We start from the raw sequence: 144,179 nt of genomic DNA, 5'->3' as shown, positions 1-144,179 counted from the left end.
TAGTGTCAGTGTACAGGTAATACAGGGATCAGCAGTGACATTATACACAGGAGCTCTGTATTTAGTGTCTGTATACAGGTATTACAGGGATCACCAGCGACATTATACACAGGAGCTTTGTATATAGTGTAAAGTGTCAGTGTACAGGTAACACATTGACTCACCAGTGACGTCTCTAGTTAAAGTCCTTCATCTTCGCTTTTCTTCTTCGTCCAGCGCAGACCACATCACTTCTTGCAGCCAGGATTCGTCTCTGCAGAAAATAACACACACTTATCTAGAGTACCGCACCTAGAGCACATTTCCCACTTTTTCCCAACTTTACATTATGCCAGACGAAGAAAAAAGTGATATAGTGCTACTCTGCACAGTAACAGGACCCCCTCAATTCATCATTTTCTCTCCTCCACTCTAAATTCATTATTTGCTCTCTCCCACACTCAATTTATCAGCATTTGCTCTCCCCCACACCCAATCCTGAAGTCATCGTCATTTGCTGTTCCCAATCCCAGTCTCAATTTTAATGATTTGCTGTACCCCATCCCCCAGTCTCAATTCATGATCATATGCTCTCCTCCACCACCCAGTCTCAATTCATAATAATTTACTCTCCCCATCCCCACGTCGTCATTATTATCTCTTCCCCATTTTATCATTATTTGCTCTCCCCTACTTCATCATTATTTGCTCTCCCCCAACTCCCACTTTATCATTATTTGCTCTCCGCTACCCTCAGTTGATGATCATTTGCTGTTCCCCACCCTCAATTCATCATCATTTGCTGTTCCCCAACCCGCAGTCTCAATTCATAATCATTTGCTCTCCCCACCTTCAATACATAATCCTTTACTCTTCCCCACCCTCAGTTCATCATAATCTCTCCCCATCCCCCGTCTTCAATTCATCATTTGCTGTCCCCGTCCCAACCTTCAATTCATTATTTGCTGTCCCCCATTCCTCACCTCCAACTCATCATTATTTTCTGTCCCCCATGCCCCACTCTCAATACATCATCATTTGCTCTCCTGACAACCGTTTAATTCATTTTATTTAAAAAAGTTTTCATACTAACCTGTCATAGAATCCCCTGCAACTCCACTTCTGGTATCCAGCATGCGTACCTGCTGGTGCCAGTGCAATTATGTAATCGCGTAGGCGCCGTCACCTGCACGTCACATAAAAGGCAGAGGGAGCTCCCTTGGAGCTGCGCTGCCGTTCTGTTTTGGTGGGTATGAAGCTCCAGGAAAGCTCCCTTCGCTGAGGTGTGCTGTGCAACCCATCCGTACCCGTGGGGCCCGTTAAGCAGAATCAAAAAGGGGGACCCCCTCACCTCTTTTCTTCTGCTCACTGGGCCCCATACACCAGGTAGTAATGCCCTGATCGCGGCTTTGATTCATTTATTTGCCTAAAGATTATTTTCAGCAGCACAACCCTGTTTACATGGAGGGATGTGCTGTCAAAAGTAAAAAATTAATATTTGGCCATTATCTAGACCCTTAAAGGGGTTTCCTGTTTCATATTTTTAATCCAACTGTGATGTCATATGTACAACACTCGTAATAACTACAACCAATCATTGGGCTCTGCCGATCAAGATGACATAAGCTACTGAGCACAACGATTGGCTGGAGCACTGCAGACGTGACTTCACCACTGAAGCTGGATCACAACGCCTGAGCATTGGCGGAAAGGCCACCACTAATTGAGAGAAAGCTGTTAATCAGCAGCAGATGGGAAGGGGATCCCATAGCTGATACATTCCAAGAACGCCTGAACTAAGCTCTCAATTTTATGAAAATGAACCAGGTAAGTCACATGCAGGATATCAGTGAACAATCAACTTGGTGACAGAGTCACTTTAAATGACCAGGGTCGTGTGGTGTCGAGCACCCTTCCTCCTACAGTTTATCTGTGTGACAAAGAAGGAATCTCTAGACTGCCCAAACCCACCTAAATGGCTCTGAGCCCCTCATTTGTCTGTCAGCAGAGAAAAAAGATTTTCTTCATAAGTACTCAGTGATTTATTAAACTAAATTTCAGGCTTATCTTGGCGCAAGGTCCGCTGCAGTTTAATAGGTATTTCACAGTTCCTTTTTATTTAGGGACTGGTCTGTGGTCTGAATACATTTTAATGTCTAATTCTGGGTTCAAATGTATTTTAAATGTTTTCCTTCTGAAAAAAATGAGATGTCTTGTTTGTGGTCTGAAATAGTTTGGGGATCTTGTGTTGGATCTCGACTCTTCATGCAAAAATATTATAGCTCCACTTTTTACTGGGCCATAATAGGATTGCCTAGCGGTGCATGAGCGCTCACTGCACTTCTATATACCGCTGAATTTTGTTTTATACAGAAGTATACAGAGATTTATTATAGTTACATGACCCTTCTGCCTCAATTCATTGTCATGTCTTCTCTCTCTCCCACCCTCTATTCATTATCAACTGCTCTTCCCCACCCTCAAAATTCATTATTTGCTCTCCCCACCCCCACCTTCAATTCAATTGTTGTCCACCGTCCCTCACACTCACTTGATGTGCAGTCCCCATCACCCCCACATCATTATTTGCAGTCCACCTTACTTCATCACTTAGTCCCCTATCTCCCCTTCACTTCATCTGCAGTCCCCCTTACTTCATCATTTGCAGCCCCCTATCATTTCATCATGTGCAGTACCCCCACAAACACAATTCATCATCTGCAGTCTCCATCACCCCACTTCATCATTTGCAGTCCCCATCACCCCACTTCATTTGCAGTCCCCATAATTTTCAATCTCCATCACTCCCACCTCATCATTTCCAGTCCCCATCACCCCTGCATCATTTGCAGTCCTCATCACCCCCACATCATCATTTGCAATCCCCATCACCCCCACATCATCATTTGCAGTCCCCATCACCCCTGCATCATCATTTGCAGTCCCCATCACCCCCACTTCATCATTTGCAGTCCCCATCACCCCCACATCATCATTTGCAGTCCACATCACCCCCACATCATCATTTGCAGTCCCCACCACCCCCACATCATCATGTGCAGTCCCCATCGCCCCTGCATCATTAGCAGTCCACATCACCCCCACTTCTTCCCTTCAGTCCCCACCACCCCCACATCATCATTTGCAGTCCCATCACCTCCACATCATTATTTGCAGTCCCCTATCCCCCCTTCACTTCATCTGCAGTCCCCCTTACTTCATCATTTGCAGCCCCCTATCATTTCATCATGTGCAGTACCCCCTCAAACACACTTCATCATTTGCAGCCCCCTATCATTTCATCATGTGCATTACCCCCTCAAACACACTTCATCATTTGCAGCCCCCTATCATTTCATCATGTGCAGTACCCCCTCAAACACACTTCATCATCTGCAGTCTCACTCCCCCCCACCTCACTCATTTAAGGCTACTTTCACACTAGCGTCGGTACGGGGCCGTCGCCATGCGTCGGCCTGACGTACCGACGCACGCTGTGAAATAAATGAACAACAGGGGCAGCGGATGCAGATTTTCAACGCATCTGCTGCCCCATTGTAATGTCCGGGGAGGAGGGGGCGGAGTTTCGGCCGCAAATGCGCGGTCAAAAATGGCGGACTCGACGCACAAAAAAAGTTTCATGTAACTTTTTTTGTGCTGAGGGTCCGCCAAAACAGGACGCATCCGTCGCAAGACGGATGCGACGTGTGGCCATACGTCGCAATACGTCGCTAATGCAAGTCTATGGAGAAAAAAAGCCTCCTGCAGGCACATTTGCAGGATGCGTTTTTTCTCCAAAACGACGCATTGCAATGTATGCCAAACAATGCTAGTGTGAAAGAAGCCTTAAAAAACAAAAATGTTTTTTATACTTACCTCAGTCGTTCCCGGGCGTCTAGTGTTTACAGCAGTGAAGCAGCAGCTAGAATGTATGGGCTGCTGAGAGGATTCTGAAAGGAGCCCATACATTCTAGCACATTCACTACTGAGATTGCTAGAATGTATGGGCTGTAGTCAGGACCTGCAGGGACCCCATACATTCTAGCTACAGCCGAGCAGGAGCTGCACAGCCGACTAGGTAAGATGACCGTGGACAGCTCTAAAAAGGCTCCCGGGCCCCAGCACCGACGTGTGCGCCACAGTGCACAGTATTTTAGTGCACGGTGGGGCCCGATCAGTAGAAGCACAACATACAGCAGTAAGGGCAGTAATGCCCTGATGGCGGCCATGCTCAGATGTATTCTTTGCAGCATGAGATGGTGCATTGTCATGCATGAAGATGATTTTGCTCCTTAAGGCACGTTTCTGCTTTTTATACCAGAAACTCTATATATGTTGCAGAGGTAATTTTCACACCTTCTGGAACCTTAAAGGGCCCTACCAGCTGTTTCTCCATGATTCCGGCCCAAAACATGACTCCTCCACCTCCTTGCTGACATCGCAGCCTTGTTGGGACATGGTGGCCATCCACCAACCATCCACTACTCCATCCATCTGGACCGTCCAGGGTTGCTCGACATTCATCAGTAAACAAGACTGTTTGAAAATTAGTCTTCATGTACTGTATGTCTGGGCCCACTGCAACCGTTTTTGCTTGTGTACACTGTTTAGGGGTGGCCAAATAGTAGGTAAATGCACCACAGCAAGCCATTGAAGGATCCTACACCTTGAGGTTCGAGGGACTCCAGAGGCACCAGCAGCTTCAAATAACTGTTTGTTGCTTTGTAATTGTATTTTGGCAGCTGCTCTCTTAATCTAATGAATTTGTCTGGAAGAAACCTTCCTCATTATGCCTTTATCAGCAAGAACTCTGTCTGTGCTCTGTTTCAGTCACAAATCTCTTCACAGTATGATGATCACTCTTAAGTTTTCGTGAAATATCTAATGTTTTCATACCTTGTCCAAGGCGTTGCACTATTTAACGCTTTTCAGCAGCAGAGAGATACTTTTTATTTCCCATATTGCTTGAAACCTGTGGCCTGCTTAATAATGTGGAACATCATTTTTAAGTAGTTTTCCTTTAATTAGAATCACCTGGAAAACTAATTATCACATGTGTTTAAGATTGATTTCATTGATCCATTGAGCCCTGAGACACAATACCATCCACAAGTTGTTTGAAAAACAAAACAAATAAATCTTTATGACACTTAAATCCAATTTGCATAATAATTTGGAAAATTTGGAACACAGTGTACGGTAGATGGAGGCCTGATGCTATCGCATCGGGAGGGCAGTAATGTCATGATGGGGGCAGGCTTTGCAGCATTGAGAATCTCACCCCCCATGTGCTCACTCACCTGTCCACTCTCTCTTTCCCCTTGTGCTGACTTCTGTCTGTGCTCTCTTCTTTGACATGTCTAGCTCATATGCTATCCCCCTTGTCTGCTGTCTTTCTCTTTGCTTTTTAAAGGGAGTTTCCCATGAAGGAAAGTTCATTTTAAAAATTGTCTGTGTCTGACCGTGTACAGAGCATACCACAGCTCCTGGGCAGGGGAGTAAGCAAAAGACAATATTGACATTACATCAGGAGATCGCAGAGGATACATTTTGTGAGGTAAAATATTGTTTCATAACAGTCAGTGAAATATTTTACCTGACAAAATGAATCATCTGTGATTCCCTGCTGTAATGTCAGTATTGTCTTTTGCTTCCTCCCCTGTCCAGGAGATGTGGTATGCTCCGTACACTGTCAGACATAGACACTTTTTAAAATGAAATTTCGTTCGTGGGAAAACTCCGTTAATATGACCGGCTTCCTCTGCCTGTGGACACGTCGGGCATCTGCCGACGGGATCAGCCAAATGATTCACTGCGCGGAATTCATGCAGGTGCAGTGAATCAGACCGCCACCATCTTTGTGCAGACAGATAGTGGCAGTCACATTAAAACTGTGCATGCGTTCCTCCTGTACAAAGATGGCGGCGGTCAGTGAATCATTCGGCTAATTCCGGCAGCGTGTTCGCAACGGTGTTCCGCTGCTGGTACCGCGCAAGAGGCTGTGTATGGCGTATACAGTGTGTGTGGTGCATACGGCGTATACAGTGTGTGTGTGTGTGTATGGTGCGTACGGCGTGTAGTGTGTGTGTGGTGCATACAGCGTATTCAGTTTATGTGTGGTGCGTACAGCATATACAGTTTCTGTGTGGTGCGTATGGCATATACAGAGGCTGGTACCACCAGCAGTTTCCATATTGAGACACCGATCACTTGGGTGTCTCAATATGGCAGTCGGTGAAATTCCGCCGCTTGGAATTCTGGGATCTGGACACATCTGAACGGAACAGGATGTGAAGACATTACAAGGTAAGTTTATATATTAAGATTAGACACTAGAGAAGAACATAAGCTATCAGACTCTACATCCCCTTCTCCATGCGAATGGCGGTGGTGTATCAACTGTTATGACCTGGTGGTTAGGAGCACCCGGAATGACCTGATGGTTAAACTCACAGAACAAGCTCTGGGAAGTGGGAACTTTGCTGACCGCAATCCCTAATCCTATCACACACACTAGAAATAGCCGTGGAGCGTACCTAACAGGCCTAGACGCCTCGGACACAGCCTAAGAACTAGCTAGCCCTAGAGATAGAAAATAAAGCCTACCTTGCCTCAGAGAAATTTCCCCAAAGGAAAAGGCAGCCCCCCACAAATATTAACTGTGAGTAAAGATGAAAGTCACAAACACAGAAATGAAACAGGTTTTAGCAAAGGGGAGGCCAGACTAACTAAATAGACAGAGGATAGGAAAGGTATCTTTGCGATCAGCACAAAACTACAAATGACCACGCAGAGTGTGCAAAAAGACCCCCGCACCGACTCACGGTGCGGAGGCGCCACCCTGCATCCCAGAGCTTCCAGCAAGCAAGACAAAATCATGAAAGCAAGCTGGACTAGAAAACCATGAACAGTAAGTAACAAACGGGGACTTAGCTTCTTGCAGGAAGAGACAGGTCTCCAGAAAAATCCAAGAGCGAACTGAACCAGCACAGGAACATTGACAGCTGGCATGGAGTAACGATCAGAGTGGAGTTAAATAGAACAGCCAACCAAAGGATAAACCACGTCACCTGTGTAAGGAACCTCAGAAGCAGCAGCTTCACTCACAGCCACCAGAGGGAGTCCATGGACAGAACTCGCCGAAGTACCATTCACGACCACAGGAGGGAGTTCAACAACAGAATTCACAACAGTACCCCCCCCTTGAGGAGGGGTCACCGATCCCTCACCAGAGCCCCCAGGCCGATCAGGATGAGCCAAATGAAAGGCACGAACTAGATCAGCAGCTTGAACATCAGAGGCAAAAACCCAGGAATTATCTTCCTGACCATAACCCTTCCATTTGACCAGGTACTGGAGTTTCCGTCTCGAAACACGAGAATCCAAAATCTTCTCCACCACATACTCCAACTCCCCCTCGACCAACACCGGGGCAGGAGGATCAACGGAGGGAACCATAGGCTCCACGTATCTCCGCAACAACGACCTATGGAACACATTATGGATGGCAAAAGAAGCTGGAAGGTCCAAACGAAATGACACAGGATTAAGAACTTTAGAAATCTTATATGGCCCAATGAAACGAGGCTTAAACTTAGGAGAGGAAACCTTCATTGGAACATGACGAGATGACAACCAAACCAAATCCCCAACACGAAGTCGGGGACCAACACAGCGCCGGCGGTTAGCGAAACGTTGAGCCTTCTCCTGGGACAATGTCAAATTGTCTACCACATGAGTCCAAATCTGCTGCAACCTGTCCACCACCGTATCCACACCTGGACAGTCCGAAGGCTCAACCTGCCCTGAAGAAAAACGAGGATGGAAACTAGAATTACAGAAAAAAGGAGAACTAAAGTAGCCGAGCTGGCCCGATTATTAAGGGCGAACTCAGCCAAAGGCAAGAAGGACACCCAATCATCCTGATCAGCAGAAACAAAGCATCTCAGATATGTTTCCAAAGTCTGATTAGTTCGTTCGGTTTGGCCATTAGTCTGAGGATGGAAAGCCGAAGAAAAAGACAAATCAATGCCCATCTTAGCACAAAAGGACCGCCAAAACCTCGAAACAAACTGGGAACCTCTGTCCGAGACGATGTTCTCTGGAATGCCATGCAAACGAACCACATGCTGGAAAAACAATGGCACCAAATCAGAGGAGGAAGGCAATTTAGACAAGGGTACCAAATGGACCATCTTAGAGAAGCGATCACAAACCACCCAAATGACCGACATCCTTTGAGAAACAGGGAGATCTGAAATAAAATCCATGGAAATATGCGTCCAGGGCCTCTTCGGGACCGGCAAGGGCGAAAGCAACCCACTGGCACGAGAACAGCAGGGCTTAGCCCGAGCACAAGTCCCACAGGACTACACAAAAGAACGCACATCCCGTGACAAAGAAGGCCACCAAAAGGATCTAGCCACCAAATCTCTGGTACCAAAGATTCCAGGATGCCCAGCCAACACCGAACAATGAACCTCAGAGATAACTCTACTAGTCCATCTATCAGGGACAAACAGTCTCTCCGCTGGACAATGGTCAGGTCTATCAGCCTGAAACTTCTGCAGCACGCGCCGCAAATCAGGGGAGATGGCAGACAAAATTACCCCCTCTTTGAGAATACCCGCCGGCTCCGAAATATCCGGAGAGTCAGGCACAAAACTCCTTGACAGGGCATCAGCCTTCACATTCTTAGATCCTGGAAGGTATGAAACCACAAAATCAAAACGGGAGAAAAAGAGTGACCATCGAGCCTGTCTAGGATTCAACCGTTTGGCAGACTCGAGATAAGTCAAATTCTTGTGATCCGTCAAGACCACCACGCGATGTTTAGCTCCTTCAAGCCAATGTCGCCACTCCTCGAATGCCCACTTCATGGCCAACAACTCTCGATTGCCAACATCATAATTGCGCTCAGCAGGCGAGAATTTTCTAGAAAAGAAGGCACATGGTTTCATCACCGAGCCATCAGAACTTCTTTGCGACAAAACAGCCCCTGCTCCAATCTCAGAAGCATCAACCTCGACCTGAAACGGGACCGAAATATCTGGCTGGCACAACACAGGGGCAGAAGAAAAACTATGCTTCAACTCCTGAAAAGCCTCTACAGCTGCAGAGGACCAATTGACCACATCAGCACCTTTCTTGGTCAAATCAGTCAACGGTTTAGCAATACTAGAAAAATTAGCGATGAAGCGACGGTAAAAATTAGCAAAGCCCAGGAACTTCTGCAGGCTCTTCACAGATGTCGGCTGAGTCCAATCATAAATGGCCTGAACTTTAACAGGGTCCATCTCGATAGTAGAAGGGGAAAAAATGAAACCCAAAAATGAAACCTTCTGAACTCCAAAGAGACACTTTGACCCCTTCGCAAACAAGGAATTAGCACAAAGGACCTGGAACACCATTCTGACCTGCTTCACATGAGACTCCCAATCATCAGAAAAGACCAAAATGTCATCCAAATATACAATCATGAATCTATCCAGGTACTCTCGAAAGATGTCATGCATAAAGGACTGAAACACAGATGGAGCATTAGAAAGCCCGAATGGCATAACCAGGTACTCAAAATGGCCCTCGGGCGTATTAAATGCTGTTTTCCATTCATCGCCCTGTCTAATTCGCACAAGATTATACGCCCCTCGAAGATCTATCTTGGTGAACCAACTAGCCCCCTTAATCCGAGCAAACAAATCAGACAGCAGCGGCAAAGGATACTGAAATTTGACTGTGATCTTATTAAGAAGGCGGTAATCAATACAAGGTCTCAAAGAGCCATCCTTCTTGGCCACAAAAAAGAACCCTGCTCCCATTGGTGAAGACGACGGGCGAATATGACCCTTCTCCAAGGACTCCTTTATATAACTCCGCATAGCGGCGTGTTCTGGCACCGATAAATTGAACAGTCGACCCTTAGGAAACTTACTACTAGGAATCAAATCAATAGCACAATCACAATCCCTATGAGGAGGTAGGGCACCGGATTTGGGCTCATCAAATACATCCCGGTAATTGACAGCAATGGAACATCTCCATGTACCCCTTGACAACCCCAGCTGGACACAGTCATTGATTTCCAATCCAATACTGGGTTGTGGACCTGTAGCCATGGTAACCCCAAAACGACCACATCATGCAGATTATGCAACACCAAAAAGCGAATATCCTCCTGATGTGCAGGAGCCATGCACATGGTCAAATGAGTCCAGTACTGAGGCTTATTCTTGACCAAAGGCATAGCATCAATTCCTCTCAATGGAATAGGATACTGCAAGGGCTCCAAGAGAAAACCACAGCGCCTGGCAAACTCCAAGTCCATCAAGTTCAGGGCAGCACCTGAATCCACAAATGCCATAACAGAATAGGACGACAGAGAGCAAATCAGAGTAACGGACAAAAGAAATTTAGACTGTACAGTACCAATGGTGGCAGACCTTGCGAACCGCTTAGTGCGCTTAGGACAATCGGAGATAGCATGAGTGGATTCACCACAGTAAAAACACAGCCCATTCCGACGTCTGTGTTCTTGCCGTTCAGCTCTGGTCAAAGTCCTATCACACTGCATAGGCTCAGGCCTATGCTCAGAGAACACCGCCAGATGGTGCACAGCCTTGCGCTCACGCAAGCGCCGATCGATCTGAATGGCCAATGACATAGACTCATTCAGACCAGCAGGCGTGGGAAATCCCACCATGACATCCTTAAGGGCTTCAGAAAGACCCTTTCTGAAAATTTCCGCCAGGGCACACTCATTCCACTGAGTAAGCACAGACCACTTTCTAAACTTCTGACAGTACACCTCCGCTTCATCCTGACCCTGACACAAAGCCAGCAAGATTTTCTCTGCCTGATCCACTGAATTTGATTCATCATAAAGCAATCCAAGCGCCAGAAAAAACGCATCAACATCACGCAATGCAGGATCTCCTGGCGCAAGGGAAAATGCCCAGTCTTGAGGGTCACCACGCAACAACGAAATAATGATTTTTACTTGTTGTCACCAGAGGAGCGGGGTTTCAAAGCTAGAAACAGTTTACAATTATTTTTGAAATTCAGAAACTTAGATCTATTCCCAGAAAATAAATCAGGAATAGGAATTCTAAGCTCTAACATAGGATTCTGAACCACAAAATCTTGAATGTTTTGTACCCTTGCAGTGAGATGATCCACACAAGAGGACAGACCTTGAATGTCCATCTCTACACCTGTGTCCTGAACCACCCAAAGGTCTAGGGGAAAAGAAAGACAAAACACAGTGCAAAGAAAAAAAATGGTCTCAGAGCTTCTCTTATCCCTCTATTGAGATGCATTAATACTTTGGGCCAGCTGTACTGTTATGACCTGGTGGTTAGGAGCACCCGGAATGACCTGATGGTTAAACTCACAGAAGAAGCTCTGGGAAGTGGGAACTTTGCTGACCGCAATCCCTAATCCTATCACACACACTAGAAATAGCCGTGGAGCGTACCTAACAGGCCTAGACGCCTCGGACACAGCCTAAGAACTAGCTAGCCCTAGAGATAGAAGATAAAGCCTACCTTGCCTCAGAGAAATTTCCCCAAAGGAAAAGGCAGCCCCCCACAAATATTAACTGTGAGTAAAGATGAAAGTCACAAACACAGAAATGAAACAGGTTTTAGCAAAGGGGAGGCCAGACTAACTAAATAGACAGAGGATAGGAAAGGTATCTTTACGGTCAGCACAAAACTACAAAAGACCACGCAGAGTGTGCAAAAAGACCCCCGCACCGACTCACGGTGCGGAGGCGCCACCCTGCATCCCAGAGCTTACAGCAAGCAAGACAAAATCATGAAAGCAAGCTGGACTAGAAAACCATGAACAGAAAATAACAAACGGGGACTTAGCTTCTTGCAGGAAGAGACAGGTCTCCCGAAAAATCCAAGAGCGAACTGAACCAGCACAGGAACATTGACAGCTGGCATGGAGTAACGATCAGAGTGGAGTTAAATAGAACAGCCAACCAAAGGATAAACCACGTCACCTGTGTAAGGAACCTCAGAAGCAGCAGCTTCACTCACAGCCACCAGAGGGAGTCCATGGACAGAACTCGCCGAAGTACCATTCACGACCACAGGAGGGAGTTCAACAACAGAATTCACAACAATCAACCTCTGGTCCCCTCCCATCAGTTCCTGGATCACTTTGCCACCTGGCTTCCACATTTTCTCTCTTGTGACATCCCCACCCTCATCATGGGTGATTTCAACATCCCCATTGCTTTTCCCCTCTCCCCATCTGCTACTCACCTTTTATCTCTAACATCCTGTTTCGGCCTTTCACAGCTTACTAACTCTCCTACGCATGAAGATGGCAACTCGATGAAGACTTGATCTTCTCCCGTCTTTGCTCAGTGGATGATTTAACAAACTCCCCTCTCCCTCTCTCTGACCACAACCTTCTTTCAACCTCTCCAAACAAACCTATTTCAACACCCTCATCACCTCACTATCCAATAACCCGAAACGTCTCTTTGACACTTTTCATTCCCTACCCAACCCAAGAGTGCCGGCCCCAACGACCGATCTCCGTGCTGATGGTCTGGCCAATTATTTCAAAGAAAAAATTGACCATATCCGACAGGAAATTATATCCCAATCCCCTCATACCATGCACTGTCCTCGCTGGGGGAGACCAGTGGGTCTCCCCAACTGCATCTAGCTCACTCTCTGATTTTGAACCAGTCACAGAAGAAGAAGTAATCAGGCTTCTTGCATCTTCTCGCCCTACCACTTGCACCAGTGACCCCATTCCGTCACATCTCCAGCCCCTTTCCCATGCTGTCACCACTCACCTAACAAAAATATTCAACCTCTCTCTCCTCTGGTGTCTTTCCCTCCTCATTTAAGTATGCCATCATACATATATTACTTAAAAAACCATCGCTCGACCAAAACTGTACCGCTAACTATAGACCTGTCTCTAATATTCCCTTCATCTCTAAACTCTTGAAACGCCTGGTCCACTCCCATCTTATCCGCTATCTCTCACATAACTCTCTTCTCGACCCTCTTCAATCAGGTTTCCGCTCTTTACGCTCTACTGAAACTGCCCTCACTAAAGTGTTGTGAATTCTGTTGTCAAGCTCCCTCCTGTGGTCGTGAATGGTACTTCGGCGAGTTCCGTCTATGGGCTCCCTCTGATGGCTATGAGTGAAGCTGCGGCTTCTGAGGTTCCTTACACAGGTGACGTGGTTTATCCTTTGGTTGGCTGTTCTATTTAACTCCTCTCAGATCGTTACTCCATGCCAGCTGTCAATGTTTTTGCATTTGTTCAGTTCGCTCCTGGATCTCTCTGGTGACCTGCCTTCTCCTGTAGAAGCTAAGTTCCCGATAGTCATTATTTGTTCACTGTTTTCTTGTCCAGCTGGTTATCATGATTTTGTCTTGCTAGCTGGAAGCTCTGGGATGCAGAGTGGCCCCTTCCGCACCGTGAGTCTGTGCGGAGGTCTTTTTTGCACACTCTGCGTGGTCTTTTGTAGGTTTTTGTGCTGATCGCAAAGTTACCTTTCCTATCCTCTGTCTATTTAGTTAGCCTTTGCTGAAACCTGTTTCATTTCTGCGTTTGTGACTTTCATCTTTACTCACAGTCAATATATGTGGGGGGCTTCCTTTACCTTTGGGGAATTTCTCTGAGGCAAGGTAGGCTTTATTTTCTTCTCTAGGGCTAGATAGCCCTTGGGCTGTGACGAGGCGCCTAGGTCTGGTCAGGAGCGCTCCACGGCTATTTCTAGTGTGTGTGATAGGATTAGGGCTTGCGGTCAGCAGAGTTCCCACATCCCAGAGTTCGTCCTGTATGTGGTTTAACTATCAGGTCATTCCGGGTGCTCCTAACCACCAGGTCATAACACTAAAGTCTCTAATGATCTACTAACAGCTTAATTCTAATGGTCACTACTGTATACTAATTCTCTTGGATCTCTCTGCAGCATTTGACACTGTGGATCTGGAGCGCCCCCAGACGCAGGGCCACTGGTTACTCGGTACCGTTTTTTTCTGTCTCAGTTCTGGGGTTGTCACGGTGGCTGGACCTGGTCCGTGACCCTGCTAGTGGGCGTCCAATAAAAGGGGTGATGGTAGTTTGTCAAGGTTTCGTGACGCCACCTGTGGTGTTCGGTCAGGGTGACCGACGCTGCTTTGGGTCCGCTGGGGTGATGGAATAGCAGCTAGATGGTATACCTTCCCACAGGTGAAGTATGTCCCCAGGGCTTCCCCGTAAGGTGGATGGTGATGGTGTGAGGTGCAGGCAATAACGAGGACACCGGGTTGCAGTCTCTTTACCTCTTTACTGGTGACTTCAGGATCCTCAATCCAGAGCACAGTTAACAGGGCTGTCTGAGACCGGCCGGTCCGATGGCACATCCAGAGTTCCCTTTGCAGGTGGAAATCGTTGCCTACCAATAGCGCCTGTGTGTTGTAGTGCTACCCTGCTGAGCATTCGGAATAGTCCTCACAACTTCCATTCTCGTTCGTTCGTTCTTTCTAATTCGTTCCAGATCTTTCTAGTTCTCCATTTCCCAGGTATGTTATGGCTAGGACGCACCCATTTGACGGATAGGCTCGGAGCTCTTCCGGGACCCTAGAGATGCCCCTCTCCACGCGTTGCCCCCTATGTCTGCGTATGTGATGTAAGGTAGACAGCCAACCTATAATTAACTGTCCTGCGGAGTTTGAAGTAAGGCATAGAGTCAGTTACTTCCTCAGTGTTCCGGCCACCGGCTACGTGCCTCAGTAGGATGTTGCCGTTCTCCGGGCATGACTCCTACTGGCTCTCCTTTGTGCTTGATCTCGTTTCTCACTGTTTCACAATATCCTTCGCTTCGTGTCTCTTTCTTAGGATACCTGTTGTGAATTCTGTTGTCGGGCTCCCTCCTGTGGTCATGAATGGTACTTCGGCTGGTTCTGTCCATGGACTTCCTCTGGTGGGTGTTTCTGAGTTTCCTTTCACAGGTGACGAGGTTAATTCGTTAGCTGCTGCTCTATTTAACTCCACTTAGATCTTTGCTCCACGCCACCTGTCAATGTTTCAGTATTGGTCTAGTTCACTCCTGGATCTTTCTTGTTCCAGCTTGTATTTCTTTGGTTTGCTATTTTTCTGTCCAGCTTGCTATTTAATTTGTTGTCTTGCTTGCTGGAAGCTCTGGGACGCAGAGGGAGCGCCTCCGCACCGTGAGTCGGTGCGGAGGGTCTTTTTGCGCCCTCTGCGTGGTCTTTTTGTAGGTTTTTGTGCTGACCGCAAAGTAACCTTTCCTATCCTCGGTCTGTTCAGTAAGTCGGGCCTCACTTTGCTTAATCTATTTCATCTCTGTGTTTGTATTTTCATCTTTACTCACAGTCATTATATGTGGGGGACTGCCTTTTCCTTTGGGGAATTTCTCTGAGGCAAGGTAGGCTTTATTTTCCTATCTTCAGGGCTAGCTAGTTTCTTAGGCTGTGCCGAGTTGCATAGGGAGCGTTAGGCGCAATCCACGGCTATTTCTAGTGTGGTTGATAGGTTTAGGGATTGCGGTCAGCAGAGTTCCCACGTCCCAGAGCTCGTCCTTTATTATCAGTAACTATCAGGTCAATCCGTGTGCTCTTAACCACCAGATCCATTGTTGTCCTGACCACCAGGTCATAACAGATACCGCCGCGGGGTGTGCAGGCGTGGTTCCATAACGTTCTGTTCTAGTCGCTAGGTACCTGCCAGGTTCCCACGCCTGACAGGGACCCCCCTGAATCTTCCCCCTGCAACACCCCCTGCCACGGGATGTTGCCTGAATCCAACCCAGTCAGCTTCTGACTAACTTCCTATCCAACCCCTAGTTTTACCAGTGTGAAGAGTGGCCCAATAAATAAAGCCTTTTTCTCCCCCTAGTGGCCGGAGTGTGAAGTGTAATGTGTACTGGTGATACCTGGTCAGAAGAACTCCTTTAGTGCCATCAGACATACCATCACGCCCCTTAGCGTCATACTGCAACGACCAGGTCTCTGGGGCGCTGCAGATCATCAGATCCTCCTCATTATGCTCCACTCCATTGGCCTCAAGGACACAGTCTTTCCTGGTTCTATCTCTCTGACCGCTCCTTCACTGTATCTTTTGCTGGCTTCTCCTCTCATCTTCCCCTTAGTGTTAGGGTTCCTCAAGGATAAGTCTTAGGCTCCCTCCTCTTCTCTTTGTAATCTCCCCCTATTGGACAATCAGTAGATTTGGTTTCCAGTACCATCTCTGCTGATGACACCCAATTATACACTTCTTCTCCTGATATCACGCCGGACTTTTTAGAAAACACCAGTGATTGTCTTACCCCTGTCTCTAACATCATGTCCTCCCTCTATCTGAAATTGAACCTTTCAAAAACTGAACTCCTTGTCTTTCCTCCCTCTACTAACCTACCTATGCCCGACATTGGCCTTTCCGTGTGTGGTTCCACCATTACTCCCCAGCAACATGCTCGCTGTTTTGAGGTCAGACTTGATTCCGAGCTTTTATTCACCCCCACATCCGATCACTGGCTCGCTCTTCTTATCTGCACCTCAAAAACATTTCTAGACTTCGACCCTTTCTTACTTTCAACTCTGCAAAAACTCTTACAGTTTCTCTTATTCATTCTCATCTGGACTATTGTAACTCTCTACTAATCGGTCTCCCTCTTACCAAACTCTCCCCTCTCCAATCATTCTTGAATGCTGCAGCCAGGATAATATTCCTCACCCAGGGCTGCCACTAGGAATTTCGGGGCCCCATACTGGCAAAATTTTTGGGGCCCCCTTAAGACTCCGCCCAGGCTCCACCCCAGCTCTGCCTCCACCCCTTGAATTGTCCACAGCCCCACCGCTGTCTCTTGGAAAAACTCCACTTCTCACCAATCACACATTAACAGTTCTCATCACCAGATCACACACATAGACAGCAGATTTTGTTTTGGCCAAAAGGTTTTTTTAATCTGCCACGACGACAAGGTAAACTCTTTTGGCTGGGCCCTACTCTACTCTAACTTATTAAACATTTGTTAAAATATGCAATACAATTTAGGTATATTTTTATTTATTTTTCAATTTTTCAAATGAACAATAATACCACGTACAAGGGACAAATACCACAACACCATGACCAGACACCATATTATCACCACATAGTGACCTATAATACTATCTACAAGGAACAAATACAGCCACACCATGAACAGACCACATATTACCACCACAGTGACCGAAAAATATCACATACAAGGGACAAATACCACCGCAGCATGTACAGACTACATATTACCACCACACAGTGATCGAATAATGGCATATACAAGGACCAAATAACACCACACCGTGACCAGACCACATATTACCACCACATAGTGACCAAATAATAGCACATACAAGGAACAAATACCGCCACACCATGACCAGACAACATATTACCACCACATTGTGACTGAATAGTACAATACTGATCATTAATAAAAAAAAAAAAATACTATCACTATAAGTGCCATTATACACAGGAGATCTGTACTTAGTATGCAGTGTCTGTGTACAGGTAATACAGTGGTCACAGGTGCCATTATACACAGGAGCTCTATATATAGCGTCAGTGTACAGGTAATACAGGAATCACCACTGACATTATACACAGGAGCTCTGTATACAGAGTACAGTGTAAATGTAATACAGTGATCACTAGTGACATTATACACAGGAGCTCTGTATACAGTGTATGGTGTCAGTGTACAGGTAACACACTGACTCACCAGTGACGTTTCTAGCTGAAGTCCTTCATCTTTGCCTTTCTTTTAATCCAGCGCAGACTGCCATCACTTCTTTCAGTCAGGATTCGTCTCTGCATAAAATAACACAGTTATCTAGAGCAGTGTTTTTCAACCAGTGTGACACATGGTCGGGTGTGCCGCGGGGAACGGGAGTCAGCTGTTCTCTGTGCCGACTGTCAAGCTGACAGCCGGCACAGAGAAGCTGCAGCGCGCCGGCTCCCGGAGATCAATTGTACTCGCAGACATCTACCAGCTGCGAGTACAATTGAGGCTCTGACCGCTGGGTCAGAGCGACGCCAGCAGCGTGATTAAGTCATGTGATCACGCTGCTGGCGTCACTATCCGGCGCGCAGGAGACAGAAGAGACCTGGTGATAAGTGCTCCTGTGCTGTGGAGCTGAAGACACCGAAGATTCAGCGTGGGGTGGGTTTATGGGGAGTATGTGGGGGGATTTATTAAGTGTGTGGGGGGATTTATTAAGTGTGGGGGGATTTATTCAGTGTGTGGGGGGATTTATTCAGTGTGTGGGGGGGATTTATTCAGTGTGTGGGGGGGATTTATTCAGTGTGGGGGGATTTATTCAGTGTGGGGGGGATTTATTCAGTGTGTGGGGGGATTTATTCAGTGTGTGTGGGGGGATTTATTCAGTGTGGGGGGATTTATTCAGTGTGTGGGGGGATTTATTCAGTGTGTGTGGGGGGGATTTATTCAGTGTGTGGGGGGATTTATTCAGTGTGTGGGGGGGATTTATTCAGTGTGTGGGGGGATTTATTCAGTGTGTGTGGGGGGGATTTATTCAGTGTGTGGGGGGATTTATTCAGTGTGTGTGGGGGATTTATTCAGTGTGTGGGGGGGATTTATTCAGTGTGTGGGGGGGATTTATTCTGTGGGGGGGGATTTATTCAGTGTGTGGGGGGGATTTATTCAGTGAGTGGGGGGATTTATTCAGTGTGTGGGGGGGATTTATTCAGTGTGTACGTGGGGGGGGGCTGGAATTTAGCATGTGTGGGGCAGGGTGCATTTATTCTGTGTGGAAGGGGATGGATTTATTCTATCGGAAGGGGAGTGGATATATTCTGTGGGGAGATGGGGGTGGACACAGTAGCGAGGGGAAAAATGTGTGCTGACAGTACTGGGAGCAACGGTGATGGGATGTGTGAGAACAGTATGGGGAGTCGGGGGAATGTGTGAGGAGGAAATATGGAGAGAGCAAAGGGGTATGTTAGCAGGGGGGGGATGTACAGGAGGAGGCTATTAGTAATGTGTGCAGACAGTATGGGGGGATGAAAGTGTGAGTGGACACATAATAGATACTGAGTAGTGTGAGGGTAACAGCCAGGAGGAGACAGTATGCCAAGTAGGAGGAGTGTAATGAAGGGGCACAGTAGAGAGACTGGGCTCTCTATGAGGGACACCGTATGAGAAGGCAGTGTGAAGTATGGAAAAGAGAGAGAGGGTAGTGTGGATGGCATGTACCATAAGAGGGACAGTGAGGGTCATATTATGTGCTGGGAATAAAGTGAGGGGCAATTATTTACTCAGGGGCTCAGCCTAGGGCAGATATTGTTATTCCGGAGCATTATAATAACACTGCTATCTTTAAGGATGTTGTGTCGGGATGTGCTGCAGAAGACAGGAGAAGATGGAAGTCTGCAGAAACGAGCTCTGCCGGTGGATGAGAAGAGTCATCATGGCATCTGGACAAGGTGAAGATTAAAAGAAAGAGGCGACTCCACAAACAACGTCATCTATCAGGTACCTGGATGTAAATGTGTTTTTTTTGTGATACTAATTCTCATTTTTATTTGTTAGGAACATTAAAGGGGATGTCCAAGGTTGTGATGAGTCTGCAGTCATACTATGTGACTGCAGACTTCTGAATTCTCACAGTGCGCACTGCTATCATAATTCTCTGATGTTGGTGATTTACATACATGCGGTCACGTGCTGACTAGACATGTGTGGCCTCATTCAATGAAAATGAATTGACTGAGGCCGGACACGTCTAGTTAGAATGTGGCCAGAAGTATCCAAATCACATACTTGTGCTGTCATGACCGTCCACTCTGGCCACCGGCAAGGGAGAATCCTGAAAGTGTGCAGTGCTTGCGCTGTGAGAATTCAGAAGCCTGCAGTCACATAGAATGACTGCAGACTTTCATCTCAAACCTAGACGCACCATTTTGTGCCATTTTGGTTGGTGGTGTGCCTCGGGATTTTTTAAGTATAAAAAGTGTGCCGCGGCTCAAAAAAGGTTGAAAATCACTGATCTAGAGCACCGCTTCCAGAGCACATTCCCCACTTTTTCCCTTTCTCCTACACATCTGAATACAAAGGTTCACCCACCATTACTATATAATTGGCTATTATGCAACCCACCATTCCAAATATAAATTATAATCCGCCACTGTGCCCCAACTATCTGTACATAACCACTTTCCCTATTTAATATATAAATTAATTAGCACCTGTACTCTTTCCCCCAATTTATTACCAGTCACTTTATCCTCAACGACCCCACTATGTACCTCCCGCTCTAACCCTTACCCCGATTCATTATAGTTACATGCCCCTTCTGCCTCAATTCATTGTCATGTCTTCTCTCTCTCCCACTCTCTATTCATTATCAACTGCTCTTCCCCACCCTCAAAATTCATTATTTGCTCTCCCCACCTTCAATACACCATTTGCTCTCCCCACCCCCACCTTCAATTCAATTGCCGTCCCCGGTCCCTCACAGTCACTTGATGTGCAGTCCCCATCACCCCCACTTCATCATTTGCAGTCCACCTTCATCATTTAGTCCCCTATTCCCCTTCACTTCATCTGCAGTCCCCCTTACTTTATCATTTGCAGTCCCCCTATCATTTCATCATGTGCAGTATCCCCTCAAGCACAATTCATCATCTGCAGTCTCCATCACTCCCACATCATCATTTGCAGTCCCCATCATTTGCAATCCCCATCACCCTCACATCATCATTTGCAGTCCCCATCATCCCCACTTCATCATTTGCAGTACCCATCATCATTTGCAATCCCCATCACCCCCACTTCATCATTTGCAGTCCCCATCATCCCCACATCATCATTTGCAGTCCCCATCACCCCCACTTCATCATTTGCAGTCCCCATCATCATTTGCTATCCCCATCACCCCCACATCATCATTTGCAGTTGACATCACCCCCACTTCATCATTTGCAGTCCCCATCATCCCCACATCATCATTTGCAGTCCCCATCACCCCCACATCATCATTTGCAGTCCCCATGACCCCCACATCATCATTTGCAGTCCCCATCACCCCCACTTCATCATTTGCAGTCCTCTATCCCCCTTCACTTCATCTGCAGTCCCCCTTACTTCATCATTTGCAGTCCTCTATCCCCCTTCACTTCATTTGCAGTCCCCTTACTTCATCATTTGCAGCCCCCTATCATTTCATCATGTGCAGTACCCCCTCAAACACACTTCATCAACTGCAGCCCCCTATCATTTCATCATGTGCAGTACCCCCTCAAACACATTTCATCATGTGCAGCCCCCTATCATTTCATCATGCGCAGTGCCCGCTCAAACACACTAAATCATCTGTAGCCCATCATTTCATCATGCGCAGTGTCCCCTCAAACACACGTCATCATCTGCAGCCCCCTATCATTTCTTCATGCGCAGTGCCCCCTCAAACACACGTCATCATCTGCAGCCCCATATCATTTCATCACGTGCAGCCCCCTATCATTTCATCATCTGCAGCCCCTCTATCATTTCATCATGTGCAGTACCCCCTCAAACACACTTCATCATTTGCAGCCCCCTATCATTTCATCATGTGCAGTACCCCCTCAAACACACTTCATCATCTGCAGCCCCCTATCATTTCATCATGTGCAGTGCCCCCTCAAACACATTTCATCATCTGCAGCCCCCTATCATTTCATCATCTGCAGCCCCCTATTATTTCATCATTTGCAGCCCCCTATCATCATGCGCAGTGCCCCCTCAAACACATTTCATCATCTGCAGCGCCCTATCATTTCATCATCTGCAGCCCCCTATCATTTCATCATTTGCAGCCCCCTATCATTTTATCATGCGCAGTGCCCCCTGAAACACATTTCATCATCTGCAGCCCCCTATCATTTCATCATGTGCAGTACCCCCTCAAACACATTTCATCATCTGCAGCCCCCTATCATTTCAACATCTGCAGCCCCCTATCATTTCATCATGTGCAGTACCCCCTCAAACACACTTCATCATTTGCAGCCCCCTATCATTTCATTATGTGCAGTACCCCCTCAAACACATTTCATCATCTGCAGCCCCCTGTCATTTCATCATCTGCAGCCCCCTATCATTTCAACATCTGCAGCCCCCTATCATTTCATCATGTGCAGTACCCCCTCAAACACATTTCATCATCTGCAGCCCCCTATCATTTCATAATCTGCAGCCACCTATCATTTCAACATCTGCAGCCCCCTATCATTTCATCATGTGCAGTACCCCTCAAACACATTTCATCATCTGCAGCCCCCTATCATTTCATCATCTGCAGCCCCCTATCATTTCATCATCTGCAGCCCCCTATCATTTCATCATCTGCAGACCCCTATCATTTCATCATCTGCAGCCTCCTATCATTTCATCATGTGCTATGCCCCCTCAATCACACTTCATTTGCAGCCCCCTATCATTTCATCATGCGCAGTGCCCCCTCAAACACATTTCATCATCTGCAGCCCCCTATCATTTCATCATCTGCAGCCCCCTATCATTTCATCATCTGCAGCCCCCTATCATTTCATCATGTGCAGTACCCCCTCAAACACACTTCATCATCTGCAGCCCCCTATCATTTCATCATGTGTAGTGCCCCCTCAAACACATTTCATCATCTGCAGCCCCCTATCATTTCAACATCTGCAGCCCCCTATCATTTCATCATGTGCAGTACCCCCTCAAACACACTTCATCATTTGCAGCCCCCTATCATTTCATCATGTGCAGTACCCCCTCAAACACACTTTATCATTTGCAGCCCCCTATCATTTCATCATGTGCAGTACCCCCTCAAACACACTTCATCATTTGCAGCCCCCTATCATTTCATTATGTGCAGTACCCCCTCAAACACATTTCATCATCTGCAGCCCCCTGTCATTTCATCATCTGCAGCCCCCTATCATTTCAACATCTGCAGCCCCCTATCATTTCATCATGTGCAGTACCCCCTCAAACACATTTTATCATCTGCAGCCCCCTATCATTTCATCATCTGCAGCCCCCTATCATTTCAACATCTGCAGCCCCCTATCATTTCATCATGTGCAGTACCCCCTCAAACACACTTCATCACATGCAGCCCCCTATCATTTCATCATCTGCAGCCACCTATCATTTCATCATGTGCAGTACTCCCTCAAACACACTTCATCATCTGCAGCCCCCTATCATTTCATCATGTGCAGTACCCCCTCAAACACATTTCATCATCTGCAGCCCCCTATCATTTCATCATCTGCAGCCCCCTATCATTTCAATATCTGCAGCCCCCTATCATTTCATCATGTGCAGTACCCCTCAAACACATTTCATCATCTGCAGCCCCCTATCATTTCATCATCTGCAGCCCTGTTATGTTTGCTAATGACAGGTGTTATGAAGGCAATCCAGAAACACAGTGTGCTTAGCGATCAGAGCGCACACAGTGATCTGACAAATACCCAAAAATACAAGAACGAGCTCTGAGACGTGGAAACTCTGTAGACTGCACACCTGATCCTATCCTAAACACAACTAAAAGCGGCTGTGGATTGCGCCTAACAACTACCTAGGCAACTCGGCACAGCCTAAGAAACTAGCTAGCCTGAAGATAGAAAAATAGGCCTGACTTGCCCCAGAGAAATTCCCCAAAGGAAAAGGCAGCCCCCCACATATAATGACTGTGAGTAAGATGAAAAGACAAAACGTAGGGATGAAATAGATTCAGCAAAGTGGGGCCCGATATTCTAGGACAGAGCGAGGACAGTAAAGCGAACTTTGCAGTCTACAAAAAACCCTAAAGCAAAACCACGCAAAGGGGGCAAAAAAAACCCACCGTGCCGAACTAACGGCACGGCGGTACACCCTTTGCGTCTCAGAGCTTCCAGCAAAACAAAAGACAAGCTGGACAGAAAAAAAGCAACAAAAAAGCAAAAGGCACTTAGCTATACAGAGCAGCAGGTCACAGGAACAATCAGGAGAAGCTCAGATCCAACACTGAAACATTGACAAGGAGCAAGGATAGCAGCATCAGGCGGAGTTAAGTAATGAAGCAGTTAACGAGCTCACCAGAACACCTGAGGGAGGAAGCTCAGAAGCCGCAGTACCACTTGTGACCACAGGAGTGAATTCAGCCACAGAATTCACAACACAGCCCCCTATCATTTCATCATCTGCAGCCTCCTATCATTTCATCATTTGCTATGCCCCCTCAAACACACTTCATTTGCAGCCCCCTATCATTTCATCATGCGCAGTGCCCCCTCAAACACATTTCATCATCTGCAGCCCCCTATCATTTCATCATCTGCAGCCCCCTATCATTTCATCATCTGCAGCCCCCTATCATTTCATCATCTGCAGCCCCCTATCATTTCATCATGTGCAGTACCCCCTCAAACACACTTCATCATCTGCAGCCCCCTATCATTTCATCATGTGTAGTGCCCCCTCAAACACATTTCATCATCTGCAGCCCCCTATCATTTCATCATCTGCAGCCCCCTATCATTTCACCATGTGCAGTACCACCTCCAACACACTCCATCATCTGCAGTCTCACTCTCCGCCACCTCACCCATTTAAAAAAAATAAAAATGTTTTTTATACTTACCTCAGTCGTTCCTGGGGCGTCTAGTGTTGTCAAGAGTGAAGCAGCAGCTAGAATGTATGGGCTGCTGAGAGGACCTGACAGGAGCCCCTACATTCTAGCACATTCACTACTGAGACTGCTAGAATGTATGGGCTGTAGTCAGGACCTGCAGGGAGCCCATACATTGTAGCTACAGCCGAGCAGAAGCTGCGCAGCCGACTAGGTGAGACGGCCGTGCACAGCTCCAAGAAGGCTCCCGAGCCCTAGCGCCGACGTGTGCGCCGCAGTGCACAGTATTTAAATGCACGATGGGGCCCGATCAGTAGAAGCACAACAGTGGGGCCCTGGATCTGCGGGCCCCTCTATGTACTGCTGCTGACCAGGCCCCATACAGCAGTAAGGGCAGTAATGCCATGATGGCGGTCCTGTCCTCACCAATCGTTATACTGATGCCTCTACCTTGTGCCAGTCATTACACTGGTTACCCATCCACTCCAGAATCCAGTACAAACCCTCACCCGCAAAGCACTCCATGGCTCAGCACCACCCTACATCTCCTCCCTCGTCTCACCCTACCACCCTACCCCTGCCCTCCATTCTGCTAATGATCTGAGGTTAACATCCTCAATAATCAGAACCTCCCACTGCCGTCTCTATGACTTTTCACGTGCTGCGCCAATTCTTTGGAATGCACTACCTAGGTTAATACGATTAATCCCCAATCCCACAGTTTTAAGCGTGCCCTAAAAACTCATTTGTTCAGACTGGCCTACCGCCTCAACGCATTAATCTAACTATCCCTGTGTGGCCCATTCAAAAAACTTAAAGGGACTCTGTCACCCCCTTTAGCCGTTATAAACTAAAAGAGCCACCTTGTGCAGCAGTAATGCTGCATTCTGACAAGGTGGCTCTTTTAGTCATTGGTGCAGTCAAAGCAGAAATAAAGCGTTTTATAATTTTGCAAAAATACCTGTCTTTAGTCGTGGAGGCAGGTCTTAACCCCCCTGCTGCACACGCCACACTGCCGTCACTCAAGGCTTCTTCGGCGCCAGGTGCCGCCCCCTCCGCACTGTTTTCAAATCAAATCCGGCGCCTGCGCTGTTTTGTTCTGCCTGAGGCAGGCGCAGTGAGCGCTGCCCGTCTGACCTCAGATGCAGTCTCGCAGACTGCGCCTGTGCGGCCACCCTGCTTGTGAATCCCAGCCCAGCACTGTGCATAATGCATAACACACTGCAGGGCTGGGATTCACAAGCTGGGTGGCCGCACAGGCGCAGTCTGCGAGACTGCATCTGAGGTCAGACGGGCAGCGCTCACTGCGCCTGCCCCAGGCAGAACAAAACAGCGTAGGCACCAGATTTGCTGTGAAAACTGCGCGGAGGGGGCGGCGCCCGGCGCTGAAGAAGCCTCGAGTGACGGCAGTGTGGCGTGTGCAGCAGGGAGGTTAAGACCTGCCTCCACGACTAAAGACAGGTATTTTTGCAAAATTATAAAACGCTTTATTTCTGCTTTGACTGCACCAATAACTAAAAGAGCTACCTTGTCAGAATGCAGCATTACTGCTGCACAAGGTGGGTCTTTTAGTTTATAACGGCTGGAGGGGGTGACAGAGTCCCTTTAAACCATAATCAGGTTCCTCACATCATGTTCTCATACACTTAATGCAGTTAATAGACCTCTGTGTCTGTACTGTTACATATTTAGGCTGATAACCGGTTCATGCAGCATTACATGAACACCCGATTCATACACTATGGCTGGTCCAAACAACGAAAGCAATTGTTACCATCCACCTCTCGTGTCTCCCCATTTTCCTCATAGATTGTAAGCTTGCGAGCAGGGCCCTCACTCCTCTTGGTTTCTGTTTTGATCTATATGTTTATTGTTATGCTGCAATGCGTATTATCTGTAAAAATCCCCTCTAAAATGTAAAGTGCTGCGGAATATGTTGGCACTATAGAAATAAAATAATTACTATAAGCGTGTGTGTCGATGCACTGGGTGGATGGTTCAACCAGCAGAGGGCAACAAAGAAGAGAAGGAAGCCATACTGCAAAAGAAAGAACTTAAAGACAAAATCAAATGGGCTTAAACAAGCAATGAATTCATCTAGACTACACGTGGGCCATGAAAAGAAGCCTCAATAAACTAAAACTATTACATGCTCCCACTCTGTACCTGGGTTTTTTATCCTGTATTGTGATTGTGTAGGACTGCTCTGAGACTGTCCCACAATCAGGGGTGAACCTAGCCACACTGCTGCCTGAGGCGAACTTCAAAACGGCGCCCCTCCAAACCCATATACAGTACAGCCCCCCTATAGGGATCCCATCTCATATACAGTCCCCCCATACATATGAGTGATAACTATTGTACATTCTACAATAGGTAATAAATCAGACAGTATAGTCCTCCATACAGTATTCTGGGCACCACAGTGCTCCATACAGAATAATGAGCCCCATATATTGCTCCATACAGAATAACATGCCCCATATATTGCTCCATACAGTATAATGAGCCCCACATGATGCTCCATACTGTATAATGGCCACACAGTGCTCCATACTGTATAATGGCCACACATGATGCTCCATACTGTATAATGGCCACACAGTGCTCCATACTGTATAATGGCCACACGGTGCTCCATACTGTATAATGGCCACACAAGATGCTCCATACTGTATAATGGCCACACAGTGCTCCATACTGTATAATGGGCACACATGATGCTCCATATTGTATAATGGCCTCACATGATGCTCCATACTGTATAATGGGCCCACATGATGCTCCATACTGTATAATAGCCACACATAGTTACTCCTACACATGCGACTACGCTTATGACACCTTGCACACACAGCTCCACTCCGTACTCACGCAGCTCCGCTCCATACACCTCGCACACACCCGGCTCTGCTCCATACACCTCATACACACCTGGCTCCGCTCCAGACACCTCGTACACACACGGCTTTGCTCCATGCACCTCGTACACACATGGCTCCGCTCCATACACCTCGTACACATTCAGCTCTGCTCCATACACCTCCTGCACACCTGGCTCTGCTCCATACACCTCGCACACATTCAGCTCTGCTCCATACACCTCCTACACACATGGCTCTGTTCCATACACCTCATACACACACAGCTCTGCTCCGTACACCTCGTACACATTCAGCTCTGCTCCATACACCTCATGCACACATGGCTCTGCTCCATACACCTCATGCACACATGGCTCTGCTCCATACACCTCGTACACACACGGCTCTGCTCCGTACACCTCATACACATGGCTCCGCTCCGTACACCTCGTACACAGTCAGCTCCGCTCCATACACCTCATACACACACAGCTCCGCTCCATACATCTCATACACATGCGGCTCCGCTCCATACACCTCGTACACATTCAGCTCCGCTCCGTACACCTCGTACACACACGGCTCCGCTCCGTACACCTCATACACACTCCGCTCTGCTCCGTACACCTCGTACACACTCCGCTCCATACACCTCATACACACACGGCTCAGCTCCATACACCTCATACACACACGGCTCCTCTCCATACACCTCGTACAAATTCAGCTCCGCCCCATACACCTCATACACACACGGCTCCGCTCTATACACCTCGTACACACACGGCTCCGCTCCGTACACCTTGTACACACACGGCTCTGCTCCATACACCTCGTACACACACGGCTCCGCTTCATACACCTTGTACTCACACGGCTCCGCTCTATACACCTCATACACACGGCTCCGCTCCATACACCTTGTACACACACGGCTCCCGCTCCACACACTTCATACACACACGGCTCTGCTCCATACACCTCATACACACACTTACCATTGCAACCAGCACAGCAGAGTCCTCAGTCCTGCAATCCATGGAGGTCCCGATCATGTGACCCCTGACTCCTCCCCTCCTGTGACCTCATCACGGGTCCTGTTTGCACAGAGCAGCCAATATGTGGTGTGCTGCTCTGCGGGTGCGGGATGACGGGCAGATATTGGAACATCGTGGGTTGTGAGCAGGGGCGCGCACACCGCACTAGTGACAGCAAATGAGTGGAGAGTTGGCACCAGGTGCTCTGACCACCGCTCTGCCGCCCCCTGTCTTTCAGTGATAACTGCCGCCTGAAGCAAAGGGCTCAACTTGCCCCATGATAGCGGCACCCCCTGCCCACAATTAGTTGCTTAGGTTTGGTTAAGTATCTTTAGGTTAAGAATGTTGCCTTTCACCTGTATGTACCTATAGGCAGGTGCTGTTAGAGCTCTTTTTTCCATTTTTATTCTCATTCTCAAGATTTGAGTTGTATGCAACCATCTACGGGACAGAAAATGGCAGAAGATTGATTATGAGGATGTTGTCCTCACCACATACAGGTGCTTCTCACAAAATTAGAATATCATCAAAAAATTAATTTATTTCACTTCTTCAATACAAAAAGTGAAACTCATATATTATATAGAGTCATTACAAACAGAGTGATCTGTTTCAAGAGTTTATTTCTGTTAAGGTTGATGCTTATGCCTTACATCCAATGAAAACCCAAAAGTCATTATCTCAGAAAACTAGAATACTTCATAATGCCAGCTTGAAAATGATTTTAAAATGGTAAATGTTGGCCTACTGAAATGTATGTTCAGTATATGCACTCAATGCTTGGTCCAGGCTCCTTTTGCATTAGTTCAGTTACTGTATCAATGCGGCATGGCATGGAGATGATCAGCCTGTGGCACTGCTGAGGTGATATGGAAGCCCATGTTGCTTTGATAGCAGCCTTCAGCTGGTCTGAATTGTTGGGTCTGGTGTCTCTCATCTTCCTATTGACAATATCCCATAGATTCTCTATGGGGTTAAGGTTAGGCGAGTTTGCTGGCCAATCAAGCACAGTGATACTGTTGTTTTAAAACCAGGTAACAGTACTTTTGGCAGTGTGGACAGGTGCCAAGTACTGCTGGAGAATGAAATTTCCATCTTCAAAAAGCTTGTCGGCAGAGGGAAGCATGCAGTGCTCTAAAGTTTCCTGGTAGACAGCTGGGCTGACTTTGGTCTTGATAAAACACAGTGGACCTACACCAGCAGATGACATGGCTCCCCAAACCATCACTGATTGTGGAAACTTCACACTAGACCTCAAGTAGCTTAGATTGTGTCTCTCCACTCTTCCTCCAGACTTTGGGAACTTGATTTCCAAATGAAATGCAAAATTTACATTCATCTGAAAACAACACCTTGGACCACTGAGCAACAGTCCAGTTCTTTTTCTCCTTGGCCCAGGTAAGACGCTTCTGGGGTTGTCTATTGGTCATGAGTGGCTTGACACAAGGAATGCGACACTTGTAGCCCATGTCCTGGATATGTCTGTGTGTGATGGCTCTTGAAGCAATGACTCCAGCAGCAGTCCACTCCTTGTGAATCTCCCCTAAATTTTTGAATGGCCTTTTCTTAACAATCCTTTCAAGGCTGTGGTTATCCCGGTTGCTTGTGCACCTTTTTCTACGACACTTTTTCATTCCACTCAACTTTCCATTAATATGATTGGATACAGCACTCTGTGAACAACCAGCTTCTTTAGCAATAACCTTTTGTGAGTATGCCAATTACTGCCTTCTGGACATCTGTAAAGTCAGCAGTCTTTCCCATGATTGTCGAGCCTACTGAAACAGACTAAGGGACCTTTTTAAGTGCTTAGGAAGCCTTTGCAGGTGTTTTTTGTTAATTGTTACAGGAAAGAAATATATCTTGGTACCGTGTTAGCCAGTAGATAGAAAGAGAGTCCTCAGTGGTTGATACCTTTTAATGGCTAACTGAAAAGATGGTAACAAATTGCAAGCTTTCGAGACTACATACATCTACATACGTCTCCTCATTTTTTCATACGTCTTTGCCTGATAAGGAGACGTATGTAGTCTCGAAAGCTTGCAATTTGTTACCATCTTTTCAGTTAGCCATTATAAGGTTTCAACCACTGAGGACTCTCAATTCTAAATATTGTTAATTGTTCTAATTTACTGAGATAATGACTTTTAGGTTTTCATTGGCTGTAAGCCATAATCATCAACATTATCAGAAATAAACACTTGAAATAGAACAATCTGTTTGTAATGACTCAATATAATTTATGAGTTTTTATTTTTGAATTGAAGAAATGAAATAAATTAACTTTTTGATGATATTCTAATTTTGTGAGAAGCACCTGTATATATAGCTGTAGCACCCAGAGATCACACTGGCTACAATTTACAGTAAAATAGACACAGAAACTTTCTATAAAACACATTTTATTACAGATCATATAAAAAGTTTATATACAACAATAAAGCATAAAAGGTTCACAATGGTTATTTAAATAACAATATACAATACAAATGCTGCATAAAGGCTCAATTTGTGAGAGATACAATGTACAGGGACCTTGTACCATATTTAGCATGTTAAACTAGCCACAAGGTATAGTGGCTGCAGAGATTTTTCTCCAGGGGTGACTACTTCTTACCCTGTATGACATTGACCAATCATATGTAATGTACAGCAGAAAAAAACTAACACGCCCCCCACAATAGCTTATCTCCTCACTGGTCTTATTGCAGAGTTGTGTGTGATTAAATAGTGAGAAAGCAGAGATTACTAACACTTTTCAGCTTTTATCTCACATAAATTGAAAATTAGAAACTATATTTAAGGCTATGTGCACACGTTGCGGATTTGACGCTGCGGATCTGCAGCAGTTTTCCATGAGTTTACAGTACCATGTAAACCTATGGAAAACAAAATCCGCAGTGCACATGCTGCGGAAAAAAACGCACAGAAACGCAGCGGTTTATATTCCGCAGCATGTCAATTCTTTGTGCGGATTCCGCAGCGGTTTACACCTGCTCCTCAATAGGAATCCGCAGGTGTAAAACCACAGGTGGAATCCGCACAAAAAACGCTGAAAAACCACAGTAAATCCATGGTAATTCCGCAGTAAATCCACAGTGCGGTTTTCCTGCAGATTTACCAAAATCAGTTTGGAAAAATCCGCACACCATTCCGCACATACCCTTACTCAGCTCTGCAGCTACTACTCCCGGATGTGGCCAGTTTACCGTGCTCAAACTGGTGAAAGGCGCTTTTCATATACCAGTAAATAATTAGTCTCTAATAATTATCAGTTAGGTATATGAACTGACAAGGTGTGATTTTTTTTTTTCAAAAGTACTAATACCTAAATAGTCCCTTAACCTGAATGACATGGTAACTGTACAGCACCCTTTGTGCTTGATCTTCAGTGCTATAGCTTGCTTGAGGACCAATAATTCTCAACACATATAACAGGGAAGAACCCCTGCTAATTTTTTGTATTCTCCTGGGCAACATCTACAACTACTCCATGCCCAATTTTGCAGTTCTCATTATTGTTTTCTTTAGAGAATAATCAGGTTAGAAGAAAACCAGAAAATTCCACTGTACCCTATTTGGCTGACATTGCACTGGACAGTAAATATAATGTAGTGGGTTTTTTTTTACTGGCTTTGCATATTTGTTTAAACTTCTAATTGGGCAGGTTAAAACATATATGTAAGTGTACTTATATATAGTTTTAATTAGCTGGGATGTGCCTTTTTTGCTCTACAGTGCTTACACGGGTTTCCGAGACTTTTTATTTTCACAATGTGTCTCCATTCAGCTCTTAGCAATTTTTTGATTTACACTCTATCAAAATTGCTACAGCTACTGAGATTATGATCACAAAATACCCGCCAGCTCTTTTCTGTTCCTGTCTCTGTTCATGTGCCGTACATTTCACATGATTTGCGTCTCCTTAATGACTACCACAATGATTACGTCAACATTATTGATGTCACGTTCTATGTCCACCACTATTTCAACAGCACTGGTGGTGTTACATTGATGTCTAAAGGCGGACAATGAGGTTGACGTCAATGTTGACAACAATTTTGATGGAGTGCACAATACAAAATTTCTTAACGATTCGTGACACATTTTTACAATATACTGTATTCCTAGGAAACCCCTTTAAAGAAAGAACTCACTACAAGTAAAACCAGAATCATAACTTCGCCATCTGGAATCTCTCACTACCCATGGAACAAGCTAATTAGGGCCTTCTCATAGTTATGACATATCCCATTAACAGGTAATACAAGTATTTTCTAAGAAATTCCTTTAAAGTCAGCCTATCGCAAAACAGTTTTACTTTGTGTAGGAGAAGTAGTTGCTGTGTCCTATAAATTGTCCTTCAAAACTAGAAATCTAGGGCAGCAGTTGAGTTATGTTATTGATATTGTACATGTGAGTCTCAATACTGTGATAATTATTGTTACAAATTATTATTACGAAGCATAACTGTAGTGACAATAACAATTACAGTAGTCATATCGGTAAACATTGATAATTGGCTACATTTCCAATACCTGAGTTTGCCATAGATGTTTGTTCTGCATGCTTCCTAACCAAGTTGCTAGGAATAGAGCCCAGGACTGCGTAAAACAAACACCAGATAAAATAACACTTTAATTCCATGTTTCAGTATCATAAAAAGCTATCTGATCACTTAAAAAAAAATACAGAGTGTGTTAATACTTGGAGGCTGTACAAACACTGTCAAGATAGTAATGACAGTACTGTAGTCACACTAACACCAAAGGCACTGTCTCATCAGATACAACAGTCTTTCAAAATGTAGGCACCATGGTGGTCAGCTAACTGCCACAGGGTCCACTCCTGGCACCCTTCACAAGCAGATGATTTTTCCAATGAAAGCTGTGGCCAGCTAAGAATTTTCTCTTCCGCAGCTACAGAGTGTTCTGAGTAAGCCTGCTCTCACATTGCGTTTCTTAAAACGTCCGAATCCCTCGTAACACGGAATTAAGGCGCAAGCGCCAATGGGGTCATTTCCTGTAATGGTGCTTAGAAAGTGAACGTGCCCTCTGCCGTGCATCATTCGTGGGAATATACACCTACTGGAGGTGGACACTCAGATGTAGTAGACTGTCTGGGTGTCTGCCATAAGTAGGGGGATTTCCACCTTCAGTAAGCGTATACACCCGAAAATGATGCACCTCATAGCGCATGTTCACTCTGTCGGCACCATTATTGTCAATGGCCCCATTGTCGCATACGTCAGAATCCCGTTTAGCGGGAGGTTTGGAAGTAAGCCCTGATGGAACAAATGAACGTGTGACAAAACGGAGCAACTTTCCTTTCTGGCCTCTCCTCTGTTATGCACATGCCCTACTAATGAATATGCATAAGGGTTGTCTTTATGAAACAATTTCTGTAAAGCACACGCTGGCATTTTTTTAATTTCACTGCTGGAGTGATATTATTAATGTACGTTCCTTGACCCTAGTCAAAAATTACCAGCTTCTGTCTTCTTCTTGTCTTGGTGCCGCTATGGTGGGTTTTCTGCAGGTTGTGACCTGTTGGATCGCTCCACAGATAGCTGGGCGACCCGGAAGTCACTACTCAATGTAAGTCTACGAAAGGGAGAATGAGGCCAGAACAAGGGTGTCATAAACTTACATCAAGATCTAATAACAGTTATCTCTGACTTCTGGTCAGTAAGGAGCTGCTGTCACAACTCGGCGGCTTGGGGCCGGAGAGGCGTCGGGAAGAGCAGAAGACAGCGTCAGGTTAGTATTTTAATGTAGAGAACATACTTTAATGATACAGCTCCAGCGGTGAAGTGAAAAAAGAATAGCTTTAAAGGCTTTGGATACCTTTTGACATGAAAACAATGATTTTTAAATATATTAGTGGTTACCTTGAGATAAAAAAAAAGTGTTAGGCTCCAATCTTCATTCACCTTTAGACCCCCATTACTCTCTTTGCAGCCTGTTTGTAGTCTCTTACCTTTTAATTTGAAAGCTAATATCCTCTCTTACGTTCTATCATTGCTTCATCTGTGTTCTGTTCTTCCCTTGAACTACCCTTGAAAGATCTGTGTATATAGCACCTTGTTGCTTGGGGTTGCATTTGAGACTATAACAATCATCTTGTCAACCACTGATAAAAATGTACTTATAGGGCTGAAACATTCACAAATCCCTACAAGTGCCACAACAACTTTGACATGTAGAATAGGTCCACACCACTCAGCAAATTTTGCTTCAAATTCAATGCCACATCTGTAGCAAAATCTACGTGTTTCATGCTTTTTTCAAAGTAAATCTCAGTGGATTTCACCCAGCTACATAAAAAGGAGAGGGAAATTTCCCCCCAAAATTACATGTTGCAGATTTTTAAATCCACAGGTGAAGTTCTATATTTAAATGGTAAATGCAGTTTTAATTTTTATTTAAACAATCAAAATTAGACATGAACACAAGAAAACTTTGTAATGTATCTTATCAGAGCAATCTGTTTCTTTCTTCTCCTTGACTGTTCATTCATTTTAAAATTCTCAATTCACAGGTAAATTCTGTACACGTTGCTGAGATAGAAAACACTTGCTACTGATAAGATTCTATAAAGAAGCAAAGAATCTTCTGGGAATGGATCAAAAGAAGAATTGGTGATGGGACAAGGTGATAGAATAAAATACCTTTATTGAAAAGTGGGTGGCAAAACTTCGCACATGTGCAAGAGTGCCCGCACAATTACAATGATGAGATTAAAAAAGACGACAAACTGTGTACAAGATACAATTAATACAATTAATACAAAAGAAGGGGGACCACAGAGAACATGATAGCAATCAGATTTTAAAGTGCAAAACAATACTATTCCCATAAAGGGTTAGCCTATATGTCACAAAATACACAGTGATGCATAAATTTAGCCCATAATATAATGCCCTAAGTCAATCACCTGAATTGAAATAAAAAACAATCATATGGAGAGACATATGGGGCACGTGCAAAGTAATGCAAAATAATATTAGAGGCATACAGAGCGTAGGCACAATACAGGCTATATAGCTACAGAGTAATGCAGGATGATACTAATCCTATAGAGATGCGTAAATTAGTCCATGATGTACTGTCATCGGTCAATCTCCTAAATAAAATAGGAAGCAAACATAAGGAGAGACATATGTACCACCTAATCTATATGGAGAGGATGATATAAGTATAAATAAAATTAATAGGCATTACCTGGTGGTGGTCTAGTAGTGGTCGCCGGTTCAAAATGCGGCGCACGGGGTGTGTGCCACACGTGCCGCACTTTGAACCGGGGACAACCATATGATTATTTTTTATTTCAATTCAGGTGATTGACTTACGGCATTATATTATGGGCTAAATGTATGCATCACTGTGTATTTTGTCACATATAGGCTAACCCTTTATGGGAATAGTATTGTTTTGAACTTTAACCTATTAAGCACTATGAAATCTGATTGCTATCATGTTCTCTGTGGTCCCCCTTCTTTTGTATTAATTGAATCTTGTACACAGTTTGTCATCTTTTTAAACTCATCGTTGTAATTGTGCGGGCACTCTTGCACACAGTGCCAACTTTTGCCACCCACTTTTCAATAAAGGTATTTTATTGTGTCATCTTGTCCCATCACCAATCCTTCTTTTGATCCATGCCCAGTGGTTTCTTTGGTTCTTTACATCTCCGAATGGTCTGCCATTCACTGTTTAGGACGTATATGCCATTATTACTCATGGTAGATGTCTCTATACAGATTTTATTTCCATCTAAGCTGTTACGTCCATTTTTTCTGTCTGTTCTGATAAGATTCTATGTAGACCGGAGGACGGAAGGAGCTCTGCCTCTAGCTCCTCTTTCTTCCCCTTCACTGCCTCCCCACTACATAGAATTTGATCAGTTCTAACGGCCATCTCCCATCTCAGTAATGAAATATCTGCCTGCCTTCACTAAATACAGATTTTACTCATGAATTGAACATTTATGAAATGAATGATCTGTCCTGGCAGAGAAAGAAGTAGATTTCTCTGATAAAATATATTACAAAGTTGCTTATTTTAATGTGTAGTATTCATTTTTTTTTTAAATAGAAATTAAAACAATGGTTACACTTTAGTATATCTGCAGCACGTAGGTTAGATTTGTAAATCCACAGGTAAAATCTGCAGGCAAAATCCACTCATAAAAATTGTGCAAATCCACAGATAAATTCAGCAGTCCCAAAAGAACTTACCTGTATTTTGCCTGTGGAATAATAACTTGGAAATTCAACATTGCATGAAACTTATATGATTTTGTACTGGACAAATCATAAGGCAGTTTTAGTTTGTTACAAAATGTTGTAAGTAGAAATGTTAAAAGGACATTGTGGGATCAGATAGTGAGAATAATTAGAAAACGTGTGCCACAAACCCTTCTTGATCAGTGTCCAGCACTGTTTCTGTACAGATACATACATTAAATAAAAGATAGAGAAAACGTCTCTCTAGATAAGTGTTGCACACTGTGTTAATATAGTCAATGTCAGCAAAGTGTAATGAGTTAAACATAGATTTTGAGTTGCAGATATGGGGAATTTTGTGGTTCTTCAAAATAATATAATAATATTCGTTCTTCGTGTCGAAATAAAATTGTTACAGTACTTCTAGATGTTGGTAGCTCTGATGCTGTGAAATCACAACCGAACCCTAAGAAAAAGACTAAAATAAAAAATTGATGTTTCGTTTTTCGGATTCGGTTTCCTGAGTCCCTTTTATCTCGCACACACATGCAGTCTAAGCTTCCTGGCAATCCATCACATGACTTGTAGCAAGGCAATAACGTATTTTTTTTTCCATAAAAGCACATGGTAGGGTTACAATATGCCTTACTCTGGACCTGGAGTTAAATCACATTGCTTTATAAGTCAGTCCAACAAGAAACACAATTGGTTGGTGCGACAGCAAATACTGTTCTTTGCTTTACTCTCTGCAGTCCATTAAGAAACATGGGCTTGTCTTAAGTCAGCGCTCTTCGCAAATACATTTGGCTTATGTCAGTGCTCTGCACGAATACATGTATGTATTGAAAGAAAGGGTTAAGTGCAGTTGGTTTCATCATAACGAGTTGGCAGATGATGATGATGATGCAGGGCAGTTGAAGAAATCTTGACTGATCAGGCGGGGATAACCCTCCTGCACACGAACTTGTACAGGATCAAACTTCCAATAATATCGACCCCGCAGGAAATAAGCAAAACCTACAAGCAAACACGGTAAAGTTGAGTGTGAATAAATATTTCTCACTGGGGGCACAAATCCATTATGAAACTGTTATGTGTAATCATCCCAAATGTATGCAGGGCTATTTATTGTAGAAGGACCCTCAAAGAGATGGTCAAATGATCATATGAACACATCTGTACAGGTCCTCTAAGGGGTTGTCCCATGACCAAAGTACATTTTAATCAATAGATCTTGGAATAATAATAATTTCCACAATTAGATGTGCAAAAAATATTCCTGTGCTGAGATAATCATGTGCCCCTGCTGTGTACTGTGTAATGGCCGTGTCTGACCGTGCAGGAACATGGTCTTATCATACCACAGCTAAAAAAGTACTTGATTTGAGAAATTATCCCATTTACCATTTTACCTCTTTAGGTAACCAGTGATGTTTTAATTAACCTCTCCTCTAAAAATGATATAATCACTATAATTTACAGCTGTTTTTATACTTGAGGGCATAATTTTCCTTATTGGCCTAAAACACCAAAATACCTTATTTGGTCCATAATAGCAACAATAGCAATGAAGTAATAGTTATTACTATGATACATTTTTTAGAGTTGGAATATTAGCAATAATCACTGTAAAATAGTGCCAATTGTTTAAAATGATTGTCCAGTTAGGTTTCCATATTATTATTAAAAACAAGGATAAACATAACTATTATGGTTGTATTATCAAATATAGATATTGGTGTGTTTCTGGGTTCAGACAGCTCTGCTTACTGCTAATGCTCAACACAGAAGAGAATTTCCTGCATGGGATGGAAGGCTAATCTGAATAGCCAAGCCACTTTTCTTCTCATAATGACCAAGTCAGGCATATTAATTAGCAGATTTAGCGACATGAACCAGTCAGCCAGACCCCTTCACATCAAACTGATGGCAAGCTGAAACAGAAAACGCTCTCTAGTTTTGAACACAAGTCTGAAAGTGTGTTGCTGCCATCCATTTATTCTGACGACCAGGGCTGGTGTAAGGGGCAGGCAAACTATGCAGCTGCCTAGGGCCTTTGCTCTCCCAGGAGCCCCCAGCTAGTGGTGTGCGCTAATAGCGGCACACTATGTGGCCGCTATGGGGCACATAAGAAAAAGGGGCTCGATTGTCGCTCCACCTCCACTTGCATGATGACGCTCCCTCTTCCATCACTCCCCCTCTGCTTCTGGCTCAGCGGGTGTGCGATGATGTCACGTCATTGTGAGCCACGCTCTGCCAGCAGTATTGCTGTTGAGATGAGCTGCAGAAGCCAGAGCAGTGTGGAACTGGGAGAGGTAAGTATTGTGTGTGTGTTTTTGCATTATACGGTGTGTAATACTGCCTGACTGTGGGGCTGCACTACTGTGTGTGTGTAAGCGGCATTATATTGTATGTCTGTGTGTGGGGGGTCTGCATTATACTGTGTGGGAGTAGACTGCATTATACTGTCTGTGTGTAAGGGGGCTGCATTATACTGTGTGTGTGTAGGGGGATGGTGCATTATACTGTGTGTGTGTGTGGGAGGGCTGTATTATACTCTGAGGGGGTGCTGCAGTATACTCTGAGGAGGGGCTGAATTATACTCTATGAGGGGCTGCATTATACTTTATGAGGGGGCACTGTATTAAACTCTATGAGGGGGCGCTGCATTATACTCTATGGGGGGCACTGCATTGTACTCTATGAGAGGGTGCTGCATTGTACTCTGACGGGGCTGCATTATACTCTGTGAGGGGTGATACATTATACTCTATGAGGAGGCGCTGCATTATACTCTGAAGTGGGCTGCATTATACTCTGAAGGGGCCTGCATTATACTCGATGAGGGGGGCTGCATTATACTCTATTGAGGACCAAGAGTTGCATTATACTATATGGGGCTGCATTGTACTCTATCAAGGACCATGAGGAGTGCATTATACTATATATACTATATGGGACCTGCGTTATACTGTATCGAGGACTATGGGGATTGCAATATACTATATGAAGGACTATGGGGCGCATTATACAATGAGGAGTGCATTGTACTATATGGAAGACTATGGGGGCTGCATTATACAATATGAAGGACTATTATACTATATTGAGGACTATGGGGAGTGTAATAAAGTATATGGAGGGATATGGAGCACATTAAACTATATGGAGGACTATGGGGCACATTATACTATATGGAAGACTATGGGGTGCATTATACTATGTGGAGGACTATGGGGTGTATTATACTAAACAAGCAAAATGCTGCCTATTCCTTGAGTGATTGGATTGTTTATGCCGGAAAAAAAATCATTGTTCTCATCAGCACATTGTCCAGTGTGACCTGCAGACATACTGTTCATAACATGATACTGTATGGGGACAAATTGTTTTACTAGTGATCATTCTGTGCCCATCATTCTTCCTTTAGCCGGTGTAAATAGGCCGGGAAACAAGCATCGAACGACTTCAATATTGTCGATTACACTCGTTTAGCGGCCTGAACTCAGCACATGTAAATACAACAGAAAAGCTTCTGTGTGATGTGGAGTATGTGAGCAAAAGGGCCCCAATTTAAACTTTTGCCCAGGGCTTCACTTTGTCTAAAACCGGCTCTGCTGACACCTATTTTTCCCAACAATTGCTGCCACACAGCTTTGGCGTCTTATTTACTGGGAGAAGAAAAAAATCAGCTGTTCATATTCAATTGCTGTGAGAGAACTAGGAACCCGCAGAAGATGACGTGTTTGAAAACTATTTATTATGTATGGGGGTCTTAAAAATTATTTTATGAGTATTCCAATACTATTGTAACTCGATATAGCTTATAATATGTTGCTGTGCCTGATTTTAAAGGAAAACTGAACCTGTCAGCAGGATTTCACCAACCACAAACTATTTATAATCACTTACATGGATAATCCATTCCTCAGCTACTGAGAAATCAGAATATGAATAGATATGTAAATGAGGATGAAGGACTGTGGTAGAACTGAAGACTCTGTCACTCAGCTCTATTCCCCTCCCAGTACCACCTCTTCCTGCCTAATTGAGAGCCTCAGTGCTGTGTGACTTCACGCAAAGAAATCATCAGTCAAGAAGGAGGAGGTAATGAAGTGCAAGAAATAGAGCTGGAGTGACAGAGGCTTCAGATCTACAATATCCATTCGCATATAATTTCAAATGCTGATTTTTCATTTATGGAGGACCGGATTGGCTATGTAACGGTATTGTTGGACTTGTATGTGAAAAACCTACATGCAATATACATAGTTGCAGGTGTGAAACTATGCTGACAGATTCCCTTTAAGATGAATTCCAGTGCATAATGCTATAGAAATTATGGCCAATGCCCTTTTTTACAGAAATAGTATATTCTCACCATGTTCATCCTGGAAGACAGCATCTATGCTTGTGGGCACTCCTCTCCAATCACTCATGCTTCTCGAGTGTCTATTTTCTATCCGTCGTGTCTCAGTATTGAATCGCCAATATTCTGCTCCTCTAAATAAGTATGTTTTCTTACTCTTGTTAGTGCCCCACAAAAGTGCTGCTTGAACATCAGGCACAGATAATCCAAGATCGGATATCTGGAAAGGGCCTGTGGCTTGTAATTTTCCATCAAATACCCAGTACTTTAAACCTGTAAAAGAAATAATAGAAATGTATAATATAAATATAATCTTTAACTTACCACTTTCTGTAGCTGTATGCACAATACACCCAAATCACATACAAAAAATATGCAAGCATCAATCTATATACAATACTGTGCAAAAGATATAGGCCCGAGTGAAAGAAAAATGAGGCTAAAAAGAAAGTCTTTAAAAATAGACGTTTTAATAGTTTAATTTTATCACTGAACAAAATGGAAAGTTAATGAACCAAAAAGAAATCTAAATCAAGTTAATATTTGGTGTGACCACCCTTTGCATTCGAAACATCATCATTTCTTCTATGTACGCTTGCACACAGTTTTTGAAAGAACTCAGCAGAGCAGGGAGGTTGTTCCAAACTTCTTGGCGTACTAGCCACAGATAGTCACATCACATATATTATTGTATAAGTCTATATATGCTGGTGATCTTTCACACATATGCTCAGCATTTACACTTCTGGCCATTTTCCCTTTTTAAAAATGGCCGCCGGCAAGTGCGCGCCTGTCTGCTGTGTCCTGCATCCTCTCCGGCGCCGCCCTCTGTCTGACGTATTAGTCACATGGGGCCCCATGTGTTCTTGCGTCGGCTGTAGTGGCCGCGTCAGGATGGGGGCGGGACTAGCTTCTTCGCCGACTGACGCGCACAAGTATTTCCGGAAGTGCTCCTTATAAATCTTCCCCTGGTGTTCTTTGCGACACACCCCCTGAAGAAGGAAGTTTTTCTTCCGAAACGCGCGTCAGGGAGGGCGGGAGATTGCATGTGCCCTGATCACACGCCCTAGGTATGTTACTAGAAGCAGGATATTCACATTTGTATTGATGCTATTAATAATGGTCATGCTTTCATTGTTGTGTTATTTGGACACTCTATGCGGTCTCCTACCATGCGTGCTGTGGCTTGGTTCACTGCCTTTTTAGCCCTGTCTCTGTTTATTACCTTTTGTACTATTTAATAAACTTTGTTGCATTATATATACAGTATTTGTTATGTTGTTTGGACATTTTTCCACTGTTCCGCACTGTGGTGTGTTTCTATTTGACTTCAGTGGGTCCTTTATGGTCCTAATAATCTGACTATGGATTACCTTTATTTATGAATTATTTTGACTATGTGGTATTCCAGTAGCTGGATGTGTTTTTCTGCCTGTTACTAGCCACAGATTTTCTGTGGATGTGGAGTTATGCATTTTTTTGTCTCTTCATGTAATCCCAGACTTAATGATGTTGTAATCTGGCTCTCTGGAGGCTGCATCATTTCCAGTATCAATTCCAGGGCTCCTTGTTCTTCTTCACACCGAAGATAGTTCTTAATAACGTTTGCTGAATATTTGGGGCCATTGTCTTGCTGCAGAATAAATATGGAAACAATTAGACACCTGCATGATGGATAAGTACGTATCTCCCTTATTTCTTAACATTTAGGACACCATTAATCTTGACCAAATTCCAACTCCATTTGATGAAATGCAGCCCCATACATAAGGAACTTCCACCATGCTTCACAGTTGCCTGCAGACACTCATTATTGTACTACTCTCCAGCCCTTGGGAGGACAAATAGCCTTTTGTTATAGCAATTTGAAATTTTGACTCATAAGTCCAGAGCACCTGCTGACATTTTCCTGCACCCCAGTTCCTATGTTTTTGTACATAGTTGAGTCACTTGACCTTGTTTCCATGATGAAAGTATGTTTTTTGGCTGCAATTCTTCGATCAAGACAACTTCTGACCAAACTTCTCTGAACAGTAGATGGATGTAGCTGTGTCCAAATGTTGCTGTTCGTTCTGAACTGACGGCATTGCAAGCCTTCTTATGAATTGAAATGAAGCATGATTTATTTTTCATCTTCTCAGGTAAGTTTCCTTGGTCAACTACTGCGTCTATGGACCTCAACATTTTCCATTTCTCGGTGCTTCTTCAATAGAGCTTATGCAATATAACCACTTTCTGTGTTTTCTGTACTCCGTCTTCCTATGATATGACATGAAACTGACTTCCACAGTTTGACCTTTGTAATAGAGATTGGCTGTTCTTCATCCAGTTTTAAGCATTCTACACAGACATTACTGCTTCAGTTAGTGACTGTGTTTCAATCTTCATATGAAAAAAATGATCATTATCACGTCTGGAATAATTAATTACTCACACACCTCAACATAATCCAAAAAAATGTCTGACAAAATATGCAAGTATACCTGTCATGAGACAGCTGTCGTGTGACCCAGGACCAGGAGCTCCTTCCCTGTCCTGTTATGAAAGGCAATTCAGTACTACAAGGGACATAGCGGTCAGAGCACATACAGTGATCTGACAATAACCCAAAATCATAGAACGAGCTCTGAGACGTGGGAACTCTGCAGACCGCAATCCCTAATCCTCTCCAAACAACACTAGAGGCAGCCGTGGATTGCGCCTAACTCTGCCTAGGCAACTCGGCACAGCCTGAGAAACTAACTAGCCTGAAGATAGAAAATAAGCCTACCTTGCCTCAGAGAAATACACCAAAGGAAAAGGCAGCCCCCCACATATAATGACTGTGAGTTAAGATGAACAGACAAACGTAGAGATGAAATAGATTCAGCAAAGTGAGGCCCGACTTTCTTAACAGATCGAGGATAGAAAAGGTAACTTTGCGGTCTACACAAAACCCTAAAGAAAACCACGCAAAGGGGGCAAAAAGACCCTCCGTACCGAACTAACGGCACGGAGGTACACCCTTTGCGTCCCAGAGCTTCCAGCAACAAAATAGACAAGCTGGACAGAAAAAATAGCAAACAAATAGCAAAGAAGAACTTAGCTATGCAGAGCAGCAGGCCACAGGAATGATCCAGGAAAAAGCAAGTCCAACACTGGAACATTGACAGGAAGCCAGGATCAAAGCATTAGGTGAAGTTAAGTAGAGAAGCACCTAACGACCTCACCAGATCACCTGAGGGAGGAAACTCAGAAGCCGCAGTACCACTTCCCTCCACCAACAGAAGCTCACAGAGAGAATCAGCCGAAGTACCACTTGTGACCACAGGAGGGAGCTCTGCCACAGAATTCACAACAGTACCCCCCCCTTGAGGAGGGGTCACCGAACCCTCACCAGAGCCCCCAGGCCGACCAGGATGAGCCACATGAAAGGCACAAACAAGATCGGGAGCATGGACATCAGAGGCAAAAACCCAGGAATTATCTTCCTGAGCATAACCCTTCCATTTAACCAGATACTGGAGTTTCCGTCTAGAAACACGAGAATCCAAAATCTTCTCCACAATATACTCCAATTCCCCCTCCACCAACACCGGGGCAGGAGGATCAACAGATGGAACCATAGGTGCCACGTATCTCCGCAACAATGACCTATGGAATACGTTATGTATGGAAAAAGAATCTGGAAGGGTCAGACGAAAAGACACAGGATTAAGAACCTCAGAAATCCTATACGGACCAATGAAACAAGGTTTAAACTTAGGAGAGGAAACCTTCATAGGAATATGACGAGAAGATAACCAAACCAGATCCCCAACACGAAGTCGGGGACCCACACGGCGTCTGCGATTAGCGAAACGTTGAGCCTTCTCCTGGGACAAGGTCAAATTGTCCACTACATGAGTCCAAATCTGCTGCAACCTGTCCACCACAGTATCCACACCAGGACAGTCCGAAGACTCAACCTGTCCTGAAGAGAAACGAGGATGGAACCCAGAATTGCAGAAAAATGGCGAAACCAAGGTAGCCGAGCTGGCCCGATTATTAAGGGCGAACTCAGCCAAAAGGCAAAAAGGACACCCAGTCATCGTGATCGGCAGAAACAAAGCATCTCAGATGTTTCCAAGGTCTGATTGGTTCGTTCGGTCTGGCCATTAGTCTGAGGATGGAAAGCCGAGGAAAAAGACAAGTCAATGCCCATCCTAGCACAAAAGGACATGCTGGAAGAACAATGGCACCAAATCAGAGGAGGAAGGCAATTTAGACAAGGGTACCAGATGGACCATCTTAGAAAAGCGATCACAGACCACCCAAATGACTGACATCTTTTGAGAAACGGGAAGATCAGAAATAAAATCCATAGAGATATGTGTCCAAGGCCTCTTCGGGACCGGCAAGGGCAAAAGCAACCCACTGGCACGAGAACAGCAGGGCTTAGCCCGAGCACAAATCCCACAGGACTGCACAAAAACACGCACATCCCGCGACAGAGACGGCCACCAAAAGGATCTAGCCACCAACTCTCTGGTACCAAAGATTCCAGGATGACCAGCCAACACCGAACAATGAACCTCAGAGATAACTTTATTGGTCCACCTATCAGGGACAAACAGTCTCTCCGCTGGACAACGATCAGGTTTATTAGCCTGAAATTTTTGCAGCACCCGCCGCAAATCAGGGGAGATGGCAGACACAATTACTCCTTCCTTGAGGATACCCGCCGGCTCAGACAAACCCGGAGAGTCGGGCACAAAACTCCTAGACAGAACATCCGCCTTCACATTTTTAGAGCCCGGAAGGTACGAAATCACAAAGTCAAAACGGGCAAAAAACAGCGACCAACGAGCCTGTCTAGGATTCAACCGCTTAGCAGACTCAAGATAAGTCAAGTTCTTATGATCAGTCAATACCACCACGCGATGCTTAGCTCCTTCAAGCCAATGACGCCACTCCTCGAATGCCCACTTCATGGCCAGCAACTCTCGGTTGCCCCCATCATAATTTCGCTCAGCAGGCGAAAACTTCCTGGAAAAAAAAGCGCATGGTTTCATCACTGAGCAATCAGAACCTCTCTGCGACAAAACAGCCCCTGCTCCAATCTCAGAAGCATCAACCTCGACCTGGAACGGAAGAGAAACATCTGGTTGACACAACACAGGGGCAGAAGAAAAACGACGCTTCAAGTCTTGAAAAGCTTCCACAGCAGCAGAAGACAAATTGACCAAATCAGCACCCTTCTTGGTCAAATCGGTCAATGGTTTGGCAATACTAGAAAAATTGCAGATGAAGCGACGATAAAAATTAGCAAAGCCCAGGAACTTTTGCAGACTTTTCAGAGATGTCGGCTGAGTCCAATCATGGATGGCTTGGACCTTAACAGGATCCATCTCGATAGTAGAAGGGGAAAAGATGAACCCCAAAAATGAAACCTTCTGCACACCAAAGAGACACTTTGATCCCTTCACAAACAAAGAATTAGCACGCAGGACCTGAAAAACTGTTCTGACCTGCTTCACATGAGACTCCCAATCATCCGAGAAGATCAAAATGTCATCCAAGTACACAATCAGGAATTTATCCAGGTACTCTCGGAAGATGTCATGCATAAAGGACTGAAACACTGATGGAGCATTGGCAAGTCCGAATGGCATCACTAGATACTCAAAATGACCCTCGGGCGTATTAAATGCAGTTTTCCATTCATCTCCTCGCCTGATTCGCACCAGATTATACGCACCACGAAGATCTATCTTGGTGAACCAACTAGCCCCCTTAATCCGAGCAAACAAATCAGATAACAATGGCAAGGTGTACTGAAATTTAACCGTGATCTTATTTAGAAGGCGGTAATCTATACAAGGTCTCAGCAAACCATCCTTCTTGGCTACAAAAAAGAACCCTGCTCCTAATGGTGACGATGAAGGGCGAATATGCCCCTTCTCCAGGGATTCCTTCACATAACTGCGCATAGCGGCGTGCTCAGGCACGGATAAATTAAACAGTCGACCTTTTGGGAATTTACTACCAGGAATCAAATTGATAGCACAATCACAATCCCTATGCGGAGGTAGGGCATCGGACTTGGGCTCATCAAATACATCCCGGTAATCAGACAAGAACTCTGGAACCTCAGAAGGGGTGGATGACGAAATTGACAGAAATGGAACATCACCATGTACCCCCTGACAACCCCAGCTGGACACCGACATGGATTTCCAATCTAATACTGGATTATGGGCTTGTAGCCATGGCAACCCCAACACGACCACATCATGCAGATTATGCAACACCAGAAAGCGAATAACCTCCTGATGTGCAGGAGCCATGCACATGGTCAGCTGGGTCCAGTATTGAGGCTTATTCTTGGCCAAAGGCGTGGCATCAATTCCTCTCAATGGAATAGGACACTGCAAGGGCTCTAAGAGAAACCCACAACGCTTAGCATACTCCAAGTCCATCAAATTCAGGGCAGCGCCTGAATCCACAAATGCCATGACAGAATACGATGACAAAGAGCAGATCAAGGTAACGGACAGAAGAAATTTTGACTGTACCGTACCAATGGTGGCAGACCTAGCGAACCGCTTAGTGTGCTTAGGACAATCAGAGATAGCATGAGTGGAATCACCACAGTAGAAACACAGCCCATTCAGACGTCTGTGTTCTTGCCGTTTAACTCTGGTCAAAGTCCTATCGCACTGCATAGGCTCAGGTTTAAGCTCAGGTAATACCGCCAAATGGTGCACAGATTTACGCTCACGCAAGCGTCGACCGATCTGAATGGCCAAAGACATAGACTCATTCAAACCAGCAGGCATAGGAAATCCCACCATGACATCCTTAAGGGCTTCAGAGAGACCCTTTCTGAACATAGCTGCCAGCGCAGATTCATTCCATTGAGTGAGCACGGACCACTTTCTAAATTTCTGACAATATACCTCTATCTCATCCTGACCCTGACAAAGAGCCAGCAAATTTTTCTCTGCCTGATCCACTGAATTAGGTTCATCGTACAGCAATCCGAGCGCCAGGAAAAACGCATCGATATTACTCAATGCAGGATCTCCTGGCGCAAGAGAAAATGCCCAGTCCTGAGGGTCGCCGCGCAAAAAAGAAATAACAATCAAAACCTGTTGAACTGGATCACCAGAGGAGCGAGGTTTCAAGGCCAGAAATAATTTACAATTATTTTTGAAACTCAGAAACTTAGTTCTATCTCCAAAAAACAAATCAGGAATAGGAATTCTTGGTTCCAACATAGCTTTCTGATCAATAGTGTCTTGAATCTTTTGTACTCTTGCCGAGAGCTGATCCACAGATGAAGACAGACTTCTAATGTCCATCGCTACACCTGTGTACTGAACCACCCAAATGTCTAGGGGAAAAAAAAGGCAAAACACAGTGCAAAGAAAAAAAAATGGTCTCAGAACTTCTTTTTTCCCTCTATTGAGAATCATTAGTACTTTGGGCTTCCTGTACTGTTATGAAAGGCAATTCAGTACTACAATGGACATAGCGGTCAGAGCACATACAGTGATCTGACAATAACCCAAAATCATAGAACGAGCTCTGAGACGTGGGAACTCTGCAGACCGCAATCCCTAATCCTCTCCAAACAACACTAGAGGCAGCCGTGGATTGCGCCTAACTCTGCCTAGGCAACTCGGCACAGCCTGAGAAACTAACTAGCCTGAAGATAGAAAATAAGCCTACCTTGCCTCAGAGAAATACCCCAAAGGAAAAGGCAGCCCCCCACATATAATGACTGTGAGTTAAGATGAACAGACAAACGTAGAGATGAAATAGATTCAGCAAAGTGAGGCCCGACTTTCTTAACAGATCGAGGATAGAAAAGGTAACTTTGCGGTCTACACAAAACCCTAAAGAAAACCACGCAAAGGGGGCAAAAAGACCCTCCGTACCGAACTAACGGCACGGAGGTACACCCTTTGCGTCCCAGAGCTTCCAGCAACAAAATAGACAAGCTGGACAGAAAAAATAGCAAACAAATAGCAAAGAAGAACTTAGCTATGCAGAGCAGCAGGCCACAGGAATGATCCAGGAAAAAGCAAGTCCAACACTGGAACATTGACAGGAAGCCAGGATCAAAGCATTAGGTGGAGTTAAGTAGAGAAGCACCTAACGACCTCACCAGATCACCTGAGGGAGGAAACTCAGAAGCCGCAGTACCACTTCCCTCCACCAACAGAAGCTCACAGAGAGAATCAGCCGAAGTACCACTTGTGACCACAGGAGGGAGCTCTGCCACAGAATTCACAACACTGTCCCTAACATGCTTGCCATGCTCCCCTGGATACTTCAGATGGCGAAGATGCAGGGGCCTCAGGACTTGCCTTATCTCCTGAGTTAGCCCTCAGTCTGTTCTCTTTCCTCACCCAGGGAAGAGGGAGCGCTACTGTACACCGTAGTACACCAATCCAACAAAAAAGGCAACACAGACGAGGTTTAACAGAAAACTCCAGGTATAGAAAATATTCACTCACATAAAACAGAGGAATGCACCCGGGTGTGAAGGTAGGAGAATAAACCAAAATAGAGAATGATAAGGAATTACCAGGCATACAAACCAAGCAACAGTCACTAATAACTCCTTCAACTCTCCTTCTCATATGTACTCCTCTCCCTCCATTAGCCATGCAGCATATGCTTGCTCTGACAAGGATTTGTAACAGAGCCCAGATTATAAAGGGGAAAGGAGTGGCTAACCGAACCCAGCTGTGAGTACAGGGATTTCCAAGATGGCCGATTAACCCCTGCTCTGCCAGAAGAAATAAACACATTTAAAATGAAGGGGAAGTGCTTCTAATCAGAGCCAGAGTAGGAGCAATCAGATGCTGCGGTCTTCTGGCTCCACACTATCGCAATAACCCTGTGACAATACCTAGAGGAACTAATGCTGTTTTGAAGGTGAAGTGTGGTCACAACAAATATTAATTTGCTTTAGATCTCTCTTTTCTTCATTCACTTTGCATTTTTTTTAATTGTTATAAATAAACTATTAACAATTCTATTCTTCAAAGCATTCTTACTATGTGGGATTTTTTCCACACCTGCCTTGACACACTTATATATGGTATACACATATGATTATTAGGCTAAAAATCTAAGGGAAGCTATAATTGCTTTATCATCCAAAAATCTGCCTGTCCCTGTGAACCTTGTGTTCCGTATGACTGCTACCTGTCTGTCAATGCCCCTCTCTTGCAATGTTTGAAATATTGTGCTCTAGGGTATGTAGCTTCATGGGGCAGTTGAGCTGGCAAAAGCTTGATTTTTTTCTGTGCCTCAAGGTTAATAGGACATGCTGCGGCTCCAGTGTACAGACATCCAACAAAGGCCTAAGAATGCGAGATGATCCATGGGCCTGCCCTAGCTTGTATCTGCACAATCAATACACACTCTTAGTTATAATAGAATAACCCGAACCTCTATATTTGGTAATATCTACATCTATTCTTTCTGCTAATGAATGTAATCTCTCTCAATAGAGCACTATTTGTCACATAGACAGCTATAATGCACGTCTTTGTGAACTCTATAGTCACTGTTATTTCAGACAATTGTTTTTTTAAGGAGCTACATAAAATCATCTATCTAAATATATTTATTACAATTATACTTCTGCAGCTTCATAAGGTGAAGGAGTTGTTTGACATGTATTTATACCATCACTTTATTGCCTTAGGGTTATAACAGAGTGATAATTTGTGATCTATTTGAGATATAATTGTTTTCAATGTTAAAGGGACTCTGTCACCTGAATTTGGCGGGACTGGTTTTGGGTCATATGGGCGGAGTTTTCAGGTGTTTGATTCACCCTTTCCTTACCCGCTGGCTGCATGCTGGCTGCAATATTGGATTGAAGTTCATTCTCTGTCCTCCATAGTACACACCTGCGCAAAGCAATCTTGCCTTGTGCAGGCATGTACTATGGAGGACAGAGAATGAACTTCAATCCAATATTGCAGCCAACATGCAGCCAGCGGGTAAGGAAAGGGTGAATCAAACACCCGAAAACTCCGCCCATATGACCTAAAACCAGTCCCGCCAAATTCAGGTGACAGGTTCCCTTTAAGAGCAAAGAAAACCTGGTACATACCCCAGGTCAGCAAAAGTAACATCACAAGCAGATGTTCTTGTCTTATAACTATATATTCTTTAATCTCAGAGGTATATTTTTACCTCCTCCAGGGTCAGATTGGACCACCAGTATGCCACAGGATACTGTGATCAGCCCAAGCATGAAAAAAGTTTTGTGCCCTAAAAACAATATTGCCACAAATGTGCAGTAGAATACAATTCCATTTGGACCTGGCTTTATTACCAAATACTTGCGAGGACGATGGGACTTGACCAGCCACTTCTTGATTTTGCCCATTGGCAAATAGCAGTTTTGTAACGACTAACGCAAGCTCGATGAGGTGTCCCGTTTTGATGCGTACCCGATGCCAAGTGTGGATGAACTCATTGAGTGACTGGGACCAGCAAGGTACATCACAACCCTCGATGTGACAAAGGGGTACTAGCAGATCCCCATGTCCCAGAGCGCTAAGGAGAAGACGGCCCTCTCGACTAGAGTTGAGCGACCTTGACCTTTTTAGAGTCGAGCCGGGTTTCGCGAAACCCGACTATCTCAAAAGTCGGGTCGAGTGAAATCGGCCGATTATGACGTAAAGTCGGGATCGACCGAAACACGAAACCCAATGCAAGTCAATGGGGCAGCATAGTCGGCAGTGAGTGGGGGCCAGGAAAACACCTAGAGTGCCCATTTTAATGTCAAAACCATCCATTCTTCTTAATGAAGCTTGTCAAGCGTAATTTACCTTATAATAATTGGAAGGCATTTGAAATTGGGGGTCATTTGGCTAAAGTTGTGGTGGGTAGGGCTGGTTCAAGTAATTAGTGGGCCCAGGAAATCTGGACCACGTCACGGCAGTGGAGCAGGGAGAGGTAAGTATTTCAACTTTGCAAGTGCTGTGAACCTGAGCAAGCAGGGGGGGCCCACTCGTTGGCATTGGCACTGGCACAGGGCCCCTCAAAGTACAGCGGTGTGTTTGCACGGCGGGGGCGCCTCCCACCGGCAGCAACACTTTTGCGTACTATGAGAGGCCCTGTGCCAGTGACGTCGCCAACTAGTATTCCTCCCCCCACCTGATGAAGGAACCTGCACTTTCATCTGCACCTTCCTCTTTGTCCCCGTGTAAGGTGGTATGGTATGCGGGAAGAGCAACCTGACTTTCAGCAGGGTCACAATGTTGTTGTGTAGCGTGCACGGGGAATGTTGCGTTATGGCTCAATGTACCAGCAGACTCATCTATCACTGGCTGGGCAATGGGCAGGATGAGGAGGAAACACAGATATAGGCCCAAAGAATAAAGTTGGCTAAATGCAGTTCAAAATTGGTAACACAGGAATAACCAGGGTGCATTGCAGTGGAGGACAACTGGAATGAGAGGCTGACACAGAGAGTAGGCCCAAATCAGTAAGTAGTCGAAATGCAGTTCAAAATTGGCAACCGTAGTAAACAGGCGGCACAGCTTTGTTCAGTGGAGGAGAACAGCAAGGAGTGTCAGACACCGATAGTAGGCCCCAACCCAACTAGTAGGCCAAATGCAGTCTAACATTAACAACTACTTAACGAGCGCCTGAAAACGGAATTTCAGGACAGGAAACCAGGAGAACAGCAAGGAGCGGCAGACACTGTTAGTAGGCCCCAAACCAACTAGTACGCCAAATGCAGTTGTTCCATTTAACCACAATTTAACGAGAGCCTGAAGATAGAAGCTCAGGAAAGGCAACCTGGAGAACACCTTGGAGTGGAACACACCATCTCTCTCCACCCCATACCCATTTTGTAGGCCTAATGCAGTGTAGTTTTCTACAACTACTAAACGAGAGTCGGAAGACCGAAGCAATGGCAAGGAAACCTGGGGAACACCTTGGAGTGTAACACACCATCTCTCTCCACCCGATACCCATTTTGTAGGCCTAATGCAGTGTAGTTTTCTACAACTACTAAACGAGAGTCTGAAGACCGAAGCAATGACAAGGAAACCTGGGGAACACCTTGGAGTGTAACACACCATCTCTCTCCACCCGATACCCATTTTGTAGGCCTAATGCAGTGTAGTTTTCTACAACTACTAAACGAGAGTCGGAAGACCGAAGCAATGGCAAGGAAACCTGCGGAACACCTTGGAGTGTAACACACCATCTCTCTCCACCCGATACCCATTTTGTAGGCCTAATGCAGTGTAGTTTTCTACAACTACTAAACGAGAGTCGGAAGACCGAAGCAATGGCAAGGAAACCTGGGGAACACCTTGGAGTGTAACACACCATCTCTCTCCACCCGATACCCATTTTGTAGGCCTAATGCAGTGTAGTTTTCTACAACTACTAAACGAGAGTCGGAAGACCGAAGCAATGGCAAGGAAACCTGGGGAACACCTTGGAGTGTAACATACCATCTCTCTCCACCCGATACCCATTTTGTAGGCCTAATGCAGTGTAGTTTTCTACAACTACTAAACGAGAGTCGGAAGACCGAAGCAATGGCAAGGAAACCTGGGGAACACCTTGGAGTGTAACACACCATCTCTCTCCACCCCATACCCAATTTGTAGGCCTAATGCAGCCTACTTTCCGACAACTACTAAACGAGAGCATGAAGATCGAAGCTCAGGAAAGGCAGCCTGGGGAACACCTTGGAGTGTAACACACCCTCTCTCTACACCACGGAAGGGCTGATTCTTAGGAAGGAAGGCTGTCGGAAAGAAGCAGGGCGCGTCCGAGGGTGATTATATTCTTATTAGGTATATACTCACCCTCGGACGCGCCCTGCTTCTTTATTTGTAATGAATGTTTATTTGCAATGTGGTTTTGACTTACTCTATTTTTTTGGTAAATAATGATTTTATTATTTTCATTGTTTTGCATCTTCTTCGCAATAATATAAAGAAGACGCGACAGGACAACACTCGGTGGATGCCATATCTGTGTTTTAAATTGAAAAAAACTTTCAGTTAACTACTTGCAGGAGAAAGTTATTGTAGCTGGTGGCCATTTTTAGTACTGTACCAGATTTTTGTTGTATGTGTTTGTTTTTAATGTTAAAATGTCTGCATTTGATATCTCTCCAGTATTTTCTTTTTTATAAGCAAAATACTTATTTTTATATTTTCTGATGTTGGTTCAAGGGGTACGCGGGCAGCAGTAGACAGGTCAGTGGAGGCCTAGTGGAAGGAGGGACCGCAGACAGGCTTTGAAGGCCTAACATAATAAATTGGGCTGGCTGTAGGCAATTTAAAATTGGTTCCAGGGGAACACGGGCAGCAGTGGCCTGGTCAGTGTAGTAGTAGTGGAAAGAACGGGCCGCAGACAGGCTTCGAAGGCCTAACATAACAAAAATTGGGATGTAGGCAATTTACAATTGGTTCCAGGGGAACACGGAAAGCAGTAGACAGGTCAGTGGAGGCCTAGTGGAAGGAGGGACCGCAGACAGGCTTCGAAGCCCTAACATAATAAATTGGGCTGGCTGTAGGCAATTTAAAATTGGTTCCAGGGGAACACGGGCGGCAGTAGACAGGTCAGTGGAGGCCTAGTGGAAGGAGGGACCGCAGACAGGCTTCGAAGCCCTAACATAATAAATTGGGCTGGCTGTAGGCAATTTAAAATTGGTTCCAGGGGAACACGGGCAGCAGTAGACAGGTCAGTGGAGGCCTAGTGGAAGGAGGGACCGCAGACAGGCTTCGAAGCCCTAACATAATAAATTGGGCTGGCTGTAGGCAATTTAAAATTGGTTCCAGGGGAACACGGGCAGCAGTAGACAGGTCAGTGGAGGCCTAGTGGAAGGAGGGACCGCAGACAGGCTTCGAAGCCCTAACATAATAAATTGGGCTGGCTGTAGGCAATTTAAAATTGGTTCCAGGGGAACACGGGCGGCAGTAGACAGGTCAGTGGAGGCCTAGTGGAAGGAGGGACCGCAGACAGGCTTCGAAGCCCTAACATAATAAATTGGGCTTGCTGTAGGCAATTTAAAATTGGTTCCAGGGGAACATGGGCAGCAGTAGACAGGTCAGTGGAGTCCTAGTGGAAGGAGGGACCGCAGACAGGCTTCGAAGCCCTAACATAATAAATTGGGCTGGCTGTAGGCAATTTAAAATTGGTTCCAGGGGAACACGGGCGGCAGTAGACAGGTCAGTGGAGGCCTAGTGGAAGGAGGGACCGCAGACAGGCTTCGAAGCCCTAACATAATAAATTGGGCTGGCTGTAGGCAATTTAAAATTGGTTCCAGGGGAACACGGGCAGCAGTAGACAGGTCAGTGGAGGCCTAGTGGAAGGAGGGACCGCAGACAGGCTTCGAAGCCCTAACATAATAAATTGGGCTGGCTGTAGGCAATTTAAAATTGGTTCCAGGGGAACACGGGCGGCAGTAGCCAGGTCAGTGTAGTAGTAGTGGAAAGAACGGGCCGCAGACAGGCTTCGAAGGCCTAACATAACAAAAATTGGGCTGTAGGCAATTTAAAATTGGTTCCAGGGGAACACGTGCGGCAGTAGACAGGTCAGTGGAGGCCTAGTGGAAGGAGGGACCGCACACAGGCTTCGAAGCCCTAACATAATAAATTGGGCTGGCTGTAGGCAATTTAAAATTGGTTCCAGGGGAACACGGGCAGCAGTAGACAGGTCAGTGGAGGCCTAGTGGAAGGAGTGACCGCAGACAGGCTTCGAAGGCCTAACATAAGAAAAATGTCAATACAATGGTATTGACAGTGCCAGGCATTGAAGGATGTCAGCGCATAGACTAAACATTGGTGGAGCTGTGAGAGAAAATTTTGCAAGTCGTAGAGCACTGTTTGACCTGGGGGGGGGACTGTCTTGTGGCCGGCGGTACAGGCCCAGGGCCCCTCATATTACAACGGTGTGTCTGACGTTGGGTGCGCACCACCACCGCCAGACACTTTATTGTACTATGAGGGACCTAGTGGCAGTGCCGTCGACCAAAAGCGGGCACACCCACCTCTTCAGACAAACAGTACTCTCACGGGTGCTGGCGCCAAGTGGCGATACCACGGCCCCGTGTGGGGACTTTGGCCATTTAGGGAGGTGTTAACATGTCGGATGCTGGACAATCAGGTGCTGCAAATTACGAGATTGGAAAAGTCGTTCAGAATAGTCCACAGGCAAGACCTTTACATAGGAAAGCTAGGTGTCAGCCGGGCAAGGTGGGGCAAAAGATTTCGAAATCCAGTTGTGGTTCATTTTAATGAAGGTTAGATCATCTACATTTTGGGTAGCCAGACGAGTCCTTTTTTCTGTTAGTATTGAACCTGCAGCACTGAATACTCTTTCTGATAGGACACTAGCTGCCGGGCAAGCAAGCTCCTGCAATGCATATTCTGCCAATTCTGGCCAGGTGTCTAATTTTGATGCCCAGTAATCAAATGGGAATGACGGTTGAGGGAGAACGTCGATAAGGGATGAAAAATAGTTAGTAACCATACTGGACAAATGTTGTCTCCTGTCACTTTGAATTGATGCTGCAGTACCTGTCCTGTCTGCGGTCATAGCAAAATCACTCCACAACCTGGTCAGAAAACCCCTCTGGCCAACGCCACTTCTGATTTCTGCCCCTCTAACACCTCTGGTCTGCTGGCCCCTGCAGCTCGTGTTAGAACGATCACGGGCGCTGTGTGCAGGGAATGCCAGAAGCAAACGGTCAATAAGAGTTGATTGTTTGGTTGCTAATATTAGTTCCAAGTTCTCATGTGGCATTATATTTTGCAATTTGCCTTTATAGCGAGGATCAAGGAGGCAGGCCAACCAGTAATCGTCATCGTTCATCATTTTTGTTATGCGTGAGGATACGTAAGGCATAATCCGCCATGTGGCCCAAAGTTCCAGTTCTCAAATCTGTGGTTGTGCTTGGTTGAGGGGCAGTTTCAGGCAAATCCACGTCACTTGTGTCCCTCCAAAAACCAGAACCCGGCCTTGCCGCGCCAACAATTTCCACTGGCCCCGGAAAAGCTTCCTCATTAAAAATATAATCATCCCCATCATCCTCCTCGTCCTCCTCCTCCTGTTCGCCCGCTACCTCGTCCTGTACACTGCCCTGGCCAGACAATGGCTGACTGTCATCAAGGCTTTCCTCTTCCTCAGCTGCAGACGCCTGATCCTTTATGTGCGTCAAACTTTGCATCAGCAGACACATTAGGGGGATGCTCATGCTTATTATGGCGTTGTCTGCACTAACCAGCCGTGTGCATTCCTCAAAACACTGAAGGACTTGACACATGTCTTGAATCTTCGACCACTGCACACCTGACAACTCCATGTCTGCCATCCTACTGCCTGCCCGTGTATGTGTATCCTCCCACAAAAACATAACAGCCCGCCTCTGTTCACACAGTCTCTGAAGCATGTGCAGTGTTGAGTTCCACCTTGTTGCAACGTCTATGATTAGGCGATGCTGGGGAAGGTTCAAAGAACGCTGATAGGTCTGCATACGGCTGGAGTGTACGGGCGAACGGCGGATATGTGAGCAAAGTCCACGCACTTTGAGGAGCAGGTCGGATAACCCCGGATAACTTTTCAGGAAGCACTGCACCACCAGGTTTAAGGTGTGAGCCAGGCAAGGAATGTGTTTCAGTTGGGAAAGGGAGATGGCAGCCATGAAATTCCTTCCGTTATCACTCACTACCTTGCCTGCCTCAAGATCTACAGTGCCCAGCCACGACTGCGTTTCTTTCTGCAAGAACTCGGACAGAACTTCAGCGGTGTGTCTGTTGTCGCCCAAACACTTCATAGCCAATACAGCCTGCTGACGTTTGCCAGTAGCTGCCCCATAATGGGAGACCTGGTGTGCAACAGTGGCAGCTGCGGATGGAGTGGTTGTGCGACTGCGGTCTGTGGACGAGGTCTCGCTTCTGCAGGAGGACGAGGAGGAGGAGGAGGGGGTGCGAACGGCTACAGCCAACTGTTTCCTAGACCGTGGGCTAGGCAGAATTGTCCCAAACTTGCTGTCCCCTGTGGACCCTGCATCCACCACATTTACCCAGTGTGCCGTGATGGACACGTAACGTCCCTGGCCATGCCTACTGGTCCATGCATCTGTTGTCAGGTGCACCTTTGTGCTCACAGATTGCCTGAGTGCATGGACGATGCGCTCTTTAACATGCTGGTGGAGGGCTGGGATGGCTTTTCTGGAAAAAAAGTGTCGACTGGGTAGCTCGTAGCGTGGTACAGCGTAGTCCATCAGGGCTTTGAAAGCTTCGCTTTCAACTAACCGGTAGGGCATCATCTCTAACGAGATTAGTCTAGCTATGTGGGCGTTCAAACCCTGTGTACGCGGATGCGAGGCTAAGTACTTCCTTTTTCTAACCATAGTCTCATGTAGGGTGAGCTGGACTGGAGAGCTGGAGATCGTGGAACTAGCGGGGGTGCCGGTGGACATGGCAGACTGAGAGACGGTGGGAGATGGTATTGTTGCCGCCGGTGCCCTAGATGCAGTGTTTCCTACTACGAAACTGGTGATTCCCTGACCCTGACTGCTTTGGCCTGGCAAAGAAACCTGCACAGATACTGCAGGTGGTGCAGAAAATGGTGGCCCTACACTGCCGGAAGGGATGTTGCGTTGATGACTAGCTTCATTGGCCGAGGGTGCTACAACCTTAAGGGACGTTTGGTAGTTAGTCCAAGCTTGCAAATGCATGGTGGTTAAATGTCTATGCATGCAACTTGTATTGAGACTTTTCAGATTCTGCCCTCTGCTTAAGGTAGTTGAACATTTTTGACAGATGACTTTGCGCTGATCAATTGGATGTTGTTTAAAAAAATGCCAGACTGCACTCTTTCTAGCATCGGATACCTTTTCAGGCATTGCAGACTGAGCTTTAACCGGATGGCCACGCTGTCCTCCAACAGGTTTTGACTTTGCCACGCGTTTTGGGCAAGATACGGGCCCGGCAGATGGAACCTGTTGCGATGTTGATGCCTGCTGCGGCCCCTCCTCCTCCGCTTCAGAACTGCTGCCGCCTGCACCCTGTTCCCCCAATGGCTGCCAATCGGGGTCAAGAACTGGGTCATCTATTACCTCTTCTTGTAGCTCGTGTGCAACTTCGTCTGTGTCACCGTGTCAGTCGGTGGTATAGCATTCGTGATGGGGCAACATAGTCTCATCAGGGTCTGATTCTTGATCAGCACCCTGCGAGGGCAATGTTGTGGTCTGAGTCAAAGGACCAGCATAGTAGTCTGGCTGTTGCTGTGCATCAGTGCACTCCATGTCAGATTCAACTTGTAATGGGCATGGACTGTTAACTGCTTCACTTTCTAAGCCAGGGACGGTATGTGTAAAGAGCTCCATGGAGTAACCCGTTGTGTCGCCTGCTGCATTCTTCTCTGTTGTTGTTTTTGCTGAAGAGGACAAGGAAGCGACTTGTCCCTGACCGTGAACATCCACTAACGACGCGCTGCTTTTACTTTTACCAGTTTCACGAGAGGAGGCAAAAGAGCTAGAGGCTGAGTCAGCAAGATAAGCCAAAACTTGCTCTTGCTGCTCCGGCTTTAAAAGCGGTTTTCCTACTCCCAGAAAAGGGAGCGTTCGAGGCCTTGTGTAGCCAGACGACGAACCTGGCTCCACAGCTCCAGACTTAGGTGCAATATTTTTTTTCCCACGACCACCTGATGCTCCACCACTACCACTACCCTCATTACCAGCTGACAATGAACGCCCCCGGCCACGACCTCTTCCACCAGACTTCCTTATTGTTTTAAAAACGTTACCAAACTAACGGTATTTGTTGCTGTCACACAACTTACACGGTGAGCTATAACTTCAGTATGATTTAGCTACCCCTTTACAGGTGGGTGAGACCACAACGAAAATCAGGCACAATGTTACACACTCTGTTGTTGGTGGCAACAAATGAGAGAGATGCCACACACGCAGGACTGTCACTGAAGCGCAAATGTAAATATTAATCTCCCACTGATTTGTTTTTTTTTTTTTAAAAGGGAGACTTTAGAAAAAAAAAATAATAAAAAAAAATGATTTTTTAAGGAAGAATTTATAAACCAAATAAAATGAAATGATTGTTTCAGGGAGAATTTAGAAAACAAATAAAAAAAAAATAGGCTTTCTATGGCCCACTGAGTGAGAGAGGACGTACACAGGAGTCAGGAGTGGCACACAAGCCCAGAGGCCAATATTTATCTCCCACTGATTGATTTAGTGATTTTTTCAGGTAGATTTTGGAACCCAAATCAAGCAAAAAAATTAATAGGCTTTCTATGGCCCACAATTGGAGAGAGAGAGATGGCACACCCAAGAGTCAAGACTGGCACACAAGCAGAAAGGGCAATATTAATCTGCCACTGATTTGATTTTTTTTTTTTTTTCAGGGAGACTTTAGAAAAAAAAATACAAAAAAATGAATTTTTCAGGAAGAATTTAGAAACAAAATAAAATAAAATGATTGTTTCAGGGAGAATTTAGAAAACAAATTAAAAAAAAAAGGCTTTGTAGGGCCCACTGAGTGAGAGAGGACGCACACAGGAGTCAGGAGTGGCACACAAGCCCAGAGGCCAATATTTATCTCCCACTGATTGATTTAGTGATTTTTTCAGGTAGATTTTGGAACCCAAATCAAGCAAAAAAATTAATAGGCTTTCTATGGCCCACAATTGGAGAGAGAGAGAGATGGCACACCCAGGAGTCAAGACTGGCACACAAGCAGAAAGGGCAATATTAATCTCCCACTGATTTGATTTTTTTTTTTTTTCAGGGAGATTTTAGAAAAAAAAAATACAAAAAAATGAATTTTTCAGGAAGAATTTAGAAACAGAATAAAATAAAATGATTGTTTCAGGGAGAATTTAGAAAACAAATAAAAAAAAAATAGGCTTTGTAGGGCCCACTGAGTGAGAGAGGACGCACACAGGAGTCAGGAGTGGCACACAAGCCCAGAGGCCAATATTTATCTCCCACTGATTGATTTAGTGATTTTTTCAGGTAGATTTTGGAACCCAAATCAAGCAAAAAAATTAATAGGCTTTCTATGGCCCACAATTGGAGAGAGAGAGAGATGGCACACCCAGGAGTCAAGACTGGCACACAAGCAGAAAGGGCAATATTAATCTCCCACTAATTTGATTTTTTTTTTTTTTCAGGGAGACTTTAGAAAAAAAAATACAAAAAAATGAATTTTTCAGGAAGAATTTAGAAACAAAATAAAATAAAATGATTGTTTCAGGGAGAATTTAGAAAACAAATAAAAAAAAAATAGGCTTTGTAGGGCCCACTGAGTGAGAGAGGACGCACACAGGAGTCAGGAGTGGCACACAAGCCCAGAGGCCAATATTTATCTCCCACTGATTGATTTATTGATTTTTTCAGGTAGAATTTAGAACCCAAATCAACCCAAAAAATAAATAGGCTTTCTATGGCCCACTATTTGTGAGAGAGATGGCACGCTCAGGACTGGCACACAAGCCCAGAGGCCAATATTAATCTCCCACTTTTTTTTTTTTTTTCCAGGGAAAATTTATAAACCCAATAAAAAAAATAATAAATAGGCTTTCTATGGCCCACTATCTGAGAGAGAGAGATGGCACGCTTAGGACTGGCACACAAGCCCAAAGGCCAATATTAATCTCCCACTGATTGATTTATTGATTTTTTCAGGTAGAATTTAGAACCCAAATCAACCCAAAAAATAAATAGGCTTTCTATGGCCCACTATTTGTGAGAGAGATGGCACGCTCAGGACTGGCACACAAGCCCAGAGGCCAATATTAATCTCCCACTTTTTTTTTTTTCCAGGGAAAATTTATAAACCCAATAAAAAAAAATAATAAATAGGCTTTCTATGGCCCACTATCTGAGAGAGAGAGAGATGGCACGCTTAGGACTGGCACACAAGCCCAAAGGCCAATATTAATCTCCCGCTGATTGATTTATTGATTTTTTCAGGTAGAATTTAGAACCTAAATCAAGCAAAAAAATTAATAGGCTTTCTATGGCCCACTGAGTGAGAGATGGCACACACAGGAGTCAGGAGTGGCACACAAGCCCTGAGGCCAATATTTTTCTCCCACTGATTGATGTTGTGATTTTTTCAGGTAGATTTTGGAACCCAAATCAAGCAAAAAAATAGATAGGCTTTCTATGGCCCACTGAGTGAGAGATGGCACACACAGGAGTAAGGAGTGGCACACAAGCCCTGAGGCAAATATTTTTCTCCCACTGATTGATGTAGTGATTTTTTCAGGTAGATTTTAGAACCCAAATCAAGCAAAAAGATAAATAGGCTTTCTATGGCCCACTGAGTGAGAGATGACACAGACAGGGATGGCACTCTAGCAGAAATGCCAATCTTAATCTCCCACAAAAAAAAAAAAAAAAAGGAACTGTCCTTCAATTACTATCTCCCTGCAGTAATCTCAGCCAGGTATGGCAGGCAGCAATAAGGAGTGGACTGATGCACAAATTAAATAAAAAGTGTGGACAAACAAACAAGATAGCTGTGCAGAAAGGAAGGAACAAGAGGATTTGTGCTTTGAAAAAAGCAGTTGGTTTGCACAGCGGCGTACACACAGCAATGCAGCTATCAGGGAGCCTTCTAGGGCAGCCCAATGAGCTACAGCGCTGAGGAAAAAAAAAAATGTAGCTTCCACTGTCCCTGCACACCGAAGGTGGTGTTGGACTGTGGAAATCGCTACAGCACAAGCGGTTTGGTGGTTAATGGACCCTGCCTAACGCTATCCCTGCTTCTGACGAAGCGGCAGCAACCTCTCCCTAAGCTCAGATCAGCAGCAGTAACATGGCGGTCGGCGGGAACGCCCCTTTATAGCCCCTGTGACGCCGCGGACAGCAAGCCAATCACTGCAATGCCCTTCTCTAAGATGGTGGGGACCAGGACCTATGTCATCACGCTGCCCACACTCTGCGTTTACCTTCATTGGCTGAGAAATGGCGCTTTTCGCGTTATTGAAACGCGACTTTGGCGCGAAAGTCGCGTACTGCATGGCCGACCCCGCATAGGGGTCGGATCGGGTTTCATGAAACCCGACTTTGCCAAAAGTCGGCGACTTTTGAAAATGAACGACCCGTTTCGCTCAACCCTACTCTCGACGCCAGATGGGTGTTTTCAGTAAACTAGGATGGTTTTCGGACTGCAGGAGGTCCCAGCTTCCTACTAGAGGGTGATGGATCGAATCTTGGCTCCACATAAGAAATATGCCGCAGCTTGCTTGGATAACATTGTCCTCTTTAGCCCTGACTGGAGTTCGCACCTGCCCAAGGTACAGGCGATCCTCGATGTATTGAGGAAAGCGGGACTCACCATAAATCCCAAGAAGTGTGCCATAGGGAAGGAAGAGGCCAGGTACTTTGGCTACTTTGTCGGGAGAAGGCAAATCAAGCCCCAGTTGAAAAAAATAGAGGCAATTCAGGAGTGGCCGCAACCGCTCTCCAAGAAGTAAGTGAGGGCATTTCTTGGGATTGTGGGGGTATTACTGGTGTTTCATCCCGAACTTTGCCATAATTGCTGCAATGTTAACAGATCTCCTTGTGGGCACCAAGTCAACAATGGTGAAATGGACTCCTGACACAGAGATGGTGTTTCAAGAACTGAAGCAGGCTCTGTGCAAGCATCCGGTTCTGGTCACACCAGACTTTAGAAAGGAATTTGTAGTCCAGACCGATGCTTCAGAGGTTGGGAGCCACGCTGTCACAGGAAATCAATGGAGAAGAGCATCCCATCCTATATCTGAGCCGGAAACTCTCATCTTGCGAAAAGAACTACGCAATAGTGGAGAAAGAGTGCTTAGCCATTAAGTGGCTAGGTCGTAGGTTTAAATTAGTGTCAGACCATGTCCCTCTGAGATGGTTGAGAGAGAAGGGTAAGAACGCCAGGGTGACTAGGTGGTTCTAAGCCCTTCAAGACTTCACGTTCCATGTAGAGCATAGGCCAGCGGATGCTCTCTCCTGAATTCCATATTTAGTATCTCTGAAATTGCCCAAACTCCCGGCTTTAGGGGGGGGGGGGGAATATGTGGCATAGTATGTGAAGGGAGATACGTGTCACTGTGCATACTGCGGTCAGTGTTTTTGCCTCCAGCACGCTAAGTGCTGAGAGGGTTAATAGAAACCTATGTAATAGGCTGGTTTTAGTGGACCTTCATAGAGTGGGTGGGAGGAGGTCCACCTTATCTCCACATGCAGAGTCCTGAAAGGACCTGTCTGATGTCATGGTTATGTGTACATCACATGGGTGTTAAATACCTGGCCATTAGAGTCAGTGGTTGTTGTATCTTGGGAGAGGAGGTACTCCCACATAGCTCCAAGGAGGAGCTGAGGACAGTGTGTGGTGTCTGCAGGTTGAAACTGGCAGAGAAAGGACTTTGTTGAACTTTGTATTGTTTTTCCACTAAGCCAGGAAGGCTCTGTTTTTGTTTTCTGAACCCTGCCGTGGTCTACGTGGACTTTAATAAACCAACAGGTGTTTTACCAGCAAAATGTTCCTGCGTCTACCTGAGAAAGCAGCTAAGCGTTTCAACCCCTGAGAGTATATTTAGATGAAATTATTTATTGGTCTGTTACAAGGAGGGGGCTGGTTTCTCTTTGCTTTTATTAATAAGAAAAATGTATTTTCAGGGTCATTTTTCTAGTGAAAACCTGAAGAGCTAAAAGAGGTCAATATCTTTGCTTTTGGTTGTGGGGCAAAAAGATAATTCTTTGGATAATACTAACTCTTCATCTTTTGTAAGGGAATATAGGGATAGATTAAATACATTTGTGGGTATTAACCCCCTTAAGGACCGCCGATATGCCTATTAATGGCAGCAGTTAAGGGTAGTTATTCCTCAGCATTGCTTTTTAACAGCGCTGAGAAATAAGGGCATAGCGCCCCCCTGTGTTGGAAAATCTACATGATCTCAGCTACTGGGGTAGCTGAGAGTGCGGAAAACATGATTCAGGTCAGTTTTTACCACCCCCATTGTTGTTATTGCCTTTATTCACCGAATAACGGCGACCGTGAAAAAGTCAGATTTCCCTCTAATTTCTCCTCGGATATGATCTAGCACATCAAAAGAGAGAGAAATGGGGTCCCTCGAGCCCCCCACTACCTCCGTCACCTCCTGCATCCCCTGGTCCTGTCCCCTGGCCCCCGACATCTTCTGGGAAGAAAATGGCGGGTACATGCGCAGTGCGCCCGCCGAGATCCACCGGCCAGAACTCAGCAACAATAGGAGATTTTTCCTATTGGTTCACTTTGATCACCATGATAGACCGTATCCCAGTGACCAAAATAAAAAAATAGTAAAGCAACCCTCCCCTTTATCACCCCCTTAGTTAGGTAAAAGTAGAATACAAAATATATTTTTTCATTGGGGTTGGGGTTAGAGCTAGGGCTAGGGTTGGGGCTAGGATTGGGGCTAGGGTTTGAATTGCGCTAGGGTTAGGATTGGGCTAGGGTTAAGATTGGGCTAGGGTTGGGGTAGGGGTACAGTTGGGGCTAGGGTTGGGGTTAGAACTAGGGAAAGGGTTGGGAAAGGGTTAGCGTTGAGATAGGGTTAGGGTTGGGGTTGTGGTGTTGGTGTTAGGATTGTGGTTAGGATTATAGTTAGGGTTGGCATTAGGGTTAGGGGTGTGTTGGAGTTAGGGTTGGAATTAGGGCTGTTAGGGTTGGAGTTAGAATTGGGAGGTTTCCACTGTTTAGGTACATCAGAGGGTCTCCAAATTATTATTATTATTTATTATTATTATTTATTATTATAGCGCCATTTATTCCATGGCGCTTTACATGTGAGGAGGGGTATACATAATAAAACAAGTACAATAATCTTGAAAAATACAAGTCACAACTGGTACAGGAGGAGAGAGGACCCTGCCCGCGAGGGCTCACAATCTACAAGGGATGGGTGAGGATACAGTAGGTGAGGGTAGAGCTGGCCGTGCAGCGGTTTGGTCAATCGGTGGTTACTGCAGGTTGTAGGCTTGTCGGAAGAGGTGGGTCTTCAGGTTCTTTTTGAAGGTTTCGATGGTAGGCGAGAGTCTGATATGTTGTGGTAGAGCATTCCAGAGTAGGGGGGATGCACGAGAGAAATCTTGTATGCGATTGTGGGAAGAGGAGATAATAGGGGAGTAGAGAAGGAGATCTTGTGAGGATCGGAGGTTGCGTGCAGGAAAGTACCGGGAGACGAGGTCACAGATGTATGGAGGAGACAGGTTGTGGATGGCTTTATATGTCATGGTTAGGCTTTTGTACTGGAGTCTCTGGGTGATGGGGAGCCAGTGCAGGGATTGACAGAGGGGAGAGGCCGGGGAATAGCGGGGGGACAGGTGGATTAGTCGGGCAGCAGAGTTTAGAATAGATTGGAGGGGTGCAAGAGTGTTAGAGGGGAGGCCACAGAGCAGGAGGTTACAGTAGTCAAGGCGGGAGATGATGAGGGCATGGACTAGGGTTTTTGCAGATTCTTGGTTTAGGAATGTGCGGATCCGTGAAATATTTTTGAGTTGGAGGCGGCAGGAAGTGGAAAGGGTTTGGATATGTGGTTTAAAGGAGAGATCAGTGTCAAGGATTACCCCAAGACAGCGGGCTTGTGGGACTGGGGAGAGTGGGCAGCCGTTTACTGTAATGGATAGGTTCGTTGGGGAGATCGCGTGAGATGGGGGAAAGATGATGAATTCTGTTTTGTCCATGTTAAGTTTTAGAAATCTAGTGGAGAAGAAGGATGAAATAGCAGACAGACATTGAGGGATTCTGGTTAGTAGGGAGGTGATATCTGGTCCAGAGATGTAGATCTGTGTGTCGTCAGCATAGAGATGATACTGAAAGCCGTGAGATTCTATGAGCTGTCCCAGGCCAAAGGTGTAGATGGAGAAGAGCAGGGGTCCTAGAACTGAACCTTGCGGGACTCCGACAGATAGGGGGCGAGGTGAGGAGGTGGTGTGTGAGTGGGAGACGCTGAATGTACGGTCAGTTAGGTATGATGAGATCCAGGATAGGGCCAATTCTGTGATGCCAAGGGATGAGAGGGTCTGCAGCAGCAGGGAATGGTCCACTGTGTCAAAGGCAGAGGACAGGTCCAGGAGGAGGAGGACAGAGTAGTGTCGCTTGCTCTTGGCGGTTAATAGGTCATTGGTGACCTTAGTTAGGGCAGTTTCAGTGGAGTGGTGTGACCGGAAGCCTGATTGAAAGCGGTCGAAGAAGGAGCAGGAAGATAGATGGGAGGACAGTTCAATATGGACATGTTGTTCCAGTAGTTTTGAGGCAAAGGGGAGAAGTGATATAGGGCGATAGCTAGATACAGAGGATGGGTCAAGAGAGGGCTTTTTGAGGATAGGTGTGATTGTGGCATGTTTAAAGCTTGAGGGGAAAATGCCAGTTGTTAGTGATAGGTTAAAGAGATGGGTTAGGGTTGGGATGAAGACTGTGGTGAGGTTTGGGATGAAGTGGGATGGGAGTGGGTCAAGTGCACAGGTGGTGAGATGCGATCTTGAGAGTAGAGTGGAGAGTCCGTCTTCTGTAATGGTGGAGAAGTTGGTTTTGGAGGTGGAGGGCTGGGTAGTTGGGAGGAAGGGTTCTGGGGGTTGTTTACTAAAATTGTCTCTGATGTTCTCAATTTTCTGCTTGAAAAATGAGGCGAAGTCTTCAGCTGAGATGAGTGGGGAGGGAGGAGGTGCTGGGGGACGGAGGAGAGAGTTGAAGGTGTTGAATAACTGTTTGGGGTTGTGAGACAGGGAGGATATGAGAGATGAGAAGTAGGTTTGTTTTGCTGTGGCGAGCATGGTTTTGAAAGCAGTGAGGGACTGTTTGAATGCGATGAAGTGCTCGATGGAGTGGGATCTTTTCCATCTGCGCTCAGCAGCTCTGGAAGCTCGCCTCAGTTCTTTTGTCATGCTGGTGTGCCAGGGTTGTCTGTTGATTTTGCGAGCTTTGGTATGTGTGAGAGGGGCAAGAGATTCCAAAGCTGCAGCTATTGTGGTGTTATATAGAGTGGCAGCATCATCCGCATTGTGTAGGGAGCTTATGTCTGTGAGAGGGAGGAGGGATTCAGAGAGTGAGTGAAGATCAAGGTGTTTAAGATTTCTGCGAGGGTGTGAGAGTTTGTGGGGTGGGGGTTGTAGACAAGGAGTGGAAAGGGAAGAGAATGTAAGTAGGTTGTGGTCAGAAAGAGGAAGAGGTGAGTTTGAGAGGTTAGATAGGGAGCAGAGGCGGGTGAGAATGAGGTCCAGTGTGTGACCATCTTTGTGGGTGGCTGTAGAAGACCATTGAGTGAGGCCAAAGGAGGAAGTGAGAGATAGAAGTTTAGTGGCAGCTGAGAGGGAAGTGTCAATGGGGATGTTGAAGTCGCCCATGATGATAGTGGGGATGTCAGCGGCGAGGAAGTGGAGTAGCCAGGTGGTGAAGTGGTCGATGAAGGTGGTGGCTGTTCCAAATGCAACATAGCGCCCGCCATTGATTCCAGCCAATTTTACGTTCAAAAACTCAAATGGTACTCCCTCCCTTCTGAGCCCTTCCATGCACCCAAAAAGTGGCTTTCCATCACATATGGGGTATCGGCATACACAGAAGAAATTGCACAACAAATTTTATTGTCCATTTTCTCCTGATACCCTTGTGAAAATAAAAAAGTTTGGTTCCAAAGTAAATTTTTTGTGAAGAAAGTAAAATGTTCGTTTTTTACTTTCACGTTGCTTTGGTTCTCGTGAGGCACCTAAAGGGTTCATGGGCTTCTGGAGTGTGGTTTTGCGCACCTCGAGGGGTGACTAATTGGTCATACACACAGGGAAAATAAGGAAAAGAGCTTATAGCTTCCAATTCTATCATTGTATCTGTAGTGCCCCTGGGGTCCAGTCGCCATAGAGGTACTGCACTTCATCCAGAGGTGTGGTATCCCACTCTCATGGAAGGAGGGGGGCACTACCTAGGACTCTAACACTCACAAACAACACACACTAGCTCAGTCGGGGGACCTGGGTGTATGCTTAGGGAGGAAGGCCTCATCCCAGACTGGATAGGAATGGGTGGTGGGAGTGAAAAGACTAAAAAGAGAGAGAGATTGCAGAGAAGGAGAGAGGAAGAAGGGGTCCTAGGGGCACGGGAAGTTCAGAAGCCACCTGTGGGGCCCTCATCCAGATGTTTAGGGATCAGGTCACAGACAGGGGACCGGCCCCAACTTAGTGGAATACTTTAAGTTCAGCTAAGAAACCAGAGGCTGTGGCTTTTGCAGGAGTCACACTCACATCCACCCATACTTTGCCATATAGAATCCAGGGGACTCAGAGGATGTCGCCCGACCAGGTTCGTGGCTGCTGGCTTTGGACACTGTGGGTAAGGCGCTGGGCAGGAGAAGTGGAAGTCAGTGTAGTGAGGCGGCCAGAAAAAGGCATACGAACAGAGTCCTGGAAAGGTGCATCCCAAACTACCTGGAAATTTGCTGGGCCACTGACCGAGAGAACACAGCATGCAGCTGGCGTTTATGGACTGGAGAACTGGGAGTAAAGTGGAAACTGCACCTTACTGTATCTTTGCGTTATTTCAACAACATCTGCCCGGTCTACCACAACCACCATCATCTCATCATTTACTCATACAGTTGCCCTGGAGTCTAGCTCTACCTGTGGAGAGCTGCACCAACTGTGCTGCATCACCATCGGCCCCAGCGGATGCTGAAGCATCAGCTAACATCTTTATTGCCGAGTACCACAGGTGGCATCACGAACAATCCCCTATAAACTTTATTTTTCCCTTTAATTGCAATTTCACTTCTATTGGACGCCCAAGGCCATGGACCGGGTCACTGCTGCTGTGACCTTCCCTTTAAGAACTGTGTCAGACCGGGTACCGAGTATCCCCACGGCCCTAGCGGGTGCTACATATCTCCATCCAGGATGCAGATACCATTGAAAAAGTGACACTGGACAGGGAAAGCCCAATGCTGGCATCACTCAGGGTCCACCAGGCTCTATAACGGCTACGTGTCCTGACACTATTAACGACACACCCCTGATACCAAACATAAGGACATTTATTTTTAGCTTATTCAATTTTTATATAACTTCTGATAGGGTTCCTTAATGTAAAAAAAATAATAAAAGTTGAGTAACGCTATTTACCATGGAAGAACCAGATGTTCCCAACAGAATCTTCCAAAGCAGCATCCACCGACTCAGGGATCCCTTTCCAGTGTCTTGAAGCCAAAGCTGGATATCCACTCTGGAGCTTTCCCCCTCTTAGGCGCCAAACATATCCAGATCGAAAAAAGAACAGCTCTCCCCGGATTGTGGATACTGCATCAAAATCTGTTGTACAGGCATCTGGCTAAAATAAAATTGGATACACTAATATAACTACCAAGGTCATTTTCTTTTTTTTTAAATGGAGGTCTACAGGCAAATTGTGCCGGTGTTTATGTTCTTCCCGTGTTTGCCTATGATTCCTCGGAGTATTCTGGTTTCCTCCCACACACCAAAGACGTACTGATAAGGAATTTAGATTGTGCGCCCCACATGAGATGAGATCTGTAAATTGCGGAATATGCCGCAAAATAAATAATAAATAACTGTGTATTAGGATATATTCACATATGAAGGCTCTCTCACATGAATATGTGATGGACCTGACCCTGTATCATGTTTTGTGCTTTTAATCCACAACACAGATGTGGACAGAGCCATAAATGGGAAACTACAATTAAAATTCCCTAGTATGCTTTCAGTATAGTATGTCAACCATCCGTTTAATCTAAATATATTAAACATTTTTAAAAATCTGTTCTTTTTTACTATATAACTGCAAAGCTAATATAATCACTGCACAGGTATGAAAAGAAAGTGATCAATACAGAATGGTAAAAGATGGACATTGACTTTTGATCTAAACATTTGCTTAGACAATGTAGGTAATGAGTTAATGATTTTTGAAAAAGAGGGTCAAAATGAGACAACCTGTTTTCACAGTATAGTAGGGGTACATAATTTCCATATGCAGACATCATTATGAAACAAACCTCAGAATAAGGGATCTCATTGCTCTCAGGCTCAAGCGGACGGCTTTCTGGCTTTACGGTTGGAGCTACGGTTGGAGTTTGTGGCGTGCCATACAGATATTGAATTCCCTGTTTATCGTCCGTGCTAAGGCTGAGGGGATAGCGAAAGGTATAGAATGGAGACATCAAAGACTTGGAGACTGAGGAATGTTGCAAACCCAACACATGGCCAAACTCATGAGCAGCTACTTGTAAAAGATCGGTTCCTGCAATGGATGAAAGTTAATGTGTATTTATATAATCAGCAGCAAAGGCTTCTATAGGAAGGAGAGAGAGAGAGATAGACATGAATGCTGTTGTATTAGCTTATTGATGATTAGTACCTACCTAAATTGTTGCCAATGGTCCAAGCTTCATCGTAATCAAAGTGTACATCCCCTTCACGATGTGTTTTCGGGAAAAAAGCATGAGCAAGGATGCCTCCAGGGCCATCAAATGGCAAGTTGTCTCCATGCCAGTACCTGTATGTACAACCATTTAATTCAACAGGTTACTGCGATGCATCTTGTGCTGAGCTGACTCTGCATACCCTGTCTATGATGTGAAGATGTGCTTTTACCTGTTCATTCACTCATCATTTACAGTAGACTAGGCTCAGCTCCAGGCTTTTTTTTAAATAATTCTGTTTATTAAGTTTTTCAAAAGTTAACGAGACAAATAAACAGCAGTAACAAGAACCCAAGAACTGTAACCCTCCCCGCACCCTCCCCAAATCCTCTTCTCTGCGTGCACTCAACATTCGAGTTATGTTCTGGAACTGGAGTATGACCACTTATCCGCTGTAACAGATACCATTGGGTATTTTCAAACTGAGCTCACAATTTTTCCCTAGTCCCTAGAGGAAGAGACGGAACAAAGAGAGACCATGTAGTCAGGAATTTACCGGACATCTTTTCCTTATTGGTCAACGCGTCCATCCACTCCATTTTGAACAGGAACATAATCTTAGCATGTATAAGAGAAAGTGGCGGGATAGTCGGGCTCAACCATTGTTGTAATATGCTTTTCCTGGTTGCCGAGGCCCAAATCATAAGTGCTGCTTTAATATGTTTAGGCAATTTATGATGAGCTTCTTCCAAGATGTTAAAAATGGCTCCAGCTCCAGGTTTTTAACTGTACTACTGCCACTACAGTAAAATCAAGTTACCATCTAGCCACAAAGTTTATAACATATTGTTGGCATCTGACCACTGAAAACCCAAAGATCACTGGAACAAGAGAATTTGCACCCTATATAGAAACAGTTGTACATGGCTGTTGCTCCTCCATTTATTCTCTATGGGACAACATTTTGTTATCTCTAGCGATCCTATAGATAAAAAATGTAGCTGCGCTGCACATGCTCAACTACTGCTCCATTCAAAAGGGTGACAGGAACCACCCTTTCTGACGAACAGTGAGGGTATCAGTGCTTGGACCCCCAGTGATGTAATAGATTACATCAGCTCTCTTTCTTACTTCAGAAAATACAAACTTGTTATTTTTTTGAATGGAGCATAATTTTTAATAACTGTAAATTGCAAAACCATTTATTTCCACCTTTTCTTCTTGGTTAAAGGGAATCTGTCACCTCAAATTGACGGGCTATGTAAACGCCCTGTGTTCGGACCGATGAGCGGTGCTTCGTCTTCTTTTTTCCACCCCATCCTTCCCCGCTGTCCGCAATATTATTTTCGTGAATTTGAGTAGGTGTCCTCCATAGTTCGCGCGTGCACAATTTCGCAAAATGCTTCCGGGACATAGCATGCCGGCGCATGCGCAGTAATGCTTTTCAGCTTTGCCCGCAGCTGGGCAAAACATACTGTGCGTGCGCGAGGCAAGATTGCATTGTGCACGCGTGAACTATGGAGGACACCTACTCAAATTCACAAAAATATTGCGGGGAAGGATGGGGTGGAGAAAAGAAGACAAAACACCGCCTATCGGACTGGACACAGGGCATTTACATAGCCTGCCAATTTGAGGTGACACATTCCCTTTAAATGTATTCTTCATGGTGGCACAACTCCTTTAAGGGGGATGAAGAAGGACAAGGAGGAGGAAGAAGAGAAGAAGAGGAAGAAAAAGAAGAACCCATTTTAAAACTTGAGTTCTATAGTGTATTTGCTGTTTTGTTGGTCAGGCATATTAGTACAGTGGATGCAGAATTCGTACCCATAGCAATACTGCAAGTATGAGAAGATCCAGAGATAAAATGCTCTTGGTAAAACACTTGTTTTACAAGACCTGACAGTAATATTTATAAATGATTAGACTTAAGGCTTTCATCCCAGGAGGTGATTCTGGCAGTCTACCAAACAGAGAAACTATTAGTAAAGCACCCCAACCGGAATGTCTCTGGTTGGTAACATTTTAATTATGAAATGGCGTTAGGTTATTGCTGTGAGAATCGTGTAGCAGTTACAGAAGTTCATTAATTTATACTAAGTCATAGGAACATCTTATATTTCATTGTTTTATATTTCTATAAACCTATTGTACTTTTCATTTTATGGGGGTCACTATATTGATAGCATTAGATGTCCTGACACCTCCACCGATCGGCTGTGTGAAGGAGCCACATCGCTTACGTGAGAGCTGCAGCCTCTTCTTAGGTCACACTGCTTGGCGTTAGATCTGTGCTCTTCAACTGCCGTATATAGAAAGTTCTATTTTTTTTTCTAGTAATTTACATTTTTAATTTTTACTTTTCTATTTTTTCTACAAAATGTTTAACATTATATAAACACATTATGATGCAAAATTGAATGAAGGCATCAATGAGTGTACAATGCTGCTTATATTCACAATGTGGTAGGTGTCTACTTTTGGAAAATACTCTATATTGGTATCTGGGTATAGCAAAATTTTCTTATTTTACGGTACATTTCAGGTATTATTTCTGTACTTGAAAAGTATGAAAATTGTCATGGCAGCTTTCTGTTGGTGATGCAAGAAACTAGGAATCAAACAGCACTTGTGCATTCACCGTTGAAGACCACCATAGATGGGTATAATGAAAGTGATTAGCTGAACCACTAGGAGGTGATATAACAGGCAAGTACCGTAAATGGAATACCTTGGTGCACAAGAATAGTACCATTGGCATTTGAAAGTGAAGCTGCTGGCCAACCATCCCAAATACAAGCCATACACACCACATGACCTCTTTTACCCTCTACTCCTAGCTCATGTCACTTACCTTGTGAAATCAATATTGATGTCAGCCCGTCCTTCATTCACCTCAGTGAATGTTATCGGAGTCACCTCGCTCCATACTCTAAGTGCTTCAGCAAGAGTCTTTCTCACCTTTACCTTGCTGAGTTGCCATGGAAAACGAATAAGCCTAAAACGCAGTGAGACAATTATTATTATTATTTATTGTTATAGCGCCATTTATTCCATGGCGCTTTACATGTGAGGAGGGGTATACATAATAAAAACAAGTACAATAATCTTAAACAATACAAGTCATAACTGGTACAGGAGGAGAGAGGACCCTGCCCGCGAGGGCTCACAATCTACAAGGGATGGGTGAGAATACAGTAGGCGAGGATAGAGCTGGTCGTGCAGCGGTTTGGTCAATCGGTGGTTACTGCAGGTTGTAGGCTTGTCGGAAGAGGTGGGTCTTCAGGTTCTTTTTGAAGGTTTCGATGGTAGGCGAGAGTCTGATGTGTTGTGGTAGAGGGTTCCAGAGTAGGGGTGATACGTGAGAGAAATCTTGTATGCGATTGAGGGAAGAGGAGATAAGAGGGGAGTAGAGAAGGAGATCTTGTGAGGATCGGAGGTTGCGTGCAGGAAAGTACCGGAAGACGAGGTCACAGATGTAAGGAGGAGACAGGTTGTGGATGGCTTTGTATGTCATGGTTAGGGTTTTGTACTGGAGTCTCTGGGCAATGGGGAGCCAGTGAAGAGATTGACAGAGGATTAGTCGGGCAGCAGAGTTTAGAATAGATTGGAGGGGTGCAAGAGTGTTAGAGGGGAAGCCACAGAGCAGGAGGTTGCAGTAGTCAAGGCGAGAGATGATGAGGGCATGCACTAGGGTTTTTGCAGATTCTTGGCTGAGGAATGTACGGATTCATGAAATATTTTTGAGTTGAAGTCGGCAGGAAGTGGAAAGGGCTTGCATATGTGGATTGAAAGAGAGATAACAATGATAACAACTGACACTATTATCAATATTAGGATTTTTATTTTCTTTTAATGTTTACATGTACATGGCAGGCCAACAAATCTGTGATGAAACTGCATGTGTAACGTTGAAATTTCCATCTAGTTTTAGCCATGGATTTGTTGATAATGCCAATGGTGAAAGTTGCAGCAAAATCCAAAATATATTCCTTAAAAGGGTTGTCCAGTCTTCTCCAACAAGTCTGCAGTCGCTCTATGTGACTACAGACTTGTGGATCTTCACTGCATGCTGTGAAGGTGGTCATCTGATCGCAAGCATGCAATATGTTTACTTCCGGCCACATTCCGACTAGTTGTGTCCAGCCTCTTTCAATACACTTGCATTAGGCATTGACCGAGGCGGTGCAGTTCTTGTCGGCATGTATGTAATTCGCATACTTGAGGTCATGCGTCCAACGCTCCTGACACCAGAGAATCCTCATAGCGCATGCACATAGGATACACGTCTGCAGTTACTCTAAGTCCGGTAACCTCTTTAAAGTCTAGAACTTGTTAGGAATGAAGCTATATACCATGTCTTTTACAAAATATTGCCAAATTTATTGCAACATTTAGTTTGGAGCTCATACTTGGATGCTGTTTCACCTCTTGGGATGCCATCTTGCTGGTGTGCACTACATCTATGGCCTCTTCACTATAGGCTGGGACTTATGGCCATGTCTAGGCCTCGAAGGTCATTGCTTGTCATAAGGTCACGATATTTTGACATCAAGACGTTCTCAACAACCTTACGACCCACAATGACCTCTGAGGCTTGAACGTGAAGGTCTTGGACTGTAGTGAAGAGGTCAGAGATGCGGAGAGCAATGGGAGAAAGAAGAGGACTGGACAGCACACAATGAGCAGCAGGAGAGGTGGGCAATGAAGTATTAGTTTCTTTTATTTTACGTTACGTTCCTAACTATGAGCCGTATATACAATCATGGAAAACAGTATTGGCACTCTTGAAATTGTTCCAGAAAATTAAGTATTTCTCCAAGAAAATTATTGCAACTATTATGTTTTGTTATACAGATGTTTGTTGCCTTTGTGTATACTACGTAGAACCACACAAATATATAGAGAAAAAAGACAAATTGGAGATCATTTCAGAGCCCCAAAATAAGCTGGACAAAATTGTTGGCATCTTCCAAAATTGTGGGTAAACAACTTTGTTTCAAGCATGTGACGCTCGTTCAAACTTACCTGTGGCAAGTAACAAGTGTGGGACAATATGGAAATCACACCTGAAGCCAGATTAAAGGGGAGAAGTTGACTCAATTTTTGCATTGTGTGTCTGTGTGTGCCACACTAAGCATGGAGAATAGAAATAGGAGGAGAGAACTGTCTGAGAACTTGAGAACCATAATTGTTGAACAATATGAACTATCCATGGCACTGTAGCTAATCTCCCTGGACTTGGACAGCAGAAAGAAATTATGAAAGGTTGGAAAGCAGGATAATCCGGATGGTGGATAAGCAGTCCTACATCAAGCTGTCCTGCAGGGTCAGTGTGCACCAGTGTCAGCACAAACTATGTTCGATTTGCCTTTTTTTCCCTCTGTTTTTTTAGTGTTGTTCCAATACACACAAAGGAAATAAACATGAAATAAAAATGAAATTTTTCATTTTGTGGAACCATTTTAATGGTGCCAACGTTTTTGGCCATGACCAAGTGGGATGTTTATAACTCGACCACTGTTTGCATTACAAAAATTTGTTTGACGGAGTATATTAGTAATCTTATGTTCATATCCTATTTGGAGGCTGTGTTCTACATTTTAACATATTTGATGGGAAAGATAGTAAGTGATTCTACTACATTTTTCCCCTTAAAACAGCAGACACATCAGCGGAAAATGATGGACCCACTTTGTAAGTCAACAGGGTTTTTATAGTGCCACTGGTAGCCGTTGCATGGCATTTCCCCCACCTGGTTTCTGATAATGAGGATACCACAATATATGTGGGAACAGAGCTTAACCTGTCACCAGCTTTTTGCTACCTAATCCGAGAGCAGCATATTGAAGAGACAGAAACCCTGATTACAGCGATGTGTCACTTATTGGTCTGCTTAGTGTAGTTTCTATAAAATCGCTGTTTTGTCAGCAGGAGATTATCATTAGAGGACTAGTAAAACTGCTGCCATGTAGTCCTCCATATTCATGAGCGCTATATAACCCCGCCCATAGGCAGAAAGCTGCCAATTGGTGGGGGGCAGGTTATATAGGGCTCAACATTGGTGGATCTGCAGCAGATAAAACAGTGATTTTATTAAAACTGCCACCAGCTGTCAAGTAAGTGACACATCACTGGAATCAGGGTATCTGGCCCTATATTATAATACTCTCAGATAGGAATAATCTGGTGACAGATTCCTTTTAAATGGATTATCTGGTATATTTTTTAACTTAACAAGAAAAATTAAAAAAAAGAAGATAAATTCACACATGAAATATGATTTCAGCTCCAGTGCTTCCGCTCTTTCTGCCGGACCAGAAGCGATTATATCATGACCTTTAGTGATCTGACCATTAAGGCCCCTGATTGGCTGCAGTGTTGGGTAAATGGTGATCAGGACATCTTTGCTTCCAGTCTGGTGGAGGCTGTCGGGACAGCAGTTCTGGATTTCAGGGGTCAGGATGTCTTCTTTTTTTATTTCTCGACATTGGCTTGATTTAAAACGAGACTAAGAACCCCTTTAACTTAATGAATTTTAAACAAAACAATTCAGATGCAGTTGAAGTTCAGACTTTCAGCTTTCATATGAGGGTATCCACATTAAAATTGGATGAAGGGTTTAAGAGTTTCAGCTCCTTAACATGTGCCACCCTGTTTTTAAAGGGACCAAAAGTAATTGGACAGATTCAATAATTTTAAATAAAATGTTCATTTTTAGTACTTGGTTGAAAACCCTTTGTTGGCAATGACTGCCTGAAGTCTTGAACTCATGGACATCACCAGACGCTGTGTTTCCTCCTTTTTGATGCTCTGCCAGGACTTCACTGCGGTGGTTTCCAGTTGCTGTTTGTTTGTGGCCTTTCTGTCTGAAGTTTAGTCTTTAACAAGTGAAATGCATGATCAGTTGGGTTGAGATCAGGTGACTGACTTGGCCATTCAAGAATATTCCACTTCTTTGCTTTAATAAACTCCTGGGTTGCTTTGGCTTTATGTTTTGGGTTATTGTCCATCTGTAGTATGAAACGACGACCAATCAGTTTTGCTGCATTTAGCTGGATCTGAGCACTCAGTATGGCTCTGAATACCTCAGAATTCATTCGGCTGCTTCTGTCCTGTGTCACATCATCAATAAACACTAGTGACCCAGTGCCACTGGCAGCCATGCATGCCCAAGCCATCACACTGCCTCCGCCGTGTTTTACAGATGATGTGGTATGCTTTGGATCATGAGCTGTACCACGCCTTCGCCATACTTTTCTCTTTCCATCATTCTGGTAGAGGTTGATCTTGGTTTCGTCTGTCCAAAGAATGTTCTTCCAGAACTGTGCTGGCTTTTTTAGATTTTTTTTTAGCAAAGTCCAGTCTAGCCTTGATGCTTATGGGTGACTTGCACGTGCAGTGAACCCTCTGTATTTACTTTCATGCAGTCTTCTCTTTATGGTAGATTTGGATTTTGATACGCCTACCTCCTGGAGAGTGTTGTTCACTTGGTTGGCTGTTGTGAAGGGGTTTCTCTTCACCATGGAGATTATTCTGAGATCATCCACCACTGTTGTCTTCCGTGGGTGCCCAGGTCTTTTTGCATTGATGAGTTCACCAGTGCTTTCTTTCTTTCTCAGGATGTACCAAACTGTAGATTTTGACACTCCTAATATTGTAGCAATTTCTTGGGTTTTCTCTGTTTTCACAGCCTAATGATGGCTTGTTTCACCTGCATGGAGAGCTCCTTTGACCGCATGTTTACTTTATAGCAAAACCTTCCAAATGCAAGCACCACACCTCAAATCAACTCCAGGCCTTTTATCTGCTTAATTGAGAATGACATAACGAAGAGATTACCCACACCTGTCCATGAAATAGCCTTGGAGTCAATTGTCCAATTACTTTTGGTCCCTTTAAAAACAGGGTGGCACATGTTAAGGAGCTGAAACTCCTAAACCCTTCATCCAATTTTAATGTGGATACCCTCAAATGAAAGCTGAAAGTCTGAACTTCAACTGCATCTGAATTGTTTTGTTTAAAATTCATTGTGGTAATGTCTATAACCAAAATTAGAAAAATGTTGTCTCTGTCCAAATATATATGGATGTAACTGTACACTAGTTATCACGCCATATTCCCAAAAAATAAAACCGTGCTCTTACTTGTATGTTAGGTTTGTCTTGTCCCATCGTCCTCCAGAGAGCACATACCGTTTCTGTCTATTGCGTGCATTTGAAGAGTCTGCAGGGACAGGAATATCTGGTACTCCACAGCGAGGAGGGTTCCAAGAGTTATGAGTTCTGAGAATTCCCTTTGTATGAGGTTGTCGCGTCCATAACCGTGACTTCAAGGAGGGATTATCCTGCTCCTGTAGATAAAAGAGGTTGAGTTCTTCCTTTCAAGTAGACATTATAATAATTTGTCCTCTTTGTTGCCTGATTTTGAACATTGAATTAATTCCATCTTCTACCACCTCCTATTTACAAAAAAAGGAGAAAGGTTGTACTTGAAGTCCATGGGTATATTATGGGTATCTCATATAACTCATACATCATTAGGGATATGTGCACAGGGTATCATCTCCCTTCACAAAAAAAATAAAAATCAGAAGCTTTTATTGCTGCAAATTTCCAAAGCCTTCAATTAAATATTAGGTTGCTCTTACTAGTGTACCCCAAATGTATGGCTATTTGGAAAATATCCACATAAGAGAAGATATTTTTTATGCAAATATAAAATTAGTAGAAACTGAATTCCAATAATTTAATTTTCTATTCAGTTTAATGTTTAGGGTATGTTTCCACGTGTCGGATCACATCCGGATTAGCTGCGAAGTGAACGCTGCATACAGCCGCAGTGTTCAATTCGCAGCATCCAGATGTTAACGCATAATGGAGGGGATTTTATGAAATCCCATCTCCACTATGCGTGCGAACACACATCCGGCGGCCCTGCGCTTCTGGACATGCAGCGCGTCTTTTTAGAACGCAGCATGTCTATTTACCTTGCGGCGATGCTCCATCGCCGCAAGGTAAATCACAGGTCCCTATGTATGGGGTGTGGAGATTCCGGATGTGTGCAATGAACACATCCGGAATCACCGCGCGTACAGAAGGGAGTGGCGCTTTGGGCGGAGTGGTTTTCCGCTCCGTCCAAAGCGCCATCATTACAGGCCGTGGACATGCACCCTAAGGCTGGCATTTCTCCTAAGTGTTCAGATTTACAATGTGTATAGACTGCCTGGAAAGGAGAGACTGAATAATAACCTCTCTAAAGACCAAAAGACCACCTTTTTGAGAAGACCATCCCTTGTCTTGACCTGATTTGACAGACTTATCTCTATGCTTACTGGACAGCTTCTTTGAGAGAACCACCATTCTAGAAGACAATTTTTCAATGAAATTTTGGGTGGTCCTCTTCAAAACCTTTCACTATAGTAATACAATAATTACTGGACACTGTAGAGGTTTAGGACTACATGATTCCTTCTCCATAATGGGTGGTGCTGTCATCACCAAGTGGCATTTCATTGCAACATACAACAAAAACTTGGTTAGGAGAAGAAATGAGCAATTCTGGTGGCATTGCCTTGGTCCAACATTTGTTTTGGCGCTACGTTGGCAGCCTGATGTCACTACTGTGACCAGCATTCTCAAACCAGTATTTTGGGCACTACTGACGCCTACCAGGCCCCCGAGGTGTCACGCTGAGATGTCATCATGTCGAAAGGGCATAGTAAGCTGCAGAGGAAACCAGGAGGCCGGCCTGAGAATGCTGGATGTAGAAGAGAAAACTGACTGCCACAAAGGACTGGCCATTGGACTCGGGCAGCACACATAGAATTGCTCATCACTACATAGCACCTATTGTAAATGATTGTAGGGCAATGTAGCTCACACAAGGTCACAATCCAGCTGGATAATGTTCCATGGAGAGATTTATTAATTTATTTCACTCACTTATGTAATGTTAGAATGGTGGCTCAGTGGTTAGCACAGCACCCTTGCAGTTCCTCTTGTGTTATATAAAGGATATCCCTGTTGTAAACCAGATGACTATTAAATGGGGCCCATTTATTTATAAGTAAAATATCATAGCATTCATATGGTAACCAGTGGGTAATGAGTGGGTAGAATAGAGGAGTTTAGGGCCGTTATATGCAGCCATACCACTTCTATGGCAGGTCCATTGTGGTATGCATACTCCGAACCAAATATTCTGGCAGGGAATCTCCTGAAAAGCTAATTTTGGGAGTTTTCGGGTGATTCAATGGACCTCAGAGATTTGCAATCTCATCTTTTTCTGGGAGCCTGCGAGACATTCTGGGAGAGTGCGCAAATATGGCCATAAAATGCGGCTTATAGACCAGAAAAATATGTTGCTTTATGTCATGCTATAAGTACAGACCAGTTATGTGTGGTTTTTTTTTAATCTAGAACAGGAACACTATAGAATGAAAAATGTAAAAAAAGAAAACCATGTTTATATATTTTATTTATGGACTACATTAGTGGAAGCAAAAGCTGTAGGCAATAAGATATATCCAAGAAGGTTTTTATTTTTACGGAATAATAACAAGAAATTGTACATGTCATCCGAAGACAACAACCTGTAATGACTTATTATGCTTCTAACTTCTAGTATGTCCTCCTCTGAACATTTTAATCTTTTCTAACCATAATATTTAGAGATACTATTTGAAATACAGTCTAAAAACAGACAAGAGGCTCAAAATACCACAGCAGAGGCCAGATATTTACAAAAATGACTTTTAGAGGAAAAAGAAGAATAATACAATCATTGCAGTGCTTTTGTAAATATGTTTTTTCTTTCTTTTTTTTCCAATTACATACCAATTTAATTGGATAAGTTTAAGATTGAAGCTACAGTGGGTACGGAAAGTATTCAGTATGCCAAATAGCTGCAATGAAACAGTGTGAAAAAGTTAAAGGGGTATTACCGTAATACTTTCAGTACCCACTGTAAATGGAGACACATACCATGCGATTGCATGAGGCTTGTTAAAGTACTTTCACATCCATTTGAAGTACAAGATAAAAAAAAATGGGATTTTCTTGAAAGGTTGAAAGTATCTGTGATGTCTGGCTAATATTATAATTGTTTTAGGAGATAATTAACACTTTAAATAACAATTGTCTTGACATTTGTCATGAATCTCTTGACCATCAAACAAGTGAACCGGCCTCAAGGGGTTTACTGCAACCAACAAAGATATTGATGACCTATGCTTAGAATTGGTCATCACCCAACACCCGGCAGCCACAGGATCAGCTGTGACGGAGACCGACATTGGCTGGCTGTACATAGTATACTGACACTGCACTGTCATACTGTTTAGTGACAAATAAGCTCTTTTTCAACTCAATTGGAGCTGATCTGCTGGTCAGTTAGAAGTGTGATGGAGCGGTGCTGTTCGGTTTACATCCGGCCGCTGATCAGTAGAAGTGCCAGGTGTCGGACCCTCACTATTCTGATATTGATGACCTATTCTAAGGGCGCAGTCGGACAGCCATATAAATCGGACCGAGATACGAACGCAGTTCACGGAGTGGTCAGAGGCTTTCCCAACTCGAGTGTGAACGCTGCATAGAAATTTATGAAGCTGTCATGCTTGGGTCAGGAGAGATGACGCCGGCCAGTCTGTGCACTGCGTTCCGATCTCGCCCTGATTTATACAGCCGTCTGCACACTTAGGGTAGGCCATCAATATCTTTATACTGGAAAAGTGGAAAACCCTTTTAAAAGTAAAAGTAGAATATAATAAAGAGAAGTCAATATACAACTTGGCCTAATATCTATCAGTATGGGCTGAAAAATTTAAAATTCATATCTATTTGTTATGAGGGTAGTGCAAAATTGCTTTATAGTAAGTACAAATGTAATGCGTTTATTTTGTTTAAAATATGTTATTTATGTGATATTACCTTATGATGTGTTTTACCCCAACATAAATAAAGATGTATAAGATATTCTTTACAGGAGTTGTTGTGAATTTTGATGAAAGTTTGCGAGTCTTGTATGTGACTGCGGACTTCTGAGTCCTGACAGCGCGCACACCGCATACTGTCAGGATTCTCTGGTGTCCCCAATGAGAGAGGCCGATCACATGATGGCAAGTGAGCGATTTGTATACATGTGGTTATGTGCCAAATAGATCTGCTGGGCCTCCCTCAATACAAGTGATTGAGTGAGGCCGGACACAGCTGTAGGAATGTAGCCAGAAGTACAAATTGCATACTATATGACCGCTTGCTTTTGCCGGCGACACCGGAGAACCCTGACAGTGTGTGGTGGATTCAGAAGTCTGCAGTCACACAGAGTGGCTGCAGACTTTCATCAGAAGACCATCCAACCCCTTTAAGGCGAGACATACTTTAGTATTTGATGTGCATAGAAGAGTAGTTATTTTTAGTTATGCATGTCAGTACCTGTGTAGTCCAGCTAAAGACAAGAATGATGAGAATACCCATGAGAATTACCTTTAGGCCTTTGAAAAGTCTAATGCAGTAGTTTAGGCTGTAGATAATGTAACTGAAGCCTCCCATAGCAGTTTATATATGTATATAGAATTGTACTGTAGTGATTTAAGGGTCCCTTCATTGGATTTTTTCTTTATTTAAACTGAGAAACTCCTTCTATTGCCCCTGTTCTACTGATACTGGAAAAGGTATTCTTTTTTTTCTGTGCCCCACCGATCCACAGTTTTGCTCCTGGTGATAAAGATGCAAATTTTCCTTTGAAACAACTAGCATATACAACAAAGTATCTCTGTGGGCGTTTGCTTTTTCCCCTTATAACAGAAGTTTTAAGCTATATGCGCAGTTGGGTGAAGGTTACATTTGTATCTTTGGAATGGAGAGGCACAGAAAATAAAATAAAGACTGGTGGAGGATCAGTGGAACAGAAGCAACTGGAAGAGGTACTAATATCCTAATTCTTCACAGATTTTCTGTTGCATGTTGAGTGGTATTTGCTATTGCAGAAAGTAGTACCACATGACTACAGGGTCAGACTTCAACACGGTTAGTTTGTAGTTTGCAACCAAGGACACATCTAGATTTTCATAGAAGCTGTATACCCAAACAGTAAAAAGATTTTTAATTTCATGTAGCTGCCCCTAGAGATTGTGTGTGATAAAGGGAAATTAGATTATGAGTTCAATTAGGGACAAGGACTGGATTAATATGCATTAGATCAATAATAGGCCTGTTCTTAAAGAGGTCATCTCATGTTCATAAATGGTTAAAATTGCAAAGTAACATAGTAACATAGTTATTAAGGTTGAAGGAAGACTTTAAGTCCATCTAGTTCAACCCATAGCCTAACCTAACATGCCCTAACATGTTGATCCAGAGGAAGGCCTCAGAGTCTCTAGCAATTACAATCCACCACGCACTTATCATCCTGTTGAGACCTATATTTCACTAGTTAAGAGGGATGTTGAAGCAGACCTGAAATCCATTCAAAAAGGCTCCATACGTATACATAGAAATTTGTCTGTTATAGAAAAAGATGCATTGAGAAATTTGAAAGAGAACAAGCGGATAGTGATTAAACCCGCCGATAAAGGGGGGGTCCATAGTGGTCATGGATAAATCACATTACACATCTATCATACAGTCACAGTTGAATGATAGAACCACATATCAGTCAATTGATCGAGATCCTACTTTTGATGTAGCAAGGGAGATACGTTTGATTATAAAAACATATAAAGAAAAAGGTACGATTGACGCCAAATTAAGTGAATATCTCATCAATACCCAACCGATGATACCTGTATTTTACGTATTGCCAAAGGTGCATAAGGACTTAATGAATCCACCAGGACGACCTATTGTGGCGTCAACTAATTCCCTTCTTTCTCCCCTGGCCATCACATTGGATCGTATTCTTACTCCCCTGTTACATAATATTTCTTCATATCTCAAAGACACAACAGATTTTCTATCTAAATTGCACGCCATCACTCCCGTGGTTTCTGGGTGCACACTCGTCACGTTAGACGTGAACAGTTTATATACGTGTATCGATCATCAAAGAGGTATTGCAGCGGTTCAATGGTTTTTGACAGAACATACTGATTTTTCCCCTGATCAGCTTCAGTTTTGTGTGGATTTACTATCCTTTGTGTTACACAAAAACTTCTTTATGTTTGGCGATCAGTATTACATACAAAGAACTGGGACAGCCATGGGTTCGAACATGGCACCGCCATATGCAAACATTTTTATGGCAGCTTTTGAGGAAACTTATGTTTATACACATCCGTTATTTCAAACACATTCTGTATACTGGAAACGGTATATAGATGATGTTTTTATGATTTGGAGGGGGGGAGAGGATCTTCTCCTTCGGTTCGTAAGTGACATTAACACCTGTGTTCCTAATTTGTCATTTTCCATGCAAAAAAGTAATGTATCCATTAATTTTTTGGACACAATGATTACATTAGAAGCTGACGGAAATCTTGATGTGGACCTGTACTGTAAACCAACTGATAAGAACAGTTTGTTGCATTATAGTAGCTGTCACCCTCGACATGTCAAGCAGTCTTTACCTATTTCTCAATATCATCGGTTATCACGGATTGTCTCTAATGAGGAGAAGCAGGCGATACGACATCATGAAATGTCAGTTAAATTCCTACAGCGTGGGTATCCTTTAAGAACACTTCAAAAGGCGACAAATAATATTAGGAACAACAGGGTGAATTTGGGGAGACAAAGAATACCTTTTGTCAGCACGTTTCATCCATATCTTTATAAGATAAAAAACTGTGTCTTACGTCACTGGGATTTGTTGGGTAAAGCATATCCGGGCATCCCGGAATTTAATGACACTCCCATCATGTGTTACAAAAAACCCTCGAATCTCAGAAATCTTTTGGTTAAGGCTGACATTGGGTCCGATAAATCCCCATTACACACAAAGGACTCTTTCTACACAGAAGCGAGGTACGTTTCCTTGTCTTCATTGTTTTCAATGTTCTAACATCACGAAGGGAGAGACCTTCTCACACCCCCGATCCGGAAAAATTTTCAATATAAATGGCTTTTTCACATGCAATTCCTCTTATGTCATATATTTGATTAAGTGTCCATGCGGTCTCGGGTATGTTGGGGAGACTTCCCAGCATATCCGGGACCGCATATCCCAACACAAGTCTACCATCAGGTGTCAAAAGCTAATGCTACCTATTCCAGCACACTTTGCTGCTGCTGGACATAATGTGTCTCAACTTAAATATCAGGTCATAGAGAGTGTAGCATTACCTAGACGGGGAGGTGATAGGATCAAGAGACTTAAATCCAGGGAATCTTTTTGGATTTTCACATTACAAACACTGGAACCGTGGGGACTGAATAGGGAGTATGAGATCAGTTATTGAATATATTTTGATTATACGTCACAGTGTTTAATAAGTAGGCTGTATGTATATGTATATATATTTGAGTCATTTATTTTTTCTTTTTTATCTTTTCTTTTTCATAGGTTCCTTGATGTATAGGTATGTATCCCCTAAATGAGCGCTTATCTCCTCTTCTTTGGTTTTTTTCTTCCCTTCTTCTCTTTTTATTTTCCTGTTAATATTCTTTGTTTCCTTTCCTCTCATATAGTTTTGCACTACTTAGCGTCAGCATTTTATCTTTTATTCTCCTAGTTCTTTTGATTCCGGTACTATATGAGCGACGCTTTATATGTCTGTGCCTGCGTGGCTTTCTCTCCCTTCTGCTTTACTATATCACTCGGCTTCTCCCGGTGCCATGGTTACGACACATGAGTACTTCTCCTCTCTCTTGTTCGGCTTTTTCCGGGATGACTCGGCTTCACCACATGTGACTGACCGGAGATTACATCAGTGCCCTATATAAGGTCCTTCTACACACTGCTCCATTACTGCTCGGGGAGGCCTTTTCTTATCTTGTTCACCACTAAAGGTATTTATCTTTCACAGCACGCTGAGGCTTGTTTATTTGTTCATTGTTGGTGGTCTTTTTCTTTTTTTCTCCCGGGGACCTCTGGCTCATTATGGGGATACATCGCTACTAACTTTCGTGTGTTTATTTATATCCTTATAGCTTATGTGCTATACATTTTGTGCAGGATTTGTATATTATAGAGCGACTATATACATTTGTACCTCCCCATTCTTATTTTTTCACGGCTCTGACCTCTATTGGGGTGATTATAGACATTTAGTTATTTATTGATTTATTTACCCATTATTTTCTCTTTAGGTTCATTTGGAACCATGCATCATTTATTGTCCTGCCTTCAAGGCCTATATTATGTGAACACCTGGTTTTATGATTAATTTGATAAATGGATATCATATTTACTTTTTTCCATGGTGTTGATTTTGAGAGTTCAGATACATATATGGACTACCAGTATTTTTGTTGATGTTATGTAATAACAGTTCTTGATTTATTATCTGTATTTTCATAGTATACAATTTATTTATGTTGTATTTTTTGTTTTTATTTGTATAGATTGTACCCTTGATAAAGACCTTTTCACGGTCGAAACGTTGGGAAAATCTCTCATTATACTTTGTTTCATGGCTGTGAACCCCCAGAATTAATGAATAAAATTGCATCATTGTGAATTGAAGACAAGACTTTTCTCACCTTTTTTATGTGTGCTGGAGGTTGTTCTATTCTATTGACTTTATTTTTTTCCTCCTAAGCACCTACTTGTATTGAGTGCAAAGTGATCCTGATTATTCATACTGTTCTTAAAGAGGTCATCTCATGTTCATAAATGGTTAAAATTGCAAAGTAACATAGTAACATAGTTATTAAGGTTGAAGGAAGACTTTAAGTCCATCTAGTTCAACCCATAGCCTAACCTAACATGCCCTAACATGTTGATCCAGAGGAAGGCAAAAAAAAAAAAAAACATGTGGCAAACAGTAAACTCCACATTGGGGGGGAAAGATTAAAACAAGCAAATTTTCAATCTACTCATTGGTAATCCTGCAGTCTATCAAAGTGGCTGGTTTCGTAGGCAAGGAGCATGCATATGGAAGCGACTTGCTGTACAGCTTGCAAGTGCCTCTCTGAAGCTGTCTGGATCGCTGCATCTGCCCAGCTTCAGTGTCCAGTGTTCGCTCATCTCTACTCCCATATTTCTTAGGCAAAGCTGTGTCTGGGAGCAGCAGCATCGGACAAAGTATAGTTCAGACCTGCGATCTGTAGCACGTCTGTTATGAATAGGTAATTCAGAACCACAATGGACCTTGAAGTTCAGAGCACACAAGTGACCTGACAAAAACCACAAAACATAGGACGAGCTCTGAGACGTGGAAACTCTGCTGACCGCAATCCCTAAACCTATCAAACCACACTAGAGGTAGCCGTGGATTGCGCCTAACGCTCCCTATGCAACTCGGCACAGCCTGAGAAACTAGCTAGTCCTGAAGATAGAAAAATAAGCCTACCTTGCCTCAGAGAAATTCCCCAAAGGAAAAGGCAGCCCCCCACATATAATGACTGTGAGTTAAGATGAAAATACAAACACAGGGATGAAATAGATTTAGCAAAGTGAGGCCCGACTTACTGAATAGACAGAGGATAGGAAAGATAGCTTTGCGGTCAACACAAAAACCTACAAACAACCACGCAGAGGGGCAAAAAGACCCTCCGCACCGACTAACGGTACGGAGGTGCTCCCTCTGTGTCTCAGAGCTTCCAGCAAGCAAGCAAAACCAAAAAAACAAGCTGGACAGAAAATATAGCAACAAAAGTAACACAAGCAGAACTTAGCTTATGCTGAGCAGACAGGCCACAGGAACGATCCAGGAGGAAGCAAGACCAATACTAGAACATTGACTGGAGGCCAGGATCAAAGCACTAGGTGGAGTTAAATAGAGCAGCACCTAACGACTTAACCTCATCACCTGAGGAAGGAAACTCAGAAGCCGCAGTACCACTCGTGACCACAGGAGGGAGCTTGATCACAGAATTCACAACACACGTCACCCTCTGTCAAGCAGGAGGCAGAAGAGCAGTGCGCTCCTGAAGATCCAAGATGAGTACACCACTTTAAATAAATTTTGGCCACTGAAGTAATTTGCCCTAAAAATATTTCCCGTACCATAACCTTTCACTGTATACACACTATATACACATGTTTTTGAGCTTTTATTGAAAATCATACTTTGCCTAGATATCCATCCAAACTAACCCTTAGATCAGGGTCACAAAACTATAGATTTTCTCATCCGAGAGAATTGGATTGATTATGCTAATGACCCTATGAAAGAACTCTGATCAGAATTTGATCCGAGTGTCAGCATAGCGTGATCCTCTTCTCTTGGATGAGAGAACTGTCGCACACTGTGAAGAGAAGACGGAGAACACAATTTCTCCATCTTCTCCATTGTGTGAGTCAATAGAAATGGGACTGTACTTAGATGTTACGCGAGTACAATCCGATGTTTTCAACGCACCCATAGCCTTGCTTGGGTGAGTGGCATCTGATTCAGAGTTTTTGTCACTGACAGATTTTGTCAGTGAAAAAAATCCTGCATCAGCACTGCCCCATTGAAAAACATTGGTTTGAGTGCTATCCAATAAAAAACTGATGGCACTCATACGATGTATACGGCGGTGTGAGCGAGCCCTTAAACTTCTACAGAAATGAATGTGATTGACAATATAGCCAAAAAGTGACCGCAAACTGTTGATGACCATAGACTGTGGTAACTCGATTCCCAGCTATCAAAACCAGATCAGCCTGTGTAATATGAGCAACTTTAGCTGCCCTTATTATTAGCTTTGTTTTTTCACCGGAAGGCAAACACATTTCTATATGGATATTGCCAGTTGTGAATGAATGGTTTTGACACGCTTGGCTTTCCATCTATTCTCTGGGGTTTACAGCTCGACTATGGTAAACAGTCTGTATTTGTACTATTTGACCCGAAGGCCTTAATTTTGCCTCAGGATTCAGACCATTAAACACTTTAAGCTCTTGACTAACCGTCTCCCTCCTTCTTTGACATCACCACTTATCAGTGTCTGAAGACATCCGTGACTCAAATTCAAAGTCACCTGGAGACAGGTAAGGGGTAATTAACCTTCCATATACAAAAGCGAGACAGGATGAATAACAGACTGTCCTCTGAGCTCCTTAGGTCTCTGTATCCTTGGGTCACATAAATTATTGTGTGCAACAGAGATCACAGTATCCTTCAGTTCACCCGAGGAAGCAGCACTCTCTATCTCTGTCTCTGCTCTCCAGTCAAACCATCCGCACATGCTTATTGCTTTAAAGAAGGAGGCTAAAAGGCTGTCTTCTACAGGAATGGGCACTACTAAAGTCCTAGTGCCTAATGCCTATGTATTCCAAGAAAATTCTTCAATTTTCTTCAGAAAATACTATTGTTCTTAAAGCTCACGGTAATAATATTGTGATACATTTTCTTCCGTTTTGGATAATCTTATCCAGTTCAGAAATACATTTGTTAATAGCATTGAACCGAGGAGGAGAGGCTTTTTTTAAATTTTATACCATAGAAGATCAAATCATACATGTCTAAGTATCATAAGCAAGAACATGTAATGATGTTCTATGCAATCAATCAATAACACTTGTGTCAGCTATTGCTATGTGCAATGGTCATTTATCACCGGATTCAAATCTGACCTAGTGGCAACATTATGTAGTCATACTATTAATAAGTTGTGGTCTGCTGCTTGAAATGTTTTTCCGATCTTAAACTACAAGTCTGCAGTCACTATATGTAATCCTTACATCGCATGTACTGCATACTGTGAGGATTTCCCGGTGTTGACGCCTGGAGTGGCGGTCGTGTGACCACAAGGATGTGATTTGCATACATCCGCTCACGAGCCGACTAGATGGAAGTTGCCTCACTCAATGCAAGTGTATAGAGTGCGGCTGGATAAAGTCTAGTCAGCATGTGGCTGGAAGTATGCATATTGCATACTTGAAGTCTCATGACTTCACTCCTGGCACCAGAGAATCCTCACAGCGTGCAGTACGTGCGATGCAAGGATTTACAAGTCTGCACTCACATATACTGACTGCAGACTTGTAGCTTAAGACTGGACAACTAATTTAAAGAGGATCAGTCGCCAGGTCAAAAGTGGCCAGTTTTCCTCTTATTTTATTCATTTTGATCCCCTAAGTATTCCTTTTATTAAATCCTCCATACGGTTCCAGAGATATTTGCCTTTTTATCTAGTGCTAACATTACAAGCGGGCGTTCATTGTATAATAATTATGCAGAGTCGCATAACGAGATGCCCCCAGAGAATCCTGTGAGCTGCGCCCCATTAGTTACAAACATAAAAATTAGCATTAAATAAAAGAAGCTTATATCTCTTGAACTGTATAGTGGATTTAAAACAAAACGATACAACACAACAAACTGGAATACTCAGGGGAGAAGCAGGAATATAATAAAAGCTGGCCATTTTTGACCTGGTGATAGGTCCTCTTTAAAGAGGTTCTCCAAAACATAAATGTGAATTTTAATATTAATGGATAACTATGTAATTTAAAGAAAAAAAAAATAGCACAACTTTTCTAATCTACTTCAATTAAAAATTCTTTACTGTTCCCTCTCCGCTCTATTTTTCTGTGTTTTTTTTGCATCACATGACATTTTGTTTGAGTCTCTAGCATGCACACGAATATTCCCAAACGGGATGTCACCAGAGTGGCGCAGCGACACCACCCTGAAAGGGATGTAATCAGGGACATCTTTTTTAGGGGATGAGCTAGTCTATAGTTGTTGCTATAGTGAGCATGCGCTGTTTGCCGGTTCTGACGCATGCTCAATATGCGCCCCTGTTTGCCGCTTTATTTACTTTCAATGTGCACTGACAGTGCGCTTCCCTGCTGGCTATAAAGGAACTCTCTTGCTGGCTCATGACTTGTCTTTATAGCTGGAAGGAGAGTGCACAGTCAGTACACATTGAAAGTAACAGAGCTGTGAGCGCATACTGAGCATGTGTCGGAATTGACAACCAGCACATGCTCAGTATAACAGAGACTAGTACAGAAAACACTAGCCCAGCCCCTAAAAAGAACATCCCTGAAGAGGTCTCATTCAGGGTGGAGACTGTAGCGAAGGCAGTGACTGCAGCACCAGCCGCCTGATGACGTCTCATCTAAGAATCAGCAGTGGACAACACGTCATCAGAAAAAAAAAATCACAGATAGGAAGTTAGAGTAGAAAAGGAACAATAGGGAATTTTTAATCCAAGGACCTTATTAAAGTGCTTCGTTTTTTGGGGTCAAATAATTAGAAAGTATTGTTAAATTCACTTTTAGGTTTCAGACAGGCAGCTTCACATGGAAAAAAATATGCAAAGTAGTTCCTATAACACTAGGTTCCCGAAACAGGAACATGGATTACACAGACTTATGTCAGACTGCCATTTGCCTAGTTACAGTATACGAATTACAGCCATTCATGATGCTTTTTCTAAATTGGCCGAATATTTTATTTACAAATGTAGCTGTCTACAAATAATTTATAAATGACTGGTTGCATTCTGTATAAATGCCAAGAGTATCACAGGCTGGATAGGCCAATTTATGTGCATACTGATGGCCAGCTGCAGTGAAAGCAGGTGTTTTTTGCAAACACTATATAAGTGCTGAGGATATTTTGGAAGCCCCATAACTGTTAGTTATTGCCATTTCCAGCACAGATGCTTCTTATTTTAGATGTATATTGTTTGTGAGACAAAATTTAAAGGAGCACTCCTGGAAAATGTTGTACTTTATGTATGGCCAGTACAGTGCAGGAGCAACTGTGCATCACACAGGGATTCTTTCCTTGATGTATACTGAGCGTAATCAGGTCTGATTCTTAGATATTTTGACTCAACCCAAAGGAATAACTATAACTGCACAAAAAAAATTGACATTCTGCAATACCAAAAACTACTGTATGTACTTCTCAAAATCATTTTTTTAGATAGTTACTATATCTCCATTTGTCTGTTCTTGCTAAACTTCAGTGAGTTAGTGAGAGGTCTAGTAAGGCATATTTACCTTTTATGACGGATCAATCACCAGATTTCACAATATAACCTGCATCTATTATTAAATAGATCTCTTAGACCTGATGATGTTGGTTCACTTACATTGAAAATCCATGACAAAATGTTTGCACAAGCCTTTTGAAGGTTTTCCTTCCTGACATTTAAATTAGGATTTTAGGAGTCCAGACTAACTTCATGCTCATCTTAGTATCAGGATTATACACTCATTCTGATGTGAATTTTCCAAGAAAGAAGCCTCATTAGCCATATGAGATCTATTTAGTAATGCATGCAGATTATATTTTGTTATGCACCTGACCTGGTCCATGAGACTTTCTTGTGGTCCATGTCAGGCTTTGCAAGTAGCCCGGTGTGCTCTCATATGTTGGATTTCCTAGGCCTTTATTTAAGCTTCCCAACACACACCTGTATCTTTGTATTATATTAAGACTTTCTAATAACTCTTTTAGTTGGTCTGTGCACAGTTCCTGTCCACAGACTCCAGGACATCTCCTGGTTGCTTGTGGTTCCCAGTCCCTGAGATACTTGTCTGCAGCTTCCACTAACCCTACAGCCTATCAGTGGTCTTCAGGACTTCACTTGTCTGCAGCTTCCAGTATTCTGCTACCTGTTAGTGTTCTTCAGGGCTTGTCTGTAACTTCCAGTAATGCTGCTACCTGTCAGTGGTCTTTAGGACTTCATGTGTTTGTCTGCAGCCTCCAGTAACCATGCTATTTGTCAGTGCTCTCCAAGACCCAGTTTAGATTTTGTTTAACTCTACATGTCTCCCTGAGGCTTCCAAGACGTCTTCTGTCCACTTGCGACTCCCAGGACCCCTTTAAGACTTTCAGTTTGACTGTGTCTGCCTGCAGCTTCCAGGGCATCTCTTGCCTGCTTACAGCATCCTGGACCCTAGTAAGGCTTTCAATTTGCCTCTATGTGTCTGCTTGCAGCTTCCTGGATGTCTCCTGTCCGCTTACAACTTCTAGGCACCCTTTAAGACTTTAAGTTTGCTTCCATTAACTTTGCTATCAGTTTCTTGCATACAACACTTGCCTGCTGCACCAACGCTAGTGGCTCATGATCCCACCAGGATTTTTAATTTAGAGGATCCACCTCACCTAATGTGCCACGCTTTCTGTCACACGTTTCCAGATTACATTGCAGATAAAGCACAAACAAATCAAAGAAGCCCAACTTTTATAATCTAAAATTGTGTCTACATTCCTGGTAATAGAGGAGAGTGAAGGGGGTTAATACCAGCAATCCTGGACTGGTGGTCGAGGGCACTAAGGGGGTTAATTAATGATCTTCCTGATCACTGAGGCAGGAGCCAGGGAGTCTGACAGGCACAGGTTCTCCCAGAACAAGTGGAGTTTAAAGCTGCACAACCACAGCTTAGAAGGAACAATAGTCTATTGCCTTGCCTACTTTAATTAATCAGTTTTGGGTGTGTGCTCTTTGGCGTGGGTTAAGACCTAATTTTTCTAAAGAACTAATTTTTCTAAACTGCTTGTTTCATTAAGATTTTGGTTTAATTTTTAATTTACATGAAAACCTTTGGTAAACTCCAACTTTGCAAGGTTCTTAGAGAGTAAAGAAGAAAAGCAATAAGTGACTCCCATATGGTGCCATAGTGTTATGCAATTCCAGAATTATTTATGCCATGGAGTGTACAGATAAACAGTGCATACATTAACTGGAGAGAACCACATATTTACTGAACAGAGGGTCTAGTGAGTGTCTTAAGTGATATAATACAAACCACTCTGCGCACACAGACCAAATATTGCACACATAGTAAATTAAAGCCATATTGTACCCACATGGTGCCATAGAGTGCCAAGGGCACCAAATTGTCCATACTTTGTTCTAATATATGCACATAGACAGGTACGGACTGGGGCTGAAATTCAGCCTCGGCATTTGAAGTCACACAGGCCCATGTTGTCCCCGTCCCCAAGAACCAGATGGGATATATTACTAATATTTCCCTGGATGGAGGAAAGGAAGATTTACTACAAGACCAATATGTCTAATGATACCTATGGCCTGCTGGGGTAAGTGACGGAGTCAGTCACTTTGTGCTCCATCACAACTCTTAACAGTATGGGAGTCTTGAGAACACCGATTCTGTCAACGACGTAGCAGACAAGGCAGCCCATGAACAGACAGGCCCTTCTGGCAATTGCCAGATGGCCAGTCCGGCCCTGCACATAGCACAGTACTGTGTCCACTTGGCTTGTACATAGTGTAAAAGTGCCAAAGTATCGAAAAACTGTGTCCAAATAGTTCCATACTTTGTCCAAAAAACAGTGTAAATTTTTCTCAGTGATCTAACCAAACATCTCATTGTTTCTGGAACAAAAAATAATTCTTGGGTGGCATGGTGGCTCAGTTGTTACCACTGTTGCTTTACAGCACTAGGATTCTGGGCTGAAATCCCACCAAGGACAGCTTCTGCAAAGAATTTGTATGTTCTCCACGTGTTTGCATGGTTTTTGTCCCACACGCCAAAGACCTACTGATAGGGAATTTAGATAGTGAGCCTCAACGGGGACAGTGATGATAATGTCCGTAAAGTGCTGTAGAATTAATGGCGCTATATAAGCAAGTCATAAAAATAATTCTTCATTACTGTATAAAAGAGTTTTGCTAGTAATGTGGTGGTGACAGCACTTTGTTGACTAGGCTGAACAGGAAAGGGTACATCTAGAAAGCTAAAATACAGTGGGGTGTAGGATATTTTGGTTACATGTACACCCAATGGTCTGTGTGACAATTCGAAGAGTTATAATAGGAGCTACAGTATATTGGGTGTCAAACCCCTTCATCAAGATTTAGCTAAGAAACTGTTGAACCAAATTTTTAACAACTTGACAGAAGAGGATATACCAACGACTTAGATGTACATGTACCGTTTTTTCCATGGAAGAGTAAATACGGCCAACGGTCGTTGACTTAATCGCATCCACAATGCCCTTCATAAAGTCATATTCGTCATCTTTGTGATCGGTATACATGTCAGTTCACTTCTAGTAAATACACAGTCTGTCCTAAACATTGGTTTAGTCAACAATACATCTCTGTCCGGTGAGTCAGTGCTGTAACAACAACAACAACATTCACCATTGGATGCCTCTATTTTAGATTTCTTGTTTATTCTTTCATAGACCAGAAAGTCATGAGAAATTCTAGCTTTGTTCGTAGCTTTTTTTAAATATTAGAACTGTACTCTATAATATGCTACTATGTCCCGCTCTCCTCCATCAGCCACTGCCTGCACTGAACTTTCAATCTCTGCAATGTTTTTAGATCCTGTTTATACAGTGGATAAACATTTCAAAAGATCGGAAATAACTCCGAACAAGAATGCAAATTCCATCTGGGCAAGCTCTTGTTTGGCTCCTGTTGCTGCCACCAAATTGTCAACTGGAGTTCTACTTTCTAGGCAGCACTACAGATGTCACTGTAGAAGATTGCAGGCGGTGGGTGACACAGGAGTCTTAGGTACCGTGGTGGGTGACGCAGCAGTCTTAGGTACCGCGGTGGGTGACACAGCAGTCTTAGGTACTGCTACATTGTACTTCAATTGGGAACTATACTCTTTCTTCTGGCCATGAGTCCAGCCCATTAAATCAGTTGTGACTCCTCCTATTGCTACTTCTTTACCTAGTGGTCTTCATATGCATAAAAGATGCCCTTCTTTGTCCTACACACCACCTTGGCATACATAACCACACTGTGAGACAATGTAATATAGCAGGAATATACCAGAATCCAAGGTCCCAACTGCTACTGTGTGAGCATGAAACAATCTCCTGTATTCTTTAGGTATAGGCTAATACATCATACAAGTAATAAGCCGGCTTGGTGAATGAGACAATTGTATACAGTCTTTCCAGAATTTTCATCACATGACTGGGTTTCAATTTAAATCCCCATGAAGGCAAAAGGGTTTACAGCTAAAAAAAATGGTTTCTGTGTATGCAAAAATCTGTCATTATATACACTGTGCTTAACCCTCATATGTAAAAGAAAAAAAAATGCCAGCCTGCAGATTCCAAATCGCAGGCAGCTGACAGCACAGAAACACGACATCCCTTATACAAACAGTGTCCGCCAGAGTCATCCTATGGCTGTCACACTCATCCAATCAGATAATCATCATCACACTGCTAAAGGCCTACAGCACATTCTTCCCAGGTGGGAACATGTGCAGGACAATCTTATACATATCTGTGATTACTTCAATGTGGCATAATCTCCAAAGTGCCTATGAGGAGCACCCCGAGCATGCCACATTGGCACCTCCACAGCATTGCAGTCTACACACTGTATGACTAGGTACACTTAGCTATTTGTTCTTAGTGGTGCAATTTTATAAAATGTAGCACTCCCAAATCTGCTATCTAATAATGCACATGCCATCCTTTCTGGTAACTTTAGTAACGATGCCCATGCCCATCCATGCTGATAAATTTACTAACAATGCCCATGCCATCCATTCTTGTAAATTTACTAACAATGCCCATGCCATCCATTCTAGTAAATTTACTAACAATGTCCATGCCATCCATTCTAGTAAATTTACTAACAATGTCCATGCCATCCATTCTAGTAAATTTACTAACAATGCCCATGCCATCCATTCTAGTAAATTTACTAACAATGCCCATGCCATCCTTTCTGGTAAATTTACTAACAATGCCCATGCCATCCTTTTTTGGCTAAATTACTAACAATGCCCATGCCATCCATTCTGGTGCATTACTAACAATGCCCATGCCATCCATTCTTGTTAAATTACGAATAATGCCTTTGCCATCCGTTCTGGCGCATTACTAATAATGCCCATGCTATCCTTTCTGGTGAATTTACTAACGATGCCCATGCCATCCGATCTGGTGCATTACTAATAATGCCCATGCCATCCTTTCTGGTACATTACTAACAATGCCCATGCCATCCGGTCTGGTGAATTTCATACAAGCATGAAGTGCACCTGAGGTGCCACCCTACACAACACTTGTGTCATATTTGTCATCTGGTAAGACAATGAATAGAATACCGTAATTTAGAAACAACTCTAAATCTGAGATCTAAGATACCAAGATACAAGCTGCGATTAAAATGAAGAACGCCAAGTACAAGAAGACAACTCATGCAAATAAACTGCTGGCTCAGCACATAGCACGATGTGTGAACTCATCCTACAGAACAGAACTGTGAAATATATTGGGTACATGTGAAGAAATACAGAATGACAAGAAACTGTGCTGAACATATCTTGTGTGTCTGTAGCTCACCTGGCTATTGTGCTTGGAGTTCTTCTGAGGTAAAGTTGCTGTTTGTGCCCCTAGTAGGCATAGGGCAGATAGGATGAGGAGGGGATGCATCCTCAGGGCAGGGCACAGGTTGTCAGTAGAGGTAGTGCTACTGTCTGGGCTGCAGACTCTTTGTTCTTTCTTTGTCTCTTCTTCTTTCTGTGCCTCCTCTCCTCTATGTGAATGTGTGGAGGAGCTGCCTGGTGCCTGTGTCAGTGAGCAGAGAATCCCTGCTGGGGATTTATACTCCTCTGTGCCTTTTGTTCTCTTCACTTTTATGGCCTGAAGTGACACATCTGAACAGAATCACGTGCTAAATGTTTGGGAAGGAGAGACACAGAGGGGTTGACTAAGGAGAGGGGTTCACTGGAGAGGAGGAGGGAGACGTTAATCTCCTTCCCATAAACAAAAAAAAAATGAAGAAAGAAGTCTAAGGACTTTACTGAAAGTTTACACTGTGGTGTGTTACTGGTGTTACTGTAATGTGGGGCTTCAGATACATAACAAACACAAAGAGAGAGCTACAAATACATTATGAACTTGTCAAACAATTTCAAGTTATGGAATTTGTGGCTTGGTACTACATAAAGCCCTCATAAAATACTGATTGACGTACCCCACTGAATCAATGTATTGAGAACTGCCAGAAACTGAGTTTCAGCCAAGTAAAAAAAAAATTGACAAGACTGTATGACTAATTTTATTGCTTCCCAACAAGATTAGAGGCAGTAGAATGGCCTTGATGCTACTCATTTTTGCTAGATCTATTCACTAAGCAGACTTCAGATTTCTCCCCCAATGTCTATGGACTATATATGACCAGCTTTATATTTATAAGATTGGTTGGTCACGTTAGGGGGGCACTTGCTGAACCTGGGTCTTGTCATTCAGAATGTGGGGAGTCCACAATTTAGCCCAGAACTAACACTCATTCCTAGTAGATCTGACACGGTCAAAATTTTGGTCAAAGTTTCTGCCCGCTCTTTCTAGGACCGATTTTTGGGGGAACAAGAATGCAAATGTTTTTAGATCCTGTTTATACGGTGGATAAACATTTCAAAAGATCGGAAATAACTCCGAACAAGAATGCAAATTCCATCTGGGCAAGCTCTCCTTTGGCTCCTGTTGCTGCCACCAAATTGTCAACTTGTGTTCTACTTTTTAGGCAGCACTACAGATGTCACTGTAGAAGTCTTGAAGGCGGTGACACAGCAGTCTTGGATACCACTACATTGTACTTCAATTGAGAACTATACTCTTTGAAGTGTCAGCCATAAGGCCACTAAGTGGCCATGTGACATGCCATTCTCGAGGATGGTTTACAGAGGTCCAGCAACTGGCCCAGGACTGGGATTGGGAAGCGGTCAGTTGACCACTGTTTAGTATATGTCATTGTGTGCGCAGTGACCTGAAAAGAAGAAAAGTTGTTGGACTCTCTCTCCAATATTATATATCTGCTTGGTTAATACATTACTATATTTATTCGGATAATAAGAGGTTTATTTTATGACTTAATTAAAGTTAATAGTTAAGCAGTTTTCAATAAAAAAAAAATATTTAAGAGGCATTGGCAAAACATAATCCACACTAAACTTATCTTGGAATATCTTCAGCAATCTGTGGCGTATGTTAGGCTTCATTCAGATGTCTGTTTTCACATGTTCCATATGTGGTTTTCACGGATAACACGCATACCCATTAAAGTCTATGGAGCTGTTCACATGTCCGTGTTTATTTGTGAATCGTGTGCAAAAAGTTCACGGAGATATGTTTTTGATTGGAGTCACAGAAGAAAAGTACCAATACAAGTCTATGTGTCGATGAAAATCACAGACAACAGACAGATGGCAGTATACCATTCGTGTGCTGTCTGAGCATTAATGAAATGAATAGGAGAAGGTTTGTCATTTATTTATCCATGCGAGAAAATCACTAACCAAACACTGATGGTAAAAACTGACACTGACAAAAAAAGGATTCAAAACACTGATGACTCGTGGACTTTTTTGTGTACCAGAAAAATCACAGATGTATGAATGAGCCTATACAGTGCTCCCATAAATTGGAATTATCACTTGGAAAAGGTTGACCTCACATAGTGTAATCTGAGCGCAGTAGCAGACCTGTTAATCTCTTAGGGTACCGTCACACTATACGATTTACCTACGATCACGACCAGCGATACGACCTGGCCGTGATCGTAGGTAAGTCGTAGTGTGGTCGCTGGGGAGCTGTCACACAGACAGCTCTCCAGCGACCAACGATGCCGAGGTCCCCGGGTAACCAGGGTAAACATCGGGTTACGCGCTTAGTAACCCGATGTTTACCCTGGTTACCAGCGTTAAAAAAAACAAACAGCACATACTTACATTCCGGTGTCTGTCCCTTGCCGTCTGCTTCCCGCACTCACTGACTGCCGGCCGTAAAGTGAAAGCACAGCACAGCGGTGACGTCACCGCTCTGCTCTGCTTTCACTTTACGGCCGGCAGTCAGTGAGTGCAGGAAGCAGACGGCAAGGGACCTGACGGACACCGGAATGTAAGTATGTGCTGTTTGTTTTTTTTCACATTTACGCTGGTAACCAGGGTAAACATCGGGTTACTAAGCACGGTCCTGCGCTTAGTAACCCGATGTTTACCCAGGTTACAAGCGAACGCATCGCTAGATCGGTGTCACACACACCGATCCAGCGATGACAGCGGGAGATCCAGCGACGAAAGAATGTTCCAAACGATCTGCTACGACGTACGATTCTCAGCAGGATCCCTGATCGCTGCTGCGTGTCAGACACAGCGATATCGTATGGATATCGCTGGAACGTCACGAATCGTACCGTCGTAGCGATCGAAATGGCACTGTGTGACGTACCCTTAGTACAAACGGGCACAGCAGGTGTCTACTTGTCTATTTGTACTGTGAGAGAGGAAGCATCACATAGTTGTAAGATTTCTCTTCCAAATGCAAATTTGCCTAATCATTCCAAATTATGGAGCCCAGAATGACCAGCCTAATTTCCTTTGCAAAACTTTTCCCTCTCTTGTTGTGAAGGCCAGATACACAATGCTGAGGTCGATAGAATGGATTGAGTATCATACTTTACAATTAATGATGCCAGCCGGTGGCGTAGCCTGAAGCTTGTGGGCCCTAATGCAAAATCTCCAATGGGGCCCCCAACTATTGAAAGTCTTTAATAGTAATTATAGTCACGCCACTGAACCCAGCTTCAGTGTTTGCTGGACATTAACATGTCAGGAAGCAGTTGACCATCAGCCTTAACCTCTTTTAGGCCCCGTGAGACCAGCCTTTGTATAGGATCCCTTGGATTTGCAGCACAAAGTTCTGCAATTGCCCCATTCACATGAATGGTGTTTCGAGAAATCCACGGACATGTTGTTGAAACAACCCAATTAGACATACACACTTGCCACGTATAATTATACCCTCAGAGGTTTCCTTTTACACTGAACAGGAGGTTCATCCATCACACTCGACACTTGGATGCATCTTATGTACAAACAACAAACTTGCACACCGCTTGTAGGAATTCATCCAGACTGAGACAATTCCAGAACGAGGCAAACTAAAACATAGCTTTGAACGTCCAAAAAAAGAATCCAGCCAAAATGAAAACATGGTGCTGCTTCAAACACCAGGTGTCCATTCACCTGACACCTGCTGGTGCACGTTTCCAGACCTCCATAAATATGTCTACAAACACAACCTCAAACCTTATGCAGAGGCTCAACGATAAATTGCAATGAGATATTATATAGTAAAAAATTTTATTTTTATTTTAAACATTAAAAAGTATGTAGCTCAAGCTCAGGAACATACAAAGAGTGCAGGAGCATTGGGACATAAATAACAATCTGCACAGGAAACCTTGCACTGCCAAACAATAAATATAAATGAAAAAGCACTAAACATGCAAAAACAATATGAAAAATAATGAAATTGATGATTTACAAATAAAGTGCATAGTGCATATTGCAAATATTAGAATTATTCATAAATTGTGCATGGGCTTTTAGCCTAAATGTAATGAGTGCTACTAGCAAATTAACCTGAAGCTCATGTGAAACTCATGGTGTTAGAAAGAGTGCAATACCTGTAAGTGCTGAGTGCAAAAGAGTCCCTGCTGTCTCGCGCTCTCACCCCGACAGCGCCGTTTCGCGTTAAGCTTCTTCCATGAAAGACCTTTGTTGACACAGTTTTGATAACAGTGATGTTACGACTCCAGCACATGACTGCTGCAGCCAATGACTGAGTTCACCAGTCATGCTGAGGTAGATATCTGATCCCAATAACTGGTTGTATTTACAATGAACTGTAAAATGATGTAAAAATGAACTGTACAATGACAATAATCTGAATAAAAATGACAGTGGCAAAAAATCCCCTATTGTTATGTGCTGTCCAAGAAATTGTCCACCCTGGCCTTCTGTTATTTTCTGTAACTATTCCACGTTTAACAGGGTGTTTAATACAAAATTGTAAGCTTCACCACTTTGAAGTACACATGATGTGTTGGTTATTTGTATCACATTTTTTAGCACACGTGGCAATTAAAAATTTGTGGTATTTCAATTTTGTTTTTATTCACAGCATTTACCATGCTGGTTAAGTAATTGTACATTTGGATACATCAGATATTTGCTGAGGAAAAAATGTACACAAAATGCAGTTTTTAAATTTAGGTCTTTATTATTAAGTGAAAAAGAAATCCAAACCTACAGGGCCCAGTGTGAAAAAGTGATTGCCCCCTAAACCTAATAATTGGTTGGGTCACCCTTAGCAGCAACTGTAATCAAGCATTTGTGATAACTGGAAATGAGTCTTTTACAACACTCTGGAGGAATTTTGGCCTAATCATCTTTGAAGAATTGTTGTAACTCAGCCACATTGGAGGGTTTCCGAGAATGAAATGACTTTTTAAGGTCATGCCACAGCATCTTAATCGGATTAAGGTCAGGAATTGACAAGGCTACTCCAAAGTCTTAATTTTGTTTTTCTTAAGCTATTCAGAGGTGGACTTGCTGCTGTGTCATTATCCTGCTCCATAACCTAGGTGCACTTCAGCTGGAGGTAGCTTGAGTAGCCGGACATTCTCCTTCAGGATTTCTTTGGTACACAGCAGAATGCATGGCTCCATTTACCAAGTCTTCCAGGTACTGAAGCAGCAAAACAGCCCCAGACCATCACACTACCACCATATTTTATTGTTGGTATGATGTTCCTTTTCTGAAATGCTGTGTTACTTCTACACCAGATGTAGTAGGATTTACACCTTCCAAAAAATTCAACTTTTATCTCGTCAGTCCACAGAGTATTCTCCCAAACATCTTGGGGATCATCAAGATGTTTTCTGGCAAAACTGAAAAGAGCCTTTATGTTCTTATTGCTCAGCAGTGGTATTCGTTGTAGAGCTCTGCCATGTATGCCATTTTTGCCCAGTCTCTTTCTTATGGAGTCATGAACACTGACCTTAACTAAAGCAAGTGAGGCCTCCTGTTCTTTGGATGTTGTTGTGCGGTCTTTGTGACTTCTTGGATGAGTCATCACTGCGCTCTTGGGGTAATTTTCATTGACCCACCACTCGTGAGCCGGTTTACCAATGTTTTTGCCATTTGTGGATAATGGCTCTCACTGTGGTTGACTGCAGTGCAAAAACTTGCTTTAGAAATGGCTTTATAACCTTTTCCAGACGGATAGATCTCAATTACTCCGTTTCTTATTCGTTACATAGAATTGTACAAATATTTTAGGGTATGCAAAGTAATAATCAATTACTTTTAGTTAACTACAATGTAATCAACATAACAGAAAAAGTGAGGTAACTTCACACTGATACAGATTTCAGCTACTTTTTAAAGGTGTTAATGCTGAATGAAGACACAGTCACACATTACCCCTGCAGAGACTGCTAATAAAAAAGGATGAACAGAGCAGGAGGTGCTCATGCAGCTAAACTCTGTGATCTTGCACATACCGGAGATTTCATGTGAAGGTTTCCCTCACTGTGACAGTCATATGCCCAAAAGGGCCATATTACCAGAAATCGTACTCATAACACACCCCTTTTAACAATTCTTTTTCACTTTTTTTCAAACTGAAACATATTTTTTTATATACTCCAAAAATATATTCATTAACTTGATATATAATTGCTTAACTTCCCACAAAGGAACTCTGTATCAGATTGCTACTTACAGTGGGGAAAATAAGTATTTGATACACTGCCGATTATTTTGAAGTTTTCCCACCTACAAGGAATGGAGAGGTCTGTAATTTTACCTGTGAGAGTCAGAATGTAAAAACAAGAACCAGAAAATCAAATTGTATGATTTTTACATAATTAAATTGCATTTTATTGCATGAAATAAGTATTTGATCACAACCAGCAAGAATTCTGGCTCTCCTACTCTGTACTCATTACCTGTATTAATTGCACCTGTTTGAACTAGTCACCTGTATAGCAGATGCCTGTCCACACACTCAATCAATCACACTGCAACCTTTCCACCATGGCCAAGACCAAAGAGCTGTCTAAGGACACCAGGGAAAAAACCGTAGACCTGCACAAGACCATAGGAAAGAAGCTTGGTGTGAAGGCTTGTAGGGTAAGGATGATTCTGAGAAAGGTCAGGAACCAGCCCAAAACTACACAAGAGGACCTGGTCAATGACATGAAGAGAGCTGGGACCACAGTCTCAAACATTACAATTAGTAACACACTACTCTGTCATGGATTAAAATCCTGCAGGGCACGCAAGGTCCTCCTGCACATGCCAGCACATGTCCTTTGAAGTTTGCCAATTACCATCTGGATCATCCAGAGGAGTGGGGGAAGGTCATGAAACCAAAATAGAACTTTTTGGCATCAACTCCACTCGCAGTGTTTGGAGAAAGAACAATGATGAGTACAACCCCAAGAACATTTTCCCAACCATGAAGCATCATGGGGGAAACATCATTCTTTGGGGGTGCTTTTCTGCAAAAGGCACAGGACTGCACCGTACTGAAGGGAGGATGGATAGGGTCATGTATCACAAGATTTTGGCCAACAACCTCCTTCCCTCAGTAAGAGCATTGAAGGTGGGTCGTGGCTGGGTCTTCCAGCATGACAATGACCTGAAACACACAGCAAGGGCAACTAAGGAGTGGCTCCGAAAGAAGCATTTCAAGGTCCTGAAGTGGTCTAGCCAATCTCCAGACCTGAACCCAATAGAAAATCTTTGGAGGGAGCTGAAACGCAATCTTGCCCAGCGACAGCCCAAAACAGTCAAGAACTACAGTAAAAATCTGACCCCTGTAATTAGAAACAAAAGTTACAGTACTAACTATTAAGTTATGTTTTTCTATTATATCAAATACTAATTTTATGCAATAACATGCAAAGTAATTATGTAAAAATCATACAATGTGATTTTCTGTTTTTTTTTTTTCGTTTTTTTTTAAGATTCTGTCACTCACAGTGGAAATGTACCTATGATAAAAACTTGCAAAATGGGCAGTGTATCAAATACTTATTTTCCCCGCTGTATATAGCATAATATAAACTTTTAGAAAATCACACAGACTGGCATAGTATGTTCACAATATAAAAAATACAATGTTTTATTATGATAAATCACAATGAAACACAGGAAATGCAAACACCGATGACCATACGTTATTGGGTACATAGCATGCAATTGTTTAATAGAACATAAGGAGATGGTGACATGGGATGTATCAAACATTGGGGTTACAGTGTTCCAATAGCAAACACCCATAGTCATGAACATGATGTATATTCAATGTTTTGAATAAGCACTTCATCACACATGCAGTAGCATAACTAGAATCTATGTCTTCCATCCTCCGCCCCTTCATGGCAAAATTCCCCTCATCCTAGTATATATGTCCTCGATCCTGAGCCCCTTCCTGGTATATATGTTTCCCATCCTGGGCTCATACAGGTATATATAACCTCCATCCTGGTATATAAGTTCCCCATCCTTGTATATACAGTATGTCTTTTGCATCAATTACTGCATGGTTGCGGTGTGGCGTGGAGGAGATCAGCCTTTGGCACTGCTGAGGTGTTATGGAAGCCCAGGTTGCTTTGATAGCAGCCTTCAGCTTGTCTGCATTATTGGGTGTGGTGTCTCTCATCTTCCTATTGACAATACCCCATAGATTCTCTATGAGGTTAAGGTCAAGTGAGTTTGCTGGCCAATCAAGCACAGTGATACTGTTGTTTCTAATCGAAGTATTGGTACTTTTGGCAGTGTTGACATTTGCCAAGTCCAGTTGCAGAATGAAATTTCCATCTCCAAAAAGCTTGTCGGCAGAGGGAAGCATGAAGTGTTCTACAATTTCCTGGTAGATGGCTGCACTGACTTTGGTCTTGATAAAACACAGTGGACCTACACCAGCAGATGACATGGCTCCCCAAACCATCACTGATTGTGGAAACTTCACACTAGACCTCAGGCAGCTTGGATTGTGTGCCTCTCCACTCTTCCTCCAGACTCTGGGACCTTGATTTCCAAATGAAATGCAAAACTTAAACAGGGGCGTTCCCGCTGTTGGTCTGGGTCCGGCGCCTCCCATCTTCATCAGATGACATCCTCTTCTGGTCTTCACGCTGCGGCTCCAGCGCAGGCGTACTTTGTCTGCCCTGTTGAGGGCAGAGCAAAGTACTGCAGTGCGCAGGCTCCGGGAAAGGTCAGAGAGGCCCGGCGCCTGCGCACTGCTGTACTTTGCTCTGCCCTCAACAGGGCAGACAAAGTACGCCTGCGCTGGAGCCGCAGTGTGAAGACCAGAAAAGGACGTCATCTGATGAAGATGGGAGGCGCTGGACCCGGACCAACAGCGGGAACGCCCCTGGGTGAGTATAATCTAATGTCTTTTTCTCATCTTTTAGGATACATCGGGGGCTTATCTACAGCATTACAGAATGCTGTAGATAAGCCCCTGATGCCGGTGGGCTTACCTCACCTGCGATTTTGGGGGTGACAGGTTCCCTTTAATGACCAGGCCAATTTTTACAATTCTGACCACTCTCACTGGAACGCTCGCCAGGGCCGTGGGGTACTCAATACCGGGTCGGGTACTTAAAGGGATGTGTCCCATTGGTGGAGACCCGGTCCGTGGCCCTGGGTGCCCATGTTAAGGGGACGGTCTTTAAAGGGATTTGTGAGATAATAAGAGTTTGTGACGCCACCTGTGGTATTTGGTCAGAGATGACCGACGCTGCTTAAGGGGTCCACTGGGGTGATGTTATGGCAGCTGAGATGGTATAGCTTCCCACAGGTGAAGCTGGGTCTCCAGGGCTCCCGGTGTAGTAAATGAAGATGGTGAGTGGTGCGATAAAGAAGGGAAGACACATGTTTGCAGTCTCTTTACCTGGTTTACTGATGGTAGCAGGCAGCCCCAGTCCAGGGCACCAGATCACAGGTACATTCAGGGTTCCGGCCGGCTTGGAAGCGAGTTCAGAGTCCCCTTTAACCAGGTGGAGTTAAAAGCCTTCCTTTTAGCGTGGTGGTATTGTAGTCCCTTACTGCCTAAGGCTTCTGGCAAGGTCCTCTCAGTTCTCTCTGTCCCCCTTTAGGTAGGACTCAAACGCATATGACAGGGGACTCGAGACTTTTTACAGGACCTCTATCACAACCCGGGCTCTATTTGTCACTGTGTCTCCTGGGTGTTAGGGTGGACAAGTTACATGTAGTCTAGCTGTCCTACCGGTTTCTGCTGTGCCTCCTAGAGTATGACACAACCTCGGTCTTCTGAGGTGCTGTAGCTCCTAGATAGTGAGATACAGAAGGCTGTTCTTCCTTCTGTATCTCGCTATCTAGGAGCTACAGCACCTCAGGCTGTACGGCCCCTCACCAGTCCTTCTGCCTCAGACCAGACTGCTCCAGTATGCTGTCCGGCACCAACTGTCTAACTCTTCCCAACTGCCTAGCAACTGCCTAGCAACTAACTCCTCCTCCCGACCAGAAAGAGCAGCTCCCCCTGAAGTCGGGTGTACACACTCTGCCCCAAGGTCCTGGTTGTCATAGTAGCATTGCTTTCCTCATGGGGAGAGTGATGTCACGCTTGGAAGTGATGAAGGGTTCCTTTTGACAAATAATCAGCACATACAACATCATTCTACTCCAGGCCAGAAGGGGGAGCTCTACACCCGACTTTATGGGGGAGCTGCTCCCTCTGGTCGGGAGAAGGAGTTTGTTGCTAGGCAGTTGCTGGCAGTTAGGAAGAATTAGACAGTTGGTGCCAGACAGCAGACTGGAGCAGTTTGAGACAGAAGGATGAGTGAGGGGCTGTACCGCCTGAAGTGCTGTAGCCCCTAGGTAGCGAGATAGAGAAGAACAGCCTGTAGCAAATTTCCCAGACAGCGAAGCACAGGAGAGTGACAACAGGGGAGAATAGCGGTAACCGGGCTACCTCCCTGATTGAGCGCAGATACCGGTAACCGCAAGAACGAGGTTGTGTCATACTCCAGGAGGCACAGCAGAAACCGGTAGGACAGCTAGACTACATGTAACCTGTCCGCCCTAACACCCAGGAGACACAGTGACACATAGAGCCCGGGTCATGATAGAGTTCCTGTAAAAAGGCTTGAGTCATCTGTCATACGGGTTTGTGTCCCACTTCAACAAAGGACAGAGAGAACTGAGAGGTCCTTGCTACAAAACCATAGGCATAAGGGACTATAACAACACAGCGCTAGAAGGAAGGCTTTTAACTCCACCTGATAAAACTGGACTCTGGATTATAACAACACAGCGCTAGAAGGAAGGCTTTTAACTCCACCTGATAAAACTGGACTCTGGACTATAACAACACAGCGTTAGAAGGAAGGCTTTTAACTCCACCTGATAAAACTGGACTCTGGACTATAACAACACAGCGTTAGAAGGAAGGCTTTTAACTCCACCTGATAAAACTGGACTTTGAACTCGCTTCCAAGCCGTCCGGACCCTGCCTGTACTTGTGATCTGGTGCCCTGGACTGTGGCTACCTGCTGCCATCAGTAAACCAGGTAAAAAGACTGCACAACTGAATCCTTTGTTCTTTACTGCACCACTCACCATCTTCCATCTATTCACCGGGAGCCCTGGGGACCTACTTCACCTGTGGGAAGTTATACCATCTGGCTGCCATAACATCACTCCAGAGGACCCCTTTAAGCAGCGTCGGTCACCCCTGACCGAATACCACAGGTGGTGTCACGAACATTCCTCTATTTAAAAAAAACCCTTTAATGACTATCCCTTTAACATGGGCGCCCAGGGCCACGGACCGGGTCGTTGCCGCCGTGACACATTCCTTTAAGTACCGTACCCTGGCGGGAGTTTCATTTTGGCGTCACAAACAGGATTTGAACTTGTGCGGGGAAACCCCATTAAGTTATTAGCCCCTTAGTAACAGAGCCAATTTGGTACTTAATGACCAGCCCAATTTTTACAATTCTGACCACTGTCACTGGAACGCCCGCCAGAGCCGTGGGGTACTCGATACCGGGTCGGGTACTTAAAGGCGGTGGCGACCCGGTCCGTGGCCCTGGGTGCCCATGTTAAGGGGACGGTCTTTAACCCCTTAAGCCCCGAGGGTGGTTTGCACGTTAATGAACGGGCCAATTTTTACAATTCTGACCACTGTCCCTTTATGAGGTTATAACTCTGGAACTCTTTAACGGATCCTGGTGATTCTGACATTGTTTTCTTGTGACATATTGTACTTCATGGTAGTGGTAAAATTTATTCGATATAACTTGCGTTCATTTGTGAAAAAATGGAAATTTGGCGAAAATTTAGAAAATTTCGCAATTTTCCAACTTTAAATTTTTATGCCCTTAAATCACAGAGATATGTCATGCAAAATACTTAATAAGTAACATTTTCCACATGTCTACTTTACATCAGCACAATTTTGGAATCAAAATTTTTTTTTGTTAGGGAGTTATAAGGGTTAAAAGTTGACCAGCAATTTCTCATTTTTACAACACCATTTTTTTTTAGGGACCACATCTCATTTGAAGTCATTTTGAGGGGTCTATATGCTAGAAAATTCCCAAGTGTGACACCATTCTAAAAACTGCACCCCTCAAGGTGCTCAAAACCACATTCAAGAAGTTTATTAACCCTTCAGGGGTTTCACAGGAATTTTTGGAATGTTTAAATAAAAATGAATATTTAACTTTTTTTTCACACAAAATTTATTTCAGCTCCAATTTGTTTTATTTTACCAAGGGTAACAGGATAAAATGGATGCCAAACGTTGTTGTACAATCTGTCCTGAGTACGCTGATACCCCATATGTGGGGGTAAACCACTGTTTGGGCGCATGGCAGAGCTCGGAAGGAAAGGAGCGCCATTTGACTTTTCAATGCAAAATTGACAGGAATTGAGATGGGACGCCATGTTGCGTTTGGAGAGCCACTGATGTGCCTAAACATTGAAACCCCCCACAAGTGACACCATTTTGGAAAGTAGACACCCTAAGGAACTTATCTAGATGTGTGGTGACCACTTTGACCCACCAATTGCTTCACAGAAGTTTATAATGCAGAGCCGTAAAAATAAAAAATCATATTTTTTCACAAAAATGATCTTTTCACCCCCAATTTTTTATTTTCCCAAGAGTAAGAGAAGAAATTGGACCTCAAAAATTGTTGTCCAATTTGTCCTGAGTACGCTGATACCCCATATATGGGTGTAAACCAGGGGTCCCCAACTCCAGGCCTCGAGGGCCGCCAACAGTGCAGGTTTTCAGGATTTCTTTAGTATTGCATCGGTGGTAATGTGATCATCTGCACAGGTGATGATTCCAACCCCTGTGCAATACTAAGGAAATCCTGAAAACCTGCACTGTTGGCGGCCCTCGAGGCCTGGAGTTGGGGACCCCTGGTGTAAACCATTGTTTGGGCGTATGGCAGAGCTCGGAAGGAAAGGAGCGCCATTTGACTTTTCAATGCAAAATTGACTGGAATTGAGATGGGACGCCATGTTGCGTTTGGAGAGCCCCTGATGTGCCTAAACATTGGAACCCCTCACAAGTGACACCATTTTGGAAAGTAGACCCCTTAAGGAACTTATCTAGATGTGTGGTGAGCACTTTGACCCAACAAGTGCTTCACAGAAGTTTATAATGCAGAGCCGTAAAAATAAAAAAAAATCTTATTTTTTCACAAAAATGATCTTTTCGCCCCCAATTTTTTATTTTCCCAAGGGTAAGAGAAGAAATTGGACCACAAAAGTTGTTGTGCAATTTGTCCTGAGTACGCTGATACCCCATATGTGGGGTAAACCACTGTTTGGGCGCATGGCAGAGCTCGGAAGGAAAGGAGCGCCATTTGACTTTTCAATGCAAAATTGACTGGAATTGAGATGGGACGCCATGTTGCGTTTGGAGAGCCCCTGATGTGCCTAAACATTGGAACCCCTCACAAGTGACACCATTTTGGAAAGTAGACCCCTTAAGGAACTTATCTAGATGTGTTTTGAGAGCTTTGAACCCCCAAGTGTTTCACTACAGTTTATAACGCAGAGCAGTGAAAATAATTTTTTTTTTTTTCGCAAAAATTATTTTTTAGCCCCCAGTTTTGTATTTTCACAAGGGTAACCGAATAAATTGGACCCCAAAAGTTGTTGTCCAATTTGTCCTGAGTATGCTGATACCCAATATGTGGGGGGGAACCACTGTTTGGGCGCATGGCAGAGCTCGGAAGGGAAGGAGCGCCATTTGGAATGCAGACTTAGATGGATTGGTCTGCAGGAGTCACGTTGCATTTGCAGAGCCCCTGATGTACCCAAACAGTACAAACCCCCACAAGTGACCTCATATTGGAAACTAGACCTCCCAAGGAACTTATCTAGATGTGTTGTGAAAACGTTGAACCCCCAAGTGTTTCACTACAGTTTATAACGCAGAGCCATGAAAATAAAAATTCTTTTTTTTTTCACAAAAATGATTTTTTAGCACCCAGCTTTGTATTTTTACAAGGGTAACAGAATAAATTGGACCCCAAAAGTTGTTGTCCAATTTGTCCTGAGTACGCTGATACCCCATATGTGGGGGGGAACCACTGTTTGGGCGCATGGCAGAGCTCAGAAGGGAAGGAGCGCCATTTGGAATGCAGACTTAGATGGATTGGTCTGCAGGCATCACGTTGCATTTGCAGAGCCCCTGATGTACCCAAACAGTACAAACCCCCCACAAGTGACCTCATATTGGAAACTAGACCTCCCAAGGAACTTATCTAGATGTGTTGTGAAAACTTTGAACCCCCAAGTGTTTCACTACAGTTTACAACGCAGAGCCATGAAGATAAAAAATCCTTTTTTTTCCCACAAAAATGAATTTTAGCCCCCCAAATTTTTATTTTCCCAAGGATATCAAGAGAACTTGGACCCAAAAAGTTGTTGTCCAATTAGTCTCGAGTACGCTGATACCCCATATGTTGGGGTAAACCCCTGTTTGGGCGCACGGGAGAGCTCGGAAGTGAAGGAGCACTGTTTTACTTTTTCAATGCAGAATTGGCTGGAATTGAGATCGGACGCCATGTCGCGTTTGGAGAGCCCCTGATGTGCCTGAACAGTGGAAACTCCCCAATTCTACCTGAAACCCTAATCCAAACGCACCCCTAACCCTAATCCCAACTGTAACCCTAACCACACACCTAACCCTGACACACCCCTAATTCTAATCCCAACCCTAATCCCAACCGTAAATGTAATCCAAACCCTAACCCTAGCCCTAACCCTAGCCCTAACCCTAACCCTAGCCCTAACCCTAATGGGAAAATGGAAATAAATACATTTTTTTAAATTTTATTATTTTTCCCTAAGGCTAGGTTCACATTGCGTTAGGGAAATCCGTTTAGCGCTAGCGGATTGCGCTAACGCAATGTCTTTTTAGGTGTCGCGTTTAGTGGTCGCGTTAACGTCCCCGCTCTGGAAGATCGGGGATCGGACCTCGGGCGCGCCGCGGACGCTGCAAGCAGCGTCCGAGGCGCACCACAAAAGAACGGCACCTTGCTAGCGCGAGCCGAAAATGGCACGCTCTAGCGATGCGCTACACCCGAAAATCACATTGCTGTCAATGGGTGTGCTAACGGACCCGTTGCATGGCGTTAATTGTGACATTTTCGCAGTGCAACGCTGTCCGTTAGCGTTAACCCATTAACGCAATGTGAACCTAGCCTAACTAAGGGGGTGATGAAGGGGGGTTTGATTTACTTTTATAGCGTTTTTTATATCGGATTTTTATGACTGGCAGCTGTCACACACTAAAAGACGCTTTTTATAGCAAAAAAGTTTTTGCGTCTCCACATTTTGAGACCTATAATTTTTCCATATTTTGGTCCACAGAGTCATGTGAGGTCTTGTTTTTTGCGGGACGAGTTGACGTTTTTATTGGTAACATTTTCGGACACGTGACAGTTTTTGATCGCTTTTTATTCCGATTTTTTGTGAGGCAGAATGACCAAAAACCAGCTATTCATGAATTTCTTTTGGGGGAGGCGTTTATACCGTTCCGCGTTTGGTAAACTTGATGAAGCAGTTTTATTCTTCGGGTCAGTACGATTACAGCGACAACTCATTTATATAATTTTTTTAATGTTTTGGCGCTTTTATACGATAAAAGCTATTTTATAGAAAAAATTATTATTTTGGCATCGCTTTATTCTGAGGACTATAACTTTTTTATTTTTTTGCTGATGATGCTGTATGGCGGCTCGTTTTTTGTGGGACAAGATGACGTTTTCATAGGTACCATGGTTATTTATATCCGTCTTTTTGATCGCGTGTTATTCCACTTTTTGTTCAGCGTTATGATAATAAAGCGTTGTTTTTTGGCTCGTTTTTTTTTTTTTTTTCTTACGGTGTTCACTGAAGGGGTTAACTAGTGGGCCAGTTTTATAGGTTGGGTCGTTACGGACGCGGCGATACTAAATATGTGTACTTTTATTGTTTTTTTTTAGATAAAAAAATGTATTTATGGGAATAATATTTTTTTTTTTCTTCTTTATTTAGGATTTTTTTTTTTTTTTTTTTTTTTACACGTGTGGAAATTTTTTTTTTTTTACTTTTTCACTTTGTCCCAGGGGGGGACATCACAGATCACCGATCTGAAAGTGTGCACAGCACTCTGTCAGATCGGTGATCTGACATACAGCCGGGCAGGATTAGAGCTGCAGCTGCAGCCTGATCCTGACCCGGAAGTGCTCCCTGCAGGACCCGGATGCAGCCCCGCGGCCATTTTGTATCCGGGGACTGCAGGGAGAAGACGCTCGGTACACGGTGAGTACATCACCGTGTACCGATCGTCTCAGGGAAGCACGCAGGGAGCCCCCTCCCTGCGTGATGCTTCCCTGCACCGCCGGCACACCGCGATCATCTTTGATCGCGGTGTGCCGGGGGTTAATGTGCCGGGAGCGGTCCGTGACCGCTCCCGGCACATAGTGCCGGATGTCAGCTGCGATAGGCAGCTGACACCCGGCCGCGATCGGCCGCGCTCCCCCCGTGAGCGCGGCCGATCGCATATGACGTACTATCCCGTCACTGGGAATTAAGTCCCAGGTCACCTTGACGGGATAGTACGTCATATGGGATTAAGGGGTTAAAGGGATTTGTGAGATGATAAGAGTTTGTGACGCCACCTGTGGTATTTGGTACTTAATGACCAGGCCAATTTTTACAATTCTTACCACTGTCACTTTATGAGGTTATAGCTCTGGAATGCTTCAACATATCCCACTGATTCTGATATTGTTTTTTCGTGACATATTGCACTTCATGTTAGTGATAAAATTTCTTTAACATAACTTGCATCTATTTTTTTAAAAAAACTGAAATTTGGCAACAAATTTAAAAATTTTTTTTTGCAATTTTCAAACTTATAATTTTTGTACCCTTAAATCAGAGAGTGGTGTCACTCAAAATAGTTAATAAATAACATTTCCCACATGTCAGCTTTACATCAGCACAATTTTGGAAACATTATTTTTTTTTGTTAGGACATTATGAGGGTTAAAATTTACAAAACCATTTTTTTAGGTACCATCTCACATTTGAAGTGAGTTTGGGGGGTCAGTATAACAGAAAATACCCAAAAGTAACACCACTCTAAAAACTCCACCCCTCCTGGTGAGCAAAACCACATTCAACCTAATCCCAACCCTAACTGTTATCCCAACCATAACCCTAACCACAACTCTAACCCCAACACAACCCTAACCCAACCCTAACTCTAGCCCAACCCTAACCGTAGCTCTAGCCCCAACCCTAGCTCTATCCCCCTGTAGCTTAGACCCAGCAGAATTTTTGATGCTGAGACCCAGCAGAATTTTTGATGCTGGGGGAGCGCTTTCACCTTCTTCCTCAGTGCCGTTAAAAAGAGGCGTTGAAGAATAAGTACCCTTAACTGCAGTCATTAAAAGATGTTTCGGTGGTTGTTAAGGGTTAGGAATTCAGCCTAATAAAGTGACATGTGACTGGAGGATATAAGAGTGTCTAACGTGAAAAAAAAAACCTACCGTATATACTCGAGTATAAGCCGACCCGAGTATAAGCCGACCCCCCTAATTTTGCCACAAAAAACTGGGAAAACTTATTGACTCGAGTATAAGCCTAGGGTAGGAAATGCAGCAGCTACCGGTGAATTTCAAAAATAAAAAGATGCTCCATTCCGTTCATTATTGCCCCATAAGATGCTCCATATAAAGCTGTGCCACATATAATGCTGCATACTGTTCATTATTGCCCCATAAGATGCTCCATATAAAGCTGTGCCATATATAATGCTCTGCACCGTTCATTATTGCCCCATAGATGCTCCATATAAAGCTGTGCCATATATAATGCTCTGCACCGTTCATTATGGCCCCATAGATGCTCCATAGAAATCTGTGCCATATATAATGCTCTGCCCCGTTCATTATGGCCCCATAGATGCTCCATAGAAATCTGTGCCATATATAATGCTCTGCCCGTTCATTATGGCCCCATAGATGCTCCATAGCAAGCTGTGCCATATAGAATGCTCTGCACCATTCATTATGGCCCCATAGATGCTCCATAGAAATCTGTGCCATATAGAATGCTCTGCACCGTTCATTATGGCCCCATAGATGCTCCATAGAAATCTGTGCCATATAGAATGCTCTGCACCATTCATTATGGCCCCATAGATGCTCCATAGAAATCTGAGCCATATAGAATGCTCTGCACCATTCATTATGGCCCCATAGATGCTCCATATAAAGCTGTGCCATATATAATGTTGCTGCTGCTGCAATAAAAAAAAAATCACATACTCACCTCTCTTCGCTCAGGACGCCGGCGCTTTCAATATTTACCTGCTCCTCGTGCGACTCCGTCTCCAGCACTGACGCTCAGAAGAGGGCGCGCACTGACTACGTCACCGCACCCTCTGACCTGAGCATACTGCCAGAGGATGCTGGAGGCGGAGCCGCACCACAACGAGGAGCAGGTAAATATCGCGCAGCGCTCCCCTCCCCGTATACTTACCTGCTCCCGGCGCGGACCCCGGACGTCCCTGCTTCTTCCACCGCTGCATCTTCTTCCTGTTTTGAGCGGTCACAGTTACCGATCATTACAGTCATGTATATGCGGCTCCTCCTCTATGGGAGGTGGAGCCGCATATTCATGACTGTAATGAGCGGTACCATGTTACCGCTCAATACAGGAAGAATCTGCAGCGCTGGAAGAAGCAGGGACTGCAGGGACCGCGCCGGGAGTAGGTAAGTATAACTAGATAGCCCCCGCTCCCCGTCCCCTGCCGACCCCCGGGTATGACTCGAGTATAAGCCGAGAGGGGGACTTTCAGCCCCAAAAAATGGGCTGAAAATCTCGGCTTATACTCAAGTACAGTGGGGCAAAAAAGTATTTAGTCAGTCAGCAATAGTGCAAGTTCCACCACTTAAAAAGATGAGAGGCGTCTGTAATTTACATCATAGGTAGACCTCAACTATGGGAGACAAACTGAGAAAAAAAAATCCAGAAATTCACATTGTCTGTTTTTTTAACATTTTATTTGCATATTATGGTGGAAAATAAGTATTTGGTCAGAAACAAAATTTCATCTCAATACTTTGTAATATATCCTTTCTTGGCAATGACAGAGGTCAAACGTTTTCTGTAAGTCTTCACAAGGTTGCCACACACTGTTGTTGGTATGTTGGCCCATTCCTCCATGCAGATCTCCTCTTGAGCAGTGATGTTTTTGACTTTTCGCTTGGCAACACGGACTTTCAACTCCCTCCAAAGGTTTTCTATAGGGTTGAGATCTGGAGACTGGCTAGGCCACTCCAGGACCTTGAAATGCTTCTTACGAAGCCACTCCTTCGTTGCCCTGGCGGTGTGCTTTGGATCATTGTCATGTTGAAAGACCCAGCCACGTTTCATCTTCAATGCCCTTGCTGATGGAAGGAGGTTTGCACTCAAAATCTCACGATACATGGCCCCATTCATTCTTTCATGTACCCGGATCAGTCGTCCTGGCCCCTTTGCAGAGAAACAGCCCCAAAGCATGATGTTTCCACCACCATGCTTTACAGTAGGTATGGTGTTTGATGGATGCAACTCAGTATTATTTTTCCTCCAAACACGACAAGTTGTGTTTCTACCAAACAGTTCCAGTTTGGTTTCATCAGACCATAGGACAGTCTCCCAAAACTCCTCTGGATCATCCAAATGCTCTCTAGCAAACCTCAGACGGTCCCCCGGACATGTACTGGCTTAAGCAGTGGGACACGTCTGGCACTGCAGGATCTGAGTCCATGGTGGCGTAGTGTGTTACTTATGGTAGGCCTTGTTACATTGGTCCCAGCTCTCTGCAGTTCATTCACTAGGTCCCCCCGCGTGGTTCTGGGATTTTTGCTCACTGTTCTTGTGATCATTCTGACCCCACGGGGTGGGATTTTGCGTGGAGCCCCAGATCGAGGGAGATTATCAGTGGTCTTGTATGTCTTCCATTTTCTAATTATTGCTCCCACTGTTGATTTCTTCACTCCAAGCTGGTTGGCTATTGCAGATTCAGTCTTCCCCGCCTGGTGCAGGGCTACAATTTTGTTTCTGGTGTCCTTTGACAGCTCTTTGGTCTTCACCATAGTGGAGTTTGGAGTCAGACTGTTTGAGGGTGTGCACAGGTGTCTTTTTATACTGATAACAAGTTTAAACAGGTGCCATTACTACAGGTAATGAGTGGAGGAAAGAGGAGACTCTTAAAGAAGAAGTTACAGGTCTGTGAGAGCCAGAAATCTTGATTGTTTGTTTCTGACCAAATACTTATTTTCCACCATAATATGCAAAAAAAATGATAAAAAAACAGACAATGTGATTTTCTGGATTTTTTTTTCTCAGTTTGTCTCCCATAGTTGAGGTCTACCTATGATGTAAATTACAGACGCCTCTCATCTTTTTAAGTGGTGGAACTTGCACTATTGCTTACTGACTAAATACTTTTTTGCCCCACTGTATATACGGAAAGTAAAAAAAAACATTTTTATTAATAGTATTTAAAATAAAACTACAAAATGATCACAGACCAAAAAATGTTAAGTGACGCCTGAAGGATTACAATCAATGTCCACTACACACTGACATGCATGCGTCACTACCCAAACAAGCTTTATATGGTGTGTGACAAAGTCACTGGCAAAGTACTGGAGGTGAGATACGTATCACTGAGGTTATTTAGTTTCAGTGTTATAAACCTAGGAAATGCACTCTAAGTGCTGAGAGAGGTTAATCAGCCATGTTAAGAGCTAAATTTAAAGAACAGCTGAAGAATGTGCAGGAGGCTGTTCACCATATCTCCTCCCCAGGGTGGGGTCCAGAAAGGTAAGGCCCCTTTCACATATCAGTTTTCTGCCGTCAGTCACAATCCGTTGGCTCGACGGATCGGTCGCAGATTGTGAAAAACTGATGCGACAATTCATTTTTTCGACGTATCCGACTAGCGGATCAGGCTAATTGGATCCAAAATAAACCGGAGCATGCTCAGTTAAAAAAAAAACATAGGCATGGCGACGGTTCCGTCGCTGTCCGTTTTTTCGATGTACACAAAAAATGTTACTTTGTCCATTGTCTCCGGCCACCGAACAAACAATTTTTGACGGATTCGACGAACAACGGATGAAACGTGAGGCCATCTGTCGCAATCCGTCGCTAATACAAGTCTATGAGAAAAAAACAGATCCGGAGGCATCAGTCGCCGGATTCATTTTTTTCAAAATTCGACGGATTGCGACTGATAGCAAAAAACTGATGTGTGAAAGGGGCCTAAATAGACAGTCTTCTGGCTCATTCAGAGGTGGGTGTGCCTGGAGATGGGAGCTGCAGAGCTGTGTGTGCTTGTGATAAGGAAAGTTGGACCTTTTTATGTTTATTCCTGAGCGGGTGTACTCCTGCGGCACATGGAGTGTGCCATTTGTTGTTTTTTTTTGTTTTCCCGTTAGGCCAGAAAGGCTGTGTATGTGTTGCTGACTTTGCCCTGGTTTATGCTGCACTTCAATAAAGCAGTGGTAAATTTAAAGAGACAGTGTTCCTGTGTCTACCTCTGTGAGCAGCCGAGTGAGCCGATCTACCACAGATGGCGCACTAATAAGCTATATATAGCTGAAAGCATAATCAACAACCATTTACAATTACGCATTGTCACATACACAAATGGCTGCAAAATCAGAATTGGATAAAACAGTGACAGAAATGTCAGAAAGTTGGATTTATCAAATTAGAGCTCATGACCAGGCCTCCCTAGTCTTAAACAGAATCAAGTTTTTCTCACAAGGCAAATTATACAGGGCTCGTAATGCTCAGATCTTTGTAGTTAACAGTGATGTAATCTGATTTCCTTATGTCTGTATGCTGGACTGAATTATATTTTTGGATATTTATATAAGGTGCTGAGTATACACTTTCAACTCTAGACACCGTAAACACTTTCTATAAATTCATTACTCCAAATCTATGGCTGAAGATCTCTCTGAAGCGGCTAAGTCAGCAAAATAAATTCTCTAGTAAAGGTGTCTTGTTTGTACACAGGACTCAGTCATAAAACAGTAAAACTAGTCTAATAAAACAGCAAAGAACTTTGTTTTAGTTAAAACTACATGTGATGAAAGTCTGTGAGTTAGATAATATAATTCTGGTCTGGCGGTCTATCTGGGAAGATGGGACCCATTAAGTTACAACTGTTTTGACTTGCGACTATTCCAAGAAGCAGCGTTCCAAGGTATCCCTAAGGCCGGGATCACACATGCGAGAAATACGTCCGAGTCTCGCATAGTAATCCCCGGCCCTGCCACCTGCACTCCTGAGCGGAGCGTGGGGCCGCATAGCAATACATGGAGCCGCACGCTCCGATCCTGAGTGTCGGATGCAGGGCCGGGGATTACCATGCGAGACTCGGACGTATTTCTCACATGTGTGATCCCGGCCTAAGTCTTTACTCTTTTACCCCTTGAGAGGTATCTGGACTTCACTGCAGGGGATCACCAGTTTGCCAACCTCATGGTAGTCTCCAACAGCTGGTGGATTCCAATGCATGGTAACAAAACAGAAGATGTAAGTGGGACAGGTGACCGGTCAGGGCAGGCAAATGTAAGGGGTCAGAAAACAGGCAGGATGAATATCAGAGATGACAAACTGAAGAACACCTTGCCATATGTATTGTAACAATTATGTGGGCACTATGAAATCTGATTGCAAGGTGTAAAACGAGTCTGAGACCAAAGCTGAGACAAGTTAGTGTATTTGACAAAGCAAGAAGTAGAACATAAACAAGCAGAGACTCCTGCAATTTTATTGAATTGACAGCACAAAACAGAAACGTCAGTAAACTTAGTAGCGGGGCATGACCGCTAATACAAACAAGTCCAGCAGTAATATGCACCAAGAGTGCGACTGGCACTTATACGTGGAAGTCCAGCAGTAGTAAGCAAACAAGAGTGCGATCCGCACTTATGCGTGGAAGTCCAGCAGTAGTATGCAGGAAGAGAGCGACGGGCACTCATACGTGGAAGTCCAGCAGTAGTATGCAGGAAGAGAGCGACGGGCACTCATACGTGGAAGTCCAGCAGTAGTATGCAGGAAGAGAGCGATGGGCACTCATACGTGGAAGTCCAGCAGTAGTATGCAGGAAGAGAGCGACGGGCACTCATATGTGGAAGTCCAGCAGTAGTATGCAGGAAGAGAGCGATGGGCACTCATACGTGGAAGTCCAGCAGTAGTATGCAGGAAGAGAGCGACGGGCACTCATACGTGGAAGTCCAGCAGTAGTATGTAGGAAGAGAGCGACGGGCACTCATATGTGGAAGTCCAGCAGTAGTATGCAGGAAGAGAGCGACGGGCACTCATACGTGGAATTCCAGCAGTAGTATGCAGGAAGAGAGTGACGGGCACTCAATGGTGGAAGTCCAGCAGTAGTATGCAGGAAGAGAGCGACGGGCACTCATATGTGGAAGTCCAGCAGTAGTATGCAGGAAGAGAGCGACGGGCACTCATACGTGGAATTCCAGCAGTAGTATGCAGGAAGAGAGCGTCGGGCACTCATACATGGTAGTCCAACTGTAGTATGCAAACTAGAGTGCACTTAGAAGTGGAAGTCATGAACTATGCAGATAGAGGAGATGACACTTTCATGGAAGTCCAGAAATACATAGGTGGAGCATAACAGGGAGTAGGTCCTTAAGTTACATGTACCTTTTGGGCTGAGAAGTCCCGCTCAAGTCCCGCAAAGCAGCCCGCAACAGAACACAGTCTCAGAAGTCAGGACAGCAGGTAACCCCAGCCAGGATCTGGAAGAAGCTTAGAAGACTGAAGGCAACTGGAAGTGGTGAGTCAGAGCACCCAGTAACGAGCAGCAGAAGGAACTCCAGAGGCAAGTCAGGAGGAAGCTCAGATGCAAACAGCAACAAAATACTCAGGCAAGGATGATCTCCCGACCTAGACTTAAATAGCAGCGTAGACAGGAAGTTCCAGGACAGGGAAAAGTACCAGACTCCATCTTGGACAAGGGCAAAACAGGCTCCATGGAAACATCCGGATTCCTTACACTTATATATTGTATATATGTATTGTATTGTAAAGTGCCAGGCATATACAGTATTTTCCAATGCAGACACTGTATATAGTTTGTATAGTAAATTTGCAACATGAAAAGGACACCACCTTTGTGGCTAAAGCGGATGAGTCAGCTCAATAAATTCTCCAATAAAAGGTGTCTTTTTGTACACAGGATTCAAGTCTTAAGACGGCGAAATTAGTCTTATAAAGCAACAAAAAACTGCCTAAGTTGAAGGAACTTCAGATGATAGTCTGTGGACTAGATACATGATAGTTTAGGTTTGGATGTCTGGTGGCTATTCTGATACAATGATACTGATGTTCAGGGCCACCATCAGGGCATTAGTGCCTGGTGAGCAGAGGTGGGCTGGGACTGGGACCCCCCTTTTCTGCTCGCTGGACCCCAGTGGCAGGATTTTGCTGGTTCAGTTCACAACTATCGTCGTGTCAGTGGCCAGACAATGACAGACCAGCAGCTGATGCCGCAGGCGTATGATGTCACTGTCATGTGCCGATGCATCCATGCCTCAGATGGATGCAGGAAGAGGATACCGCTGGACCGCTGCCAGGTACAGAGAAACTTTTTTTGTAAAGCTGCACTATGGGGGCAGGATGGAGACATGTGGGCAGAATGGAGAGACATGGGGGCACAATGGAAACAACATGGGGGCAGAATAGAGAGAACATGAGGGCAGAATGGAAGTGACATGTGGGCAGAATGGATACACATGGGGTCAGAATGGAGATGACATGGGGCATAATGGAGTCGAGGGGTCAGGATGGGAGAACACAAGGGGCCAGGATGGGAGAACACAAGAAGCCAGGAATGGGATAACTGTTATGACCTGGTGGTTAAGAGGCCACACTGAAATGACCTGGTGGCTAAAACGCAACATGGAACGAGCTCTGAGAAGGTGGTATCTCTACTGACCGCAGTCCCTAATCCTAACAACACAACTAGAAATAGCCGTGGGATGTTCCTGACACTCCCTAGACACCTCGTCACAGCCTCAGATATAACTACTCCTAAAGAAGGAAATAGAAAGCTATCTTGCCTCAGAGAAACCCCCAAAAGGAAAGACAGCCCCCCACAAATATTGACTGTGAAAGGAGAGGGAAATGACGAACACAGAAATGAAATTAGATTTCAGCAAAGGGAGGCCAAAACTAAACTAGATAGACAGAGAGCAAAGGATACTGTGCGGTCAGTATTAAAAACTACAAAATCCACGCAGAGTTTACAAAAATGAACTCCACACCGACTCACGGTGTGGAGGGGCAAATCTTCTTTCCCAGAGCTTCCAGGTAGCCTGAATAAGACATAGTGACAAGCTGGACAAATGAGACAAAATGCAAAGCAATAGAGTCCAAGCAAATGGACAAACAAAACTAGCAAAACTTATCTTTTACAGACAAGGACTGGCCATATGAGAAATCCAAGGGAAGAATCAAATCCAACCAAGAACATTGACAGCAGGCATGGACTAAAGTCCAGAGCAGGTTTAACCCCTTAGCGACCACCGATACGCCTTTTAACGGCGGCCGCTAAGGGTACTTAAACCACAGCGCCGTTAATTAACAGCGCTGTGGAAAAAGTAAATAGCGCCCCCCACAGTCGGATTTTCTCTGGGGTCTCGGCTACCGAGACCCCAGAGAACATGATTCGGGGGGTTTTTAACCCACCCCGCATTTGCGATCGCCGGTAATTAACCGTTTACCGGCGATCGCAAAAAAAAACAACCCGCGATCTCTTTTTAATTTCTCTATCCTCCGATGTGATCGCACATCGGAGGATAGAGAAAAGGGGTCCCAGGTAGCCCCCCAATACTTACCTATCTCCCCCGATGCTCCTCGTGGCTCCCGGTGGGCGCCGCCATCTTGAAAATGGCGGGCGCATGCGCAGTGCACCCGCCGGCCGGCCCCGCGAGAATCTTTGGGGTCTCGGCTGCCAGGGGTAGCCGAGACCCCAAAGAGCATGATCGGGGGTCGGTTTTGCGATCGCCGGTAATTAACTGTTTACCGGCGACCGCAAAAAAAAAAAAAAAAGTTAAGTGTAATTCTCTGTCCTCTGATGTGATCGCACATCAGAGGACAGAGAAATAGGGGGATTCGGGGACCCTACAATACTCACCTGTGTCCCTGGATCCTCCTGCTGCTCCTCCTGGCCGCCGGCATCTTCTGGGCAAAAGAAAATGGCGGGCGCATGTGCAGTGCGCCCGCCATCTGTCTCCATCTGCCGGCCGGCAGGAGAAGAGCAGTTGGGACTAAAATTAGGGGTAGGGTTAGGGGTAGGGTTAGGGCTAGGGTTAGGGCTAGGGTTAGGGCTAGGGGTAGGGCAAGGGGTAGGGTTAGGGGTAGGGGTAGGGTTAGGGGTAGGGTTAGGGGTAGGGTTAGGGGTAGGGTTAGGGTTAGGGTTAGGGGTAGGGTTAGGGGTAGGGGTAGGGTTAGGGGTAGGGTTAGGGCTAGGGTTAGGGGTAGGGTTAGGGCTAGGGTTAGGGATAGGGTTAGGGATAGGGGTAGGGTTAGGGGTAGGGTTAGGGCTAGGGTTAGGGCTAAATTTAGGGTTAGGGCTGGGGCTAAATTTAGAGTTAGGGTTGGCGCTAAATTTAGGGTTAGGCTTCTTTCACACTTACGTCGGTACGGGGCCGTCGCAATGCATCGGCCCGACATACCGACGCACGTTGTGAAAATTGTGCACAACGTGGGCAGTGGATGTAGTTTTTCAACGCATCCGCTGCCCAATCTATGTCCTGGGGAGGAGGGGACGGAGTTACGGCCACGCATGCGCGGTCAGAAATGGCGGATGCGACGTACAAAAAAACATTACATTGAATTTTTTTTGTGCTGACGGTCCGCCAAAACACTGATCCAGTGCACTACGGACGCGACGTGTGGCCATCCGTCACGATCCGTCGGCAATACAAGTCTATGGGCAAAAAACGCATCCTGCGGGCACATTTGCAGGATCCGTTTCTTGTCCAAAATGACGGATTGCGACGGATGCCAAACGACGCAAGTGTGAAAGTAGCCTTAGGGCTAGGGTTAGGGTTGAGGCTAAAGTTAGGGTTAGAGTTGGGATTAGGGTTAGGGTTTGGATTAGGGTTGGTATTAGGGTTAGGGTTGGCATTAGGGTTATGCTTGGGATTAGGGTTAGGTTTGGGATTAGGGTTAAGGTTAGGGTTGTGATTAGGGGTGTATTGGGATTAGGGTTAGGTTTGAGGTTAGTGTTGAGATTAGGATTAGGGGTGTGTTGGATTTAGGGTTTTGATTAGGGTTATGGTTAGGGTTGACATTAGGGTTGTTTTGGGGTAAGGGTTGGGATTATCGTTAGGGTTAGTGATTAGGATTATGGATCGGGTTGGGATTAGGGTTAGGGGTGTGTTGGAGTTGGGTTGGAGCTAGAATTGAGGGGTTTCCACTGTTTAGGTACATCAGGGGGTCTCCAAACACGACAGCCAATTTTGCGCTCAAAAAGTCAAATGGTGCTCCCTCCCTTCTGAGCTCTGCCGTGCGCCCAAACAGTGGGTTACCCCCACATATTTGGCATCAGCATACTCGGGATAAATTGGACAACAACTTCTGGGGTCCAATTTCTCTTGTTACCCTTGTAAAAATAAAAACTTGGGGGCTACAAAATCCTTTTTGTGGAAAAATATATATATATTTTTTATGACTCTGCATTATAAACTTCTGTGAAGCACTTGGGCATTCAAAGTTCTCACCACACATCTATATAAGTTCCTTGGGGGGTCTAGTTTCCAAAACTGGGTCACTTGTGGGGGGTTACTACTGTTTAGGTACATCAGGGGCTCTGCAAACGCAACATAACGCCCACAGACCATTCTATCTAAGTCTGCATTCCAAAACGGCGCTCCTTCCCTTCCGAGCTCTGCCGTGCGCCCAAACAGTGGTTTACCCCCACATATGGGGCATCAGCATACTCAGGATAAATTGGACAACAACTTTTGTGGTCCAATTTCTCCTGTTACCCTTGTGAAAATAAAAACTTGGGGGCTACAATATCTTTATTGTGAAGAAAAAAAAAATATTTTTTATTTTCACGACTCTGCATTCTAAACTTCTGTGAAGCACTTGGGCATTCAAAGTTCTCACCACACATTTAGATAAGTTCCTTGGGGGGTCTAGTTTCCAAAATGGGGTCACTTGTGGGGGGTTACTAGAGTTTAGGTATATCAGGGGCTCTGCAATCGCAACATAATGCCCACAGACCATTCTATCAAAGTCTGCATTCCAAAAAGGCGCTCCTTCCCTTCCGAGCTCTGCCGTGCGCCCAAACAGTGGTTTACCCCCACATATTGTGCATCAGCGTACTCGTGATGAATTGTGCAACAACTATTGCAGTCCAATTTCTCCTGTTACCCTTGTGAAAATAAAAACTTGGGGGCTACAATATCTTTTTTGTGGAAAAAAAAATATTTTTTATTTTCACGACTCTGCATTATAAACTTCTGTGAAGCACTTGGGCATTCAAAGTTCTCACCACACATCTAGATAAGTTCCTTGGGGGGTCTAGTTTCCAAAATGGGGTCACTTGTGGAGGGTTTCTACTGGTTAGGTACATCAGGGGCTCTGCAAACGCAACATAATGCCCGCAGACCATTCTATCAAAGTCTGCATTCCAAAACGGCGCTCCTTCCTTCCGAGCTCTGCCGTGCGCCCAAACAGTGGTTTACCCCCACATATGGGGTACCAGCATACTCAGGACAAATTGGACAACAACTTTTGGGGTCCAGTTTCTCTTGTTCCCCTTGTGAAAATAAAAACTTGGGGGCTAAAAAATCTTTTTTGTGGAAAAAAAAATGTTTTTTATTTTCACGACTCTGCATTATAAACTTCTGTGAAGCACTTGGGCATTCAAAGTTCTCACCACACATCTAGAAAAGTTCCATGGGGGGTCTAGTTTCCAAAATGGGGTCACTTGTGGGGAATTTCTACTGTTTAGGCACATCAGGGGCTCTCCAAACGCGACATGGCGTCCAATCTCAATGCCAGCCAATTCTACATTGAAAAAGTAAAACGGCACTCCTTCTCTTCCAAGCTCTGCGGTGCGCCCAAACAGTGGTTTACCCCCACATATTGGGTATCAGCGTACTCAGGAGAAATTGCACAACAACTTTTGTTGTCTAATTTCTCCTGTTACCCTTGTGAAAATAAAAATTTGTGGGCAAAAATATCATTTTTGTAGAAAAAATGCGATTTTTTTTTTCACGGCTCTACATTATAAACTTCTGTGAAGCACATGGGGGTTCAAAGTGCTCACCACACATCTAGATAAGTTCCTTAAGGGGTCTAGTTTCCAAAATGGGGTCACTTGTGGGGGATTTCTACTGTTTAGGCACATCAGGGGCTCTCCAAACGCGACATGGCGTCCAATCTCAATGCCAGCCAATTCTACATTGAAAAAGTAAAACGGCACTCGTTCTCTTCCAAGCTCTGCGGTGCGCCCAAACAGTGGTTTACCCCCACATATTGGGTATCAGCGTACTCAGGAGAAATTGCACAACAACTTTTGTGGTCTAATTTCTCCTGTTACCCTTGTGAAAATAAAAATTTGTGGGCAAAAAATTATTTTTGTAGAAAAAATGCGATTTTTTTTTTCCACGGCTCTACATTATAAACTTCTGTGAAGCACATGGGGGTTCAAAGTGCTCACCACACATCTAGATAAGTTCCTTAAGGGGTCTAGTTTCCAAAATGGGGTCACTTGTGGGGGGGTTTCTACTGTTTAGGCACATCAGGGGCTCTCCAAACGCGACATGGCGTCCAATCTCAATTCCAGCCAATTCTACATTGAAAAAGTAAAACGGCGCTCCATCACTTCCAAGCTCTGCGGTGCACCCAAACAGTGGTTTACCCTCACATTTTGGGGTATCGACGTATTCAGGAGAAATCGCACAACAACTTTTGTGGTCTAATTTCTCCTGTTACCCTTGTGAAAATAAGAATTTGTGGGTGAAAAGATCATTTTTGTGTAAACAAAAGCGATTTTTTATTTTCACGGCTCTACGTTATAAACTTCTGTGAAGCACTTGGGGGTTCAAAGTGCTCACCACACATCTAGATAAGTTCCTTAAGGGGTCTAGTTTCCAAAATGGTGTCACTTGTTGGGGGTTTCCACTGTTTAGGCACATCAGGGGCTCTCTAAACGTGACATGGTGTCCGATCTCAATTCCAGCCAATTCTGCATTGAAAAAGTCAAATGGCGCTCCTTCACTTCTAAGTTCTGCGGTGCGCCCAAAAAGTGGTTTACCCCCACATATGGGATATTGGCGTATTCAGGAGAAATTGCATAACAAAATTTATGGTTACATTTCTGTTTTTACACTTGTGAAAATAAAAAAAATGGTTCTGAATTAAGATGTTTGCAAAAAAAAGTTAAATGTTCATTTTTTCCTTCCACATTGTTTCAGGTCCTGTGAAGCACGTAAAGGGTTAATAAACTTCTTGAATGTGGTTTTGAGAACCTTGAGGGGTGTAGTTTTTAGAATGGCGTCACACTTCATTATTTTCTATCATATAGACCCCTCAAAATGACTTCAAATGTGATGTGGTCCCTAAAAAAAAATGGTGTTGTAAAAATGAGAAATTGCTGGTCAACTTTTAACCCTTATAACTCCCTAACAAAAAAAATTTTTGCTTCCAATATTGTGCTGATGTAAAGTAGACATGTGGGAAATGTTATTTATTAACTATTTTTCGTGACATATCTCTCTGATTTAAGGGCATAAAACTACAAAGTTTGAAAATTGCAAAATTTTAAAAATTTTCGCCATATTTCCGTTTTTTTCATAAATAATCGCAAGTAATATCGAAGAAATGTTACCACTAACATGAAGTACAATATGTCACGAAAAAACAATCTCAGAATCAGCGGGATCCATTGAAGCGTTCCAGAGTTATAACCTCATAAAGTGACAGTGGTCAGAATTGCAAAAATTGGCCCGGTCATTAAGTACCAAATTGGCTCTGTCACTAAGGGGTTAAATAACAAACCCAGGCAAGGCGATTAGTGAAGGCAGCTGCCACAGCTACCTAACGGAGCAGCAGTTCCACTTGAAACCACCAGAGGGAGCCCAAGGGCAGAACTCGCAAAAATACCATTAGCAACCACAGGAGGGAGCTCCAGAATGGAACTCACAACAGATAACACAAGGGACCAGGAATGGGAGAACACAAGGGGACAGAAATAGGAGAACATGGGAGCAGAATGGAGACGTGGGTAATATGGAGAGACATGGGGGCAGAATAGAGACGACATGGGGCAGAATGGAGGCAACATGGGGGCAGGATGGAGTCACATGGGGCCAGGATAGGCGAACACAAGGGCCCATGATGGGAGAACACAAGGGGCCAGGAATGGAAGAACACAAGGGGCCAGGAATGAGACATGTGGGGTCCAGAATAGATGTATTTTATTTTTGAGGAGACTTTTCAGTGTGGGAGGTCCTGTTACTGAGCAAGGCGACACTTACTTTTTTTTTTATCTGGCGTAGTGTAGATGTTGGGGAAAACCTGGGGAATGTGCTATAGATAACTGTGTTATTTTCCGCAGAGATGAGTCCTGGCTGGAAGAAGTGATGGTGGTCTGTGCTGGATGAAGAAAAGCGAAGATGAAGAAGTCACTGGTGATTATTTTATTACCTGTACACTATATACCATGTACAGAGCTCCTGTGTATAATGTCACCGTTGATCACTCTATTTACCTGTACACTGACACCATAAACAGAGCTCCTGTGTATAATGTCATTGGTGATTATTTTATTACCTGTACACTATATGCAATTTACAGAGGTCCTGTGTATAATGTCACTGGTGATCACTGTATTACTTGTACACTAACACTATATACAGAAATCCTGGGTATAATGGCAACAATGATGAGTATATTACTTTTACACAGACACTATACACTGTATACTATGTACAGAGCTTCCAGGTATAATGGCACTTATGGCAATATTAGTATTGTATTTTTTTATTAATGATCAGTATTGTAGTATTTGTTCACTATGTGGTAGTAATATGCGGCCTGGCCATGGTGTGTTGGTATTTCTCTCTGTATGTGGTATTAATTGGTCAGTATGTGGTGGTAATATCTGGTCTGGCTATGGTGTGACGGTATATGTCCCTTGTATGTGGTGTTATTGTTCATTTTAAAAATGTATGTGACTTATTCCCTTAACCCTTTCATGACCGGAGGTATTTTAGTTTTTGCGTTTTCGTTTTTTGCTCCCCTTATTCCCAGAGCCATAACTTTTTTATTTTTTGGTAAATATGGCCACGTGAGGGCTTGCTTTTGCGGGACGAGTTGTACTTTTGAACGACACATTGGTTTTAACATATTGTGTACTGGAAAATGAGAACAAATTTCTAAGTGCTGTTAAATTGCAAAAAAAAGTGCAATCCCACAGCAATTTTTTGTTTTGCTTTTTTACTATGTTCACTAAAAGCTAAAACTGACCTGCTAATATGATTCTACAGGTTATTACGAGTTCATAGACACCAAACATGTATAGGTTCTTTGTTATCTAAATGGTTAAAAAATATTCCAAACTTAGTTAAAAAAAAAATTGTGCCATGCTTCAATAGTCTTCATGGGAGACTAGAAGTTGCCATAACCCGATTGGCTCTGCTACACACAGGCGATGATCAGATCGCCTATATGTAGCATATTTACTCACTTGCTATGAGCGCCGACCACTGGGTGGTACTCATAGCAATCCGGCAATGACAACCATAGAGGTCTGCAGGAGACCTCTGGTTGTCATGCCAACCCATCGGTGACCCGCGATCATGTGACGGGGTCACCGAAGGGTGGATATCCAGCACGCTTGCCGGAAGTGCGTGTTAAATGTTGCTGTCAGAATTTGACAGTGGCATTTAACGGGTTAACAGCTACGGGAGGATCGAGATTCCTGACATGTGGAAAAGATGTGGTCTCACCGCCGGAGCCCACATCATAGGGAGGGTATTCGACATCAGCGTATTATTACTCCTGATGTTGGAAAGGAGTTAAAGAAAAATAAATAAAAATATACCTAAAAAGAATATTGTGCATTTTAAGAAATGTTTAATACGTTAGAGTAGAGTAGGACCTGTCCAAAAGAGGTTGTGGAAGTTTCGAGGGGTGGAGGTGGAGCTGGGGTGGAGCCTGTGCTTTCTGTGTCAGTTTTTACAATCCTTGGGCCATACATTTTTCTTGTATCAAACAAATTAACTCAGAGATTTCCCAAAATTTCTTGTAGAAACAGATTCATGAAAAACGGCCAGCACATGGATATCAGCCATGTATTGTTGGTCTTCTTCGTGTACCCATTCACTTGATTAAACAAGTTCTGTCCACATGTACTGACCAAAATAGGTGAATTATGCCCAGAGTAGGATATACCTCTGGACATGTGTCCAGCCCAAAGAAAAAATAATGACTCAATGTGTTGTTCATTGAAAAACTGACAGCACCTGAACAACATCTCAATATCTCCTAATATGCTGGGTCACTTAGCCCAGTAAAAATAAAGGTTGCTCTGTGTGATTACATGGTTCTAGTTTGTACCTGCTCCCTAATTTGTGGGAAGACTTGAACATGATGCTCTCAGAGTTCCGATCTAAAATTTTCACTATTTTCCAAAGGTAAAAATCTACCGCCACAATATGTTATATAGCTCCAGGTTTATTTTTCTAGACATCTATGATTTTATAACCCAGAATGCCTCAGATTTCTCAGACAGGGAGAATGTTGAAGGCTAGGGTCACACGAGCATATATTCTCTCATCCAAAAGAAATGGGTCGATTGTGCTAATCACTCTATGATCACACTCTGATCAGAGTTTGATCTGTGTGTGATCATAGTGTGATTCAATTCTCTCGGATGAGAAGATGGAGAAAAAACTTTCTCCATCTTCTTCATTCTGTCAGTCCGTGGAAATCGGATTGCACACAGATGTCAATCGAGAGCAATACGATGTTTTCCACTCACTCATTGCATGGCCGAGAGTGAGCCAAATATCAGATCACACTCAGGCATGGTGCTATTTTTTCCCCCCAGACCAGCTCTGTCCAAGGAGAAAATCGGACATGTGCATGGCCCTAGAGGATAGCATTGACCAGAGTACGATCCAATATTTTTGTTGGATCGCACACAGACCAATAATACGGTCATGTGTACGTACCCTAATTAACATAAAAAATCCTTGTAGCGTTATATATCTCTTCCATCCTATGTAGGATATGTTCAGAAGGATACCTGTACTGTATGTGCCATGAATCCACACAAGGATTATCTGCTTTGTCATTAAGACCTCATTTAGATGTTATATTTTCCAAATATGCAAAAAAAAAAAAATGGTACTAGTGTCATCAGTGTTTTGTATCCGAGCTTCATGAGTGTTGGGTCACTGTCAGTTTTTATCATCAGTGTTTCATCAGTTAATTTCATGTATGGAGAATTTTTTTTTTAAATGTTCTACTATTCTTTGCGATGTTAAATGGAACTATTTTATTTTATTATGAGCCTAAGATACAGTAGTTGCCTGTTGTGGCTTGTGCTGATCTCTGCTGGCTCATAGTGGTCACGGACCGCTCCTGACGGCGATTCTGCAACTTCTGGTGACATCATATTAATAGAACAGCAGCTTCTCTTCCACTCTGCTTTGTTGATGGGCCATGACTGCTGATATCATGCTGTCTAACAGCCAGCTGTGCGCTGCCTAATTGTGGGGATCCGGTTGTCAATTAGCATGATGTTGGCAGTCAGTGTCAGACTGGGGTGCCAATGGCGCACCAGAAACATTGACTTTGGGGGGCCCACTTTTCACCTGCATACAAATATTATACTACCCTTGTTCACAAATGTACATATATCTCTATGTATTAATAAACTGGGTAGCGTGGTTAATGAATGATGATATGCTGCTGGTTTTCTATACAGAGTGAATCAAGTGAATAATGCCAAGTACTACCCATACAATGGGGTTGGTGGCCCAGATCTGCACAGGAGCCCACCGGGGGATTCCCCTGTTCCCCTATGGGCCAGACCGAACCTGTTGGCAGTCACGCCCTGTCAACAGACCTTCCCAGAAGAGAACCAGCGGAATAGCTGGCAGGAGTTGTCTGTCATCACTCTGAGATGACACCAAGTAGAACAGTTCTTAGGCCTATGAAAAAAAGTCCCGGATAATCCCTTTAATCACGGTCAGCACACAGAATGTACACTGATTCCATCTGTGTGCTGTCCGTGATTTTCACAGACCCATACAATAGTATTGGTACTGATCAGTGAAACCGATAAAAAATGGACATGTCTCTGTAATATTTGCAAAGACACACGGTCCGCAAACATAGACATGTGAACAGTTCCATAGACTTTAACGGATATGTGTTTTAGCTGTTAAAATCATGGATAGAATATGCAAGTGAAACCCATTGTAAAACAAACTTCTGGCTCACACGTAAACTGGAATAGAAGTCATGTGTTGTGAATTCAGCTTTTGGGCTCCCTCCAGTGGTTGTAGAGGGTAATGCAGTTGTGCCTGGACTGCAGAAGTGGACAGGTGTATCTACTAATTGCAAAACTGACTGGGGTATATAGCTTTGCAGGATCATTTAGTCAGTGCCAGTTGTCCATTGTTCTGGAAGGAATTCACTTCCTTGCTGGTCCCTCCAGTTTGCTGTGCTTTTCTACTAAGATAAGTCCTGCTTGTTTTTTTCTGTCCACCTGCAGTGAACTTTATAGTTCTGTGCATTTTTCATGTTTTTGTTTTGTCCAGCTTAGTCTGTGAAGGATTTTTTGCAGCCTAGATATTTCTCTGGAGATGCAGATATACCCCCTATGTCTTTAGTCAGATGTGGTGATCCATATTTTCTGCGGTGGAAATTTTCTAGTGTTTTTGTACTGACCGCATAGTACTCTGTTCTTTTCTTTCTTTTTAGCTAGTATGGCCTCCTATGCTAAAATCTGATTTCATATCTGCGTATGTTATTTCCCTCTCCTCTCACAGTCAATATTTGTGGGGGGCTATCTATCCTTTGGGGATTTTCTCTGAGGCAAGATAGGTTTCTGTTATGAACAGGTAATTCAGAACCACAATGGACATTGAAGTTCAGAGCACACAAAGTGACCTGACAAATACCAAAAACAAAGGACGAGCTCTGAGACGTGGAAACTCTGCTGACCGCAATCTCTAATCCTAACACACCACACTAGAGGTAACCGTGGATTGTGCCTAACGCTCCCTATGCAACTCGGCACAGCCTGAGAAACTAACTAGCCCTGAAGATAGAAAAATAAGCCTACCTTGCCTCAGAGAAATTCCCCAAAGGAAAAGGCAGCCCCCCACATATAATGACTGTGAGTAAGATGAAAATACAAACACAGAGATGAAATAGATTTAGCAAAGTGAGGCCCGACTTACTGAATAGACCGAGGATAGGAAAGATAGCTTTGCGGTCAACACAAAAACCTACAAACAACCACGCAGAGGGGCAAAAAGACCCTCCGCACCGACTAACGGTACGGAGGTGCTCCCTCTGCGTCTCAGAGCTTCCAGCAAGCAAGAAAAACCAATATAGCAAGCTGGACAGAAAAAATAGCAAACAAAAAATAACACAAGCAAAACTTAGCTTATGCAGGAAGACAGGCCACAGGAACGATCCAGGAGAAAGCAAGACCAATACTAGAACATTGACTGGAGGCCAGGATCAAAGCACCAGGTGGAGTTAAATAGAGCAGCACCCAACGACTTAACCTCATCACCTGAGGAAGGAAACTCAGAAGCCGCAGTACCACTCTCATCCACAGGAGGGAGCTTGGCCACAGAATTCACAACAGTACCCCCCCCTTGAGGAGGGGTCACCGAACCCTCACCAGAGCCCCCAGGCCGACCAGGATGAGCCACATGAAAGGCACGAACCAGATCGGCAGCATGGACATCAGAGGCAAAGACCCAGGAATTATCTTCCTGACCATAACCTTTCCACTTAACCAGATACTGGAGTTTCCGTCTCGAAACACGAGAATCCAAAATCTTCTCCACTATATACTCCAATTCCCCTTCAACCAAAACCGGAGCAGGAGGATCAATAGATGGAACCACAGGTGCCACGTATCTCCGCAACAATGACCTATGGAACACGTTATGGATGGAAAAAGAAGCTGGAAGAGTCAAACGAAAAGACACAGGATTAAGAACCTCAGAAATCCTATATGGACCAATGAAACAAGGCTTAAATTTAGGAGAGGAAACCTTCATAGGAATATAACGAGATGACAACCAAACCAAATCCCCAACACGAAGTCGGGGACCCACACAGCGCCTGCGGTTAGCGAAACGTTGAGCCTTCTCCTGGGACAAAGTCAGATTGTCCACTACATGAGTCCAAATCTGCTGCAACCTATCCACCACAGTATCCACACCAGGACAGTCCGAAGACTCAACCTGCCCTGAAGAGAAACGAGGGTGGAACCCAGAATTGCAGAAAAACGGCGAAACCAAAGTAGCCGAGCTGGCCCGATTATTAAGAGCGAACTCAGCCAAAGGCAAAAAGGACACCCAATCATCCTGATCAGCAGAAACAAAACATCTCAGATATGTTTCCAAGGTCTGATTGGTTCGTTCAGTCTGGCCATTTGTCTGAGGATGGAAAGCCGAGGAAAAAGACAAATCAATGCCCATCCTAGCACAAAAGGCTCGCCAAAACCTCGAAACAAACTGGGAACCTCTGTCAGAAACGATGTTCTCTGGAATGCCATGTAAACAAACCACATGCTGGAAAAACAACGGCACCAAATCAGAGGAGGAAGGCAATTTAGACAAGGGCACCAAATGGACCATCTTAGAGAAGCGATCACAAATCACCCAAATGACCGACATTCTTTGAGAGACGGGGAGATCCGAAATAAAATCCATAGAGATATGTGTCCAAGGCCTCTTCGGGACCGGCAAGGGCAAAAGCAACCCACTGGCACGAGAACAGCAGGGCTTAGCCCGAGCACAAATCCCACAGGACTGCACAAAAGAACGCACATCCCGCGACAGAGACGGCCACCAAAAGGATCTAGCCACCAAATCTCTGGTACCAAAGATTCCAAGATGACCAGCCAACACCGAACAATGAACCTCAGAGATAACTTTATTCGTCCACCTATCAGGGACAAACAGTTTCTCCGCTGGGCAATGGTCAGGTTTTTTAGCCTGAAATTTTTGCACCACCCGCCGCAAATCAGGGGAGATGGCAGACAAAATTACCCCCTCTTTGAGAACACCCGCCGGCTCAGGCAAACGCGGAGAATCGGGCACAAAACTCCTAGACAGGGCATCCGCCTTCACATTTTTAGAGCCCGGAAGGTACGAAACCACAAAGTCAAAACGGGAGAAAAACAGCGACCAACGAGCCTGTCTAGGATTCAACCGTTTGGCAGACTTGAGATAAGTCAAGTTTTTGTGATCAGTCAAGACCACCACGCGATGCTTAGCTCCTTCAAGCCAATGACGCCACTCCTCGAATGCCCACTTCATGGCTAGCAACTCTCGATTGCCAACATCATAATTTCGCTCAGCAGGTGAAAATTTCCTGGAAAAGAAGGCGCATGGTTTCATCACCGAGCAATCAGAACTTCTCTGCGACAAAACAGCCCCTGCTCCAATTTCAGAAGCATCAACCTCAACCTGGAACGGAAGCGAAACATCTGGTTGGCACAACACAGGGGCAGAAGAAAAATGATGCTTCAACTCCTGAAAAGCTTCCACAGCAGCAGAAGACCAATTGACCACATCAGCACCCTTCTTGGTTAAATCAGTCAACGGTTTAGCAATGCTAGAAAAATTAGCGATGAAGCGACGATAAAAATTAGCAAAGCCCAGGAACTTCTGCAGACTGTTCAGAGATGTTGGCTGAGTCCAATCATAAATAGCCTGAACTTTAACAGGGTCCATCTCGATAGTAGAAGGAGAAAAAATGAACCCCAAAAATGAAATCTTCTGAACACCAAAGAGACACTTTGACCCCTTCACAAACAAAGAATTAGCACGCAGGACCTGGAACACCATTCTGACCTGCTTCACATGAGACTCCCAATCATCCGAGAAGACCAAAATATCATCCAAGTATACAATCAGGAATTTATCCAGGTACTCTCGGAAGATGTCATGCATAAAGGACTGAAACACTGATGGAGCATTAGAAAGTCCGAATGGCATAACCAGGTACTCAAAATGGCCTTCGGGCGTATTAAATGCTGTTTTCCATTCATCGCCCCGTTTAATACGCACAAGATTATACGCACCACGAAGATCTATCTTGGTGAACCAACTAGCCCCCTTAATCCGAGCAAACAAATCAGACAGCAGCGGCAAGGGGTACTGAAATTTGACCGTAATTTTATTTAGAAGGCGGTAATCAATACAAGGTCTCAGCGAACCATCCTTCTTGGCCACAAAAAAGAACCCCGCTCCCAATGGCGATGATGACGGGCGAATATGACCCTTCTCCAAAGACTCCTTCACGTAACTCCGCATAGCGGCGTGCTCAGGTACAGATAAATTAAACAGTCGACCCTTAGGAAACTTACTACCAGGAATCAAATCGATAGCACAATCACAATCCCTATGCGGAGGTAGGGCATTGGACTTGGGCTCATCGAATACATCCCGGTAATCAGACAAGAACTCTGGGACCTCAGAAGGGGTGGATGATGAGATAGACAGAAATGGAACATCACCATGTACCCCCTGACAACCCCAGCTGGACACAGACATTGATTTCCAATCTAATACTGGGTTATGGACTTGTAGCCATGGCAACCCCAACACGACCACATCATGCAGATTATGCAACACCAGAAAGCGAATATCCTCCTGGTGCGCAGGAGCCATGCACATGGTCAGCTGGGTCCAATACTGAGGCTTATTCTTGGCCAAAGGCGTAGCATCAATTCCTCTCAATGGAATAGGACACTGCAAGGGCTCCAAGACAAACCCACAGCGCCTAGCAAACTCCAAGTCCATCAAAGTCAGGGCAGCGCCTGAATCCACAAATGCCATGACAGAATAGGAAGACAAAGAGCAGATCAAAGTAACGGACAAAAGAAATTTCGACTGTACCAATGGTGGCAGACCTAGCAAACCGCTTAGTGCACTTAGGACAATTGGAGATAGCATGAGTGGAATCACCACAGTAGAAACACAGCCCATTCTGACGTCTGTGTTCCTGCCTTTCAGCTCTGGTCAAAGTCCTATCGCACTGCATAGGCTCAGGTTCAAGCTCAGATAATACCGCCAAATGGTGCACAGATTTACGCTCGCGCAAGCGTCGACCGATCTGAATGGCCAAAGACATAGACTCATTCAGACCAGCAGGCATAGGAAATCCCACCATGACATCCTTAAGCGCTTCAGAGAGACCCTTTCTGAAAATAGCTGCCAGCGCACATTCATTCCATTGAGTGAGCACGGACCACTTTCTAAACTTCTGACAATAAATCTCTATTTCATCCTGACCCTGACACAGAGCCAGCAAATTTTTCCCTGCCTGATCCACTGAATTTGGTTCGTCGTACAGCAATCCGAGCGCTAGAAAAAACGCATCAATATTACATAATGCAGGATCTCCTGGCGCAAGGGAAAATGCCCAGTCTTGAGGGTCGCCACATAATAAAGAAATAATGATCTTAACTTGTTGAACTGGGTCACCAGAGGAGCGGGGTTTCAAAGCCAGAAATAGTTTACAATTATTTTTAAAATTCAAAAACTTAGCTCTATCTCCAGAAAATAACTCAGGAATAGGAATTTTAGGTTCTAACATAGGATTCTGAACCACTAAATCTTGAATATTCTGTACATTTATAGCGAGATTATCCATCAAAGAGAACAGACCTTGAATGTCCATGTCCACACCTGTGTTCTGAACCACCCTGATGTAAAGGGGAAAAGAAAGACAGAACACAGTGCAAAGAAAAAAAAATGGTCTCAGAACTTCTATTTTCCCTCTATTGAGAAGCATTAGTACTTTGGGCCTCCAGTACTGTTATGAACAGGTAATTCAGAACCACAATGGACATTGAAGTTCAGAGCACACAAAGTGACCTGACAAATACCAAAAACAAAGGACGAGCTCTGAGACGTGGAAACTCTGCTGACCGCAATCCCTAATCCTAACACACCACACTAGAGGTAGCCGTGGATTGCGCCTAACGCTCCCTATGCAACTCGGCACAGCCTGAGAAACTAACTAGCCCTGAAGATAGAAAAATAAGCCTACCTTGCCTCAGAGAAATTCCCCAAAGGAAAAGGCAGCCCCCCACATATAATGACTGTGAGTAAGATGAAAATACAAACACAGAGATGAAATAGATTTAGCAAAGTGAGGCCCGACTTACTGAATAGACCGAGGATAGGAAAGATAGCTTTGCGGTCAACACAAAAACCTACAAACAACCACGCAGAGGGGCAAAAAGACCCTCCGCACCGACTAACGGTACGGAGGTGCTCCCTCTGCGTCTCAGAGCTTCCAGCAAGCAAGAAAAACCAATATAGCAAGCTGGACAGAAAAAATAGCAAACAAAAAATAACACAAGCAAAACTTAGCTTATGCAGGAAGACAGGCCACAGGAACGATCCAGGAGAAAGCAAGACCAATACTAGAACATTGACTGGAGGCCAGGATCAAAGCACCAGGTGGAGTTAAATAGAGCAGCACCCAACGACTTAACCTCATCACCTGAGGAAGGAAACTCAGAAGCCGCAGTACCACTCTCATCCACAGGAGGGAGCTTGGCCACAGAATTCACAACAGGTTTCCTGTTTCTGCCTTTAGGGGCAGTTCGATCTTAGGCTGTGCTGAGGGGTCTAGGGAGTGTTAGGTACCCCCCACGGCTACTTCTAGTTGCGCTGCTAGTTCAGGGTTTGAGGTCAGTACAGGGACCACCTTCTCCAGAGTCCGTCTCATGCTGCTCTTAGGCCACAAGATCATAACAGTACAACTGGCCAACAATGAGTTAATTGCATCTCAGAAGAAGGGCGGAAAGCTTTTGAGCCATTTTTTTTCCTTAGCCTGTTTGGTATTTTCCTCCCTCTTTACCTCTGAGTGGCTACGGAGTCTAGTATTAACATGAATGTTCAGGAGTTAGTTTCTCGGGTGGATCAGCTTGCTGCTAGGGTACAGGGTATTTCAGATTTCATTGTTCAAAGTCCTGCCTTAGAACCTAAGATTCCCACTCCTGATTTATTCTTTGGTGACAGATCCAAATTTTTGAGTTTCAAAAATAATTGTAAACTGTTTTTTGCATTAAGACCCTGGTCTTCTGGTGATCCTATTCAACAGGTTAGAATCATCATATCTCTGCAGCGTGGTGACCCACAGGATTGGGCATTTTCCCTGGAATCTGGCAATCCCGCTTTGCTTATTATTTTTTTATTATTATACATTTTTATAGCGCCATTTATTCCATGGCGCTTTACATGTGAATACGGGGCAAATATAGACAAATACATTAAACATGAGCAGATGACAAGGCACACGAGTACATAGGGAGGGAGAACCTGCCCGCGAGGGCTCACAGTCTGCAGGGGGTGGGTGAGGATACACTAGGAGAGGGAAGAGCTGGCTGTGCGGCTGTTCAGTAGGTTGAGGATCACTGCAGGCTGTAGGCTTGTCGGAAGAGATGAGTCTTCAGGTTCTTTTTGAAGGTTTCTATGGTAGGCGCGAGTCTGATGTGTTGGGGTAGAGAGTTCCAGAGTATGGGGGAAGCACGGGAGAAGTCTTGGATGCGGTTATGGGAAGAAGAGATGAGAGGGGAGTAGAGAAGGAGGTCTTGGGAGGATCGGAGGTCGCGTGTAGGTAGGTACCGGGAGACCATGTCACAGATGCATCGAGGAGACAGGTTGTGGATGGCTTTGTATGTCAGTGTGAGGGTTTTGAACTGGAGTCTCTGGGCGATAGGAAGCCAGTGAAGGGCTTGACACAGGGGAGAGGCTGGGGAATAGCGGGGGGACAGGTGGATTAGTCGGGCAGCAGAGTGTAGGATGGATTGGAGTGGTGCCAGAGTGCTAGAGGGGAGTCCAGAGAGTAGGAGGTTGCAGTAGTCGAGGCGGGAGAGGATAAGGGCATGCACTAGCGTTTTTGCAGTGTTGCGGTCAAGGAAAGCACGGATCCGGGAAATATTTTTGAGTTTGAGACGACAGGAGGAGACAAGGGCTTGGATATGTGGCTTGAAAGAGAGGGCAGAGTCGAGGATCACCCCGAGGCACCGGGCGTGTGGGACTGGGGATAGTGAGCAGCCATTGACATTGATGGATAGGTCTGGTGGAGGGGTAGAGTGAGATGGGGGAAAGATGATGAATTCTGTTTTGTCCATGTTCAGTTGTAGAAAGCGAGCAGAAAAGAAGGCTGAAATGGCAGACAGACAGTGCGGGATTTTGGTAAGCAAGGAGGAGAGGTCAGGTCCGGAGAGGTAGATCTGCATGTCGTCAGCGTAGAGATGGTACTGCATACCGTGGGATTCTATGAGCTGTCCCAGGCCGAAAGTGTAGATGGAGAAGAGTAGGGGTCCTAGAACAGAGCCTTGAGGAACACCGACTGACAAGGGGCGAAGTGAGGAGGTGGTGTGGGGGAGGGAGACACTGAATGTTCGGTCTGTCAGATATGACGAGATCCAGGAAAGGGCCAAGTCTGTGATGCCAAGGGATGAGAGGATTTGTAGCAAAAGGGAGTGGTCTACAGTGTCAAAGGCAGAAGACAAGTCCAGGAGAAGGAGGACAGAGTAGTGTCGCTTGCTCCTGGCAGTTAGTAGGTCATTGGTGACTTTAGTTAGGGCAGTTTCAGTTGAGTGATGGGAACGGAAGCCTGATTGTAACCGATCAAAGAGGGAGCAGGAGGAGAAGTGGGAGGACAGTTCAAGATGGACGTGTTGCTCCAGCAATTTGGAGGCATAAGGGAGAAGAGATATTGGGCAATAGCTAGACACAGAGGATGGGTCGAGGGAGGGCTTTTTGAGGATGGGTGTGATCTTGGCATGCTTGAAGGATGAGGGAAAGACACCTGTTGTGAGTGAGAGGTTGAAGAGGTGCGTTAGGGTTGGGATGAAGACCGTGGAAAGGTTAGGGATGAGGTGGGATGGGAGCGGGTCAAGCGTGCAGGTGGTGAGGTGTGATCTTGACAGGAGGGTGGAGAGCTGATCTTCTGTCATGGTGGAGAAGCTGGTTTTGGAGGAGCAGGGTTGAGCAGCTAAGAGGGGCAGTGGGCGCTGTGGGCCAAAGCTTTCTCTGATCGTATCGATCTTCTGTTTAAAGAAAGAGGCGAAGTCATCAGCAGAAATGAGGGGGGAGGGAGGAGGTGCGGGGGGACGGAGTAGAGAATTGAAAGTGTTGAAAAGCTGTTTAGGGTTGTGGGACAGGGAGGATATGAGGGATGAGAAGTAAGTTTGTTTTGCGGCAGTGAGCGCAGACTTGAAGCTGGCGAGGGACTGCTTGTATGCAGTGAAGTGGTCGGCAGAGTGGGATCGCTTCCATCTCCGCTCAGCAATCCTGGAAGCCCGTCTCAATTCTTTGGTCAGGCTGGTCAGCCAGGGCTGCCTGTTAATTGTACGAGTTTTACTATGTATGAGTGGGGCAGCCGAATCGAGTGTTGCTGTTATTGTGGTGTTATAAAAAGTGGCAGCAGCATCTGTGTCATGAAGGGAAGCTATGTCTGTGAGAGGGAGAAGGGACTCAGAGAGTGATTGTAAGTTGAGATGTTTGAGATTTCTGCGAGGGTGAGTGAGTTTGTGGAGTGGGGGTTGCACACTAGGAGAGGAGAGGGACGAGAATGTCAGTAGGTTGTGGTCAGACAGGGGGAGGGGTGTGTTAGTGAGGTTAGTAAGGGAGCAGAGGCGGGTGAAGATGAGGTCCAGCGTGTGGCCATCTTTGTGAGTGGCCTCAGAGGACCATTGAGTGAGGCGGAAGGAGGCAGTCAGTGATAAAAGTTTAGAGGTAGCTGAGGTGAAAGTGTCAATGGGGACATTGAAATCACCCATGATGATAGTGGGGATGTCAAGAGAGAGAAAATGAAGTAGCCAGGTGGTGAAGTGGTCGAGAAAGGTGGAGATGGCTAGTTCTGGGGGGCGGTAGATGACAGCAAGCTGGAGGTTGGAGGGGGAATAGATGCGGACAGAGTGCACTTCAAACGAGGGAAGAGTAGTGGAGGGTGGTAGCGGGATTAGAGTGAAGGAGCAGGTGTCGG

General features: G+C 44.3%; 1 protein-coding gene and 1 long non-coding RNA gene across 2 annotated transcripts; one reads left to right on the top strand and one right to left on the bottom strand.

Moving 5' to 3' along the window:
- Positions 1–36,169: 36,169 nt before the first annotated feature.
- Positions 36,170–99,158, bottom strand: MMP11 (matrix metallopeptidase 11). The gene is made up of 8 exons (XM_069745414.1): positions 98,845–99,158; positions 79,646–79,851; positions 74,353–74,496; positions 71,499–71,632; positions 71,133–71,377; positions 70,240–70,444; positions 41,127–41,387; positions 36,170–37,762 (listed from the first exon to the last, which is right to left on the bottom strand). Exons 1-8 carry the CDS (start codon positions 98,932–98,934, stop codon positions 37,620–37,622), a joined length of 1,428 nt encoding a protein of 475 aa, XP_069601515.1. The 5' UTR covers positions 98,935–99,158; the 3' UTR covers positions 36,170–37,619.
- Positions 86,458–88,116, top strand: LOC138670040 (uncharacterized). Its single transcript, XR_011319289.1, has 2 exons — positions 86,458–87,445; positions 88,001–88,116. It is a non-coding gene; the product is annotated as an uncharacterized lncRNA (long non-coding RNA).
- Positions 99,159–144,179: the final 45,021 nt, after the last annotated feature.

Source organism: Ranitomeya imitator, chromosome 1, assembly GCF_032444005.1.
Source record: "Ranitomeya imitator isolate aRanImi1 chromosome 1, aRanImi1.pri, whole genome shotgun sequence".
Lineage (NCBI taxonomy): Eukaryota > Metazoa > Chordata > Amphibia > Anura > Dendrobatidae > Ranitomeya > Ranitomeya imitator.
Note: the sequence above shows the minus strand (reverse complement) of the source record. Positions and strands in the feature narration are given on the sequence as shown.

Bases quoted from the DNA above. Each gene is read 5' to 3' on its own strand.
- MMP11 (XM_069745414.1), bottom strand. From the start codon at position 98,934: ATGCATCCCCTCCTCATCCTATCTGCCCTATGCCTACTAGGGGCACAA. The intron at 79,852-98,844 runs GTGAGCTACAGA...TTTTATCTACAG, and splicing joins ACTCCAAGCACAATAGCCAG to GAGCAGGATAATCCCTCCTT. The intron at 41,388-70,239 runs GTAAATAGCGTT...TTTCTTTTACAG, and splicing joins GAACATCTGGTTCTTCCATG to GTTTAAAGTACTGGGTATTT.